Below are 144,179 nucleotides of genomic sequence, written 5' to 3' on the forward strand. Positions count from 1 at the left end.
AGAGATCCCTTCACCAAGAGGAAAAAAATAATTACTAGCCCATGGGGAGGAGATGATTACCCTCAAAGATAAAACAAATAGAGCATTTCATTCTGTTGATAAATAAGAAGCCTACACCCAAAAACTAAAACAGCAGATAACAGGCTTGGCACACCAGCTTCATGAGAACACACTCTCTTATTATCTGGCAACACTTCTTCTATTTACTCCACCTCCTGGTCAGAATATGCATGTGCGTTCTCATTTCATTGAAATCCAGCTTCCTGTGTGAGTGTAATCAACAAAAATAATCACAAAAACTTCTGGCAGAAAAAACAATCATACAGACACAATCATACTTAATAAACCACATAATGACATTTAGTATGATACTTTTTATTTTAACTTAAAAAGAGAGTGGATCAAAAAGAGGATTCAATAAATTAGAAATAAATATAATTGCTGTAATAATTGATACATACATTATAATTACTCGATTGTAAGAGTCTGACAGAAACAGGCCCTCAAAAGTTTTCTCTAGAAAATTCTAAAATCAAAATATTGCAACCCACTCAAACCCCTTCTCCCAATAAACAAAATAATTGATAAATTAGTAAATAAATAAAAAATAGCTCAAATATTAAAACCTCCCGAATAAAAGTGCAATCCCCCCTCCCCCAAGTTTCACCTAAAATCTAAGTAGAAATTTAAAATAGGTTAGTGATTTCCCATTTTACAATTTGGAATGTAATATCCCTTTATGAGGATGATGATGTTACTAGTGGTAATAATAATAATAATCATAATAATAATAATAATAATAATAATGATCATCATAATAATAATAATAACAATTATGTCGCTGTGTCCTGTCCAGTGTTTATCTAAAGTAGTATTCTTTTTGCATTTTTTCTTGTTTTTTAAATGCTGCTCTTTGTAAACTAAATTATTTACACGTCATTAGGATTTTCTCCAAAGTCTCTCTAACCTACTCATTTAGTCGTCTTTTTTTGTACTTTCTTTCTTTTTTTTATTATGAAACATCGGCCCCTTTATATTTGTCATGTAATAGACATGGTATAGACATGTTAAAGTCTATTGTAGTGATATATCAGCATTTTTCATCAGTACCCTCCATACATGCTTGGTCTGAGTCGTCTTAACTGTACTAAACACCCTGTTGGCAAACTGCACACAGGCCATGGTCAAACCAAGCTCTCGGCTGTTTATGTAAGATTACTGACTCGTGTGAACCGTGTGTATTTGTGTGTGTGTTTGTGCGTTTTATCTACATTTGTATACCAGCCTTGTACCGTTTGAGCTTCAGTGTTGAGAGCGCATGTGTAGTATGTGTATCAGTGTGTGTGCTTGTGTATCAGTGTGTGTGTGTGGTTGCACTCCCCGGATGCTCGTAGGTAGCAGACAGTCTGAAAGCACTATGAACCCTGGGATTCCACCTCGGCTGGACTCTGAAAGGTCACCTGTAAAGGGAGGGAGAGTTGGTAGATAGAGAGAGAGGGGGGCAGAGGAGGAGGGAGGATATGTTAGAGAGCAAAGTTATGAACACAGCAGAGCTCCATGTGTCTGCCTCATCTTTACATCTGGCCAAACATGCCCCTCCCCCTAAAAATCTCTGACTTTAACTGCTCTCAATGTCTTGCAGTAATCTGCAGCTTGGGATGCCCCTAGCTCATCTTTTTGTTTCATTTTCATCTTGGTGAGTTAAACAAGAAGGCATCATTCACAGTTGAAAAGCTTGTCTCTCAACAGCAATAAATCATGGTGCTTGAACACATACACACACAGTGTCTGTATCATGCAACTCAATACAGTGAAAATCCATTATTCATGGTCCCTTGTGTGTGATTGGAAGTGTGTGTCTGGAGGTTTGCATGTGTGCTTTTAAAGCCTTGGTATCTGCGTCTATGTGTGTGTGACTTTATCAGCGTGTGCTGCCCTTGTGTGCCTTTGATCATGGCAAGCAAACACTACTACCGACATGCATCACTCTCTGGCATTGGCAGTATAGAAATTCTGGGTGATAAACTTAATCTCACTGACAGCAGTTTAAAGGGATCAAATAATGGTAGATGGGTCCAATAGACAGACAACTACCTGCTATCCACAAGGATTTGTTATGTAAAAGTTTGCCTGGAAATAGAAACAAAATCCTTTATTTATAATGTGTGCTGCCATGTGACGATGCGTCCACACATCGACCTGACAGTAGCTACACACTATCTATTCTTTGGTAAAGGTTAGGGTTTGTGGAGGATTGAATTTACCTCAAACTAAAGAAATGCTCTATTCTCTCTGTGTGTTATATTTCTCCCAGAATTCCTATAGTTGAAGGCTGTTCTCCAATAAGCAAGAGGCACTTGTTTTTCCACCATAACAACCACATACCCTTTACCTCAAAACACGAGCTAGAGGGACAGAGAAAGAAGGTTGGGATGAAGAGAAGCGAAGAAAGACTTTGACAGCAAAAGAAGGGGGGGGGGGGGGGGCAAGTAAGAGAAGATAAGGAGGCTGGTGGAGGAGGAGGAAGAGGAGGAGGAGGAAGGGGGTAGTGAGGGGAAGAGGGGGGAAACGCCACAAAAGCAGTGATAGAAGATGAAAAAATAACGCAGAGGAAGAGAAACACTGGAGCAAAAAACTGAAGTGCCACATCAAACAGTATATTAAATCAGAATCCAGGAATGTAAAACTCAGCCTATCAGAGTACAGCTCAACAAAATGCATGCTCGCCCAAAAATTGTGTGCTTCTGTCGTTAAGCTTGGATAGCCTTTTCTGTTCCTGTCTGTTCTAACCTGTATGGTCCAGTTTGTAACCATATTTAAAGGCATTATCATTTCACTGCCTCTTGTCCAACACGACCTGATGTTGTAGTGTGTAGCATAAACTCATTTAAAAAGCTTTTCCATCACATTAAAGGTCATATTTTGCAGTATGATGCTGTAGTCTACACTTCTCCACCAGTCCACTATGGAAACCTCTGGATAGCCTCTCTATACAGACCAGTACAACAGTAATTATGATGCACTCCTGTATTACACACTAACAGTGTAACACAGACACATATGTACACATTGATGCCCACGCTCACTACTTTACCCAAACAATTGGATCAAATAATAATGACACCAAACAGAACACTACAGAAACTGATCAAAAACAAAGCTGCAAAAAAGAAACAAGCGTTGCTACAGAATTGATCAGATTACTGTACATTGATTAAGTGTATCAAATATCCAATTTAATCAATTGATTCTGAGGACAGTCCTGGCTATTGACAGTTATTGATCAGTATGTGCACAGGTCAATACAAAATAAAGTCACAATGCACCAAACACAGTCTGTGGTCACTACAGCAACAGGACATGCAGGTCAACGCATGGCTGGTTGCTCGAGGTGACAGAACAAAAATTGCCAAGGGCAACCAACACAGGCAATCAATCGCCACAGCAACCCAAACACAGGCCAACCAATCAACTTACAACAATGCGAGAGGAAGGGGGGGTCAGGGCTTTATCAGTCACTAGGCAACCATTGCCATAGCGATGGGGTCCTCGTGAATTATGATTGGACGGAAGGATCTTGGGTGAGGTAAGTTGCCGTTTCAGGAAAAGATCAAAACAGCAGGAAAGAAAATAAATAAGATTGTGAAAGAAAATAAAAAGGAAAACAATATTTTAGTATTTTCTCCTGAGTTGATGAAGTTGTTTTTATATGAGTAACCCAACTTTAATTCCCTCTTTGTGTCATGTTAGCTTTTTCTTTTTAATGTTGTACCATTCATTAGCATTGCAGTGTAACACCTAAAGCTACCCTTTCCCCTTTTTTCTCATCGGGCTAATTCCATCTTCCTGTTCCCCCAACATACAACACCTCACTTCTCTTTATGTCCTGTCACTCATCACCTGCTCACCACCCTCTCACCTCTATTTCATTTCTTCTTCCTCCTCTCAGTTGTCACTCAGTATGGGCGGTTGGCATCTTTGGGCCTTTTGAGCTGCACCTTCAGTCTCTTCATGCCGATCTGGAAGCCGTTCATGGCTTGGATGGCGGCTTGAGCGCTGGCCGGGTTGTCAAAACTTACAAATCCTGAAGAGAGAGAAAAAGAAAGTTAGTCCATTTATCAACGGAACCTTTCCTCTACACAGCCCCTTTGTCTTGATGTACCAAAGACAAAATAATTAAACTGACGCAATATCTTATCCCCCACAAAGTCACCCCCTGTGTTTTTGTCTCGTCCTTTCGTTTCTCCAATACGTCTGCTCTCGTCCCTTCTCCCCCCCTTCCCCCACCGTCTGCATGTCTCACCGAAGCATTTGCTCTGGTTGGTGGCTCGGTCAACAAAAACCTTAGCCGAGATGACATTGCCAAAGGGCAGGAACATCTGCAGCATTTCAGAATCACTGAACTCCTGCGGCAGGTGGTAGATGAAGATGTTACAGCCCTCCGGACCTAAGACACACACAGACACACACAAACACATACACACACGTTAGGTAGAGTGTGATAAATGGTGTCATGCAGTGAAACCCTTGTGATAAACAACTTTTAACAGGATCACTGGAGAGAGGGGTGTGGCCCCCAGACAGATAGGAAGTCACATCACCTTCTCTCTGCTGCTGTTGCTGGGGCTGCTGGTGTTGCTGGGCAACCAGTGTTGGCTGCTGGGGGAACGGCTGCCCGACCAATCCGTAGGCAGCAGGATATGCCGCTATTGGGAGAGACAGTAACAAAGTGTGATTGGGTACAGACAACAGGTGGCAACACGGCACCGTCCAATCGAGTTGTTTCACTTGAACTGAGACGTCTCCTGCTGAAGGTTGAAACTATTAACTCAGTTTAATGGAGCAAGTGTAAACAATGAGAGTGTTGATTTGAGTCTGTATCCACACATATTAGATCCACCCTGACCCCACTGGAATGAACTAAGTATACATGTGGTGTAAGTGTATGACTAGCTTGCACACACAATCACCTGACGGTACTGTGGGTCTTTTGTCCCATATGTGATAAAATGAATCACGGAGAAACTTTATCCTCTAAATTGTCCTGTAAAAAAATCCATCCTTGAACCAAAGGCGGTCAAGCTGAAAGCAGACAGTTTGACTTTCTTTGTCCCCATTTTCAAGAGTCATTAGTTAACCCACTGCATGAGCTGTCTGCTTATCTGTGCACTAGCACTCCTTATATATCATATTAAATGCTGATTAGAGATAATGACAATGACATTTGTAATCAACTTTGCAGAAATAGGTCTCTTTACTGGATCTGAAGAGATGCTAAATGCTTTTACATTAGGACTTATATATACATGCATTTTCTTCAAAGACCATCTCAACTCACAGTGAGAAGGGGTCATGTGTTGAGCTTCATTTTCTACCCTTGTTTTCATTTTCTTTGTATGCATTCTGAACCTGCCAGTTGACCTAATACTGTGCCTTTTAACAACACTTTTGGTGTCCAGTGAGTCTCTTAGTGAGCCATTTGCTTCTTTGCCATAATATACCAAAAATGTATGAGTAGTAAACTAGGAGATAATACATTTAAAGTGCAAAAGTGCATCTGGTCAGCACTTAAATCTATCCACACACCCACCTGTGTAGTGTTGCATTCCTGCATATGCCTGCTGTAGCGGGTCAAGGCCTGCTGGACTCTGAGCTAAAGAGAGAGAGAAAAACAAAGGATGAGATAACAAATCCTCAAGTTTCCTTTGTAGAATATCTCAAGTGCTATAAATGCATCTGCAAGCCTCTACGATTTGAGCAAATTACCTTGATATGGGTGAACACCATTGGTGTATAATGCTTCTGTTGCTTGCTGTCCATTGGTGGGGTTGGGCAAACTGCTGTAACCGTTCACTCCCATTGGAGGAGGGAGAGCTGGCACAGGCGTTGCTGCAATAGTTGGCGGAGTGTTTGTACCTACAGAGACAAGATATTAACTTTCTGCCACTACTCTGTCTTTCATCTTTCATCTATTTTGCTCTATCATTAGATGGGGCAAAGAATCTGAGGGAAAACACTGGAGAACCTTAAAAGACTAACTCACATTTTCTGTTATAATTTGTATCTAATAAATGCATGTAGAGCTATAACAATAGTCAGGAGTGTAATTGCATATGCATGGCGTGTGTGAGCCTACCCGAGGACGGCGTAATGGGTGTAATGGGTGTGGCAATGATTCCGTTGGCATTGAGCGCTGCCATCTGCTGCATCTGTACGGCAGCAACTGTTGCCACAGGAGACAAGTACGCTGACTGGGCAACCAGGGCCTGCTGTTGGACAAGCTGCAGACAGGGAAGGAAACAGACAGAGAGACGGAGGAAGGGGATTGAGGAACAACAGGGAGAAAGGAAGAACATTGCAGGGGAGAAAGAGAGTAGGACAAAGAGACAGTTAAATAGACATGGGAACAAGAGAGAGAGTCAGAAAGAGGGGGGTATGAGAGGAAGGGACATGGGAGAGGGAGTGATGGAGGAACAGATGAATAGAGATCTAATTACAAGGCCATTATGTCCTGAGTCAGTGGGTTAATGGTTGTGTGTTGCGGGAAAGCTAATGCTAGATGACGTATGTTCTGTTGTCTGTGTAATAACATTAGCCCCAATTAGACCACTGATAGCCTCTTCAAACTTATTACATCCTTTCATGAGTACAGAACTCCCCTTACAAACTTAGTGTGTAAGTGTGTGTGTGTGTGTGAGTGTTTCGTATATGCATTGGTGCACTACTTGCCTGTGCGTTGACCGCCTGTGTGTATGCGTTGTAGGCGGGGAAATTGAGGGTCATGGGGCTGAAAATGCCGAGCTGGGAGGCCACCTGCTGCATCCTCCTCAGCCCCCGCTCCTTTTCTGTGTCGGCAAACTTCACCACTAGACTGGACGATGCTCCCTGTGTGGTTAAAGACAGATGCAAAGTTTCAGCTGTAGTTACATGTTACATGTTAAATGCCTGGCCATCAATTAATTCTTTGTAGGGCATGAGCCCATCCAAGCATATAGATGCAGGCTAGGATGGGACTAAAGCTAACTCTCCCATGTGACTGCTGTACATGGCCTTGAAAGACCATAACCATTATGTAATATGTGCTTACCCTTTGTCTGTCTGTTTTTAAATCCCTCGTTATCCTATTCATGTAACTTACAGGCATTGTGCGGCTTCCATGCAAGCTGTTGATGGCAGCCTGGGCTTCAGCGTGTCCTTGGAATTTTACAAAAGCGCATCCTGAAACAGAACAAAGTCACTTACAGCAAACACACATACAAAATTAAATCACAGCATAGTACTTAATGAAATTAGGTAGTTTGTGTATGTGCATGAACATAAGTGTTTTACCTTTGCTGGTACCGTCTGGTCCTCTCAACACAGTACACTCGTCTATGCTTCCAAAAGGCTCAAACAGCCTTCTGACGTCCTCGTCGCTCTGTTGCTTTCCCAGCATACCCACAAACAACTTCCTGTCCTCTGAGAGTCAGAAGATGAAAAACAGAGAGGAAGAGGACAAGAAATTAATTTCATCACTATGTACCAGGTCACATCTCTGACTATAGAATCAGTGCAAATGGAAATTGATCTGTCTTTCTGTGGGAGCTTCCATTTGTGACCACCAGGGAGCAGTCTTTACTACAGCGAAGGGTAACAACAGAGAGGAGTGGATAGATAGTGGTGTAAATGTGTACATGTGTGTGTATTTACTTAAGCAGAAGTCCAAGTAAGCCAGCAGCTTTGACCACTGACACACTAAAATGTGCGTATGTGTGTTTTGCTATTTTTAAGTGCATGTCTCACCTCCTCTGCCCTCGCTGTCAGCTGGTTTCACCTGGATTGGCCGATTCATCTGAGGGACAACCAAGAAGGAACATAAACACAGATGGTCAACACAAACAAGTCTCTCTTTATTTGACTTAGCACAGGAAAATCTCTTTTGTATTGACCAAGGCTAAGGGCCAGAAAATGTCACAGTGCATTACTGATTACCTCTGGAGAGGTAATCCTGACAGGAAAGTAAAGTTTTTCTTGTAAGAAAAAGGAACAGAAAGCCTTAAAAATCTATCTATGGTAAGTTTTCTTTAAAGCTAGAAATGTGGATACATCATCCAGGAACAGCTTTGAAATGAGAGGAGGTTCATTTTGTTTATGTGTTACAGCCTGTTATCGAGGCTTTGGTAGAACTGGGTTAAACAAATGCAATTAGTGTTTGATTTGATGATGAAGTGAATGACTGATAGAACTCCGGAAACAGATCCCATCACTAGAACAATGGCATTGAAGTTCTGGCTTTGATGGTGAACTATATTGTGTGTCTCTAAAATGGGAAATATAATATTATAGTGATTGTTTCAGGTGTTTTCGTCTACAGTGCACCTTTGCTATTTTTCTTAAGTTAAGAAAAGCTGAATAGCCTCATTTGGATAGACTTCAATAAGAACAAAGGTTTTATCTTTGATTGCATTTGAGGAAAATAACATATAGTCATCTTGATGATATATTTTATATGTGAAGACATGACAAGTTATTTTATCTAAGTAATGTCTCAGTTACTTAGAGGTACTTCTCTTCATTAGGTCATAAAATCGTCTGATACTGAAGCTTTCTAACAACATGTTGAAATTGGATTTTTTTTTTTTTAATTGTACAATATACATTGTGTATACCAAAGTGTGTGTGGTACTGTGTTTGTGTTTGTCTTTATGTGTTTTTAAGTCACTGATTAATCAAGGTCAGCAGGTGACAGGTGCGTCCAAACTCTGTCCCAAGCTGCTCTCTTTCTTTGTCAAAACACACACAATCTTACTATATCTCTCACTCTGACACACACGCACAAACACACACATACACACACGCACACACGCACACACACAGAATGGATGGGGGATTGAGAAGTGACGAGATTAAGAATGCAGGCCAGCTGATCTGGATTACACAAGAACTTTGGATTAGATGAGGGACAAGAGTAGATTGAGATAGAGAGTAGAGTGAGAGAGGAGGGGGGGGCGGGGGTGGGGGGTCATTGTAGTGGGATGATATGTCAAGTGTGTGAAGGGAGCGGGTGAAGTTAAAAGCTAAAAATAAAAGGATGGAGAACAGGGGACAGAGGAAACGAGAGCCTGGGGGACCCTGAACGATTTTGGCCAATTGAAAGGGCAGGTGGAAAGCCAAGAGGAACCGACAGAGTGAATGGAAAAGGATGGAAAGGCAAGCATTAAAAAAGCAGTGAGACAGTGAGACAGAGAGTGGGAGGATGAAAGCAAAGCTGCCCCTGAGAGGATGATTCAAAAAGAATTGAGAGGGGGAGAAGATGGGGAGGAGAGGGGCGTGATTCAGTCGTGACTCTGAGTGTCTAAAAAATGTCACGACTACAGAAATCTATGCTAACGCGTGCATGCTTGTTCTTAAAAGCCCCTCAGTGCATGTACAATCTGCAGGAGCACAGGTTTGTCACACACACAGAGGCACGGAAACATACTACACACAGTCACACGCACACATTGCTTAGTCATAGCACTGAGGCAATGAGACAGTGTTAATGCCAGAGGGATGGGGTGGGGGAGGAAAAGGGCTGCAGAATGATGGCGATGAAAAGAGGAGAGAAGTGCAAGGAAAGGAGTGAAGAAATGGATGGAGCAAGAGGGAAGGTAAAGGAGATATGAGGGGAGGATTGAAGCAGAAGCCAAAAAAAGGAGGCAATAAACAGTGTGTGTGCGTGTGTGTGTGTGTGTGTGTGTTGGGGGGCGTTGGCACTGATTTTCCAATCCGAGCTTTGAACAGCCATCGTCTATTTTTTAAAATAAACATTGTTATCATTCAGTGTCAGATTTAAAGCTCCTAACTTTGCTGCGACAAAGACAAAAATGTACTAATTAATGCCTTGTCTCGCTGCCAGTCAGAAAGTAATTTGCATCAATAGTGGCGGCATAAGATGTATTTTGCAAGTGTTATTCAAAGACAGAGCGGAGAAAAACTCAGATGGAAGAACACAGGATGAGAGAAAGGAAAGAGATTGAGGAGGAGGAGGAAGGCTGGGGAGGAGGGAGGGGATGAGAAGGAGGAATGGAGAAAGGTCCCAGTGGGGTGTTAAGGCAATGTAATGAAGCTGGTAATTGAGGAGAGGGCAGAGCAGAGAGGGACTGGTCCATACATTTGATTAATCAGCTCTTAGCTGTCACCACAGAGCTATTGATCTAAGGCAAGGCCATCACACACACACACACACACACACACACACACACACACACACACACACACACACACACACACACACACACACACACTCTCTCTCACACACTTACACTCACAGTATGAAATGCAAACCCACACAGATAAAACACATCTGCACGTAAACACAAACATAGACATAAGGTCTGCAGAGGAAGGAGTGACGTTCATTTCTAACCACACACCTGAACTGATGGGAGCTGTCTGCATCAACATGAACTTCTAGAAAATTCACCATCCACCCATCTACCCTTTCATCCATCCCACCATCCATCCATCAGTCAATCAATCCAGCTATCCATCCATGCATCCATTATATCCCAGATCTGGTGCTATTGCTGTCCATCCACACTGCCATCCATCCTGTGTTATCAACTCATCGATCAGTCCCGTCTTGTTCATTGATTTGGGGCCGTGTTGTTGCTCAGGCTGATTGTAGCGAGATTTGTGTCCACTAACCCTTTCTCTATCCGTCTCTCCATCCATCACCTCTTCCATTTCTTCCCTCATTAGACCTATTCAAGCTCATCCCTGTGATCGTAAAACAGGCTGAACAGAGGCATCTAATGACTGCCAACTACGACTTATCAATCAAAGCTTTATCAGTCTGTTTCTGAGAATGTGTGTGTGTTTGCTTGAACTGTGCTGACCTTTGGATTCCTGACAGGAATATCAAACTCATGAAATGTTATAAGGAGGAAGAAGGGGAGTGATGGAGACAAAACGCAGAGGATCCAAACAGAAGACAGCAGGTGAGAAGTGCACACCGCCACTACAAAGACGACACAATGGCATCGGAAAATTGGCATGGCAACCAGCTCGTTGTCATGGCAATCATATGACGGCATACTGGGTAGGTAAACAAGGATGCTGGTTGCCAAGGGCGACTGCTGTGCTCTTCTGGTAAACAAAGAATTTTATGCTGGAGGAGCGCTTTGCTGGCTCTCCTCTTCATTATCTGTTCCTAAACCGCCTTATCTCCGGGGCCAAATGAGCCGTGAGTATTAGTAAAAATGTATGACAAGAAAATGAACAGGACAGAAAATTTATGAGAATAAGATGTGGGAAGGGTGAAATAAGTGTGATTTGGCTCTGAGCGAAGACATGGAGAGGAAGAAGGTGAGGGAACTGAATCTATATTATAGTAGAGTAATTAAAATTCCCTTGAGCCTGAGAGAAAAATGCAAATAAAGTACAGTCCCTGCTAGTCAGTCACACTGTACTCCACTCTGTCTTCTCTCTCCTTCTTTACTAGAACACACATGAACAGCCACACGCTTTCAAGTCAAATTATCCTCTAATTACTCACGTTCCAATTAAGACTTAATCAACAGTAACCATCTGCAAACGTGCGCTCGTACAAGAAGCGGGCCTCATACTGTAGCAGTGGTTTGATCTGTCCTGCTGCATACTAAGAAGCCTTCGCTGAGAGTTTGTGCATCTCTGAGGACCAAGGATTCGTATGTGAGCAGCAGCAGCAACAGCAGCAGCAGCAGCAGCAGCAGCGCGGCCATGCATGAGGGCCAGATATGTGATATATGATTATGTGTGAGCTTGCATGACCACTCACGCTCGGCTGAGGCACGTCCACTCATACTCACGCCTGACGAAACCCTGCATGCAAACACAGCTCCATTTGCATGCTGTGGTGCCAACACAAATACACACACAGTACATGTCACTCACATATGCACACACACACACACACACACACACACACACACACACACACACACACACACACACACACACACACACACACACACACACACACTCACAGCACAGTGTACACCACACTTTTCCTCACTCCCAGAGCACCCTGCCCGCCCTTTTAGCGCGCTCAGAAACAAACACATACAACACACATACAGTTAATCTTACTCCCTGCAGTAATGCAGAGAGGATTGTGCCAGGATTAGGGGATATTAAATCCTTGGATTATCCAATCAAATCGTATTCTCCCCCCTCCCCCACCTACGCAAAATCAGTGGAACAAACCATTGCGCCACATCATGAGGGTAGGGGGAAGTGTGCGTATGTAAATGTGTGTGTACGTGCACTATCTGGAACATGGATTAAAGTACAGTGTTAAATCAATGTTATCTTTTTGCTTTTTTGATCCCTTCTGATGACATCCAAACACTGGAGGGGAATACTCACAAATGTTCACGCAAACGGAAATATAAAAGTGATTACAGTGTGACAACCGACAATTGTGTGTGTGTGTGTGTGTGTGTGTGTGTTTTTATACAGTCACTCTCTCTTCTTATCTCTTATCCTAACACACACACACACACACACACACACACACACACACACACACACACATACACATACACATACACATACACTCACACACTTACTCACCCTTCCCCCTTCAATTCCCCCTCTGGAACACTCCATCTTCACAATTTCAGATGTCCATTTTCCAGAGTGCACAAGAAAGGAAAACTATTTTTATCCCTTCTCCACGATCTAGCATTATTCCTCTCTCTCTTCCTCTCTTCTCCTCCATCCTTGATTCCCCCCTCTTTCCACTCTCAACACCATAATCCATCCCCCTCCTCCTGATAATGACATGGGCATCTCTGTTTTTTATCTTTCCCCATCCGTTTCCTTCTCTTTTTCATTCACTTTCTTCTCTCACGTTGTCCCAATTCTCTGTCTCATTTTTTCATCATCTTTGCTGAAGCTATAAACTCATTATCCTCGGTGTACTGAACCAGTACGTTGACTTTGCAAAAACCTAAAATGAGCTAAGTAGCAAGACCAATGACCCCATATTTGTCCCCTTCTTCACATCAGATTTTTTTTTACTCCATAAAACTACATTAATGTAACCATCAAAAGACTATGTAGCTATTAAGAGAGGTCTATTGTTTCCATTCAATTATTCGTGAAATAGCTCTTTGCCGTTTTTATGCAAGTAATACTTAATAAGTATAACATTATAATTTTCTTTGAATGAATGTATTTGATGCTGATCAGGGCTGGGGACTGAATAGTGACTTATGGCATGATATGACATCCTGATACATGCCTTAAGTATTAGTGCTGGTGTTTTAAGAAGATGATTCTGGGGAAATTTAAATGTGGTATAGACATGGTGGTCATGCAACTAGAAATAGGAGCAGCATTATAGCAATTCATAATAACTTATACAGATATTGAACCCCAGAAGTATTCTGCTTAACCAAAAACTTAAGAAAATATGTCCAAAACACAATTTATAGTGATTGTATGAATGAGTTAATAATCATAGAGAGCTTTAATTCCTGTAAATCAGCTGGGATTCTTTTAGATACTGTTAACACTTTCAACTACTGCTGATGGATTAGTCACGTGAAGAAGCAAATACATGCCTGTTCTGATTATCAATTGTTTCTTTAACTCAATAATCCCCAAACGGATGTAAATACAGTCAGTTTTGTTCCCATCAAAGTGGAATGGATGTTTTTGGGGTTTGGTTAGACCAGTGGTTCTCAAAGTTGGGTCCTGGGACCCCTGGGGGTCCGCGAACCATAGCGTGGGGGTCCGTGAAATAATTTGAATACATTTCTGATAAATTATAAACTTGTGCTGTGTCATTACAAAACAGCATATACACCATTGTTAGGATACCATTTAATGGCTCGAAGGGATATTTGAGTCTTGTTACTTTTAATTTTCTGAAAGCTTTTAAGATCAATTACTTAAAAAGTATAAATGCTGTCATGTTGAGTCCACAAGGAATGAAATGACCCTCTGTTTTAAAGTATACAAGTGGTATTGACTTGATTCAAATTTAAGTGTTATCTGTTTATCATTATGGTACGTACAGGTCTGAAGTATTTACATTGAATAGTTCCAAGGGCAACTAAGAGTGCAAATTGTAGTAAGCATATGCTTAATCTGTGTTACAATTATGAGGTGGTCCTTGGACAATTTTTTCACCCGTAAGGAGTCCCTGGCTCCCAAAAGTTTGAGAACCCCTGGGTTAATTTGTTTTCCATGAACCAAAACAAATACCATTGGCTAAAATCCCTTCAACTATTATCAGGAATAGAATTGATAAAATAGATAATAATGACATTAGTCATCAGTTTTAGCCCCGTTATAATCACATTATAGTATCCTGTCTTAATGACTAGATTAACAAAAATTATTTAGAGTTAAATCAGTGTTATCAGTCATTTTTTAAAATCTGCTCTTTAGCTTGAAATATCTGTGATAATATTTCAAAGATACTGTTCTGGTGTAGTCAGTGTGTTCACATGTCATTGAACCTGGCCTGATATGGAAGCATACGACCCCTTGGCTCTCTAAAGAAACTCCTTCAGTCTCTGATCCACAGCTGGATGAAGACACTGACACGTGAGAGTCAGAGAGAGAGCGAGCGGGAAGGTGGAGCAGCCCAGCAGCACAGCTCCACCCCACCTCTGCTCTATCTCGTCTCTCTATATCACACCCAGCTAGGCTTTGCATCCCTGAGGTAACCTAGCAACCTGGCATCTCGCTCTGCTCCGTTGCCTGGCAACGGGGGGCCTGCAACCATAATACAAGCTCCTGAGCGGCCCATCCCCCTGCTCTCATCCCTCCCTCCTCCATCTCTCTCATTCCATTCTTCACACCTGAGAAGTCTGCCCTCCTTCTCCTCCACTCAATACATTATCTGGCAGTTAACCCTTCATCAGCCTCTCTACTGGAGCATGGATTACCAACATACTCTCTCCTCTCTCTGCCTGTCTGTCTGTCTTTATCGCTCTGCATAGTAATAGCATCAAACCATGCATAGAGCAGAACTAACTACCTTGTTGATCCCTATAATATTATGCTGTTTTTATCAAACCCCAATGAGAGCATTCTGCATGCAGCGGTGGAGCACTCACTGAAATTTGATCCTTTGGATTTAGTCCAACATAATCCAGCAGCACTATAGCGGATAACTGTTAGACCTATGCACTTGGACCTTCTTTCTATTTTAGGGAGTGTAAGTCCTTTGGGAAATGAGCTGGTGAATTAAAAAGGCTGCTCAAAGCCATACAAATTCATGATTACAAAAATCGCATATTCAGTGAGATTACATTCAATACAGCGCCAGTGACACATTTTTGGATGCTCAGATAGTTACAGCGTCAGGAAGGATTCCATAAAGTTATGCAAATGACCTGCATATTCTTATGAAGGCTTAATGGAAAGTCAAATAGGCCTCATATTGACTCTCACTTCCTTTGTGCACGCTTTAAGAATAAAATGAATTAATATTAGCATATTTTTAAGAGGTGTATCTTCTCTTTCATTTAAGAACAACTCCTTAGAGATACTTACATCTTCTAATGTAAGGCTGCAGTCACTCATGAAGGTGTTAATATTCAGCTGATCGGATCCAGGACAGTATTTTAAGATCACTCTAACACCTTAAGCCATCCAAGAAATGCTAAGCTTGCCTAGTAAATGTTGTTTAATTCACCTGCTGCTGACTTATACAAACTCTATGTGGTTTTATATCTTTATATACCTTCATCAGATGTTCACTGTAGGTCAAGGAAAACATTTAGGAAAAACATTCATATTAAATAAAAATTATAATTAATCATAATGATGATCAAATTGGTAAGCTTATTATTTATCCAAGCATAAGTCCTTTAAAATGTAATCAACCTCATCTGTAATCCTTATAATCTGTATGATACACAAGAGAAAAATAAATAAAATGTTTCATTGAATCGATAAAAATAGGCTATTATACCAGCATTAACATAAACACAGACTGTGGTGCAAACTTAAACTGACATTTTACTCCTCATATACCCACATTCATGCTAAAAGTTTCATTTAATTAATTAAGGTTTAAATCATTCCTTAAAGAACCAGAGAGGACAGAGCTACACAGGGCATGTTGTCCTTTCCTCCTCTCTTCTTCTACTGTTGGACAGAGCATTGTAAAGTGTGGTGATCTACAACAGAGTAATTTGGTGTAATAAAGCTCCGGCTTTGCCCTGTGGTCAGTGTGAAAAGGCCATTATCTTTAGACAGCAGGTTGAAGTGTGGTTAGAGAGGAGACCTCAGAGCAGAGGTCACACCCCAGGTGCAGCTAAAGTCCTGTCATCCCTTTGCCAGCCTAATCACACACGCACACACACACACACACACACACACACACACACACACACACACACACACACACACACACACACACACACACACACACACACACACACACACACACATATGCAGATACACACACAGTGGCCCCCTCTGACAGATGTCTCTGTTTAAACTGACAGAAGTGCGCCCTGACTCCCTCCCACTCCTCCACCACCCAGAAAAAGTCCTTTCTTCCGCACACCACCCGCCTGCCCCTTCCTCCACGCTCATTATAGCAAACTTTTGTCTTGTTTCCTCCTTCTCTCTAACCCAACCTCCTCTACTCCTCCCCTGTCTCACCCTGCCCCCTCCCTGTCTATACAGCCCTATTCATGCCAAACCTCTTCATGGCCCTCCTCCATCAGCACTCTTAACCCCCCTTTTATTCACGCTCAGTCACTGTGGGCCCTGTTCTATATACGTACGACTTAGTGCAGATGTATAAATTTACATGCTTAGACAAGGTGTCTGGAACAAAGAGCTGTATGCTGTCGTGCATCTGTGTTTAACATGACAGCATTGTTTGTGACAATTTGCAGCACATTGCAGAGATGTTTTTTATTTTGGCTCTACAAGAAATCCAGATTCAATATGTTGAGTAAAAGCCTATTTAGACAGCAATATGTGGAAAAAACACAATCTCCTCTTCTTGGGGTTAAGCCCAACGATGCACTTGGAAGCTCTGAGATCAGAACATTATGAAATGGCCAGGAAATGAACAGTGAATGTTACAGAAACTGATGTTTGCTGTTTGATCAAAGCCCTACTTTAGTGCAAAAGCAGAGATCTGGGCACCTGTTAAGGTCAAAGCAAAGTGATTGTTTGGCACACTCTTTTTTACTGGCACTTGTTCTATTCCTTGATTATTCTTTAAAAATACATAAATGCAAGACACTGCCTCATTTGTTAACATTAATAAATCAAATTAAGCTATTTGTACATTTAAATGTGTAGGATATAACTCAGATATGAATATTTCTCCACTAGGCATGCCTTGATTTCCAGATTCATCACCTTAAGTGTGCAGCTTGCAGTAAGCCATGTGTGAATCCAGGATTTACTGTAAATGGGCACACTAAAGCTGCACATGCTGTGCCCCAGTTGAGGTTCAAAGCCAGCTTTAAGTTACACATGTAAGTCCAGCATCTGATGCAATAATGATGACTGATAATTAAAACTAAAGAGCTATTTCATTCTATGAGTGTGGAAACTGTGTCTGCAGATTTCTATAGCTGGCTGGATTTATAAAACAGATGGCGTGTGAAATGGACTCAACTCAACTTTGCGAGACTTCAGAGCTAGGCATCACAGAGACGCAGATTTGGCAGAGAACAATCACATAACCTGGTAATCATGTGTCCTCACAAACATAATTTTCAAACTGGCAAAGATACAAAATGTCCCTCTGTGTGTGTGCATATATCTGTGTGTATGTGTCAGGCTTTAAAGAGGCAGGCGCTCTCAAGGGTCAGGCTTTTATGAGGCTATGATTAGATTCTGCCTCAATTTTGTGGTGAAATATGAGGCAGGCACTCTTTCTCTGTCCATGTTGCATGCACAAATGCACTCATATGCACACACACATACAAGAACACACATTTATGGCAACTATAAACACACAGTCACACAAAGCAAAGACTTTTGTTTAAAAACAAACAAGCTAAATCCCCCTCAGTCTTAGCTGTACACAACCCAACACTAACACCCCTCTACTCTGCATACCCCCCTCCATCTCCCTCTTTCTGGCTCCCCCTCTTTCTAGCTCATACACACGCACACACACAAACACACATGCACACACTTGATTCTACACCTGTCCCTCTACTCCCTTTCCATCCCACACACAGTGAGGATAAAAATAGAGAAACAGCACAAGGGAGGGGGGAGCGATACACATCACAAACCCCATCAGGCGGGGAGAGATAGAGGCAGAGGGATGGCAGAGGAGGAAGAGATGGAGAGAAGGAAGAGATGGAGAGAAAATAAGAGAGGGAGAGAGAGTGAATGAGAGGTGGAGCTGGGGTCTGTTCTAAATTGAAAGTGCAGCAGTAAGCAGTGAAGGGGAATAGTAAACAGTGCTGCTGACCACATAAATATGCTAAATTAGCCTACTAAGTCGCCCTAGTGGATAATTGCTCATCATAGCTTTGCCCCACAGGGAGGCTGCCTGCCAGGCATCTTAGATTCCACATGGAAACACACACTGAACATACACAACATGCACATGTTACAAGTCCTGAGGGGCTCTGATGAACATCAACAACAAACACTGGATGACGGACATGTGAAAAGATGGTGTGGAACCTCAGTTTCCGCACAACAGACGTGACGACTACACAAGCTGAATTGTTTCATGGTTTTTAACTATGTTTATGTGTTTACATAGACTTCCATCAAGCAATCTGTGATAAACAGAGACTCTCTATAACAAAGATGACACAAACCAAGCTCCACCAACTGAATCCTGGTCAGGTCAAATCTGCTTTTAATGAGCATGGTCTCTTTTCCCTCCAAAGGCAATTTTACATCAATAAGAATAGAAGCATTTCTTAGCAGAGAAATACCTGTTTCAGATTTTATATCATGGTTTTCACATGTACAGCCTTTAAAACTTCTGTCTATCTGGTTGGAAGAGACATCAGAAACTAAGCTCAACACCAACTGAGAGAGGAGATATTGGTTTCCAAATCACATAGAGGATTCCAGGTTGCCAGATCTCATCAGAGATGTTGCTTACTCTGTGGTCAGAGTATTTGAAAGATACAAGGCTTGTGAAAATAGATCCAACATTTACTTTTGTGGATGTCGAGCTGTCTTAATCTGTATCCACATGCCTTCCTTAATTCAAATAAACTGACTCAGGAGCTATGGTTATTCTACCAAAGGGCCAGGGCAGAGTGCAGGTTAAACCATCTCCTTTCTGTCTCTTAAATCACACTAACAGTAAAGGGGCCGCGTTGGCATCACCACTAAGCCGCTGCCTCGCAAGCAACCAGCTGAGTCTATGTGAGTCCATATAGTGCATGTAAACAAACAGAGCCTGTTCAACAACTGACATAAATAACAAATCCACAGTTTCTCTTCTCAGTCCAGGTTCAATAAAATATATAACAGCGTCTTCTTGTTTGCATGATCTAGTAATAGCCGTGGAACTATCCCAATTTATGGCCAGAGGAGCACTGTCCAACCATATGCATTTAATCAATATCACCACTACAAACTTTTATTATATTTTTCATAAGTGTATCGATCTTCTGCTACAACATTTATTGTTAACTGCTCGTCCTGTGGAGCATCTTCATGCCTTTTAAATAATTCATTAGGCATCAAGTGGTCATGGGGAGTACAATGTGTGCATAAATAAGTGTGTGTGTGCATGTCTGTGTCTGTGTGTAGGCTTCAGTTTGGCTCTAATCAAAGAACAGGGAGCAGAGTGCTGCCTGGAGAGCAGTCGAGCATGACAACACACACCTGGTAAGCTGCTTATCACACTTTAATTTCACCTACACTGAGATCTGCGGATGCCAGCGTGACCAAACAGATGTGCTCGGGTGTGTTTATGTGTATGATCGTGTACACATGCATGTGTGTGTGTTGGCCAATGTTGTGTTTGAAGTAGAACAAAGATGAAGGGAGAGATAAACGCAGAGAGAAGAGAGTGCAGATTAAATGGAGAGAGAGATATCAACGGCAATGAACAAAAGGAAAAGATAAGGGGGGAAGATAAGGGAGGAAATACAGCAGCAGTAGCCTTGGGAGAGATAGAGTGATAAAAAAAAGAGAGGGGATGGAGATACGAGGTTAAAATCTAAACAGGCCTCAGAGGGAGAGAGAGAGGGGAAGGATGGATTGGAGGGATTAGGATAAAGCAAGGACAGTTTTGTATGAATGATTACTGCAAATTCTGTGTGCATTTTTATATGTTTGGCAGGTTTGTGTGAGCAAGTATCTTTATGTTCCATCAGTCTGTGAGATACCTTACTGGATAGAAACAACGATACACTGTTGATACATGAGACCATGTTCTCCGAAAGTTATCAGGATAATAAAATGTAATGTTGTTTTTACCTGAAACCGTCAGCGAGGGCTTTGGATTGAGATTTCTATTGACTAGAATCTGCTGACTCGATTTGCGTTAAAATAAAGGGGTTACAATTCAAGGTATTGCAACATTATTTTTCTCATCATGTTATAACGGCCATTTCTGTATCTAATTTAATGAAAACTCCAATAGTATAAAAACAAAGCACAATACAAATAGTACCCCTTTCTAAGCACTCCTAAAAATGGGATTTGGGGTTGTGTTTATCTAAGCAAAAGGCTAAACATTTAACCGTATAAGTTACAGTTGTGCATGTAAACTATTATTTAAAAACTCATTAAGTGTTTCTGAGAATCAACAGTACCACAAAACATAATACTGAGATTTAGGGTATTCAGGATTTGAAGAAAAATAGTTCTAACAGAGTCTTATACCACAAAGATTCACATGGGCCAGGGTTATTCTTACCCATTTAAATTTGCTGCTAAGTTTTATAAAAGAAACAAGCATGAAAAACAAATAAAACACTATATTTTTATGACAGACAAATCCAGACCATTCTTTCAAATGTTCTGTGTAACATATCACTGGTCCAGACACTGAAAGGTTCCCCTCAAAGTTTTACAGCTATGAGACTTAATGGTAAGCCCTGACCTCTGACCTCAGACACATGCTCTCTGCCTTTTGCCATCAACCCTCTGTATTAACAGGACAATAGCCAGTGGTACAACATATCTTCCTGTGACTGAATCAACTAAATATAACACTCTTATTTGCATTGCTTCTACTCTTGTACATCCTGTTCACTCGTTTTGCATTATTGTACTTTCAATTCAGCCTTAGCGAGGTAAACCCTAAAAACTACATTTATGGTGGCAAAAAATGTATCTCAACGGATATTTCCCTCATTATTCCCATTTAGTGCAAACCCTGCATGCAAAAAAAAAAGATGAGAAATTCAATTTCCAAGTGCAAATTAGCACTGATGTGCAGCAGCAAAACATGAGCTCTTTCATGTGGATGCATCCCAGAGGGAATCTCAGCGCCACATCTAATACACCAAAACATCTGCACACGATAGTGGGACTTGCTTGTGGTTCCACTGTTGAATTTCTGCCACTGTGACTAATATAATGTAAGTCTCTTCCTCTCCCTCGCTTCATCTCGTGCTCCCTCTGCGCTTCCCTTTCCCTCTCTGTGTCCAAATTAAACACAAGGCACAGGACACTCTGATAAGGCCATCTGTTCATCTCTCTCGCTCTATCTCTCAATCCCTCTGTCCCTTTTTCCTCATTTTCCGATCTAACAGTCTACTGCCCCAGCTGAAGCTAGCAGGGTTTTTGAGTGGGGTAGAGTTTCTCTGCAGTTCTCTGTGTTTGTCTCCTTCCTCTCTTTTCTCTACTGGCTGGTTGGAACTGTTAAATCAGCGTTAAATCCCATCAGTGAGTGGTAGACAGAAGCAGCAGAAGAGCTCTGTAGCATCAGACTTGTCACCAACGTAGCAGGAGAAACACATCTGTATGAGTGTGTGATGCTACAGCCACATTAAAATTGTATGAGGCGCTGGCGTTCCACCAGACGCTGCAATTAAGAGCAATCCTAACATACACACCCACATATATGCACATACATACACCTCAGCCTCCCCCCTTGCCTCATCGTGAGCCCGGGATCTGACTATGAAAATGAGTTTGTGAGAAACTAATCATGCAGCTTAACAAGTGGAGCCGGGGAAAGAAGAGGGAGAAGGGGGAGGAGAGGGAGGAGATGGGGGTGTGAAACGGTCAAAAGGGTCAACTAATCAAGAGGAGGGGAAATGAGACGAGGGGTAGAGGAACTATGAGGGGGGAGGAGGGTGATGGTGAGAGTGCGCGAGAGAGGGACTGACGTTGAGAGGAGGACTTAGAAGAAGGGTTACCATAAATGACTGTGAAATGAGAATCCGAGGAGGAAGCGTGAGTGTGCAGTGGGAAAAAAAAACAAGCATAAGACAGCAGGAAGGGAGAAGGGGAGGATGAAAGAAGGATACTATGAAGAGATTTTAGAGAGGAAGAGGAGCGAGCGATGACAGGGTTGGGGGTAGAGAGAGAACATTCTGTAATATTCTACTGGTGCAGGGAAACTGGGGGACGTGAGGGGAGGAGTTGAACAGAGGACAAAGGGGATTTGAAGGGAAAGAAGAGATAAAATGGAAAGAGGGACAGCATGGAGAGCTGGGGGACAAAAAAATAAAAGGAGGAGTACGGGAAAGATGAAAAAGCAATTCTTCGGGAAAGAAAAAAATGGGACAATGGGTAGACGTGTGACGGGGAGAGTGAAATGGTCTGAAGTCATTTCTAAATCCTGTCAAAGACGGTTGGAGGCAAAGAAGTGGAGGAGGGGGAGAAGACACACAGGTTAGAGAAAGTGTATAGACGGGTAGAGGAAAGTGATAGCAGAGCTAAACTTTCCAGGAGATACAGGGAGGACTATGAGGCAGGCCTTGGGCTAAAATAGAGACAACGCTTTGGAATTATTTGGAGAAAAAGTCTGACTCATCTTTAAGAGCTGCAATGTTTTATGAGATTAATCAATAGCCACTCAAAAGAAAAAATTAAATCCAACTATTTTCAATTAATTTTGTAGTTATTACAAAGTTAGAAATGCCAAACAATTGTTGGATCCGTCCTCTGTAATATGAGAGTTTGCCTCTTTTCTTTGTTTTAATTAAAGTAGATAGAGGGTCTGTGGCTTTCAGACTGTTAGTCAGACAAAAGAAGCAATTTAAAAACACTTTTACTTCTGAAAATTTTCCGACAAAACAATCTGCGAAATTGTAAAAGCCATTTTTCACATTTTTAACAATTAGTGCTTAAATGATTTATTGCTTAATCATAAAAATAACTAGCGAAAAATTCTTAACCGCATTGTAGAATGAGTGAGAACATCTGTGCTTCTGTATAAAGTCAAATATGGGAGAAATTCCACTATCGTTCATCAACCATAATTGTTCTTATTCTTGCAAGTAATTTACTGTGAAGTCTTCTGGACAGAATAAAGAATGCTATCTCTTTTATATAAAGCTCAAAGGGAAAAGCAAGCAACTCCAAATCGAGGAAAGCCAATAATGTTGCTCATTAACAGTCCATGCTTATTGAAAGCCCAGCACACGATCACCACACCCTCATTTCAGCACTATTCTTCCTCTGGAGAGTGGTGCCTCTGATTGTGTGTGTGCTGGCTCTTTAGCAAATCTGTACCGCTAACGAGTATCCTCCTTGCAAATGTTTCCTCCAAGTGTCCGGAATATTTATCACAATTAATCTGGAAGTGTACTCCGAACTATTGTCTCCTGCAAGGATCCTGTTATTGATGTCACAAACAGGAAAGGATGAAGTTAAAGCCAGCAGATAGTGTTGGAGGGATGATTCAAAGGACAAAGGGCAGCATTGGAAAGAGGAACGAGACGCAGCAAACAGAGAAAAGGTCAGGCTCCTTAGCAGGCCCTAATTGGATTAATGTCATTATTAACATGCTGCGTTTGTATGAGGCATACTTGAGCTGCATGGAAAAGCATGCGTGATTGAAATATGTATGTACGCTAGGATTTGTGTTTTGAGTGTTTAAGAACATTTCCCCTCCCCCAAAGCCGCCTTTTCAGGCTCTCTTCCAACCATTTTCTCACAGAGATCTTATCAACACCCCAGCTTGCAGAGAAGGTGCAGAAACTGAAACTCTGATCATAGCAGGGCGACAGAAAGACAGTGGTAGAAAAACACTCAACAGAGACGTTGGAGGTACATTTTGTTATAACTCTTGTAAAATGTCATCCCTGCAAAAACATCCTATACTATCACAGCAGAGACTCTTTTGGCTTGGTAAAAGTACGTTTAAAAAAGAAGGGGGGGGGTTAAATTGCTCAATTTTCCGAAACAGTTACTGCAAATATCAGCTTTTGTGTGCAGTGGAAACCAGGTCAGAGAGGGGAAAAAAAGAGAGAAGGAGCGACAGAGAGGTATAGCCCAAGAGACAGACGCAAATCTCGCACTGTGCCCCATCCATAATGAACAGTGTCCTACCCCGAGCCCAGCCGCAGCACACGATCCCTCACAGGAGAGACTGAGGGAGACTGGGATGAGACAAAGGGGAACGGCTACATTAATTACACACTCTCTCCAGGCGGGAGCTATCACCGGAGGGTAACAGGAGAGGGGACTGACGGAGAGATGGAGAGACAGAGAGAGACAGAGAAATGGAGATGATAATGCCGGCAGAGTACCCTATGTGTCTCTTGTGAGAGGTAGTGTTTGTCCTTAGCAGCAAGACGCCTGCTGGCTGCTGAGTTATGTCACAGTGTTACTAATGGGAGCTGAACGTCCAATAACACACACACATACTGATCTGAGCGTGTGTGTGTGTAAGTGTGTACAATGTAGTTGGCAGCGTCTGTGTGTATATGTGGGGGGATGGTGATCCTGTGATATGAGCGTACGTGCGTGTTGTGTGCATTGTTGCATAAGTTTGCTCTGTCTGGGGATGTGCGTGTGTATACATATATATACGTGTTTATTTGTGTGCACTTACCCCTGGTAGTGTTTTCTGCTCGTGAAGAGCGCTCTGGGCTTTCAGTGCCGACTCTCTTGCACAGTACGTCAGAAACGCACATCCTGTCAGATAGAGAGAGACAGGGAGAGAGAGAAAAAAAGAAAAAGGGGAAGGAGTAAAGGTAGAGAGGGTCAGCAAGCAACTCTATTATTTGTCATTCTTTATCTCTGTCTCTGTATCACCCCCTACGAAAACACACACACAGTCATACGCCATTTAGATCATTTAAAAGTCTCCTTTTCTTATGCCTTCCTGTTTGCTCCAAAACTGTTCTGAGTTATCACTAGAGGAAAACTGTGTGAGAGCTTTAAAATATAAAATCATGCACTGTAACTAAACTTGACAACACCATGATGATGCACTCTAGAGCAGAGAAGGACACTCCACGGCACGGCACATTTCAGAAACGTCACGGCACGAGTCAGCACACATGACAGCACCACAGACGTGTGCGCAGGGCTAACAAGGCCTCACAGGCTGGGCACAGTCAGGTTCCTGCCCTATACCAACCACTATGCATGCCTCACGATCACTCCAAATACACTCCCTCTGTTTCTTCTATGTGCTGTACCTGTGTCTGTGTGTGTGAGGGAGGGGTAGGTAGCAGAGCTGGCTGGCCAGGGCTGTTTACTACACCTGTCACCAGCACTAAGACAACAAGATTAGCAGCAGGTTAGCATCCAGACACACTAATGTAGATCCAGAATAAAGAAGAGAAGATTTTAACGATTAGGAAGGAGACATTCACACACACTCATACGTCAGGAGAACTGAGAATGACTCGACATACAGGACAGTACATGACACACACACTCACACTCACACACACAAGCATCTTATGGTCCATCTCATTGCTTTTAAGAGGGGCTTACTGTGGCCATGGGGATTCTCAAAACAACAGACTCTTTCCCCTGTGTCACCCAGGCTTACAGAGCCATTACACTGATTGGAGCATACAGCCTAATCTTGTTCATAACACACAGGACCCCAGGTCAGTGTGTGTGTGTGTGTGTGTGTGTGTGTGTGTGTGTGTGTGTGTGTGTGTGTGTGTGTGTGTGTGTGTGGTCTGAGTGAGGGAGAGTGTGTGCTTGTGTTTTCTACTGTTTTATTACCAATCTATTGTTAAGGGGGCCATTATTTAAAGCCACCCAATCATTAACGCCATTAGGAGGCTCTCAACTCTCCTGCCTTTACCTTATATTAAAAAGCTATTCATCACAGCTTTATGTTGTGTATTCTTCTTGATACATTTTTGTTCTTCTCATTTGATTCAATGTGTGGGTAGTCACTGAGTTTGCTTGCTTGTCTTCATGATCTCATGTCACGGCATTAACAGGAGAAGTAGACGAAAGGAGGTGTGACAGTTTCCATGGTGACATGTGACACTCAGCACAGGAAAATCCACCCATCTATCTGCCTTAATGTCACCAGTCTACCTATCTATCTAGCTATCTGTTCTTTTTCTGTTTGAGTAAGTCCTATGTTTTAACACCGAGACCTACCTTTGTGCATGCCAGTGTATTTGTCCTTTATCACAGTTAGCTCATAGATTTTGCCAAACTGCTCGAAGATAGGCTTGAGGTCCTTCTCTTCCAGATTCCGGGGAATCTGCCCCACAAACAGCTTGATGGCGTCAGCCTCCTTCATCGGGACAGTGTAGAGAGGACAACTGGGTACTGCAGGGGCCGAGGGGCAGACAGATCAGGAGCAGGTATCCCTGGAGGGAGCAAATGATGCTGGATGAGTGGTGACAGCTAGACTAGTGGGCAATCATAATGGTGAAAATAATAAGCTTAGAAATGTCACTAAGAACAAGTTTGATTTAAAATATGTTTTTAAGTACTTAAACAACACAATTCCAGACTTTAATACACCTAGAGTATCACAATATTCTCAATATCAGCTCAGGGGGCATTATTTTGTTTGACATATATTGCATTTATTTGAGCATAATTCTAAATGCAACGTTTAAAAAAATGTTACAATGAAAAATATGACCAACACATTTTTTAACAAAATGTGCAATTTTTATATATTTATGGATATAAAATGTTTGTCCTAAATATTCAAAATATTTAAAGGTTTTGAGTATGAGAAATTGTCGCCTAGCCTGCTGACAAAAGGCTCTAGTAGCTTCTGCTAAAACAATTATGCAAATGTTAATTAGCCAATCAAAAACCAATCATGGGACTTTTATTTACTTCTAATTGAATATATATAAATCGAAAATATCCGTATGCATGCATTACCTTTTAGTGAAACAGCGCTCTGGATCCCTACACACAGAAAAGAGAAGAAACAGCGTGATTGGGGGTAAATCATTGCAATAGAGCGGTTTCTTTGTTTAGCCAGCTGTAGGTTACAGCATACACACGGATGTCATGGGGCTCCCTTGCTCTTTGTCCGATCCCCCCTCAATGTACACATACACATACACACACACGCGCGCATACACGCACTCACCAGAACAAAACAACATAGTGAAATGTACAGGCTACATATACATCAAAGCTCTTACCGTTTTATAGATGATGCCTGTGGGCAGAGTGTTGCCTTCTGTGGATCAGAAATGAAAGAGGGATGCTCTCTGTTGAGTTCCCGTTGTTGTCCCGTCCTCCTTCCTCCCCTCTCTGGATGCTCTCCGCTCTTTGTGCCTGCCGTGCTCTCCTCCTCCTCCTCCTCCTCCTCCTCCTCCTTCTCCTCTTCGGAACAGAGATACTACAGGCTCCGCTGTGTTTTCAAAGATCCCCCCTGTGTTGCTGCCCTGGAGAACTGGAGGTGGCAGTCTGTTGCAGGTGAGTCCAAATCACAGCTTGACACTGGTCCCAATGAAAATTCAACCAAACCTCTGGACTCTTAGAATTGCAGAGAGGACCGAGCAAGCTTGTTAGTTTTCACTTTCGCGGAGCCCACTCTTAATTTCTATTTAGTTACAAAGTGATAGCAAACCATCTGCCTTGAACTGATTTAAAACCTGCTCGTTTCTCTTGAAGCACAGCCTTGTCTTTATTGCTGCAACAATGAACCGGGTCTATTCTTTCTTTCTTACTATTCTCGCTATATCCTAATTTCATGTAACGTCTCACCCGTCCAAAGGCTGGATGGCTTTTCACGTCGTTCACCGGTCTCTCCTCCTCTCCTCTCTTTCTCTGCCTCCCCCTCCTCCAACCAAAGCGGTAGCTGGCTTGTGACGTAACTCCCAGGGACCGTCAATATGATATGTATGATAGACTCTCATGAAAATTAACAACACCGTCCTCCACGTGCTTACTCACCTTTACAGCTCCCTCTGCTGAGCTGAGTGTTGAAGTCACTACATGATACAGTTTTTACTGATCAAAGTGTTTGTATTTCTTCACTAGAATAAAAGGTTTGCGGGTGAGACTTTGAGGACGTCCCCTGCGCCGCACTGTGCACGGAGCCGCCTATTGTTCTAGCCGCGAGCCCTGGCCTTGGTGCTGAAACGATGCGCTCCTGACGCGAAGCCGAGGCGCGCCGCCGATGACGTGCACGCAGTCACGACTACTACAGCTGTTCACGCCCGAGCCCGAAATCACGCTCACACCCACACAGAGTAAAATGTGTGACAGAGTCAGAAGGAGAGATAGCTCGGGGTTGGAGTTGGCCTACTTTACAGCCTGTACTTTGGAAAGCCGGCCGACATTGGGCAAATTCACTGGGATATGGAAAGACAGGCTCCAGTGTGTTAAAGCTAAACTAACTCACGGCCAGATGACACAATATTTTGTATCTTTTGATGTGTGTTTGCGTGCGCCAAGATAAGGGGTTGAGTGAAAAGAGAGTCATTGGGTTCATGGTAATTTACTCCAAAAGGTCACCATCTGCCTGCCTTGCCTCGTGCCCTCTGTGAACCAGCATCCCCCGCAACATTCACTTACCATATACACACCCACCCGCACGCACATACACATAGTGCACGTATATATACCAAACTAGGGGCCTCCTTATCGTAAAAGAGGCTTGCAACGCTCGCTACGGCCAGAGGGTGTGAACGGTGTGCAGGAAAGCAGAGGGCATCACGCCATCGGAGCTGTTAAGCCTCCTTACACGCCAAGACAGACAAGACTACGACGCACGCGAGTGGATGGAGAGCAAAGACAAACTTTCACTATGAGCTGCTTACCTTTGTTGTTTGTTTGTTTGTTTGTTTGTTTGTTTGTTTGTTTGTTTGTTTGTTTGTTTCCATAGATGACTAATCCCTGATTCCACTCACCTGTAGGCTAAAGTTTGGCCTATATTTCTGAAGAATTTTGCCAACACATCAAAGAACATAAGTTTTATAAAATTATCTGAACATGCATGAAATGATTCCCAGTGTTCAAAGTTATCTATAGAAAGATAGTGCTAAAGAGTGCACTAGCATCCAGTGGCGGTTCTAGACCAATTTTACTGGGGGGGGGGGGGGGGGGGGGGGGGGGGGGACACACATTCAACCCTGACAAAAGAGACTGAGAAGGGCGAGGACTGGCTGAGAACAAACTGGCAAAACATCAGTCCATCCCTATATACTAGACATATATACTACTGTGTACTATATCAAAATGCAGACTGACAGCAGCTGTGTGGCGGTTTACACTCAACATGAGTCCCATAGCGCTCTAAAGGACTGGAACCAAGTGCCACACGCATGTGTTCCGCCTGTAACATTTGCGCGATACCGAAGCTTTTTTTATTGTATAATATTATTTTGGTGAGGAGGGGGGACCACAAGGGGGTCCAAGTTCAGTTTTACAGGGGCACTGGCCCCTATTGGCCCCTCCCCAGAACCGCCACTGCTAGCATCGGAATTTAAAATAACATCTAAGGAATCCTAACAGGGTCTTTAGCTACACCGTGGGAATTAAGGACATACATCTATAATGTGAGCCTACTGGTTGTTTGGAGCTTATAATAAGCTGTACAGGGTTTAAAAGTAATACCCACACACTATTAATATGGATTAAATTATAAACAACTGTAGTTTATTTATACTTAAATACAAAAGGGAAAGTGAAACAACAATAAAGTCCCAAAATGTATTGTCAAAATAGTAAAAAGTATAATAGTTGTTGTCCTAAAAATCTAAATAAGGTTTTAAAGTAGCATTGCAATGTCAATGTTGGAGGAACCTCATTTTAAAATCCTGTTTAGCTCCTTGTCATTTGGTAACCTCCTGCAACTTTTAACCACAAAGGGCATTCAATTGCACAACCTTTTATTCTGAGCCAAATTCTAGTTATAAAAAGTTGATTCACTCCTCTCTCCTTATCTGTGCTTTTATTTGTTCTACTTGGGCCCCCAAATCCACTTAGTCCTGGTTCACGAAACAATTCTGTCCTTCCTTGTCTTTGTAAATTCAGCAATAGCTTCATTTATTGAAATAATTTGCACTATAAACCTGTTTTCAGAATACTGCCTTTGTGTAAAACTCTAAAACTCAATATTCAGTATAAATACTGTATACTGTGTATACTGTATTCTGAATGCCATGGTTTATTCTTGTTATTGAGGTCCTCATTGTCTTGTATGTGAATGTTATAAATGCGCTGTACACATTCTTACGGCTGATTTGCCACTTTGGTCAGATGCATTCTTGTGAGACCGTCTAAGAAATAGAAATAGGTATTAATAATGTATCAACAATAAAATGTAAGTAAAATAATACAATAAAAAATAAAATCAGCATTTTTTTCATTAATAAAGAATACTTTAAATTATTAAAATATCTTTGGCATAACTTAGTCAGGCTTGAAATCAAGACCTCATCCAATATTCAGACACAAAATAAACATGCAAACAACCAATCACAATGCAGACTTGGCACCAAAATGAGAAATGTGCCCCACAGACCACCAGTTTCCTGAGGAAAACATTTCACTCACAAATAACACTCAACAGCACCATCCATTGGAGAGAACTGGTAACATCATCCCCTTTGACCGGACAAAATAAAAGATGACACTTTGTTCCCGTTTCAGTTTTATTTAAAATGAAGCTTTGAGATAATAATTTTTCCACACTGTTTCTTTTTTCTGTTTTTTGCACGATAAAAAAAAAAAAGTCTGTATATCAGTAATAATCTCATAAACTCTGGTGGTAACAAAGAAAATTTGCTACAGCTCCTTAAAAGAGAAAATAAATTACATGTTCTTTAGATAATAGATAAATTACTATCCTTTTTTTGTTTTATATAAAAAGTACTTTTACTACGAAGGATTAGAGACAAGAATGAAACATTCACACCCAAAATACACAACCAGACACACTCACAGCCACACACTCTCTGACATACACTAAACGTGAATATACAGACATATCACACACATACACTCCAAACTCAGTACAATAGAGTCGCTGGCTCTCTTGTCAAATGCGAAATACAATAAGAGTATGACAGTTTGATGTGAATATATGCAGTCTACAACAACACTTCTGATAACTCTACTCAGTCATAAAACATAAGCGCCTACTATGTTCAAAGAAATATAGACATTAAAACATATCTGACAAATATACAGACCCCTCCTCTTTTGAGAGAGCAGGGAGTATTGTGTGTGTGTTTCTTTTAAAGAGGTGTGGAGAAAAAAAGTAAAATCAGCTGTAAGAAAAAGAGATAAGGCATAAAAAGTACTTACACACATATACAGAGGTTGTTTCTCAGAATGTGGAATATTTACTTTCAGGTCAAAGAATAATGATTGCATTTGATCAGTATGATGAGCTGCTCCATCAAAAAGCTGTTGACAGAAAGCAGCATTTTTTCCACACTAATTAAGGCTTCACCTACTCTCATAGGACAGATTCATCATCCCCTCCCAAAAAGAAAATGATGGAGCCACATGAAATATATATAGAGATGAGGTGGGAAAACAGGGAGGACGTGAAGTTCTTCTTTAGATACGTAAACGCAGTCGTAACAGTGACGTGATCACTCAAAATATAAAATTAGGTCAGCCAGGAGTGAATCACTTTTACAAATGTGTGCATTGCCAAGTTCATGGTCAGAGGGCATGCATTCTGTATTTTTGTGATGTCAAGACAATGCATGACAAATTCAAAACCAGCCATGTAGCTTATAAAGCTCTAGAGCAGCACTGTTTCCAAAATGTGAAAAAACACTAAAGGGTCACACTCTTGCACTGGGTTCTGTATTACTGACAGGAACATGAGCACAGTAGTTGCTTACACTCAACTCCATTTACACAGCCCTGATGACATTAATATGCACTGATGTGTATTAATCTGTGGGAGAAAGAAGTCCCTTACAATAACAAGTGTTTCTCTGTTTGAGTAATGTTTGCTTAAAACTACAGTTTTTCTGCAGCTTTGGAAAAATATTCTAATTATATAATTATGCCATCGTCAGAGATTTCCAACATTAGTAGGAACAAATTGGGTTCGGGGCCGAGTGCAAGAGAATGACCGGGAAGTCAAAAGATGTTTTTGTAATTTGTTGACATAAAAAAAGGGGTAGAACATCACCTGTGTATCATGTATTTTTCTTTTTACAAATCTTATCAGGCACTTAGTCTAATAAAGCTAGCTTCAGCAGCTCTTCTTCAAAAGGCCTACAGATGTGTTTAACTGACATGTCAACATTGAAGGAGTGTACAGCGTCTATGTTTCTGGTTTTAAAATCCATATCTGTAAGCTTCCTGTGTGGGAAGAATCTCATCTCTTACTGCCCTGATATATTTGGTCACATACTGCCATGATTGCCCCACACCTTTGGTTCATTTATCCCAGCACTGAAGTGAACAATAAGAGAACACTTCATGATGTTTTTTTTTTTTTTGGCAGAACAGAAAAAGAAAAAGAAAAACAATTTATAAATGAAATCCTTCTAGCTTAGTTGTGGGGTGGCCACTGTAGATTTTCAGTGTCAGCACACGTTATTACACAGTTTATCTAGCACACATGCTAATTATTTGTTCAGCACAGTTTTTTTTCATGATTAGTGGTATGCATGTCTGGTTACATCTGTTTTAAGTCCTTGTAAATAAGAGAGGATATGAGAAAAAAGCTAATTTTGCTGCTGAAACACAGCTGTGTCCTCAGGGAGCACCTTTCATTACAATCTCTTAGCCAAAGAAAAGATGTGAATTGACAGCAAATGCATCACTCAGCCCTGCGTGATACATGTAAAGCTACTGCATAAAGAAAAAGGAGCAGACCAGTGGGGGATGTGGATCTAAAAGACAATATAAACAGCATAATGAAAACTGGAAAAAAGAAACCGCCTGCTTTCACAGTGTTTTCCCTGAAGAATCGGGAGAAAATAGCTAAATGTTGACTGTCTCAGGGATCAAGTCTACCCTGGGCTGTCCATGTCATTCAGAACTTGATGAGCCCTTTGAACCTAATCCCTGCCTCTCGCACACCTGGGCTGTCTTTGATTGGTGGGTCAGTGCCTCTTGGCGCGCTGTGCGCTGTGGGTACAGGAAGCACAACAGGCAGTTTTGTAGTAGGAGTAGACACACAGCCTGGCCTGAACCACCGTCACACAGTTATGGCGTCTGTCTCTGCAGTTTTCATCTGTGAGCACAGAGGAGAAGGAAGTCTTTGGTACAGAGAAGAAATAATAGACACCTAAATGAATATACACTCACATGGTCTCATGTACTAACCTGCGACCTGTGGACTGCAGGGTATCGTGTTGCAAGTTTGCTCCTGGTCAGATTTTGTGCTGGGATCACATTCATGGCTGTGCTTTTTGTCCGTTGTCAGACACCGTACTTCCCTCATTTGTAAGCCTTTTCCACAAGAACGTGAGCACTGGAAACCAAGGCAGAGAGAGTGTTAGTAACATGGTTTAAAGTAAAAGTTAACTTCCATTAATAGTTATTGTGTCACATCATTTCTTACTGCGCTCCACTCTGTTGTGAACCACTGCGGCTGACACTCTCCCATCTCACACTGCTGCACCGCAGCAGGTTTGTCCAGATTAGCACACTCACTGGCTGGTGCAATTGTCAAATCATTCCCCGTTTTCTGGACGCAAATGATGTCTCGACGCTGAGTTCCATTCCCACAGAGGACATTACACTGAAAGACCAACAAAAAAACTGTATACCAGGAACACTACTATGAGCAATTCATTTCTGCATTATGTCATTTCATTCTGAAAACTACATAAACAACCTACACATAAAATACAGAACAAATAAGAATTGTGATGACACAACATTTTATTTTAAGTGCTAATTCAAGAGACTATGGTTCACAAAGAATGTTTTGAACTGTGTAAATTCAAGCCTTTTCTAGAAACTGAAAAGAAAACATACCAAAAGTTAAAAAAACAGACTCATTCCATCACTTATCAAGTCATCTGTGTTTCCTCTCTTGTTTTCTCCCTCCATCCTACCTACCTGTGTCCAGGGGCTGCTGTACCACATGGTAGTGGACACACAGGGACCTCCGTTGCAGGCCTTCATCTCTGCTGGCTTGTCCCCAACACAGTCCCCACTTCCTTCACCCTCTCTCACCCCTCCTCGAGTCAGACACACCACCTCCCTCTTCTGCACCCCAGGGCCACACTGCGCTGAACACTGAGGAACAAAGTGGAAGATCATGTTGAGGATTACGCTTAAGTGCTGCTGTTAATGTTTTTTTTCCTCCTTGGTTCTTGTGTTCCTATGTTACTCACAGTGTTGGACCAGCCAGTAAAGTACCAGTTTGTTACACACGGGCCCATGTTGCACTCCTCGCTTCCCTGTGGTCGAGCTCTGGTGTTGCACTCCTTGTCGTTCACCACGGCGCCTTGATCGCTGACACAGTGCACACTCCTCGTCCTCCTGCCAACTCCACAGTCCACTGAGCACTGTGACAAATGGAGAGGAGAAGAATGAGAATGACTATGAGCACATGAAAAAAGGCATGTAATGAAGTCATATAACAAGGCTTACATCCCATTTAACTTTGTTAGAAAATTAGAGTTGATCAGTTACAGTTGACAAAAGAGATTGCTCAGGGATTATAAATACATCAATACTTTTGAGCACTTCTTCTCACAGCCATAAAATAGTAATAAAAGACAACCAATTTGAGAAATGTATCAACATAAAAGATAAATGAAAGACAGAGGTCACAAGTACTAGCATGTCTTATAAAAGTTAGACAATGGATAAAAAAATTAAAAGCTAATTTAGCTTCATTTGTCATTTAAAGCTATAATCAGATGTTTATGGTTCAAACTGTGATTTCTTGGCGTCAATATCTATTTGAGTATTATCGATTTACCCAAAATATTTTTTTTTTTAAACCATGTTTTTATTAAGATTTTCAGAAGTTTTTCAGATTATAAAGAATAAAGTCAGACAGAAAAACAAACAAACAAACAAACAAACAAAAACAAAAAACAAAACATGGCTTACATTATGCTACATGGCATCACTAGCACAATATTTCTTAAGACAAATCTTTAAAGAGAGATAAGCGGTGAGCTCTACCCAAAAAATTTGACGTGATTAACAGGAAAATTTAAATTAATCATTCATAAAAAATGTGTATCCAACACACATGTTTTCAGTATCTCAGACTAGAAGCCTTTAATTTTTTGATTCTGACCTACTAACACAGTTTTTAAATTCTGAGACACACAGCGTCATATTTTGAAATGTAACACGCCTAATAGGAACTCCTCTCCCCAAATCCCTGGTATTTATTGAGAGGCAACTCCACCCACTGTCTCTCTCTTTCCTTTACAGATTTAATGACGCATCATTTGGCCTCTGTTTCAGCCATCAGGTGACGCTTGTACCAGTAATACCCTGGTGTTTTTGACCTACCGTGCTCCAGTCAGAGCTGACCTCCCAGTGGGAGCAGAGAGTGAGCTGACACGCCTGTGTGGAGTCTGGTGGGGTGAGGTTGGCACAGCGCTGTGGGTGGACCATGGTGGAGCGGTTCCCAAAGCTCTGCCTGCACTGGAGCTGCCGCTGCTGCAACCCGGGGCCACAGGACACGCTGCACTCTGACCACGAACTCGCCTCCCAGCTGAGAGAGATGGTGAACATGAAGAGACATGTTGAAGCTACATTTTACCAGAAAATAATGCAAAATAACATGCCTTTAGATAAAATATTCTAGTACATCTGTGACTTTCTGTCAGTTAAATTTATATGTCAGCTAAACACAAATCATGTTTGAGAGCTTGACATTTACATTGTCCCAAAATACTGGGTTACATGGAACCTTCAATTTGTGTGATCTTTTCATCAAGTCATCACAGTCAACATTTCTCTCACCTTTAAAGGCCCCAAAAGCGAATGATTTGTGGGTTAAACAAATCTAAATATGCACTCATTTTCAAAATTTACCTAATTAAAAAAAAAAAAAAAAGTTAAAGGGCAATAAAAATAAAGGGCAGAGTAGTTTTCATGCAGTGAGTTACAAGCTACAAAAAATGCACTGTCTCCTGTTTTCCTGGAGGACTGAAGTTTTCTGAGCTGGATATAAATCTCTGACATGTCTCTATGATGTATTACTGTGTATTCCCTCACAATGGTGGGCAAGGGTGTGTGTTACACGGCTCCTCCTCAGGGACAGGTTTGGCTGCAGAGTCACATTTTCTCTCAGGGACTTCCTCGTCGTTGTGCCGATCTATACATAGAAGGACTCTGTGCTGGTAACCTACGGAAAAAGGAGAATGAAGAATATATATACACAGAGAGACTTTAGCCCTCTGTACTTGTAGTTGCACCCTCCAGCCAGAGGAGGGAGGCGTCACAGCATCCAGTGGAGGTAAGCTGAATATTGAATTTGGGGCAATTTATTAAAAAAAATGACATTTATGAAGATTTACAAGGTTTATCTGATTCTGACCTTTGCCGCAGGAAACAGAACACTCTGTGAGTTCACCTCTCCTCCACACAAACGGAGGCTGAGTGTCAGGCGGCAGGTCAGTGCGAGGAGGGATCCGAGCATTCCTGTTGGGCGCAGAACCCCGAGGTCGGGACCTCTCGGGTGCCCAGCGGTCAGGGGTGTGTGAGGGGAAAGAAGGGAGTGAAAGAGGAGGTGGAGCATGAGGAGGGTTCTCAACCGACACAGTGAGAGGACCTGTGATGGATGTAAAAACAAAGATGGACATTAAGACAAATTAGACAAAGTTGGAGGGAGAGGAGAAGATTGGGAAACAGACGTGAGGAGGGAGAGAAAAGCACAATAAAGAGGGAGAGAAGAGCTGGATGTTGAAATATCGAAAATAGGGGGAAAGCAGTGAGTCAGAGGCTAATGATGTCATAATGAGGTCAGGGTCTCATGACAGCGAACATGTGGACCAGATAGCCTCCCATCTAGGTCATACACAAACAGAAAAACACAATAATCCCTCCCACTTGGCCCACAACCACACCCATCCTCATCCATAAACACGTCAATCATTCTCCAAGGACGTGGAGTGCAATAATGTTTCACTGAGTAATTTGGAAAGAATGAATCTCGAGATCTTCTACTTGATTTAAGATTCATTTCTGACACTTACAAGATTCAACTTTGTATTCAACATGACTGTGAAGGACCCGGTGTCTCTGCTACTACAAAGAACATGAATGGAACACAGCTGTCAATCAAAAGAAGGAAAATGTAAAAAGATGAAGTGTAGTGAACGCACTACGTAGGGGTGCCCTTCCTGGCTCTCGCTCCCTCAGCCTCTCTCTGGGTGCCTCTCTGGGTGGCTCCCTCTCTCTCTCTGTCAGCCTCTCCCTCTCTCCTTCAGTCTTCTCCACGGGGACATAAAACTCATAGTTGATGCCCGGGTTCTCCTTGTGGAAAATGATCTGGAGAAAGTGAAAGAAGGGAGAGAAATAGAGCTGAGAAGGAGCTAGTGATGGGAAACACCCTTAAAGCAGCTTCAGGAACATCTCTCTTCCCCCAGAAAGAGGTCAAAGGTCAAGGTGAGTTACAGAACAGGAACCGGCAGGGACTGCATAAGGATACCTCTGCAGGGTGTTTGCTTGTCACTATGTTTCCCTCCTCTTAATATAAACGTTGCAGACTGTCTTACAGAACCTTACACAGTCAAGGTCCTTTGAACATAATCAGCTGCTATCATGTGACAACAGCTGATTAAGCTTCATAATCGTTGGATTTCTTCAGGCCATATATTGCCCTGTTTTCAGTCTTAAAGCTCCTGTGAGAAGTTTTTCGCTGGTTTTGAAACAGACTTAAATAAATACTGATGCCTCATATATGACCTATAAAAGCAAACAAGACCATCAATGACAAAATGGATTGTCTCTATGTTGTTGTTATTAACGCCTGAAACCACTGCAACGGGTAGGTGTCAGGAAAAATGAGTAACTGCAAGCTGCCGAAACAATCCTTTTTAACATTTTCAATAGCAAAGACTAACAGAGACTTATATGATTGATTTATAAAAATAAGCAGGATGAGATGTTTTGTTAAATAGAACATAGGGATGCACCGATCCGATCCTGGTATTGAATATTGGCTAGATCAGACTCAAAGAGCTAGATCAGATATCGGTGACAAGGGGTCGATATATAGTGCCGATCCATATGGCAGATCTATTCATCTCAGTTCTATACTTTTCTGGGGTTTACAACAGCCATGTGCGTCTCCTACGTCATCAGCGCCGGCCGGTCTGTGCATTTTTGCCATCAGAGCATGATGGAGGATAACTACAGAAGCTCTGCAGTTTAGGTGCATGCTTTTTTTGCTAACAACTCCGCCGGAAACCTGCAACATATGCAGCAGTAATGTTTCGACAGATGGCAGTCACGCTGAAAAATATAATGGGAGCCCTCTGGTTTAGCACTTGGAACCCAGGTACAGTTCACCATCACGTAAATAATGTTTCACACTGCTGTGCCTGAACCCCAGCCTTCCTGAACATGTCAGTTTGTTTGCCTAATTTTGTTTCATGATTCTAATTTTAATGTGTTTCCCACACACAAATGATACCGGGGCGGGGTGCCAAAGTTATATTACCAACCGCCGGGATCGGATCAGCTAGTATCGGTATCGGCAGATACCAAAGTCCAGGTATCGGTATCGGGACATAAAAAGTAGGATCGGGGCATCCCTAATAGAACACATGTATAGGATGAAATCAGGCTTAAAATCATTACACCCAAAGTTCCTCACAGGAGCTTTGAAGTAACTAACTACCTTTTGATGCTCTTTAATTCTATATCTCACCTCTGCAATGATGATTTCTAAAAACTAACACTTAAAATACAGTAAAAACAATAAACCCTCTACATTGATCTTTTCTCTGTGGTGCTATCCACGGGTCACAGACTTTATAATTTTGTCCCACCAGTGGGGAAAGTCCACAAAACTCGGTCTCCGTTCTCTGTTATTCATTCATCAACAGTTCATTTCAAGCATGTACTGAACGTTACATTCTTGCAGCACTACTTGGGTGGTTATTGACTTTTAGTCTTTTTATGTCTTATTTCAAAATCCAATGAAGCCTAAAAAATGCCAGTGATTCCAGGGGAGTTTGAACTCTGGCTTTGGCCAATGGTTGCTGTTTTTACCCCCTCCTGCTCAGTAGCTGCTGGATACAAAGCTGCAGATGACTCCCGTTCTTTCATAAGATCTTAGCCTGAGGTTAGAGTTGTTATTATTGAGCTCTGGATACCATGATGTGGCTCAGGCTAAGCTCTGGTATAGCTATCTTCATCCTGCCATAATGCCAATATAATGCAGTCTATCTAGAGGATCTTGACACAGAGCAGGCATGCTTAGCCTCAGGTTTAGAACAACATGTGCATACACACGTGTCTACGAATTTGTGTGTAATTCTTCTCATTAACTTAATGTTGCTATTCCATGGTGGATGTTTGTTCACAGGGTTAAAGTGAAAGCCTTCCTGTGCTTACATATAGCAGTAGCTGGGTGGTGGTGGGTCCTCTTGCTCTTAGGGACTCTCCTTTCTCCTCCTCCCCCTCCGCCTGTGCTCTAGGTCTAGCGTAGGTGAAGGTGGTTCCTCCCGCCTGGTACTCCCCTGGTGGATCCACAGCCCAACGTCCATTCACCACAGACGCCCCTGTCCCGCTCCTCATGGCTGGAGAAATGAAGGGGTGGGGGGTAGATGAAGAAAGATTGGGGTCAAGTTTTCTTCTCTTGTTTTGACCATGTTTAGTCTACAAAAGAATGAGTTCTGAGGGAAACCCCATGAGCTCAAACACACTTTCAGAAAGACAAACACAGCCTTTGGAGTGCTGTCTCCTTACCAAAGGGGGAGCTGGTAAGACAAACACTCACGAGTACACACGAACACACTCCACTGATTCTTTATGGGCTGTTACAATTCTAAATGTCTCTGCCTGGAGCCGGCAAGGCAAAAACACCCACAGATTTAGTCCAAGCCAGCACACACATTCTCATGAGCCAAATCTCAATCCAAAATCTGACTTTTCCTAAACCTGCCACCAGCATTTTCAAGAAATCTGTGAATGCTTGTGTGTGTATGAGTGTGTGTGTGTGTGTGTGTGATTTTTCTGCATCTACAAGATCTTACCCAGGTAATTCGGGCTTGCTCGTCTTTCCGTGATGTTGATGAATGTTGCTCCGGCTGGGATGTCCAGGATCTTGTGGTAACCAAGGGGGACTGTGACATTTTGGAATCTCCCCGCCACCCTTCGGCAGGATGTTTCCTTCCCACCGCACACTCCACACTTGTCAATCACAGAGCCAGATCCCAGAACTCCATCGCAGCCCTCCGTCTGGCAAGAGGAGGTGAGAGATTGTTAGTGATGGGTCAGACAATGGGGGGGGGGGGGGGATATAGAAGCTGGAGGAGCAGAGAAAAGATGCTTGAATCTTGTTGACATTTCATGTCCCTTGCCAGTGTTTATTTCACCATTGTTGTGCAAATTGGCGACTGATTCCAACCAGAAACAAAAAGGTCTGCTGTAAAAAGGGCAGGATTAGAAAGTGAATAAAAAAGGCAAATGAGAGGAAGAGGAGAAGACAAAGAGGAAAGAGGTCCAGAGCGGGGTTATAAAGAAGACTGGAGACAACCCGAATTTGAATGCTGTGCTTAAATCAGCCTCCAGACAGGAGACTAGAGAGAGAGCCAGGTTCTGGTTTTACTCAACCTTGGCTAGACAGTAGAGTCTTGGGCCCAGTTAGTTGAATCTCAAATTTTACACACTTACAAAAATTCACATTTATACACACTTACCAGACACTGTCCTTCTACACACACATCGTTTGTGCTCACGTTGAAGCACGGGGTCCCATCTCGGACCCGCTCGGCCTGGCGAACATAGAAACGGTAGCCGGCAGGTCTGCAGGTCAGCTCACACTGCTTGTCTGCACCAACTGCAACACACACAGAGTTTAGGTGGATTATGGCACAGTTAAGTTGCATACGTGTGTGGGACCTCCAGTTCTTTCATTTTTGCATCTGTCTAGCCTGTAGACAACGCAGCTGGGTGATGAGCGTCTTTCCATGTGGTCAGGAAATCGAGGTAAGACCATCTAACCCCTGAGTGTCAAGCAGCACTAAAGCAATTCATTATTTCCCCTGCCGCTTAAATGTAAGAGCACTCTCTGCAGCACATTCCCAGGAGAAACATACCCAGAGGAGCGGTGAAAACATAAGCCTGAGGAGGATTTGATTTATGAGAGGAACCCAACAGACACCCACAGTTGGGAGGCATGTATCTGGACAGAGAGAAGAAAGAGGAAACCTCAGGGAGAGAGGAGATAGCTTCAAGGTAAAGAAGGAAATTGGAGTCCTTCAGTACCAGGAGAATAGGCAGACAAAAAGTCAAGTGGAGAATACAAAGGACCTCTAAAGGGATAAGGAGTGAGATACAAAAGAAAGCGAACATCAACGTCCCAGTGGTGAAATACAATTAAAGGAATAGTACACCATCTTGCTTAGTAAATATTCTTACCAGCTTGATTGACATCGTGTAACCTTGTATATCTGAAGCCTGAGGTTAAAACAAACATAAAACTGAGCTTTTTAAGTGTTGGTGGAAGTATTTTTGAAATCTCAATGGAGTCAAGCCTTCCATTTACCTGATTCATACACTTCTGCTAGATATGCTCTCTGCTTAAATCTTGACTCCTGATGAAATGTTATCTTGACTTTTTCTTGTTAAATATGTTCACTATCTTCTGATGAATGCGACACAAACATCTGTGAGTCATTGACTGTATATTCAGGGTTCCCACTCTTTTCCAGAGATCATTTTCCAGGACATTTTCAATGATGATCAAGCTGGTATGACAGTCTAAATTTGGTTCCTAATTTAGTTCCTAAATAGCCTAATATGTTTCTCTCAGTGGAAGTCTACATTGAATTAAACTGTGGAACAGTCTCAATATGGAGCTACAGCAATGTCTGAACATAATCCAGTTGAAGAAGAAGTACAAAAAAATGATTTTCATGAGGTACAAGGAGGAAGACAAGTGTTGAGAATCACGAGGGGTTTGCTTTTGTTTGTCGGTGTAAATATGAAGATAATATATGAAGATTTGACTTGTGGGAGTGCACTAGCATAATGACAGATAATAGTGAATGAAGGCGTAGGATTAGATACGTTTTAACTTCTCCCTACTCCTTTTCGCACATGTAAAGTAAATTGTTTCACGGCTTGCTAATATTGATTTTTTTTTTCTTTTGTATAACTGTTTCTTTTTATTTCTTGTATGTTTGATTAACTGTTTCTTTTTTTCTACTTGTATGCTTTTTTTTGTATTTTTACTTTTACATGTTCGAAATAAAGACATCAAATCAAATCAAATCAAATCAAAATGACGTGCAGTCTATGGCTATCCATGAAATCATCTCTTACATGCTTAAAAATGAAGGCAAATTGATAATAGAATAGTGCAACCACAGATGTACAGCACTTCACTTTATTAGTGTAACTTAGTAACAATGATGGCAACTCTCATCTCAGCTTTCTCTTTTCTCAATAAATATATAATGAGCTAAGTAAAAAGCAAAAGAGCCTGCAAAGGAATCTGGAAGCTGCCTTACTAAAATAAATAAATAAATAAATAATAATAATAATAATAACAATCAGAGGATCAGTGCATTGATTGACCTAAATAGAACTGAATGACAAAAATGGCCACAAATGTTGAATGGGGATGTGTTTTTTTTAACCGTGTCAGGTCACACGCAGTCATGTTGGAATCATTTTCCAGGACGATCTGTGATTTTCCAGGATATTTAAATTTTTCTCCCATTTCTCAGGTGTTTTCCAGGACTGGAAAACTGGTCAACTGTTTTCCAGGTTTTCCAGGACGCGTGGGAACCCTGATATTACTATTGGATAAAGAGTTGAAGACTGAAGGTTGAAAGGAAAAACAAACAAACCTTGATGTGTGGGGTTAGAAAGATATGTAACATAAGCTGCAGCTAGCATAACTAGCCCAAATTCTCCATAAGACTCTCTAGGTTCTAGCTGGATTGTAGTACAGCAGGTGCAAAAAATATGACCTGTTCATTAAACGAGGAGAGAAGAGCTGGGAGGACAGTCAGGGAAAGGGAGGAGCTGCATTGTTTGACTTTCCCTTTAAGGTTATAGACGGACGTTGTGCAACAGGGTTAAGGAGAGAAGCTGATGTTTGTGTGCCTGCGTTTGTGTGTGTGTGTGTGTGTGTGTGTGTGTGTGTGTGTGTGTGTGTGTGTGTGTGTGTGTGTGTGTGTGTGTGAGTTCTTAGTATGGATAGAGGTTATAGATTGAGGTGCATATACGTAAGCGGGAGGAATTTTTGACAGTGGTACTTCAGGGGTTAAAAGGACAAATTCTGACCTTCAAGATTTATGACTTCTCACTGAGGTTTCATATTTCTCTTCCACATTGAGAAAGAATACTTTATTCTACACACACACACACCATGACACCTTGCCAGAAATGTGGTCAGAAACCATTGTACAGTTATATTATTCTGTCCTTGGAGCAGTTTGAAATGAAGGCGTTTCTCTCAAAGAGTCCTTCCTTTGGGAAATTTTAATTTAATCATAGAGAGATTCTGATATTATACCAGTGTAACTTCATTTTCATACAGTAATACTAAAGATTAATTCAACCATGAGAAAACTCCCTTTCAGCAGTAGCCAAAAGTACAGACTGTTTTCAGAGTCTCCCAGTAGAGGAGAGAACAAAGACGAAAGGTCACCAGATTCTGGATATGATTTTGAGGGTCCTACAGACAATTCAAATAGTGTGCATTATGTCATACATTCAAAGGTCATTCTCTACACAGAGATAAAACAACCCTTTGATATAAAGAATAATGGACGTCCAAAAGGCTCGATAAAACTGGGCTGTAAGGAGGTAAGATTTAGGAGGGAGAACTAATTACTGTTAAGTAGCTAACATGATAACCTCTATAGACTTCCTGCAGTAGACGATCCCTTCAAAAATCTGTTTTAACCTTTAATACATGTGCATATTTGTAATCTGTGAGTCAGAAATCCTGATTCATGCCTTTGTTTGCCTGACTAAATATGTGTAGAACATTAAGGTGTGTTGTATAGGCTGGAAGTAGGTCAGAGAGTCCTACACACGCAGCAATTGGCCCAGGTTGAATGTTTATGTTTCCAAACTCTTTAGGCAAATTTGGGTATACACATCTGGGTGCATGGCTTTGCTTATAAATACTCTGGAAATGTAGTGCTGTTCAGCTCAGGTAAACACCAGCTACAACTCTTAAGTGTTAAGGAAACAGTGCCAGATTACAGCAGAGTTTACTTTGCTGGTGGTAAAAATGTCATTCATTTATAAATGTTTTGGAAGATTGGGAAAGAAATTTATTTTCCAACATACAACAAGGTGTCATCAGCGTATGTGGACCAGGGGTGCAGCTCGCTCAGCTGGAGGTGAAGCTTCCACCAAAGCGTCTGCCCCCTGGTGGCTGGCTGCAGTATGGGTCAAAAACTCTGTCTCCCCCATCCATTTGAATGGGGCTGCAGTCAAACTTTAAAAATTAAATACACGTCGTATGAATGTTTCTCATATCCGTATGCTGTGGTGATATATAGCTATTATTTGACTGTTTTGTGTTCAAGGCCCCTTTTTACTGAAAAATGTATTTTTCGTTAGTTATTAGGGGTTAAAAAATGGGGTTTTACTTCCGGGTTTGCTTTGATTGACAGCTGCTGTAGAGGGAAACTCCATAAGATCTTGTGACGCTACGCTGTAGGGCGCTGTTGCCAATGAGAGAAAAAGAGGAGTAATAGAGGCTAGTTAAGACCAAATCTGTTTCACTCAGTCAACCAGTCAGACATAATTCAGATATATTAAAGTTTTGTATTATGCCAAGAGGAATCAGTCTGTAGTAGCTTTCACCATATATCATATCATCCTCCACAACTCTATTTGGAAAGCCATTTTTGCTGTTCGATGTGTCGCTAGTTTGCAATACATGCAAAGGCAGAGACATGAAAGCCATCAATACTTCCTTGCTCCATCTATGTCACTTTTTCTGTGAATTGATGAGTCTGATGCTGGAATAACAAAACTTATAGTCACTACACCGAGCTGCACTCTAAAGACACACAGAACACTGCCAACAACTGCAATTTTTCACATTACAAACTTCACGTTGATAGATCAGCGAACAAGCCACTTAAACAGTTTGATGAAAGCATGAACGTCAGGGTAGTAATTTGGGTATAACCACTGTACAATAACATGTATTCACATGTTATTCTTATTCTTTTACTATCATTCTTTGCTATTAATCTTTTGCTACTGTCTGATAGTTGCATGGAAACAGATATGTAGTTCATATTTAGAAAGAAACTGAAAGGGAGGCCGAGTTCCCAGCCGCTCTCTCTCTCTCTGCACTTGTTCTCTCTTTCCGCCTGTCACAGTTATCTCTGTGAGATTAGACTGGAGACAGTGACAGAAAAGAGAGGGGAGCTAAAAGTGGGAGACATGTTGCCACTCATGCACTCCCTGCTTCTCCCTCTCTGTGTTCACCCTCCTCATCTCCTTTGCTCTCCATCTCTGCTTTTCCTGCACTGAAGTCATGCCCGAGCACTCCTCCAACTCCTAATCACCTTGACCCCCCCCCCTTTTCATTTGTCTCTTGCTACTTCGCCATTTCTCTGTTTCCCTTTGTTTTGCCTCTCTTTCTCGTCCACTGTCTCTTTTATCTCTCTCTCTGAGCTTAGTGTTCAGACAGTGGAATACATGTCGTCTAAATATACTTCCTCACTATCTCTCCGTCTAAACAAACTCCAACAGAGAGAGAGAAAGAGAAAGGCAGAGAGACAGGAAGAGGGGAGGATGAGTGCGCAGAGAGGGGATGAGGCCTGAAAAAAAGGGAATATTCAAGTAAAACAACACCTGCACGTGCAGCGTTTACAAAACTAAGAGGAAGTGCTATTGAGGGCTTAGCTTGTGGGGGAAACATGACCAGTGAGATGAATCAGGACTATAACTTGTGTGGTTTACAGCAGTAGTGGCAGCTTTACAGTTTAAGCATCCAGTTTCAAACCATAGGCCACAACATTTTGCAGTACATACATAACCCAGCTGTCACCCTGGAGGTAAAAAAGCACATGCTAAGTAGCTAAAGCTGACTGCTGGGTCAAACATAAATACAAACTGGAAATGTACGCAGTACCACACAAAGTCCTAAACAGATGAGTGCAGCTGGAGATAAATGACTAATACACCATTGGATGCTTAAACACACACACACACTCCTCGCAGCCTGCAGTGTGCTGATGGGAAACTAGATATGAAGGATTGGGCTGCAGCCAATGGGAGCAGGCTGGAGTAAACAGTGTGATACAGTTTACTTAGCAGAGTGGAAAGGATCATCTGCAGCACCGATCCTGTGTGTGTGACCCAGCTGACGTCATCTGAAAACCCTTCAGACATACAGTTTTATATCTACCCCTATTAGAGTCAACTAATAAATCTGACATTGACCATTTGGTGGCTCCTTTTATCCAAAAGATTCCCACATTAACGAATAGAATGTGTCTTTCTAATGCCAGATTTTTTGATTTACTCCCTCTATCAGAGGCCCATCTCTGTTTTTCTTCCCCTCTCAGCTCTCTGTCCATTCCTCTCCTCTTCTCAGCAAGGACACAGTGGTTTAAAATAAGCCAGATTAGAGCAAAAGGGCAAGGAGGCACAGCAGATATGGAGAATTTAAGAGTGGATAAATACAGTAATCTCACCCTTTCCCCCTTCCAAACACAGAAACGGGAAGGTGGTCGGTGAAAGGAAAGCCTGAGTGTTTATGCAGACAGTTAGACTCCAGCTGATACCCTGGTGATGACTCCCGGTGCAGATGTACAGCATATGTTGTCTAGATCTGCCTGCATCTGTGTAACTGTTCAAAATCTGCTAAAGAGTTCTACCAGCACCTCTAACATCAGAAATGGAAATACATTTTGCAATCCACATATTATCTATAACGGCTAATCCTTTGGGATCACAGGGGGATGGTGAGCTCATACAAGGCAACAGGGCAAACCCTAAATACACTACAGATGGACAGACATTCAACCTCATACATGCATTTAATATTTCTTAATGTAGCGTTTGGCGAATATGGCAAAATGTACAATTGAAGAAATCATGTATTTTTCTTTATTAGAGCTGTCTTTAAATGTTTTGCAATGCATTATACCATTTATGGAAACAATAGATTGCAATTACAAGAACAACTTAAGAGTATGTTTGATTTTAGTTTATGTCTCAACTTGCCTGATTTCCCACCAGTTTATTTCACCAAGATAAAGCATTCCTAGAGCAAAAAAAAAAACCTTTATCACAAAAGATTTGGTTGCAAAACAAAATGCCGCCATAATTTTGTCCATATGGTCCACTCTGACCAGCATGTCTTTGGATTTGCAGGAGGAAATCCACTCAGGAATGGGGGAAAACATGCAAGCCCTGCAAAGAAAGGCCGGAATCTGGGTGGATAAATCAAATCTAGGTCTGCACCAACGATACGCCCTAGAGCACTGTATGATAATTTAAAACTGAAGCATGACACAGAATAAAAGTTGCCAAGTGTCCCTGTCACTTATCTTTTTAGTTCAGTTCAAGTTGTGTTTGAGCACGTAAAACCATGAGAATATGCTTAAAGATTTTGGTTTTGGCTATTTGAAGTATCACCGCACAGTCTCAACAAAGCAAGGCACACAAAGTTAAAACAGTAAAAGGTTTTTGGCTTTCTACACACCCAGACCTCACAGAGTAAATTGCAAAAGTATGTTTCTAACAAAAGTAATCAAGGTCCAATTTCACTCTGTTTTAATGTATCTTTTCACCGGACACCAGGAAACCTTTTGTTCTTTAGCTGCTAGAGTCCCTCTTTGCTAGCCGATTGTTTTGTCTGTCTGTTGTTTTGGCATTGAGCAGGTGGTGGACGGTGTTCTTTTACAAATCTTTTTCACTCAAAACATCTGCCAGCAGTCTCTGTTAACAAATCTGGTGATACTGGTGAAAGTGCAACCAAAACAATATGCTGAAAAGTGCTAAAATGCTCTATGGGAAAGAGGAGTGCAAGGGTTGAGGGGCATTCTGCTGTGGGTTTGTCACCTTAAGCTCTCTAAAGATGTCCTTTATGATACGATTGATCAATACAGTTACAGCAGCTTTAATGTCCGGTTTAACATTAAGTGTATCGTTTCCATTAAAAAGCCTCCCAATCAAAACAGTAACAACAGATGGAGTTTGATGATCTGGCAAAGAAGCAAGGGATCACTGGTTTTGTTGTCTCCATTTTTAAACAAACTCCATTGCCATTGAAAATATATCTGATGTGACTTATGCAGTTATCGTGTTCACAGACTAAGTAATGCATGCAATTTTTGATTACTTTATGCAAGTTTATTAACATCTGGTTTTCATTATGATGAAAAAGCTGGAAGTAATTCCACCTGTCATTCCCCCCTTCAGATGAAGCCATGTAATCTGGTGTTTCCTGAGAACATGTGACTGAAATATGTCTAAAATCTCATGGAATCATATGTGCGTTACTCACAGTATTTCACATTGTGTACAAAGGGACCAATGTGTTATGCTTGTATTGTTGTAGACAGAGTAAGACTTAATTTAAGTGGTTTATGTTGCTGATCTAATGATTTTGGCTCTGTGCTGAAGAACGTCAGCCAGCTGATAGAGTAATTACATGTGCACAGGCAGACAAACACACACTAACATGCACAAACATTTTTCCACATGTTATCTCAGATCCACTAAGCCTTTCGTCTACCGCAGAAGCACACATGCCAACGAGCCCACACTATACACAGAGGCCTCTTCATTGTATACCTTACACTAATGACAAATACTGTACGCTTGATATGATCTAACAGCTGTGTTTCTTTCTCTTCCCCTACTCCTTGCTCTTACTCCCAAAGTCCCCATGTTTTCAATATATTCTCTTTTCACTCTCCTTTCTCTCTCAAATTCTTCAAATATCTGGAGTTTTCTCTCAATCTGCTTTCTTTCCCTCCAGCACTGGAAAACAAAGATAAATAGACACAATCTCCACCATGCTGTTGAACTATTGTACTCTTAACGCGAAAGTAAACAAACACACTTAACCACACAAGGACACACTCAGAAAGAAATTCGGGCACACACACAGAGCCACGTTTTTTCCCTTTGCTCCCAGCCGTCATGTGACAAAAACACTCGCATCCCATCACCTCTCACCTCTCTTTTCTCTGACTTTCTCTCTCTCTTTATCTCACTCAGTAGGAATCTTTGTGCTTAGTCAGAGCAGGGAGGAGAACGTTTGGCAGGAGAGGAGGGGAGACATGGACAAATGAGAGGAAAAAGAGAGGAGGGAGAGCATTTAGAGCAAAGAATAAAAAGCAGATTGAGTTCCAGTCATTCTCTTTTCCCCTTGACTCTCAACACCCTCGATACTGCATGCACTGCTTCAATGGAAGGAGGGATTGCAGAGGGTTGGGCATGCACTGGAGGTCTGCCAATGCACTCTAATGCCAGAGCAACATTTGACTCACTTAAACACACATTTTACAGATGCTTTCCCCACTGCTCCCTCCCTCTCCGAGCATTTAATTCTTAGCTATAAGCCTATTATGATATTGAAGCTCTGTGCAGCAGAGTGTGTTTACTCAGTCCTCACCCTCAGTGAAAGGTTCCCAGTTGTAGAGGCGACCCATGAACTCCTGGGTGTTAAACGTTGCACACTGCTCCGCTCTGGAGTCTAATGCACTTCCTCCACACACCTGGAGAACAGAAAAACAGAGAATTAGAGATAGAAAGTGCAAAATGCAGTGCTACACATTGATCCAATATGAAATCAGCAGCTATTTAACACAGATGGATATTTCTCTCAAAGTCCCCGGAGAAATAAGGGTGGAGTGAGCTGCTGTGAGGAAAAATTGAGGAAAAACAGTTAATAAAGAGAGGAAAAATTAACTTGAGATCCTAGAGTAAGTGCAAACACGCAATTATACCCCATACACACACACACACGCACACAAACACACATGAATTCATTTAGTCCCCTTGCTGCTCTTGGCAGTCAGAGAAGGTATTAGAACCATATGGAAATAATAGATTTTTTGGAAAGGACTACTCTCATAAATCCACCGTGGCTTTAGTGCATGACCACAGAATGTTTGTGACTGTGTGTGCACGTGCATCAGTGTGAGCATGTGTATGCTTGTGCACCTTTAAGCAGAGTCCTTACGGGGCTGTACAGTGGAAAGAGTTTTAGCATACCTGCACTTAAACAACAGCTGAAACATCAGGCAGACACAGCGCTGCTAGTTTATACTACTGTACTGACTATAACTCACAGAGCTTTGCCCCAGCCCTGTGGGATACACAAACACACACACACACACACACACATACACACACACACACACACACGCACACACACACACACACACACACACGAAAATATAAATTACTCAAGTGCTGTAATACAGTACAACCTTGAGGTAGCATTCCCATTTCATGCTTTTCTACACTTGTACTTCACTGAACTTTGGAGGAAGACGATGTCATTTTTTTAACCATGGTTGGTGTGAGATTCTGCAGCATTGATGTCTGAATGTCTGTCTGGTTGCTTGCTCTACTGCTTTGGTGCATTCTGAAGCACCTCAATAATCATTAGCTGGATAGACATGACATTTAGATTCAACAATCATAACCCCAATACAATGAAGCCTGGATGATCTCCTAGGTTTTGTCTACCCCGACCATCAGTTAATAAACCACCAATTCAGTTCAAACTGAAAGACCATATATACGTTGTAGAGAGATTTTTCTCAGCTGTTCCTTGGGGGGCAACTTTGGCTCAGTGGAAGAGTCGGTGAATGCCTCAATTGGAAGGTTGGTGGTTTGATCCCAGCTCCTGTAGTACACATGTCAAAGTGTCCTTGGGTAAGACCCTAAACCATAAATAGTTTCCGGTGACATAATCAGGGGTGTATGAATGTATGTGAATGGAATTAGCTAATATTGATGATGCCTTGCAATAGCATCCTCTACCATTAGTGAATGTGGTTTGAATGAATGAATGTGATGAGTAGTGTAAGAGCACTTTAAGCAGTCAGAAAAGACTTTTAAAAAAAAGGGTTATTTAAGTAAAAACCCATTTACCAAGTCCAAGTCCACTCTAGTGAATGGAATATTCATTCATGAAAAAAGTCACATCACTTCGAGAAAAAGTCACATCACTTAAAAGGAAAAAATCACATCACCAAGAGAAATGGATAGGAAATGAATTAATGCCAATGTTATCTTATATTGAAATTACAATTTTCCAATGCCTATTCCAGTTAGTCGGTGGCTGCAGCACGTCTGAAAGCTATGCTGACCCCAATAACCCTCCTGTTATGTTCGTTTCTTAGGGACAACAATAATGTTCCTGGGTCAATTTGACCTGGGGCATAATTAATGATTCAAAAGTGTCACAACCCAAAAAATCCCAATAAACATTTTTTAAATCTCATCATTAACTCCATTAATGATCATTAAAATCAATATTTAGTGTATTGGTGTTCTTTAATTCTCACAGTTCATAGTTCAATGAGGATAATTCACTCGTTTTTTTTAATGAAAATTAATGTTAAAACTTTTTTATGTATATTGGAAAGTGATTGGGGTGAAATATGTCACACAGTTGCAAAGAAACATTTAATATTAACAATTCTGACTCCTTTTAGCCCTACTTTGACTGCAGGGTCAAATTGACCCACGGACGGTATCTATGTAATATAAACATGCAGGGGGGTTGCAAATGTGTGAAATTAACCATTTACATTTTCTATGTTGTTCATGCTAATTAAGCCAAGCAGAAGAAGTTTCATAGCGAAAAAATACTTTTAACATTTTTTTTTAGATTTATGAACTTTAAAATGGGTCAATTTGACCCGCAACATAACAGGAGGGTTAAACAACCGAACAGGAAAAGATGAACAGATTACAAATAACCGCTGAACAGACAATTGAATAGTATTTTGACTTGAAACGCCCATTCACTGTCCATTCTTTGTTTGAAGTGCTAATTAGCTAGATCTAGCATGAAATCATGCTTAGCTAAGATAGTGAACTAGCTATACACCAGCATTTGTGTTGGATCGTGCTCTTTTGCTGGCACTGGCATATTTGTAGACTATTAGAGTTGCTGCCATATGGCTATAATTAATAGTTTCAGATTACAGTTTCACTGCTTCAATATAAAGCTACAAAGCTATGAAGCTATTGCTAGCAGCCAGACAGCTTAGCTTACTACAAAGACTGGAAGCAGGTGGGAAAACATAAACTGGCTGCGTCCAAAAGTCACAAAATCCACATTCCAAACCTCTAAAGCTCACAAATCTACCACTTAGAGATTTCAGTAGGTAGATTTTATAACCTTTGGACAGAGCCAACAGTGCTATGCCAAGGGAACAGGCTGCGAGTGTACCGTCAGCATATCTGTCTGTATTCAACAGAAATGAAAACAGGAAAGAGGCGTATTTCCAGAAATGTCCAACTATTGTTCTAAATACATTTTGCTATATCGCTTCTCAATTTTTTCAAGAAACATTTTTCAATACAGGATATTTACTTCAACAGTAAAGTAGGAGTATATCTTCATTTTTACACCTTAGCTAGAGGTTCATCGGGTATCAATACTCTGGGAAACCACAACCATCCTAAGTGGTCAGAAACCCACAAAATGTATGGCCCTTTGATATATATCCACACACACACACACACACACACACACACACACACACACACACACACACACACACACACACACAATGCTAACAGAGCTCTCAGATTTCCTTGTCACTCTGATCCCTGTCAGCTCTGCAATCTTCTTGTCTTTCACTCCTCTCTTTCTTGATTCGTTCCTCTTTTGTTTTCTTTTACTCTCTGAACATCTCTTCTCTCTCACAGCTGCCACTAACAGCTGGAAAGTTCCTCCTCACTCTACTGCAGAGTCAAGACCAAGGGAGTAGTCAATTTTACCCCCCCGTCCGCCAGACACACACACACATGCACTGATATCCTCATTTCCCACGTGAACCAGTCTCTGCGACAAAGTGTAACTAAAAGACTCTCATGGATAAAATGACAAAGCATGCAAGAATTTCATACTTTACCACACTGTGTGTGTGTGTGTGTGTGTGTGTGTGTGTGTGTGTGTGTGTGTGTGTGTGTGTGTGTGTGTGTGTGTGTGTGTGTTTGTGTGTGTGTGCGTGTGTGTGTGTGTGTGAGTGAAGGAATGCAGGTGGCCATCTTGTCACAAGGCTCCCGTAAGGATCACTTGTTGTTTCTACTCTGAAGAAGTGTGAAACCAGCACATGAAACTTTATGTGTGCACTCCGTCACAGCTTCACGCTGCTAAACAGACTTGTTTTTGTGTTATTTATGAGCCTATATGTTATAGCCCGGCTAAAACCTCTTAGACGAGAGTGCGATGGGCTTCATCCGCCGAAAACGTGTGCACATGGTCTGTATATGACCTAACATTTCCTAAGTAACACTGTAAATCTGCCCCGGATGTGTGTGTGAAATGTGGTTGGTAATGGCTGTAAATATTACTGCTGGACATAAATATATTGAGCCCCTGTTTAAACTACATAGTTTCTGTGTATCTGTGTGTGTGTGTGTGTGTGTGTGCGTGTGTGTGCCTGTGGGACTATAAACACTAAGCTTACAGCAACCCCAAACACACGCACAAATGGTGTGTGTGGGTTTAGGGAGCTTTAGTACAGTAACAAGAGGGGAAAACAAAGAAAAAGCTGCCATAAAGTCAAAAGGAGGAATTTAAATTGAAAAGAAAAGAAAGCAGAAAAAGTCATGTGTGTGTATCCATGCGTTGATGATTGTATGAGCTGACTAGCGGGGGGGATTCTCCTCCTAAAAAGAGTTTAGGGTGTGTAAAAACAGAGGGAGGCTAATGGCCTGAATGGAGGAAAGAGGGGAGGGGAGGTGAAGTGAGTGCTGCTGTTTCATGGTTCTGGAAAGGAATTGTGTGTTATTTCAGCAAGGAGTAGTATACTTTCTCTCTCCTTCATTTACTGTGAGTGCAAGGTTGGGGGTCTCCCAATAACCTGCAAAGGGGAGCGTGAACAGAAATAGAGGGGAGGGGGTGAGTGGTGAAAGCGGGGAGAGAAAGGGAAAGTGACAGGTATTGAATAGGCTGAGGAGGGGAGAGAAGAAAGACAGATCGCTTTTACAGGAGCAAAATACTTAAAGAAAGTGGGGATGAGGGTGGAGTGTGGGGTGAGGAGTGGATAAAAGAAAGACACTTAAAAACCCAAAACACACTTCAAACAGAAGGAAAACAATTCAATTTCAGGGCAGCATTTAAAATGTTTGTAATATATAAAGGTTTTGAAATAATGTTTATTGAGAGGTCAGCAGCAATAACTCGAGCAGAAGTCTAAGCTTCTAAAACATTCCTGTGGACTGAAACAGAGTTATGTTTTGGCCTTTTTTCAGCATCACCAAGAGAAATGGACAGGAAATGAAGAGGAGTATGACATCCGACCAAGGTCCCTGACTAGAATCAGATCAGAAACTCTACTGTCATATCATACTCATTTAAATTCACCATCAAGCCAGCTTTGTTTGGACCTTTTGTGAATAAGGTTTGGTTATTTCTCTGTGCCAAATGATGAGAGCATAGCACACACAACCTCTGTCCAGGTCTTGCTAGCCTGCCTCAATGATATTCGATCTTGGATGGAAGTGAACTTTCTCTCCATGAACAAAAACAAAACAGAGATTATTTTATTTGGCCAACAAAATCTGTTAGATGGCTATGATAGCGCCATTGGCACCCTTAAGCCTTACTGTCACCCTTTTGCAAGGAACTTTGGTGTTATTTTGGACAGTGACATTAAGTTTGACAAGCAGATAAGCTGTATTGTCAAAACGAGATACTTTCAGCTAAGACTATTAGCAAAAGTAAAAGCTTATCTTCCCAGAAATTATTTTAAGAGAGTTATTCACCCCTTTGTTACATCATGCTTAGACTATTGTAACCCTTTGTTTGTCAGCAGCATTGCGCCGTCTACAGGTAGTCCAAAAATGCAGCTGCCCGCCTGCTGACTGGAAAGAAACGGCGGGACCACATCAGTCCTGTCCTTGCATCTTTGCACTGGTTGCCTGTTAACTTTAGGATCCAGTTCAAGGTCTTATTACTTGTTTTTAAGTGTTTAAATGGTCTGGCACCATCTTAATTATCAGATCTGGTACAGCCTCACAGTACTTCCAGAACACTTTGGTAATCAAACTAGCTGCTCCTGGCAGTACCTCGGTCCAGACTCTCTACTCGTGGGGACAGAGCCTTCTCAGTGGCGGCCCCAAAGCTGTGGAACAGCCTACCTTTCCAGGTTAGAGCTGCACAGTCTGTTGAGCACACTACTAAAAACCCATCTTTTCTCCTTGGCGTTCAGTCCCAGCTAAGCAAGAATCCTTGGCTTTTTACTTTTTTACTCTTTTTATTTCCTAAATTGAGCTCTTACTTTTCTTTTATTGTTTGTATGTATTAGTATATTTGTGAATGATTATATTGTATCTTAATAACTCTACATCACTTTGGTCAACTGAGGTCATTTTTAAATGTGCTTTATAAATAAAGCTTGACTTGACTTGACTTAACAACAAAAAAGTGTAACAGTACCAGATGTGGAGTCTGATCACATGGAAATATTCTTAGTTATGTACCATGTCTTGGTTTCTGATTGAAATCAACATTTCTCATTCATTTTAGCAATGTTTCTGTGGTGTGTTTAGAAGGCAGGTGTCATTTGATCATTTTGGATACACCAAAGTTAGGTATTGTACAATACAAAATCATGGTAATGATTACTTGTGTCTACATGCATGGCATCTTAAAACAGACTTAAAAGCAATAACCAAGGAAAGCAGAAGTGCTGTGAGATCACTTTGTTTGCATAACAACATTAAGGGCTTGACAAGAAGTGCTCTACAGTTGAGGTTGTGGCGGCTGCTAGTGGAAAAATGCTGTTAGTGGACACAGGCCCTAACTTGCTTCTCGAAATTTGGCTTCTCACCAGGCAGTCCTTAGTTTTGTTTTTACACTCCTATTTATACATTGTCCTTTTGGTTTTGATTGATCGATTCAAGGAAAATCACGGCCTCCTTGTGTTTGCAGTTCATGTAATGATTAACACTCCACGTGGCAATCAATCAGTTACTGTAACATAAACCTTGATGAAGTGATGACTGATATCTAGGAGCACAATGATTGCAACACTACCAGGGTCAAGTAACACGTGTGGTCAGACAGGATGTAAACAAGTCAGAAGATTAGCCAGATCACCTGATAGGAATGAGCATAAACAGAATCACTATTGTTATCCCATAATAACAATCCTGAAATATACGGGAAAATGAGAGTTGAATAAAGAGTTTGAACTGCCATGGAAATGTATAATAAACAGTTTGATAAATAATTAAAAATTGCTCTGCTTTGTCTTCCCAGTAAGTCAGGCTAACCAGAGCGTTTGACGTCTGTGCATTGGACTGACTGCTCTTGTTTTAATAATAATAATAATGATAATAATGATAATAATAATAATAATAATAATAATAATAATAATAATAATAATAATAATAATAATAATAATAATAATAAAACTAATGCATTTTATTTATCACGCACTTTACATTCTGGACAAATCTCAAAGTGCTGAAAGTGTTTTCTGTTATGCCTCAGAAAGTTTTTATCTGGTGATATCTATGAACTTATACTTCTCCTGTACCACTTTCCTCACGGTAAAAACATGTTTCAGAGGTGATCCTTGAACTGGAGGGATTCCTGAGGAAGTGAGTGCTTTTGGGCAGGAAGCCACCTTTGTGGTAATAGAGTGTGTTTTACACTGAGAGGTCTCTAGATTGAGCTTATGTCATGTTTATTATAGCTACTGATATCATTGTCAGTAAGATTAATGACTCAAACTCGGATACTAAGCCAACGTTTTATGAAACCAGGATTTCTCTTTCACTGTAATCACAACTTGTTACTCAGATATAACCAAAGAGAAAGGAGTGAAATCCACTTAAGGTCCATTGATCCATAGGTAAACATAAAGGAAGCCTGAAGTGAAAGATGTAAAAACTGGCAGAAGGGGTGAAAGAGTGAAAGATAGATCACAGCAGAGAGCAGGTGAAAGAAAAGTGAATCCAGCTGCTGAAAGAGAGACAGTCAGTGTTTTTATACAGGAGCTGAGAAAGTAATAGATGTGTTTTACTAGCAGGGATGGGGGGAGGGAGAAAAGGTTTCTGTGTAATATATAAGAGGAGAGAAGGGGGGAGGTTACTGCCTGGAGGCTTAATGCTTTGTCCTGCACACACACACGCACGCCCATGCCACACACATAAGCCAAGGTCCTGATCACACATAACACTGTGACGTGAAACACAAACACCCAAAGCGATCCAGACAAGACTAATGAGTTCCGAGGAGGGACAGATTATGAGTTAAGCGGGAACCTTTCACCACATGTATGTTTCCGCAGGGGAAACCCAGGTGACACGTCGTCATCGTCATCCTCAGTGCTCTCAGACTTCTTTTTTTTCCATGCAGGTCTGTGCCTGCACAGCTGGCCGCATCGCCTCACTCACACATACAGGTTAAGGCTGGCCGGTCATTCCTCAAGCATTACCGCTACACTACACAGACAAAGCAAGTGACCACCAACCCCTGCAGCCATAAATCAACACACTCCCCACGCCAGCACTAATCACTGTGCACTACACACAAATCTGTGACATATGCTAATGTGTGTGTGTGTACGGTCACGTATATGTTTGTCCTCTGCGATTAACATTCTCCGGCTAATCTTGAGACCGAGGCCGTGTGTCGGTGCTTTGCAGAGCAACACCCAGGTCTTGGCCTTGACCCCTGAGGGGAGGTTGAATGAGAGGGGGGCGTCGGGAGTCCCCCAGAGGAAACACTGCTCATCTATCAATGACAAGACACTTTTTTAAAAAAGGAGGCCCCGTGCTGTGCGAAACAAAATGGAACATATTTGAGTTTGAGCCTGAAAACAGTTCAACCAGTGTATGGAAAGAAAAGACAAGAAAATAAAAAAGATAAACCCTGCAACCACATGATCAATAAATGAAACCACAACTCTGCTCAAAGCAACTGAAAGTGACAGTTCCCTATGTCCCTCTGTCCCTGAAGCAGCTTTTTACAAACTTACAACATAGTGCTGCACACCAGAGTTATTTTATGTCCTGGTAATCTTGATTTAACACATACTAAAGGGGTGGAGAAGCACGGGGGGAGGAGGGTGTGAACAGAAATGCTCCAATTTCCCAGGATCTACTTTTTTTTAAAACTGCCCTAAAAGTCTGCACTGAACTGTGTGGAAGAGCTTTGAGTGTTTACAGAAATGCTGCTTCCTCTGCCCGGAAATCTTCTGCAAGTGGATCTGGAATTGCGAAAACTGGAAAATGTGTACTCTGGGCTCCGAGTGCAGATGTTTTTGGAGCATTTTTGCTTAGTCTTAATTATCTTTAAGGACTTAGAAAGCTCTTTGTGTGTTGCAAGGGGTCATAAGTTCTCTTTTCTAGGTCACAATCTCTGGAATGATTGTGTTTGAAATTTAATTCATGTTCATTTCTCTTGTTTTGGCATGTCTAGTGTTAACAGTCCAATTTTCTTTCCATGTTTGTGTTACTGCTGCCTATTTTGGCAAAGACACGCAGGAGGAGGAGATTTTTTTTCATCACAATGAGGCTATTTTGGTTAATGGATTAGTTTGACATTTTGGGACACTTGTAAAATGTCTCACTGGGAAAAAAAGAAGAGTAATACCAGCCTGATATCTGCCCCTTACGAGTGAGGCTGGCGACAAAACATTGGCATGAAATCTGGAAACTGAAGGGTGAAAACAAAACCTAGAGGTTTTACAGATGTTTCTGTGCCAGCCTATTTCCTTCAGCCTTGACACAGTTTTTGTAACACTTAAGAAGTCCTGTGAGGTGAATTTGTTTGTAAGTTGTTATCCCTGTTTTAAAAGCTAAGCTAACCAGATGCTATATGTAGCTTAAAATTTATGGACCGTATGATATTTTCAAAATCAGGTTTTTCTATCAACAAAGACGGCACGTCAAAAAATGGGAAAGAAATGAGCAAAGGTGTGGAAAGTGAATGAGAAAAGGTAGAATCAGATGAACAACATCAAAGCCAGGATTTGAAACTTAGCATGCACAGGAGCTGATATAAACAAACTTTAACAAGTAGAGGTACCTGGTTTTTGTACAGAAACAGGTACTGCTGCTTGTTAAAGCACCAAAGCAAATAAAATACAGATCAGTCTGACTCAATCTGACTTGCTGATTGTGTGTGAGCGTAAGTGAGTGAGTGAGTGTGTGGGTATGAGTCTCATAAACCAACACATCTGGGCCTGTTTGCCACTTCATAAGAACAACAGAGCAAGGCTGCAAACAGTCATTAAAGCTGAGGAGTGTGGCTTGGTGATGATGGTTGGAATGATATATTCCCTCTGTAACAAAGCCTGAGTAACAACTCGCTGGCATTAGATCATATGACTCTTATTCCAGAAGTGTGCATGGTAGGTACAACAAAATCTCAGGTTACAGACACATCATCTAGGTCAGGTTTCACTTTTGTGTTCAGTTTGTGTTTGTATTGTAAATGCTCCTCAGTAGGGTTACTCTGTAGTATCATGTCTGTTGTTGGGTGCTTATGCAGCACAATTAAATCAAGGTTTTAGACTAGAATTAATAACTTAAACAGAAAACTGTTAGCATACGATAACTCATATTAAAGATTGGATAGTTCCTCTGTATAACACACTGTGTTTAAGCTTTGCTGTCATGTTTATAATAAGGAATGTAGACAGACTTTAGCAACAACTTTCACCAATGTATAGGATGTACTGTATTATTATCTAGCTCATTTATCAATAATTCAATCAGCAGAACAATACTATTGCATCGTCAATCAACAACTAAAAGAAAAATGGTAAATGGACTTGTACTTATGTAGCGCTTTTCTAGTCTTTCTGACCACTCAAAGCGCTTTTACACTACTCGTCACCTTCACCCATTCATACCCATTCACTCACTGATGGTAGAGGCTGCTACAGTGAGGTACCGTCAGTGTTAGCTAATCTCATTCTGTCACATTCACACACTTCTGAGCAACAGAGGGAGCAATTTGGGGTTCAGTGTCTTGTCACTTCGGCATGCGACTGCCAGAGCTGGCATCGAACCGCCAACCTTCCGATTGATCGACAACCGACTCTACCCACTGAGCCACAGCCGCCCCCCAAGACAGTGCAGTCATTGTCAGCCCAAACATGGCTTGGGAATCCTCTATTTGTTTGTGTCTTAAATGTGAGGATTTGTCCTTCTCTGTCACTCAAACTTAACATTATGAGGTTTTGGAGTGTTTGTTTCACGAAACAAGCCTTTTCCTTCAGTAGTTAGTCATCAGTTATCATGAAATTAATTATAATATGGACAAAAAATCTTGCACATCTGGTATTGAAAAGTAGGTATTGAAAAACATTGCTCATCTGTGACTGCAGTCATTTACTCTGATATGTCAGAAATTTCAATATCTTCTCCCAACTTTCCCCATGTTTTCCCACAGAGTTCCCATGGCCATGACCACAACAACCACAGCAAGGCACCCTGACTTTACCTAAAGTCGTCACCACCTGAGGCAAGAGGAATCAATGATCAGAATGTGATAACAGCTAAAAAATAGCTTGTAAAAAGCTACAGGTAGGACTGATTCCAGGACTCACATGAGTTTTCTTGTGCTGCTCTTTGGATCAAGAGGTTTTTCAGACCAAAAGAATCATGAGGAGACTCTTTCTCATGATTCTTTAGGTCTTAATTGTCAAAGAATGGTTGGGTAAGCTCTTGAAACATGTTGACGTGTTTTAGAAACAGTTCCATCAAGGAGTGACAGTCAGAGGAATCCCAATCCTACTTCTGAGAACTCTGTGTTTTAGCACAAAGTTAATGCATTATGTTGACAGATGTTGACGTTTGTTTTAAGGTTGTACATGATGGTGCAGTGTGACAATAAAAGCATCTGAAAAGTTTAAAAAGAGAGTGCCATGACGATCTCTTTTAATTTCTGTTACAAACTTGCAGCACTTGATGCATTACAAATGTGTCATATTGCTCAATGTGTTCTCTGTTTTAAGCTCCAAGCTGCTGGATATCCGCCTGTGCTGCAGGCCGGTCACATAAAGAGAGCTAGGAATGTAATTTATTAAACTGAGACTGAAAATTGGGTGGTGAACTGCTGCCTTCATGCTTCTTAAAACCTCATGCTTCTGATCTTGCCCCACTTGTTGCTATAGAAGCATTCACTGTTAGTGGTTCTTGGTAAATATTTACAGCAGAAGAGGACATACGAAGGAGCTGAGGCGAGAGTGAACACTTAAAGGTCATTGAGAGACTTCAGAGAGGAAAAGAAGACAGGAAGAGGAGAGTGTCTTTCTGTGAAACGTCTACTTGATTCTGACTTCTCTCCTGTTTTTGTTTTTGTTTGTTTCTGACGGCTTCTTCTCCCTCTGACAGAATGACTTCTGCTCTTGTTGCTCTCTGCACACAGACACACAGACACACAGACACACACACACACACACACACACACACACACACACACACACACACACACACACACACACACACACACACTCACACGTGCAGGCTTTTCCATAAATCTATCTCTTCCTCTGACACAAACATCCTGCAGAATCTGTTTCTCTCCATCTCACTCTATCTGTTGTTTCTGCTGCTGACTCTTCCTCTCTTCTCTATCCCTTCCTCCTTCTCCTCTTTCTCTCTCCCTCCTCACCCAAACACTCATCCTCAGCAGCTTTCATCTCCATTTCTTCCTCTTATTCCCCCCTTCTCTCCCCTCAACCTTCAGCTCACCCTCCCACTACTGTGTGCAGATTTTTCTAAAAACAGTAGTCTCTTTCACTACTACTTGTGCTGCGTCACTTCCTTCAAGCCCCACCGTCACACACACATGCACACACACTCACACTTCCCCTTTTGCCCTCCACATTTACTCTGTCCCTCTCCAGGTTCCCCACTTGCTTCAATGCAACTCAAACAAAAACAAAAGTACACACACACACACACACATGTACACACAGCCAATCAAACTTGTAGTGGTGTGCCTCGAGTGCGGTGTGTTATGACAAACACACCTAACAGATAATAGGATGTGTCACACTCAGTCTGGCTCACTCCCTCAATCACACACACACACACACACACACACACACACACACACACACACACACACAAAACATACATCACATTCAAGCCTGGGCAAAGTCCTGCATTCATCAGCACTTAAACCTATTTTTAAGCAAATGTGGGTCGACAATCTTCTGCAAGAGCAAACAAGGCAGCAAGAGAGACTAATGTGTAAATTTGTAACCCAATGACTCAAGTTCAACCATCACAGGACTGCTATTAGTGCGCGCACACACACACACGCACAAAGCAAGTACTCTGCCATGCAGCTTCTAAATCTGTTTCAATGTTGGGACGATCACAGAAAGAGAAAAAGAGAGGGAGAGAGAGTGGGGTGAAAGAGGGCGAGAGCGGCAGCCAAATTATCTTAGCAGAGGAAAGTCAAGAGACCAGGAGTGCCAACTCGGCCCCTGATTCAAGTGTCTTCTTCCACTCGGCTAGAGAGCCAGTTGTGGAAATAACTTAAGAGAGTAAAAAATGCAGAAGTGTGTGTTAGAGTGTGTCACTTCAACCTTATCGTCTCCTCCTCTGCGCTCACTTATAAAAAAGCTTGAAGTGCTCTACAGGCATTCATAACCTGCTCACATGTCGCTCAGTGTATTTTGGTCCCAAAGATCAGATCTAAAAGAAGGACATAGATCGCTTTCATCATGTTTATTTTTTAATGAGTAACCCCATTCATCTGTCACGTCCGGCATCTCATATATGAAAGATCTCTAATCAAACATGCTCATGACTCTCAGTGTTTTTCTTTGTCATATGAGTGTGATAATCCCAAGGGAGGTGCAACATCAGATTGTGTTTTTGAATTACGTTGTAATTGTAAGCACATACAAGTTATATTTCTGGGTCTTTTTTTCTGTATTCCATAGGACAGCTGAAGAGAGACAGGAAGTATGGGGAGTAGAGAGTGGGGGAAGACATACAGGAAATGGTCGACCGGCCAGCCCTGCGATGAGGACTGTAGCCTCTGTATGTGGGGCGCTTAGACCACTCGGCCACCAGCGCCCTGAAGCACATACATTCTGATCCTACATATAAAGTACCTTTACTTGTAAGCCTCAAAATGATGAGTTGTGGAAGAAGGGCCTTAGTTACTTGGTCAATTAGCTTAACAGGTAATGCCGACTTAAACAATAATGTTGATCCATGTTGTCATCATAACAAAGGGAAACACCCAAAAATCATGCTTTTCTGGAGGTAACAAATGAGTGTCATGCTTCAAATGCCACCCTTCTTGGCACTGCAAAATCTGCTACTTTCACATTACAAGGTACAACCAAGCGGCAACCTCCGGTCTCAAACTAAGAAGCCCATGTGGGAGTGTTATAAACTGCAGTTCATCAAGAATCCGCTTGAGGCTGGCTGCATAAACACCAGAAACCACATACGCACCAATTCAAAAAAGACGATCTTTGCAGCATTAATAAACATGTCTACAGCCTGGTTCAAAAAACGGCTTGGCTCTACATAGCTAATTTCTCTATCGGCACACACTGTTCGGGGGTGAATTTTTTTCTAACGCGACGGTTCAGATTACAAGTTTTTTTCCCAAATAAGGACATGACTGACTTGACTCCCAGACGGGAACACATAGCTGTTGGCTAAGAGGCTCAAACTCCGCCCCTTTATGTCACACTCTGCCTGGTTGAGTTCTGCATTTCCAATATGGCTGTCGCCGTCGATTGGCTTCAAAACAGTGTTCAGGAACAGATGGGTGACGTCACTGATACTACGTCCATATTTTATACAGTGACCAGATGAAGATGCTGCATGAAGCTGTTACATTTTTATGCCTCTGTAAAAAATATCTATTAAACATATATATGTATTTTGAAGCTGAAATGTGTGACTTTCCACATTTTGTCGCTCTCTCTGGAGAAAACAAGTGGTTTATTGATGCCTGACTCGGAGGAAGGTTGTGGAAGTTGGTGCAATATCAAGTGGTGGAAAATGTGCAACTTAGCCAAGAGTGAAAGAGTTACGCTTAAGCAGCTGAGAGAAGAAATATGTCAAACATGTGTGCCAGGAAAGGTGACACCTCAATGGCAGTTTTTATGCTTTCAAAAGTTACACCTCGCTAACAGAGACTATATGAAAACAACATATCATTTAACAAACAATAGAGATATAATCTATTAACTTGGTAGTCTGAGCTTTGTATTCACATTACATACTCGCATTTGAGCATTTAATTGAGTGGAATCAAGGGTGAACTTCTTGTCTGAGGGAAACCTGAGTGACTGTGAGGGCGAAAAGTGTCTCACCTGAGTGTTGAGGCCGAGTCTGCCCATCTGATCAGACCAGCCGATCTGTGAGTCTGGCTGCTCCTCTTGGCAGCACTAACTTTGCTAAAGATCATGCTTATACTGATCCACGCTGAGAGGCATGAAGCAAGTTATAACCTCAATCATAACTGCAGGCCCAGAGCCAGACATTACATCAATACACACAGGTACAATAACACACACATTCATACTCATGCATACTTTGCAACACACATACATAAAGGTGCGTGTGTGGCTTCATGGGGTAGGTGTGTGTTCTGGTTGTGGATCAGGAGACACACATACTTTGGAGCCCTTTGGAGCAAGTTTCCATCAGAGCGCTCATAGACAAGCAGTCAATGTTAGAGCTGGGGAATGATCTACCTATCAAATACACCCTGATGACCTTTAACTCCTCCCTTTAAAACCGCTTAACTCCTCCCTTTAACACATGCCGAGTGTCTTAATGGAGCTCAACAGCAGGCTGAATGAACCCGAGGAGATCATGAGACAAACACACTCAGGAGATGAGTATTAAAACGGCGTCACATTAGTAAATTGAGTTATATGTTTCTCAGGTTTCTGGGTTTTTCTTACCTGTGAGAAGCACCTGCGGTACTCCTTCACTGGCCCAGAGCATCTGTACACCTGTGCAGCTCCTCTTCCTCCATCCCTCCCTGATTCGACCCCCAGGTGTGGGTTATGTGGGTGCTGTAGTGGGTAGATGTTTCCAGCCTGTGGGACCTGAGGGCTGAAGCCTGGGTGCTGCTCCCTGTCTCTGTGAGAAGCAGCAGCAGCAGCAGGCCGGTGGAGAGAAGTGGAAAAGGGTGAAGAAGCAGCAGGAGCAGCCGGGCGGGAGAGAGGAGAGATGGGAGGAGGCGGGGCGGTGACAGAGTGCCAGTCAAAGCGGTGGCGGCTGGATGAGAGAGGCGGCGATGAGGAGCGGGAGAAGGAGTGAGAAGGCGGGACGCGCTCTCTCCCTCTGCTGTGCTCTGTGTTGGTCTGTGAGGGTCTGGCAACTTGGCGGTGTGGGTTGCCAGTTGTGGCTGTGGTCTTTGTGGGAGACTCCTCATCAATAGGTCCCTCAGTGATCTCCTCCTCCTCGCTCCTTCCTGCCCCTTCTCCATTACTCCTTGACTGATCCTCCTCTCTCCTGATGTTCTCTGTGGTGTCTTCACTGGCGGTGAGTTCAGGTTCTGGCGTTGCATCTTCAGTGCCGTTAGCAGTGTGACGAGCCTGGCGGTTGGGACGATGCAGAGGCAGAGAGAATGGGACTCTGCCGTACCCGAACTGCCCAGGACGGATGTTGGAAGACCTGCATGAAGAAACCAGGAATATTTAGAGAGAAGTATTTGCAGATGAACATGGATGAGGAAAAAGGAAAGGACAATTTTCAGATGCTGCTTATATTAGCGGTTCAACATAATCACAACTGACGTGGAGCCAGCAGGCTGTGGTGAGCAGGCAGAGTAATGCAGTGCCTGTTTGTGTGACAGAAACCAGAAGTAAAGATGTAATGACACGGCAGATACCAGAGGCACAGATGGGCATAACTCCAAATAGAACAAACCATCTCTAAGGGCTAAACTAAGTCAGCACTTCCACTTACAACATCACCCAAATGAATTCTAAAGTGAGGACTCAGCACTTTTTCATTTTTGTGACCTAATTAAGCCACAAATCTTTACTTTGTGTGTTCCCATGTGGTGACTTTAACAGTTAGAGCTTACAATGGCTTTTCTCTGTTTATTATAAACAAGCTGCTGTTGCTACTGACAGTGATGCAAAACTCACTTCCTGAAGGCTGAAGTCATTTCCTGAAAAATACCATTTTGGGATGCTGACCAAAGCATATGTAGAGTTTGCATTCACTGAAAGTTGACTATTTTTTTCTAAGGAACTAAAAAACACTCATCTTTAAGAGGAAGTTCACAAGTTTTGTTTTGTGTGACTCTAATGATAATAGCTTTTTGAGACTTACACCAGCACGGGTATTTTTGAGCTACAAACATCTGTTAGTAAGTAGATAGAAAGTTCTCTTCACTAAGAGATTCCCACTACAGGGAAATTACTAAAATAGTAACAAACTTCCCAACATTAACCCCAGAAGAGAAACTGTCAGTTCTCCTGGGGGAAGGGTCAGCAGCTCCTCTGGCTGCTAAATATGTCTGCCTGTCACAGCCTGAGGGACGCACCATCCCATAATATTTGATTTTAGGTGAAGGTTTTATGAGCATACTGCATCAAGTGAGGACGTTGAGATATGCTGTATGGGTGACACCATTGTTTTAATGCGTATAAAAAATGTAATGAGTATAAAATGTAATGAATACATATGTAATGTATGTGTATAAATCTTATGTGCTTTGGCAACAACATCTCTTTGTTCATGCCAATAAAGCAAATTGAATTGAATAGTGACACATTGACTGATATTGCTACTGATGTTTGATCCAAATACTGATTGATAATGACACTGCACAGTTAAAAATATTAGGCCAACTATTTAACTACTTATTTAAGTTAATAACAGAAACTGACGAATAAACAAACATTCTGGTGCTTTCAATCGAACCACAGCATCTTTCTTTGAGGATGGAATTTCCCACGAGTCAGAGAAATTTCCACTTTCCAAAAAAAAATGTCATCCATGTGGCTTAAATAGTTGGAATTTGAACATATTAATTTCGACTCCCTCTGCTTAGAAAGACTGTGTGATCTGATTGAAATGTATATTTATTAGCCTTTATTTATAGACATGTATGCATATATATATATATATATTTAATATGTGATAAACAGAGCTCAAATGTTTTGATTGCTTCCTTGTTTACAAGTCACACTCACCTCCTCGCAGGCAAACCCTCTCGATTGGTGGAGATAGATCTCCTGCTCCCTCCGGCCCTAGCTGCTCCTGGATTGGTCGGCCTCCTGATGATGCGTCCTGGCTGGTTATAGCTGTGTGATGGAGTGTGGTACGGGGATCGATACACAGACACGTGGTCTTGGCCGGTTGGGGAGAACTCTGGCTGGTAAAAAGGAGGTGATTGATTGGCCTGCCCTGGCACAGGAACTCCTCCTCCTCCTCTTCCTCCTCCACCTCCGTCAGTGTCCCGATATAATGACAATCCTGGGTTATGATTTGTGGGGATCTGTGGGGAGTGGGGATATTGTGGGTGTTGCCCTGGGTAACGAGGTGGGTAGAAAGGGCGCACAGGTGAGATGCTTCCTACACCTCCAGGTAGATAACCCGCCCAGTTAGGCGGAGAGTGGGGGAGGGAAGGAGCTTGAGGAGGTGGAGGAGGTAGACACTTCCTGCTCCTCTGTGAGACGCCAACGCCGCATGTCTGAGTGCATTCTGACCACTCCTCCCAGACAGACCACACCCCCTCAACAGACTCAGGCTCAAACACCTGTCTGGCCCGCCGGCCTGCCACCTGGATCATACACATAAACACATGCACACAGTCATAAGTTAATTCATAAGTTGTTCAGCTCATGCAATTTAAACAAAAACTAAAAACTGGTTGTAGTTGTACAGCTTTGCAGCCAATAAGATTTCTATATACAGCTACATCAGTGTTGACTCATATGATACATGCAGCAAAGATTTTAGAGGACATGTTTGTTTCCATTTTTTCCATTCCTCATTGACCAATCATCTCAGCTTTGATAATCTTGCACGTTATTAAAGGTTATTTTTGTAGTAATTACCCTGAGTCCGTCCATGCTACATTTTTCCTCATCACTCCCTGTCAGGCCCCCGACAATAAAATAGAGTTTTTTAACAAAAGGTCTTCTGTTCGTGAGGTAACAGCTCCATCATCACTACCTTTCAGCACTCAGCAGTACAAGAAACCTGTGTGAAGCCACAACCTGTACAACTCTGGCTTATTTCTTTTTTTTAAATCAGCACTGCAGTGAAGTGCAGATTGGATCAAACAAAATGTCTTGAAAAAAGGTTTGTTGGACATACAAAGCTGGGAATCTCTACTTTAATCCAAGCTGTTTCACCTCTATGAAAAATAGATGAAAAGGTTTTTTTCCTTCTTCTGTGAAATGTCATTCAGAAGTAAGTTCTCTGTTTGTTTTGTACTGTTTAAAGTGTTACAGGTTATTTTACCTAACTTTATTATGATTGGACAAAACCCCATATTAACAGTGATTATTCCTCAACAGCAAAAGCAACACCAGGGACAACCTGTCTAAGGCTACGTTCACACTGCAAGGCTTAATGCTCAATTCTGATTTTTTGCTCAGATCTGATTTTTTGTTTGCCTGTTCACATTACCATCTATGATGTGTCCTGTATCCGATTCCAGTGTGAACTGTTTGTGGATCCGAACTGCCCCACATGCGCAAAAGAACAGTAACAATGACGTCACATGTAGCTGTTTCACAAACGTAAACATGGAGGAAGTCAGCATTTTTGTTTATTCGCAAGTTCTTTCAATATACTTTGAAACACAGACCGGTTACGGCATGAACCCTCAAGCTTTACTTGTATTGAAGTGTCACCCCATATATTTATTAGGTCCAGAACCTCGCTGTCCCTCCATTGACTTGCTCCATCGTTGCTATCGTCCATTTTTGCAAGGCTACCGCCGCGCAGAATTGTGACGTGTGTCACTATAAAGTGACGTGAAAGTATCAAATGCACCAAATCCGCCTTGGCCATTCACCCTGAGGTCGCATTGAAAAAAATCAGATCTGTATCTGATTCAGGACCACATATGGAAGTGGTCTAAATCTGATTTGGGCCAGTAAGAGTGTTCACACTGCCTCTAAAAAATCTAACCTGCTCACTTGACCCCAATAAAAATCGGATTTGGGTCACTTTTGCTTGCTGTGTGAACATAGCCTAAGACATCAAATCAATCTGGGAAGAGTAGTTTAGTCACATTTAACCTCTGCTTGTTAAATCGTTACTTTATGTCTCTGGGATGGTTTTGAGGGACCTTCTCTTTGCGTTCAGGTCTTGCTCACCCTGTTGAGACTCTAGCTTGCAGCAACACCCGCTCACTATACATTGTCCCTTACATGAAACTGGGTTAAATCAAGTGGAGCTTCCTCAAAAATTGCTTCCGAATTGAATGTCTCTGGTGTACAACAACTGACTAACTCTGCCGAAAAAGAGGAGAAAACTGCCAGCCTTGGCAACATTTTACAAAAGTACTTCACTTAGCAAAATCTGTGCCTTTGCGAAATCAAAAACCTCTGTGTGGACTCATTTCTTCACAGTCTACTGATGAGCTGCAGTCTCGTGAGTTTCCTTCCTCTGAGGCCAAAATATAAATCCTGAACTCCTCATAGTTCACGGGGGTTTAGAAGGGACTCAGTCACCTGCCAGCAGCTTATGAGCAGATGGATAAAACCACTGGAGTTTGTGTTGTACCAAAGCGCTGCAGAGACGACAAGATTGGGGCTGATCTGGCCATGCTTGTGTGTTTGTATGTTGCAGAGCTTGAATGCTAGTGCCAGGTTGAGCTTTGATGTCTTCCTCTGCGGCTGTAGATAAATGTTTCTCCTCTCATGTCATAAGTGAAGCATCGGGCTGGTTGGCACGGCCACAAACATGAGAGCTGAACAAAAGTTTCCATTCAGAGAGGACCAAAACATAAATCTGAGCTCCACTTCTCCCCCCTCCCTCACTTGCCGAGTGTGTTAATGTGTTTGTACATGGGCAGAAATATGCAAGTAAACATACTGTACAAGCTGTTAGTGGATGTGTGGAGAGAGAGGACAGGTGGAAGCTGCATACATGTGTGCTATTAGGCTGTATTATCCAGATTAAGAGTTCATGTCTCAGTGTAAGGGGAAATAAAAGGTTCCTGTGAGAAAAAGAAAGAGAAAGGGATGAAAAGAGGGTGGGGGGTGTTGAGTCAGGCAGGCCTAAATGACTTTGATTGTGTGTTTGTGTGTTCCGTGTGTGTGTGAGGTGTGGTCTGTCGCAATGGGTGACATCAAACCCACAGCTGCCACATAACTGGGACCATTAATGAGCAGGGTGCAGTGACCCTGCAGCAGTCATCGCTGACCTGTGGAGCTACTGGTTAAACTCTGACACACTGTACCACCAGACCCAAACCAGACCAGACTGAAGCTGTGAATTCGGCCTCTGCTGTTATTACATCCTTTAAACAAAAGATGCCTCTGGCCTGACGGTGAGCCCTCTCCAGCTGTGGGGCCCTTTGAAGGTCAGGTTCACATTTTTTAAATTCTGTCTTAAAACAATACCAACATGCCTGTACGTAAATTAACGTTGTCTGTTTTATTTCATCATGCCGTCTCTCTGTGCTCTGTGCAGTTGGATGTATAGGGGGATCTGAATCTTTATGACTAGAAAAATTTAAAAGGATTTTTAAATTACAGTGAGTGAAAGATTGTCATACTAGATTCCAGGATGTATTTACTTTAATGATAATAGACATACAATAAGCACATCTACAGCAAAATACATCTAGTAACAGTCAGTCAGACACAATGGTCAAACAAGAAGAGCCAGTAAAGAATTAATCATTCACTGGAGGGTGCAGGAATCTGTAAGCATTGGCCTGGGTTTTGGTAACTGAAGTCTTCTGATTTCTGTTTGAAGTCTGAGTGGTTAAGTCAAATTGTGTTTCCTCAGGGTTTGGCACACAGTTTGTGTGGAGAGCAGAAGAGCCAGAACGCCTTAACCGCAATTCAATCCTGGACCACCTCAGCAGTCATCGAACAATGATTTCACCAGATATCTGCAATCAAGTGCAGCTACCAATCCACTCTTCAACGTCTCTTAACAACAACAACGTCTCTTAACAAAAACTATCCATTCTTCCTTTTCCAGTTGTTCATCAGGCTGCAATCTATGGCAATGCACAGAAAAGGAAGTCCTTTTATTGTCAACTACTGGAAGCCCTTAAAAGTCAGCCATTGCTGCCAGAGGCTTTTACCATCATCATCATCATCATCATTAGACATTAGCTAATGGGTTTCAAGATTTTCCAAATGGCAGGGATGTGTCAAGACTATTTTTTGACGAGGGTGGCCCAACTGGGAGACCGACTTACACAGTGGTGGCATGAAGTGAGCACACACACATGGATAAATAAATATCACTTGTTCAGGCTCTCTGTCTCCACCAAACAGATCTACTTTAATCATGTACATTAAAGTATCAAACAGATGTTATATTCATATGTATGTTCTTTTTAACTCTAAAGTAACACAACAGAGTGACAATAAATAAATCCAATCAGTAAGTAAAGCAGTTCATTATAACTCATACCCCACTTCTGAAAAGGCAAATAGCCGATCAACATTTAGGATTTGGGGTTGCACTTAGGTTAGCCAATCAGATTTTGCCATTCTGCACATATATCTGTCAAAGGGTGCTGAACCTCTCTTTATTTAACCTGCAATGACTGATTTGTGGGCTTCTATGGGGCAGCAGAAGCAGGTTGTGAGGGCAACCATGACACAGAATCACCTTTAAATTTGTTTTAGGTAAACTTCTACTCATCTTAAAGTCAAGGTGGAATGAAAACATAATCATTAATTTGAAGTCATGCATGCAATTCACTCCCCTTTCAGCTCTGTTTTTGTTCTCCACCATTCCTTAGGCGAGTGTTAAACTCTGCAATGTTCACTAGGAAGCCACTGTGTGTCTGCTGCTTGATGGCAATGAGGCAGTTTACAGTGACATTCAAGGGTTTTGTGTTTCATTAGGAAACATTATCTTGTTACAGCTGATTTTGAAGCTTTGAAAGTGATGAGACTGAAACAAATCTGCAAGTCTGAAAGCTTGACCATGAGCTGGAACACTTTCAAGCTTTAATATGAGTGAAGCTGATAATTCAGGTGATAATTCTTTGTAGGTATATGTCCAACATCAACATCCTTTGACAATGTCATTTAAAACACAGTTGTTATAAAAAACATCTATTCCAGCCGTCAAGCAGTGTAAAGCTCTTAGAATTTATTAGATTATCAGAAAAATGCGCTGACACAAACCTGAAGACCGGAATGTTTTTGTTAACAGCACCTCACTAAAGGATGTAGAAATCTATGATAAAAGTGCTTTCCAAAGTTCAGCAGAAACTGATATGAGGATTTGGCAGACTGAGTTGGTAATTCCAAGATGCTGTTTTACAATTTTTCAGTGTTTTTAGTGAGCAATTCCCTATCTGTATTTTCCTAGACAGTGTAGACAGGATGGACATTTGTTCTTTGTAACTCTTTGAGTTTAAATACGGGCCATTCAGACTTGACAAATGTTAATATGTCACAGCTTTTCATCCCTCCACAGAGGTGCTGTTGTCTGTGAATGTCTGTTTTAATGAGCAGATGACTCACCTTCTTCTTGGCAGCCTTGGTCATGGAGGTCGTGACCACCACAAAACCCCACAGCACATATAGTCTGCAGGGAAGAAGAACAGAGGTTGAAAGAAGTGGCAGATATACCAGGTTTTAAACATCAGACCCCTGAATGAGGCCTTTCATTCAAGACATAATGGTTCCATGACCTAAAGCTTGAATTTCTATATGCTGCCTGAACTCACACACCCTCTCATTATTCTCAATGCAATGTGTAATACCTTAAATTTTGAATGTTTTCCACCCAAATTGTTTAAATGTGTTGAGTGAATACGTTATCAAATGTTCCAGTGACCTAACTGTACATTAGTGACCACTTATCCATCTTGTTTTCCCATCACAGGTGGTGTGGCGGCTCTGGGGGCTTACACAAAACTTTCTTTTTGCCCTCCAGGGTTCACAGGCAAACATCTCAATCAATCTGGGGAAGCCTGGGAGGCCTTAACAAACTAATGGGTTTAAACAGAAAGTATGCATGCCTCTCTCTGGGACAAAACACACCCTAAGGATGTGGCTGTAACACACATACACACACACAACCACACTCTGAGGCACAAACAAGCAAAGTCATCTTGTGTAGTGAGGGACTTTTTTATTTTTAGGTTTGATGTGGTTTATGTTGTAGGATGGTGTTAAGTGTCTCCTTTAATTTTGGGTTTGAGTCCTTAAATTTGACATGAAACTCTTTAAGGCAACATAAAACGCAACCACAGAGTGTACAGTGCAAACGATGTTCATGTGAAAAGGTTAATTCATCTCATATGGAAAGCCTTAAACTTGTTTCCCTCCCGTTTAAGGTGACAGACTCCAGATAAAAGTACTTGTTTTGACGTAAATTTAACATTTCTTCTGCTGTCTTCCGTTGGGGTTATCATATAAATGCGTATGAACCACTGCAACAAGTGCTTTGAGAACAAGTGGAATATCATTCCTGTGTCTGCCAAGAAAAATAGCCTCAACATGATACTAAACCTTGCGCTAAGATGGACATTGCAGCGCTCACCACGAGAACCAAACCATCACCACAACCAGCAGTCCGCAGGCCACATGTAGTCAGAATAATTGCTCCCTTCTTCCCACTGTGGTGCACCGCCGTGGTCTCTGGAAGCTTCCCCACACCAGACTACATAACTACCCCGAGAAACACAGACAAAGGTCCCGCACAGTCCGACACAACAGAGCCGCTCAGGCCGAAGTAACGACCCCCTACCCGGGTCCACGTTTCCCCTGGCCGCTACAGTGGCACATTGTAGGATAAACTCAGAGCTGTGGGGACAGAGAGGAGGAGAGGAGAGGAGATGAGAGGGAGATATGCAGGAGAACGAAGGGGGTAAACTCACAAAAATCTGCCCTGGGGGAAAGAGAGGGAACTCTACCTAAACTCAGATGCCTTCGGTTAAATTCCGATCATATATCCTGAACAGAGCCCAGTGCGTAACGACAAGACTTCGTGCGTAAAAGCCAAACACTTCGCCACTAAGCGAACCAAGTTTTTTGAGAAACCTCAACAACCATACCCGCTGAAAGGAAATGAGGATGCAGACATCCACATGTGCGGTTGTGTACAATCAAGACTGCGAGAAGCGGCAGGTTGCAGCTGTAGAAGTCATCAAAGTTTTTACCTGAATAGCAAACCGAGCCTCATGCTCCCCAAAGAAAAGTCTCCGACAAGAAATCTCACTCCGCTGCTAATCACAGCGATTGATTATCAGTCCAGCTCAGTGTTTGGTTTGTGGTCCGTTCCGGTCCGCGCAGTCCTGAAAGAAACGTGATGAGGTCCTGCTGAAGACTTCTTCAGCTCTCTCTCTCACTCTCCCTATTTCTCTCCCTCTCTCTCTCTCTCTCTCTCTCGCTCTCTCTGTCCCCTTCCTCCTGTCACAGTCACTCCCCGTGATTTTTGGAGTGGGAAGGGTTCCGTTTTTTTTTTCTCTCCTTCTTTCAATCCGTTCACTCGACAACTTTTTTTGGATCCTTATTATAAACTGGTGTGACGCCTGGCAGCCAGGGGGCCAGGGGGGGAGAGAGAGGGGGTGAGACAGGAGACACAAAATGGACAGATTACACAACTCTCTCTTTCCCTCTTTCACACGCATACACTCCCACTACCCCTCTCTTTCTCTCACACATACACATACATATACAGACACACACGTACCACTATGGGCCCTGACTAAGCTATAATAACTCTCAGAGCCGCTTTCCTTAGTTGCACAATCCAACATAAGAATGCTCCATTGTACTGGGTCACACTGATCAGTAGTAATGATCTGCTCATTGTCGGAAACAGCCCTGAGCTGGCAGCATCTGCAGCAGGGACACTTTGTCAGGGAAGTACAGGGCTTTATGGGCTCACCATTGTGCCAATACAAACACTATTTGTTCTGCAGCGAAGTGGAAAAGGAAAATGCAAAGTGGAAAATGATTGTTTTGAAGTCTGCATGCATGAAAAAAATGGCTGCTGACTATTGGTAGCAGGTTGTTGTGTTGCAAAAGTTAAGTTTAAATGGCACAAGCATGGCTGTGTTTTCTCATTGCCACAGTGAAGCACAATAAAAAAGACATGCTCCACCAATTCAGAGCTCACTTAAGTGCACCCAAGAGACATGACACTTCTGAGAAGGACTGACAACTCATTGTGGATAAGTGTGTATACATGTAAATGCGTATGTGTGTGGGCTGTGATCTCCTCTTCATTGTGGTTTGAAGCAGATGTGAAAACTGTCTGATGTATTTGGTTTCTATCCACCTACTTTTCCAGTCAGTTGGTGCAGTTTTTAGTCTGACCAAACAAAACCCACAGGGAACAGTTGGGGGTAAAATGTGACGCAGAGGTGGAGAGGGAAAAATGAAGTTACTCTTGGGATAAAGAGATTTACTTAGAGGTTAAGGAGGCAGATTTAATGTGTATTTAGTGGGAAACTCTTCGTGGAATGTTATTGAATTTTTCATCCATATTTGAAGAACTGTTTTTAAAATAAACACTTGAATCTGAATTCAAGAAACAAGAGTTTGAACAAGTCTCACAAAAAGCAGTAGAAATAGAAGCTTGTGTTCTTTCTGCATCTGTTGAGGCAGATTCATCTTTACACTTTTGGATAGTGAAATGTCAGATTTAGAGAAATCCAATAATTTTCCTCTGTAATACGATAATTTCAGATGTGGTTAAAAAACAGAAGAACACACGCTTTTAAAAAACAAAATGACATGTTCAAGTTCAACAGCGTTGCATCAAAAGTAAACAAAGAAGGTTAAAATTGATTATTCAGCTGTTGTTGTTTCCCAGTAGTTGCACATGAATGACTGTAAAAGACTGTAAACATAAAGATCTGAGTTTGTTTAGAACAAGTTTGAATATTTGTTGCTCCACATGAGCTAAAATCTGGATCTGATTTATGTTACTGAGTGGTGTCTTTGAACCCTTGAGGTTTGGGCACAGTGTTGTGCATGACAACTTATGAAACATATCGTCACGAAAAAATAAGAGAGAATAAAGCTGACCTGATTAATAAAGACAAGAGAAGAAGAAGATGATGATATGTGTATGGATGATGGGAAAAGGAGGGACAGTTATTCTGAAACTGCAAACATTGTTTACTACGGTCCCATGTGAGCTCAGAGCCCAGCTCATCAACATAACAACACCGCCACAGTTGGTCGGTCTTGAGGGACTTGTCTGATCCTTCTTCAGCCTCCTTATTAACATTTCCCACCCTGAGAAGAGCCAGAGAGAAGAGAGGCGAGATGGTGGAAATGTGAGAGAGGGAGCGTTGAGTGGAACGGAGGGTGGGCACGCACTGAGTTATGGTCTCACACATATTAACATACCCGGGCCTTTGAGATGTCCCAGGGCCAGGCTGCTGCTTTTCTTGGACCGGCATCCTACCACATGGATGCATCGATGGTGACGGAGATTAGGGACTTCAAAGCCCAAAAACTGAAGACTTAAACCACATAACAGAGCGGGCTTAAGATCTGATCTGTCAAAATAAAAAAGTTAATGTCAAAGGCGTACCAAGAAAAGACGAGGGTGGATTCCAGAAGTCTGTGCACGTACATACACACACTTGCAATCACTCAGGGTGTGTGTGTGTGTTTTGTGTGTGATTAGTGTAATGGATATCTCTGTACTTCTAAGCAGCATGTCTATCAGTAACTACAATTAGCCAGAGGTCATTGCCATGGCCACCAGTGGCCCGTGACCACTTATAGCCTTCTGCTCCCCTCCTCCCTCTTGTCTCTTTCTTCTCCCTCCCACTCTATCTCCCTCCTTTAGATCTCAAGAAGCAATAACATAAGTGTTGGTCTATCGGCATGCACCACCAACCACACAACCCCGATAAGCAAAATGTCCGTATCAACTAGTCACCACAACACCGAAGCTGGTAGAGGTCCAGGGAGGTCTGCATGTGTGTTATTTGTCTCGGATGGCTGATCTGAGTAATGGCGCTGTATATCAGAGTAGCACACCCCCGTGGGAGTGATGTACCACTCAAAATACTTCTTGGATGTACACAGCCCCTGCTTCTAGAAAACACAAACACACCCCAGCCTCGGGCTCAGACACAGTAGGTGAAAAAGTCCTTCACAGTTAAAAGTTAATGAGGCCTCCAGGCTGCTCCAGGGTCAGGGATCGGGGGTCTGCAATAGCCTTCACAGAAGGGACCAGCAAGAAGAACTGTTTGATGGTTATCGTTAACTATTTTAGACCACAGGCCAAAATAATGCCTGCTCGGGTTACTTAACGTTACAGTAACGATAAGAGGAGATAGTAGTGAACTCATTATTGAGTAGAAAGAGGAGTCAGGGCTGCAACATGGGAGGAGGGAGGTGAGGGTTTTGTCATATATGTATGCTGATAAGGTTGTCAGTTGGTTTGTTGAACACTTTGGTTCAGATTGAAATAACTCTACAACTCTGGGATAAATCCTTCTGAAATCTATGCTGACACTCTTGGGCTCCAGAAGATGAACCCTACTCAGATACCCCTGATTTTTCCTCAAATATCATCAGCATGTTGACATTTTTTTATACACTGAAGTGTTTTGGCAAGTATTCATGCATTGTAATTAGATTGGTACATGATGTAGTTAATAGTGTCCAGATGATAAATATCTGTTGACAAGTGATTTCTTGAAATCTCATCTTGAGCTAACAGCAGGTCAAAGTTTTAATGTATTCAGAAAGACATCTCCACATCTACCTGGTGGATTGGCACACATTTTGGTTCTTGGTACCCAGAGGATGAAGCCTGATAACATCAGTAAATATCAGGCATTCTATCAAGCACCATCGTATGGAAAGAGTTTCATTGTGACAGTTTAGTTAGATATCATGGTTAAAACTATAAGGGGAACATTATCAATGTAAGCACATGACTGTTTGGTTTTCGTTTGTATCGCCCACTTGCGTCTCAGTGTGTGATGACTGAGAGTGGGGAAACAGTCTGCGTGGAGAGCAAAAAACGTGGAACCTAATTTACAGTATAAGCTGTCCTTGAGCACTTTGACGGTCATTTAACAATGACCAATTAAAAAATGTATTTAAACAAAAATCTGCAAGCAAGTTCATCTAGCAATTTGGTTTATCGCAAACGGCAACCTCCGGTCTAAAAATATGAGTCCAATACGGAAGTGCTAAAAACTGCAGTTCATCGAGGATTCGCTTGAGGCTGGCTCCGGAAGTACCGGAGACCACATACACATGAATGTGAAAAATGATCTTTCCAGCAGAAATAAACATGTTTACAGCCTGGTACAAAAGATGAGTGTAGTCTGGATAGCTCATTTCTCAATTGGCACACACTAGACAGGGGGGTGAATTTTTTTCTAACACAGCAATTTTGAAGCTATTGAGATTACGAGTCTTCCAATGAGAGGCACAGCTGACCGCGGGAACACTGTTGCTGTTGGCTAGGGGGCTTAAACTCCGCCTCTTTACATCACAATCGTCGGCGACAGCAGCAATATGGCTGCCGCCGACGATTGGCCTCACAACAGTGCTTCAGAAACAGATGGGTGACGTCACAGATACTCCATATTTTATACAGTCTATGGTTTATCGGTTATTTCTGAACTCCATTCGACTTCACAGGTTGATAGTCAGATTCAAAGATGACGCTCAGAAAAGCAAGCGATTACAAGAAGTCCTTAAATTTCAGCTTCACCCCAAAAGTTGTTAATCTGTCCCTGAGGCTTAAACCCCAAATGATATAGTCGACGGGTTCTGACGTTGTTATTGTACATTTATAACTTATGTAATCTTATGGGTTTTTCTTCTCTGCTTCAAACTTGCCTACCAACAGGAATGGGATCAACAAATGTCCTTCCCTGATGTTTCAGAGGCACAAGATGAACTTTTGGTTGCCCATAACTCTCGTCTCTGAGTAGGTTCACAGACACAATGCCAAGTATTTTTGCAGAGGTTTAACTCCAGCTTTGGTCTTGTTGGGGAAACTCCAGCTCTGCCTCAAAGCTGGTGGGAACACCTGTGAAACTCAGCTACTCATAGTCTAGATATCTGCAGTCCTGTGCTTCAAACAGGCATTGATTCAGGTTTTCATATTTGTTGCAGGTGGCTGCAACATATATGAACACACCATAAAGTATGTTAGCACATGCCTTTATGAATGTTTGCGCACTTTGCCTGTGCATGTTCAAAATCTCACTGATGCAGAAGTATGTTCCAGGCATGAGGCTGAAGCATGTAGTTCAATATATATATAGCACATGAAGGCACACATATTGATTTGGACAGCATGAAAATCAAACTAGCTACACATTGAGATTAAGAAGTCCATGGACTGAACTGTGTGAAGGCACCGTACTCAACTGATCTAGCTGCACAGACAGAGTGGTAGAGAGGGGAGGGCAGGGAGGACTGACAGACAGGGGCACAAAGGGAGCGAGAAGAAAGGCCACAGCAGAAAGGGGATGAAAGGGAATGTGGGAGAAAGAGGTAATGGCAGATTAGACGGGAACTGAGCAAGTGTAAAGGAGAATGAAAGAGAAGGAACGCAGGCAGGGGGAGCGATTTGTCTGGCTCAGATGGAGTCAATATTTGCTCCATTCCACCAATCCTGTGCCAGGGCCCAGATCAAAGCAGGGCATGTGTGCTCTGAAAACGGCTGACATCTTTACAGTCTGGGCTGGACGTGGCTGAGAAATACCTTTTAAATAAGAGCACTTTACTCTGAAGGTGAAACTGTGAGTAGCACATTGATGCACTTCAGGTGGGAAGATCGTTATGGAGGGGAATAAAAAAAGCCAAAAGGGGAAGGGTGCAAAATGGGTGAACTTGGGAGATAAGAGGATTGATGGGTGGAGCCTTCTAATGAGGACTTTCAGTCGTCACCGGCGAGACGAGGACACGAGAGGGAGAACGAGAGGTCGGCTCAGTTGGACTCTAATTGGCTGACAAAACTGCTGAAATAACCTTGTTCCAATTATTCCAACAAAGAGCAATTGTTGCCCATTCAGACGAGCCACTGGGCCAAAAATGTACACAAAACAACAACAAACAACAAGATTTATGTCTGTGTGAACGGGCTTGTATGGTATGGCTTGGCACAACAGAGACTGTACAATAATAGAGAGAGCAGAGCGATGCAGCTGGGTAATAAGTACCTTAGTATGTTTATGGTCGATTGGCTGTACACTAGTGTGTGTTGATCGCAGCCTGCCTCAATTAACTGCTGCTGATATGAATTCCTGTCCTGTTCAGTCATGGATGTTTCAGTCGGTGATGACAGATCTGACAGCCACCTGCATGTTAGTGCTACTTTTAGACTGATGGGCTATATGTGGGGAATGGATTTTATCTTTGACTGTAGCTCTGTGGGTTTTAGGAGGCTGTGATTTCTTGTAAAGAAAGCCAAACCTCCACATAGATTAGCTTAAATATTGAACAAATTTAAATTCAGACAAGATAATTGCTCTCGATGAAATGTTGGTGGATGATCATAGTTTACAAAGACCATGACTGCAACCGAAGGCATGATAGTCAACTCCCACACTCACAAATATAATACAAACATCAAGCTGTCGGCAGAGCTACATGGAAAGTCATTAGGCTTCAGTCTCTTGGAGCAATCATCGCTTGGCAATATTTAATGGAAAACCCATCCATTACTCATCAAGACATTACACTTAAAAACACAACAATCGACTGTATGATAGTGCATGTGAAGAAGTCAGTATTCAATGAAGTTCTGTAAAGGCGTTTTTCGACTGTAGGAACTTTACCCCGGAACTAGGGACTTTACGCCGGAACTACATGCGTTTCGACCGGAGGAACCAGGGTTTAAATTTAGTTCAGGGGTAGATAATCTCCCCCCTGAAAAGCCCCTGAAACAGGCCTGATTTGCACAGTCTACCCGGGACTTCAGCCCGCAGTGGAAACGCAGACAACAATGGGGGCACAGGAACCTTTTAGCTCCGTGTAAAGTAGTTCCGGGGGCTAAAAGACCCCAGAACTCTTGGTCGGAATTCAACTTTAGATACATCCTCTAGGGGCCATGAATGTAACATTTCATGGCAGTCTTTCCAGTAACTCAAAATTTAAAAGATATGTTACTCTTTTTGAAACTACTCCAAGAATCATTAATGGGGTACACAAAAGACGCTGAATTAAAAAGAATGATCAAATTATAGCAGCAGAGGATGGATGTTCCGAAGCAACTTCTTTCTTCGTCATTTTAATGGAAGTCTAAATTATAACTTACCGTTACTCAAAAATAGTCAAAACTGAGCACAACTTATTTAACACAACTAAACACATGGTCTGGTGGTTATTTGGTAAGCCAAGCATGGCTAATATTAACAGAGCTAGCACCACCAGCCTTTGGTCATCCTTGCAGGTTAACGTTCACATGCCTGTGCTGGTTACGCATTTCTCCAGTGGACTGTTCATATGCAAGGGCACAGCTACTACTGCCAAACCAAGCCATCTGCCACCTGTGTCAGATTACATCCAGCTAGTAGGGCATAAAGGCAGTAACTATCAACTGGAGCTAGTGATTCATTTAACCAATTAGTATTTCTGGTGTTGACTAGTGAGGGTGACAATGTTTAATTGTTCAGTTGACTTAACACATACAGTGGGGCAGAAAAGTATTTAGTCAGCCACTGATTTTGCATGTTCTCCCACTTAGAAAGATGAGAGAGGTCTGTAATTTTCATCAGAGGTACACTTCATGAGAGACAAAATGAGAAAAAAATCCAGGAAATCACACTGTAGGGTTTTTAAAGAATTTATTGGTAAATTATGGTGGAAAATAAGTATTTGGTCAATAACAAAAGTTCAACTCAATACTTTGTAACATAACCTTTGTTGGCAATGACAGAGGTCAAACGTTTCCTGTAAGTCTTTACCAGGTTTGCACACACTGTAGCTGGTATTTTGGCCCATTCCTCCATGCAGATCTCCTCTAGAGCAGTGATGTTTTGGGGCTGTTGCACGGACTTTCAACTCCCTCCACAAATTTTCTATGGGGTTGAGGTCTGGAGACTGGCTAGGCCACTCCAGGACCTTGAAATGCTTTTTACGGAGCCACTCCTTCGTTGCCCGAGCGGTGTGTTTGGGATCATTGTCATAATGGAAGACCCAGCCACGTTCCACCTTCAATGCTCTCACTGATGGAAGGAGGTTTTGGCTTAAAATCTCACGATACATGGCCCGTTCATTCTTCCCTTAACACGGATCAGTCGTCCTGTCCCCTTTGCAGAAAAACAGCCCCAAAGCATGAGGTTTCCACCCCCATGCTTCACAGTAGGCATGGTGTTCTTAGGATGCAACTCAGCATTCTTCTTCCTCCAAACACGACGAGTTGAGTTTTTACCAAAAAGTTCTATTGGTTTCATCTGACCACATGATATTCTCCTAATCCTCTTCTGGATCATCCATATGCTCTCTGGCAAACTTCAGACAGGCCTGGAAATGTACTGGCTTAAGCAGGGGGAGACGCCTGGCGCTGCAGGATTTGGGTCCCTCTCGGCGTAGTGTGTTACTGATGGTAGCCTTTGTTACTTTGGTCCCAGCTCTCTGCAGGTCATTCATCAGGTCCCTCCGTGTAGTTCTGGGATTTAAGCTCACCGTTCTCATGATCATTTTGACCCCACTGGATGAGATCTTGCATGGGGCCCCAGATCGAGGGAGATTATCAATGGTCTTGTATGTCTTCCATTTTCTTGCAATTGCTCCGGCAGTTGATTTATTCACACCAACCTGCTGGCCTATTGTAGATTCACTCTTCCCAGCCTGGTGCAGGTCCACAATTTTCTTCCTGGTGTCCTTTGACAGCTCTTTGGTCTTGGCCATGGTTGAGTTTGGAGTCTGACTGTTTGAGGCTGTGGACAGATGTCTTTATACAGATAACGAGTTCAAACAGGTGCCATTAATACAGGTAACGAGTGGAGGATAGAAGAGCTTCTTAAAGAAGAAGTTACAGGTCTGTGAGAGCCAGAAATCTTGCTTTTTTGTGGGTGACCAAATACTTATTTTCCACCATAATTTACAAATAAATTCTTTAAAAATCCTACAATGTGATTTCCTGTATTTTTTTTTCTCATTTTGTCTCTCATAGTTGAAGTGTACCTCTGATGAAAATTACAGACCTCTCTCATCTTTCTAAGTGGGAGAACTTGCAAAATCAGTGGCTGACTAAATACTTTTTTGCCCCACTGTACAACCCTACAGCAGAGACTATAATATCTCAACCTCTATTGTTTCTAGTGGTAGTTGTAACAAACAACCTAAAACAACCTAAAGAGATAATTGTTAGTCACTGCATTTTGAAAAACAATTTCTGGAGACAGAAACATGTACACCTGTTTTCCCAGGCTGAATAGTACTTTCAATGATGACTGAGCTGAATTAAAGATATAAAATCAGTGAAATGTCAATTAAAGATTGTAAAGTAGGGGTGCCGTTAGCCTAGCAGTTTAAGCGTGCGCCCCACATACAGAGGCTAGTCTTTGTCGCAGTGGTCACGGGTTGAACTCCCGGCCTCTACCATTCACTGCATGTCTTCCCCCACTCTCTGCTCCATACATTTCACACGTCTCTCTTCATTTGTTCTATCAAATAAAGGCAAAAAAGCCCAAACATATAACTTAAAAAAGAAACATACATAAGTGCCTTTATTCCACATAAAAGACAAATATCCTTTCTATAAGTTGAGAAAATAAAACTTATTTCCAGATTTTTACTCGGCGGCAGACACAGAGCAGAAATACACCAAAGCTCCAAGACCTCTGTCATGTGAAGGGGCCCTAACAGCAGAGACACAAGCAACAGGATAATAATGCAGGACTGTAAGAGAGGCCTCAACTAATTAGCATTTAATCAAATTAGTGATTAACAAATGAAACAAGATGAACCTGGGGCGAGCTGGGCCCCTCTGCTTTTGGGGCTGAGGGGCAGCAGACTGCCATGCTTGAGTTGTAATCCAACCTCTATAGAAACAACCCTCCCTAAATATTATCTGAGGTCTGAGCGCTGTGAGACATGCTCTTTATTGCATTCTGGAATAAAAAGAGAGGAAATTATGATATCTCCGAAAATAATCAGAACAGGCAGCAAGGAAAATATTTAATTTAATGATGAAAAATAAGGTTATCAGTTTTATTTTTTGAGATTGTTGGATTGAAAAATCAATAACAATCTCATGTCAGTGATAATCCATACAATCTACCATGAAGCTTGTTCTTTTCACAGTTATTTTTGTAATTTGTGAGCTTGACAGAAGCTGCTAAATTGTTTTTTATGCTTGTTTCTCTTTTTTTGTCAGATGCATGAGGTATCATGTGCTGGAATAAATGCATGCACAAAAACATAATCAGCTGGTTCTCTGTTTAAACGTTTTGCAACCACACCACCTACTATAAACATTCAAGTTCAAAGATACTGAAAAGAAATCATGTAAACCAATCATGCACAGAAACAGATTTGAAATAGCCACATTTTCTTGATAAAACCCTGCAACATATCAAACTTGGCCCAAAGCCTCATGTGCGTCACTGATCTGGCTGAGTACCTCCCGTCCTTTGGCCTTGCATGAACTGACCGGTCCATCTCTCTTTCCCTCAGCCAGGTTTAAGTTACACTACGCACCAGAATCAGGAATCTAGAAAACAACCCGGGGTCAAAGTCTGAGGTCAGCTTCTCCTTTTCCTACTCCCCAAGGCTTCACTCGTTTCCACACGAAGCATTGAGAAGAGGAAGGGAGTCATAAACAGAGAATCATGCAGGGTTGAATTTTTTAATTGATCTTTCTAGTGAAATAAAGTTTACAGGCCTTCAATTATTATCACAGCTTAGTCTGAAAACAAGTTTTTTCATTTGAATTCCAGCTCACCACAGAATTCCACTTAATTTTCCACAAAAACATTCTTGATTAGAGCGGTTTTCCAATTTTGCAGTGCAACTTTAAAGTAAAATGACACATCTTATGGATTTCCATTTTATCCAAATGTGTTTTTTGTTACATAAGTGTCAATAAATTAAGTCTCTCAGCTGACACTTGTTGATGTTAGCTTGAACCCTGAACATTTTTGACTCTGGATGTATAAACCACCCTCAAGTTTTCTCTCAGATTCACATGAAATCTTGAGTCAGCCTTGGTTCTTTTGCACCCTGCATGATTTAAACAACTCAAGCAGCAGTATGGGATATCAGAGCATGGGCGTCGTCCACATGGGCTGGCACAAAGTCATGTAAGTAAATTCAAAACTGATGCTTGCCTCCTCAAGCCTTCTTTTTCTTCACTACTCTCACCATAAAAAAACTAAAGCATTTACAGGGAGCAGCAAATGCAAATGTTTGTGAATTTACAGAGGGGTTTGGTATATTCTCCTCGCCAACTAAAGTGGTCTGGAGGGTCAACATGACCTCTGACCTTGCCCTGAACCTATAAACTCCTCCCTCCTGAGAGCGATTCAACAGGTTGGCTAGAACAATAAACCACTGTCACACTGAAGCTGTTGATTGGAGAAAGCTTCTCTCTCTGTGGCCTCAGTCTGCTCCCTCTTCTCTCGAGGTATCCCGCTCTGATGAGAGCAGGATAGGAAATCAGGTCAACAGAGTGTTGAGCATAGCAGACATACTTGGGAGCAGACTGAGGCCAGGCAGAGACTGTACACTACTGTGCAGAGTTTTCACTGATCTGTGTGTCTCTGTGAGTGGGACTTCACACAGAACAGCCACCACCAACTGAGCATGCACAAATATTCATCCCATTTAAATTCATCTGAAGTCCAGTGTGCCACTGCGTCTGAATCAAACGTGATGCATTGCACACGTGTGGATTAAAAGTGGAGACATTCTGACGACTCTAAACAGCAGCCAGATCAAATAAAAAGCTGCATGCCCAAAAAGTCTTTGTATAAACGGAGAGTTTGGGCTGAGCTGAGTGAAGTTAGTGGACCCAGTAGAGTGAGGGGAAGCGGGAAAGAAGAGAGGAGAGGGGAGTTGGCGGATGGGAATGAGAGCCGCGGCAAGGCCAGGCAGCACGGGTGGGCTGAGGTTTTTGGGGTTGAAACTTTTTGACAACTTCATTCTGCATTTAAGAAGAAGGATTTTTTTGTTTGAATGTTGCCTAGAGCTGCAAACAAGCACAGGAATCCTCGCCCACCTGCAGAGAGCTGCGCTATGTGCTTTTAAGTGCGTTCAAGTGCTGCCCCGTTGTCGTATATCTGCAGGAAAAACATTTACCCCCGGCACACCTGTGGAACAGAGCAAACAGTCCAAATGATCCGGTGATATTCCCTCAGGTGGTAATTTACAAGCTCCTTTCCAAACATTATTGACTTACACACACAAAGGCATGGACACACTCAGGAGTCAGACTCTAGCTGCCTGAATATTTGAGGGGGAAGAGTGTACTATTACTGCAATTATTAAAAAGAACAGATCAGTGTGTTTGTGAGTGTGGGTTAAGAAGAGGTCAGCGTGAGGTCTTGACCACGGTATCTCTGTCACTGTTTGGCTCTGAGCCTCACAGACCTCCTGTTATTGTTTTCAGTGGCTTCACTTTCTAAGGCTGCCTTGGCACTGATCACATTTCTCTCCCTCTCTCTGCAAACACACTCTTTCTTTCTTACCCCTACTCTAAAACACACACATAAAATGCCCAAACACACACACACAACCACACACAGCTACACACACACAAGGGTTATTTATAACAGGGTGGAAGGGAGTTTCATCCCGGCCTCACAGGGCCTATTTTGGGGAAGGTTGAGCCTTCAATCAGTAAGGCTGACAGTTTCTCGGTGATACCAGGAGAACAATACGTAGCAGCCTGTTTATCTTCCTGTGGCCAGCCTGCTCGGCTCTGCCTCCCCCCTGGGTCACCGTCACCCTGCCTCCCTCCAGGAAAAAGTGGACTTCCATGAGAACAGTGATCACAAAACTGCAGTTGGGCTCCCATAATGCTTTGCCATAGGGCAATACTTTAATGGTACCAGTCATTAGGTGTTTTTCCACCGCAGAAGCTTTACCCTGGAACTACGTGCGTTTCGACCGGAGGAACCAGGGTCTAAATTTAGTTCAGGGGTAGATAATCTCCCCCCTGAAAAGCCCCTGCTTGGAGGGTAGTACTTTTCAAAGGTCCTGGGACTTTCGGTTGAACTTAATGGTATTTGTGGAGTTTACACAGTTGTAGAAACACAGAGGAAGTTCCTGGGAATGCATACTAGTTTAGTTTTTTGTTAAGATTTAAAAGTATTATTTAATATAATTTTTTTTTCTCCATACGTCACTGGCCTGATTTGCACAGTCTACTCGGGACTTCAGCCCGCAGTCAAAACGCAGACAACAATGGGGGCACAGGAACCTTTTAGCTCCGTGTAAAGTAGTTCCGGGGGCTAAAAGACCCCAGAACTCTTGGTCGAAATGCACCTATAGTGGTGTAAACTTAAAGCCTGAAAACTGAAACACTTCTCTATTTAACAGACATTCATGACTAAGTATTTTAAGATCACAGTTTCAAACATATTCAGGATTAAAGATCAAAAATTGTTATTGTATATCTTAAAAAGATTTGATGAATGAGAAGAAAAAAATAATAAGTAACTGTTATGATGAATGAACAACCGTTTTATGTATGATTTAGGCAAAACTGTCAAACTTCTGCTCAAATCTCTTAAATGAGACACTTTCATTAAAGTCTTTTTCATAAATTAAAGTTATACAAAAACATTTGGTTTCGGTCAGTTGGTTCACAAACAATAACATTTAAGATATCCCTGAGGGCTTTGGGATAGTGTATGGTCTTTTTTTCTTTGTGTTTTGACATTTTATAGGCAAAACCTTCAATGAGAGACAAAGCTGCAGACCATTTAAATCTAAATATAATTAGTGGGTGGCCATACAATCATCATATTGTGTTTCAAATGTTGCTAAAACTTTATTAAACATTGAGGTATGCAACATCCCCTTTTCTTGCCCAACACAGGGAGGGAGTGAAGCATGGAAACAGAAGATTTAAAATGTGAAACAGTGATGCGGTCATGTGAAACAATCATTTAAAATGAGTAGCTATTTCTAAGAATGTATCATCATGGCTCCGAACATTAATTTGATAGACAGTTTTTTAGAGTTTTCCCATGAGGACTCTTCCTCATATTAACTACTGTAGATATCCATCTATCCCTCCCTGAATGAGCTCTCTTTATTGTCTCTCAATGTACTGTACGTTTTTTTTTTTACCTCCCGGCAGCAGCTTTCTTTTTTGGTATCCCCCTTTAGCTAAAAATAATTTCCTATGAACTCTGTGCGACTCTCCAGCTGCAGTTGAATGAAGTATTGCTTTGTGTGTGTGTGTGTGTGTGTGTGTGTGTGTGTGTGTGTGTGTGTGTGTGTGTGTGTGTGCATGTAGGCAAAGAAAGGACAGCATGGGCAGAGGGCTGGATAAGTGGGGAATGAAGAGGGTGCAGGGAGCCTGACTTTGTTATCTATAAAGTAAAGATGTCAGTGTTTACTGGAGCTAATGGTCTATGTCATCACTACGCAACTACTGTGCAATGCTGGCTGGTGGCCGCGCTGTCTGGGCCGCATTTTATCTTCTCTTTTTACAGAGAGCCAATGATAAGGAGAAAACACAGGCTTGCATTAAGCTGTTCTATAAATACTAACATGACATGAAATAAAAAATAAATTAGGGTACTATGACTTTATTTTTAAGGAAAACAAACTCATATTAGAAAATCCTTCTACATATTTTTTGTCTCTGGTGAATAGTTTTTAATAGTACCATTATTTTCTTACTGAAAGCTATTCAGCTGTTTACGCACACGAATGCTGCTATTGTGTTTTCCATGCTAGCTTCATGGCTCCTGGGAGTGTCTGTCCTGTTATCTTGGATGTTGAAGACATACATATTTTAATGACTCTGGGGCCATACAGTTGTGTGCAAACATTCATGCTACTTAAAGCTGCTGTTGGTAGGAATGGTGTAAAAAACGTTACTTTTTTTCTGCTGGGTTTGGAGAAAAGGTCATAATACCCATCGGTACTCATCGGTAAATGATGTAATTTGAGATTATGTTGAAATCTCTGTGTTTTCCAATGCCTTTGTGTCAAGTAATGTTATTATTCCCCTCGTTCCCGTTATCACGGACCAATAAGAGCTATTCCCAAACCCTCCGTCCTGATTGGTCGAGTGGCGGCCCCACTACGTCGCCCTGATTGGCTGGGAAGTCACTACTTCCTCATAGAACGCACACAACAATCTTTTGTGGGTGGGGTTACGACAGCAGAGAGGGGAGGAGTAGTGTTGACATTCAAAATCTCTCTCAGAACTGATGTTTGCATCACGACTACCAACAGCACCTTTAAAGAACCAATGTTTCTGACAGTGGTGACCACATGACTTTTTTTTCACCAACAGAAGGTTGACTTTTCACTTAAAAGCTGAATGTCTTATGGATAACCGTTATATTTGTTAAATACAGAATATTCGAGTACCTATTAGGATGACTGATACATTTTCCTCCTCTTTTCGTCATGGCTCAGCTTCACAGCTCCATGCTTTGGTTTAGAATCAGATACTACAAATACAAATACTGATATTTTAATGAGTCTCAACGTTTCAGCTGTGTTAAGTGCTAATTAGAAAATGTATGAATTTAAATGTATTACATTGGATTGGTATGATGTTATTGAGCTTAATTTGAATAAATATGTAATATACAGTATAATACATGTAATGTATAGGTAAGTGTGTGTAGACTAAAATTCATTCAGAATTTTAAGTTTTGGACTAGCTTGCTAAAATAAATGAGGTTAGCACGTTAAAACTTGTCCAAAACATCCGCATAGTAAGCCCTGGATCTACCATATGGGCAAAATGGGCACATGCCCAGGGGCTCCTGAGAACGTAAGGGCCCTCGACCATGGGAGTGGGGGGAAAAAAAATATGCATTTCCATCCCATCAGATGGCTAAAAAAAGTGTTGACTAATTAGCAAACTGCAATGCACTTTATAGGTTGTAATAAATATGTTTCTCATGAAAAGTCCATATTGAAAATGTAATTAATTGTACCTGACCCACTATCAGTTAAGATGTGTGAATTTGTGTTAGAGTAAAAGAGGGCGTTGCTGAAGCATAACTGTGCTCAGCAACAGCCTAGTGAACCAATCATGTGTAATTAAAGTTTTTTAAAAATGTATCACAAACAAGAGCAGGAAAACTCGCCAAGCGACAGAAAAGGGACCTCCAAAGGCCCAGCGGAGCGGCAAAGAGAAAGAAACGAAACGAGAAAGACGCAGCAATAATAAAAAATGTCCCGCTTATAAGTAGCTTTTTCAAAAAAGCCGAACAAATTGAAGAGACAGAGGATGAGCAGCTAGCTAACGATTTCCCGCTGTGTGTGCGCGTCTGCATGTGAGGGGGACATGAGTCTGTTTCCAGGGGCCCCTGGGGGTACTAACACGGCCCTGCGCATAGTAACATTATCATCACTGAGCATGTTAGCATGCTGATGTTTGTGATTAGCTTATTTTCTTTCTTAATGTAGACACAGTCCCAAATAAATCGCAAATAAATCAACATAAGGGAGTCCTATGTTTGCTTGCATTGTGAATAATTTGTCCTGCACAGTTCAAATTTCAAAAGAACAAACAGAGACGTACCTTTCAAATGCAGTTTAAACGGCATTGATGATTGGAGTGACGGAGACCAGTCAATTGGCCAAAGCACACATGGTGGCACATGGTGTGACATGCCATTGACCACTTTTGGATCTCTGTGCTGCTGTTTGAGGGTAAATGTTTCAGTTAGCTTAACATTGGTACACTAAATATGTCAACCTACCTCGTGGAGCATACATTTAACATCTACTCTAAGGACACACAGCTGGGGACGTAAATCATTTTAAAACCCTTATAATGTGTCATATTGAGTAGATACTGATCTGGTGAAAAACATACACTCATGGCTGTAAACTGTTCTTTAATTTTCTACAAATATGCTTCACAAATAAAATTGTTTCCCCTCATTAAGGCAATTACAGAAATCACACTTTTCATCCCAAAACTTTGAGTGTAATAACAAAGTAGAACATTTTGTCATTTTGAGTGAACTGACCCTTTAACTCCATACTGCTCAGCCTCAGGTCTTCTTTAATCACCCACAGAGTATAACAGCAGCTACAGCCTGTCAAGAAATAAAGGAATATTCAGTGGTACTTCATCCTGACACAAGCTTCTTGTCTTATGAGAGCCAGTGTGGGGATTTGAAACACTGACATGGTTGAATTATTGTCAGTATAAACCTTGAAAGGACCTTTAATGAATCTGAGGCAACCTTTGTCCGGTTCACAGCAGTCTTTATCATGAACATGCCTCACCTCTCCTGCCAGACAGAACCAAACACACTATCCAGTTCACCTGCTTTGTAACTGTTACTTTTTGTCCAGTCTCACCGAGCAGACACCTCACTCTCTCCCTCCGTGTCAGTGTTTTGACTGATGTCTTTTCCATCCTGCTGCCCTCTCTCAATTAAAAAGGAAAACCGCCCAATCTCTTTGACCTCTACCTTGACTTGGCTGTTTCCACTAAACACTCATGAAAACACACAACCCTGACAGGTCTGTTCCCTCTCCTATTTTAGTCAAATCCCCCAGTACATCCTCCTTTTCTTCGTGTCTTTTAAAGGCATGCATGGTTCCCTAATCTGACATCATGACACACACTTACGTAAGCCAGAGCTTCACATATTTAATAGGCTTTAGTGAAAAAAATGTAGTAATGCTGATAAAAAGACAGACAGGGATCTTAGAATAGCTTTAAATCCCCTCCCAGTACTTTTTAGGACACAGAGTTATCAGCACATGCCATTAATGGACACATAAACGAGTGAGGAAGATCTTTTACAAGTTTTTATTACAAATAGAAGCTTCTATCTCTTCAGAACAAAGTAGAACAGCTTAAACATGACAAAACAAACATTACTTATAACATCAGTGACTCATTATTTCCAGGTTGTTTTCATTAAAACTCTTCTAAGTTGGTCTTAGAGTCTCGTAGCTGTGTGAGGGATGTCAGCACCTCCTCTGTCGGTCTCCTCCCCAGCTGTTTACCCCCTCTGCTCCTGACATTCACTGTCCCGCTCTCTCTCTCTTTCTCCCCCACCACTGGAACAACACACAAAAATAAAATGTCAGGTTCAGTGAAGTCAATAGAAGTCATTCCAGAGTTTGAACTCGTGTAGTTAACTTTCAAAAAAGAGAACAGTGACAGGCTTTATTTTCATAAGAAGCTTGATTTTTCATCCTATTATACATGTTTACCAAAAATGTAGTTGTACTGGGCCAGCTGAGCTGAGCGAATCTTCTTATTTAAGGTGGCTCCCTGGTCGTCATTCAGGTCAGCCATGAAGCCAGCTTCATGGAACTGTTGGACCACCTTAAGAGAAGAGAGGGACTATTTTTAAGATCATATCTGTGCTGAGCATCTCACATCAACGTGCACATTAATACTATTAGACAGAAAGTACACTTGGTCTGCTGATGGGAGAAATTCTTCATCACTCACTGACCTGTTGGCCGTATGACTCACTGTTGCCCCCTACAGGTATGACCATGATCTGCGCTGGGGACAACCACAGTGGCCTGGGTGAGGCAACAATAAAAAAAGGGGTGATGATGGTTTAACAGCGTGATAAAATGTATGATTTATGTGATTATTAATGTCTTCTCACCATTTGCCTCCAAAGTTTTCCGCAAGTATAGCGATCATTCTTTCCAGCGATCCAAGCACTGCTCTGTGGATCATCACTGGCCTGTGTTGCTGTCCATCACGACTGAGATAAAGGTGAAGAAATAAATGAATAAAGGCTCGATGGAGGAGAGGGTGAGAGGGTGAGGGGGGGAGGTAAGGGTTAATGCGAGTTGGTTGATATGGCCGAATGGAATAAGATCTATAGTTGTAATAGTTAACTATGAAGCATTCAAAAGTTGAGCTAACCTGCCTGTTAGAACTCATGTTTAATGACTTCGCCATTAAAAGGTAATTTTGCCCCAGTCACTCCTTGTCTGCCAGAGTCATTCTGCCTCTGATCCTCCCTTGGAGGAAGTAACAGAGGCAGAATAGGGGGAAGAAGGTGGAGATGTTTAGCGTCTGAGCCAGCATGGTGAAACGGCACTGTGTGTATGTGCATGCCAGTGTGTGTTTGTGTGTATGTGGTGCTCCTGCTGTGTGTGTCTCACGCACTTCCGAAGCCATAATATGGTGTAATCGAGCACTGAAACAACAAAATTACGTCAGAGTTCAGGGTGCAATGTCTAAGAACAACGTTTTATTTTTTTTTCCAAGTTATATTTTTTGACATTTTGGCCTTTAATGGACAGGACAGCTGAAGAGAGACAGGAAATGTGGGGAGTAGAGAGCGGGGAACAAATGCAGTAAATGGTCGACCAGCCGGGAATTGAACCGGCGACCTCTGCGACGAGGACTATAGCCTCTAAACATTGGGCGCTTAGACCGCTAGGCCACCAGCGCCCCAGAATAAAGGTATTGTGATGGTGGAACTCGGTCCAACTCTGCTGCGGGATTGCAATGTGCAAGGGGCTAGTGTCTCGCGCACATGGATGATATGCGTGCGCCAACCACAATGTGAGACATTTACATTTTGCAATATGAAATTACTTATTCTGTGATGCAGGATTTGCATCCTTAAATGCTTCTGAGTGGTATAAAAACAGGACACCAAGAGGGAAGCAGACAAACTTACAACATCAATGAAATTTAGTCCAAAAACATGGAGCGTCCTCACATGAACTAATAAACTCAATAGAAGGACAAATCTTTGATGGTCAAATTAGTTCATAATAAAGTTAGACTTCTGCAATTTCCTAGAGCAGTTATAGGATATCAGTGGCAAATATGCATGCTGCTCTTCTGCAGATAAATACTACAAGGAAAAATCTGCAGATTTAAATCACTGCAGATGTAGGAATGTGAAAGTGATTGAAAGCAAGAAACAGAAACTTCTGACTTACCCGACATACAGAAGGTCAAATTTGATTGGCAGCTGGAAGTCCAACTGGATCGTGGCACACTGGTGCTCTCTGCCAATGGCGTCTTTTATCTGGATGTCGATCTATGAAGAGACATGCAGGAGTGTGTTACATTAGGTTTGACTTCTCTCCTCCTGCCAAAATCTACAAATACGATTTAGAGCCCTGACACAGCAGCCTCTGCTGGGGGACAAACTACATATTTGTGGACAGAATTAGTCCCAGTAGTGTTTACAACAGGAGCGGATCCAGTTAATTGTGGCTTACACACCCTAGCTAGACGGCAGTGAGGAATGTCTGTTTGTTTCATGGTGCGTGTTACAGTGTGTCTGACCCCACCCTGATTTGACCTACCTCCACTCTCTGATCATCCACCTGAGCTCAATCATGTAAAGTCTGCCTGACGAGGACTTCCCCCTGGATGCTTACTGACTTGTTGCACGAGTAATTGAGAAATTAAAAAAGCCTCAAGGAAAACCAAGGTCATTATCATGTGGAGCCACTTCTTCTGTCATAAAGCACAAGCACAACAGCTTGCACATTTCTGTTTTTATTACTGTTCCTGCGGTCCGGGACAGTGTGAACTGTGTCCCTTAGAGCTCAAAGATGTATTTGTTCAGAGCCAGAGAAAAACAAAGAACTCAGTGTTGCTCTCTTATCTGTGAAGTTACACTAATAAACTGATTTCAGAGGAATTCCAGAGATAAGATGTAAAATAAGATTGTGGATGGTTAGACCTATGCAGAATGTTAATGGCTCCAATACTTGGAAAAAGGGCTGATGTGTTTTCTACCCAAGAGCTAGAGGATAGGATTTATACTAACCTAATGCCTGACCAATTATCTTTGAAGCTAAACTTAGTAGATGTGTTACATGGAGTGAAACAGGGTGTACAACTAGCCTCTCGTGTCTGTCTGTCCGTCTGTCTGACTGTCTTTATACTATGTTAACACCTGGCTGTCTTAACTACTTGATTCTGATTGGACAAAACCCCCTAAACAACCGTAATTAATTCTCAACAGCAAAAGTGACGTCATGGACAACCTGTTCACACATGTCAAATCAATCCAAGGTAAGGAGTCCAGCACATTTCACCTCTGCCTGTTGACACTGGCAAACATTTTTAGCTTCTGTCTCAAGCTGGTCTTGAGAGTCTGGAAATAATGACATTTTGCAGGCACAGATGTGAGAGTAGCCTGAGGAGCTACTGGACCTCAAACATCTCTGATGATCGCTGATGTTGGCTCTGCCTACTACCGCCTACTACTGTTTTTAGTAGGTAGTATGTAGCAGGCCGTTTCGAAAACAGCTGGGCTTTGGGGGACATCGGGAGCCATGGGGTAGGCTACTAAATTCACCAGTAAAGGGCATAGTGGGTGGGTTTCTTCACTAAGCGCTCATCCTTTCTTTCAGCACAAGTATGACAGCAGAGCTGGCCTGAGCATCTTTAAGTTGCTTATCACTACAAATTAACTGAACCCAAAAGCTAAAGTGATGACAGCAACAGAGTTCAAAGTTGTGACATGTGGATCATTCATTCTTAAAGATGTGTGAACTGCATTGCTCTGAGGAGAAAGAGGGATAAATAGAGAGGTTCACCTTGTCTAACATTACCTTCAGAGAAAATGTTCAGTTTGATGTGATTTATAACAGATAACGAAGCTAATATTTTACCTTAACTATGAATAAAAGGTTTGGTTTAATGAGAATTTGTCTCACAAAGAGGCTAAAAGGGATTTGTTGCAATGGGAGTGTTACTATTCTTCTTGCATGAATAAATAAATTGTTATATAATACATAAAATTGCCTCTATAACTATATTTTGTGTCAAGTCGGTTTGATGTGATAATTTTAAGCATGACACCCAGTAGGGGTGGGAAACGAAAACCGGATCTGACTTAGAACCGGTTCTAATTGATCAATTCCATCGGAATTGTACACCTCAAATGTTATCGATTCTTCTTAACGATTCATTTCCCAGCACGACATCACGTTGCGGTACGTTGCATTACGTCCCACACTCTAAGAACTCCTTCAACCACGAGGAAACATGGAGAGGAAAAGCATTTATCCTCTCCAAATTCACAGTATTTTCCTCCAGGCTCCAGGGGGCCAGTCCGGACTCACAAGGCCAAAAATCAGGCACAGAGAGCGGGTAAAATACTTTCGCGATGACCCCCGGAGGAAAAGCGTTTTCCTCTCCAAATTTGAAGTATTTTCATCCAGGCTCGAGCGGCCACGTCCGGACTCACACGGCCGAGAATAAGGTCAACCTATTGTTCAGTATGTTCAAGTTGAATATGATCATGTTCAGTCTTGTGCAGACATAATTTTCGAAAAAATAAATGGTTCCTTTTGGTGCAGGAGACTGTGTAGAACTACTTTTTTCCCCCCCTCAAAAAAACCTCAGGAATAGTTAGGAGAATTGATAAGGAATTGGATTGATAAGCAGAATCGAGAATGGCATTGACATTGACAAAATCTTCCCACCCCTAACCCCCAGTTCAGCCTGCAATAAAAAATATGTACACCTGTAAGTAGAAATTACTTTTCTTTACTCTCATGTCACTTCTCCTCACTCACCTTAGGTCCATAGAAGGCTCCGTCTCCTGGATTCAACTCCCAGTGTTCCCCAAACTGCTGCAGACTTCTTTCCAACTGCTGCTCACTCACACACACACACACACACACACACACACACACACACACACACACACACACACACACACACACACACACACACACACACACACACACACACACACACACACACACACACACACACACACACACAGATCATTGACTAGGCAGGTGTAGTAGATAATGTAAGACCATATTAATGAATGTTATGACTGTCATGTTGGTCTTTCTGTGTATATGAAGGAGCTGTGGGAGCTTCAACCGTAATGTTCAATTACACTCAATTGAATCAACTTAAATTGCCGCTGTGCCGGCTATTTAAAGGGCGCCCACTGAGAATTAGAGATATACATCTGCCCCGGCAGCCTGACAAGGAGCAGACTGCTGTTGGAAAGTACCGCTCATAAAACGGTCTGATTAAGTGGACATTATTACCCCATTTCATTTTGTATAAGGATTTGCTATATGGCCAAAATAAATCAAGCCCATGTATATCCATAAAGGAGCCTTTCACTTTGGCATACAGTAATGTGTGTGTGTGTGTGTGTGTGTGTGTGTGTGTGTGTGTGTGTGTGTGTGTGTGTGTGTGTGTGTGTGTGTGTGTGTGTGTGTTTAAAAGTGTGTTTGTGAGTTTACCTGCTCAGCATTATCCCACTGCTCAGGCTCCCCGAGGCACGGTGTAGGACGTGTGGACAGGAGGCAGTGGAAAGAAAAACCAAACACTTGATAGATTCTCCTCACAAAGTCCAAACATGCCACAATCTCGTCTTGAAGCTGGAAAGGAGGAATGAAAAACAGCAGAAGATAAGAGGAACAAGGGGACAAAATAACGTAAATAATGAACCAAGAGAGGGGATTAAATTCCATCCAGGGTGGGGAAAGAAAAAGTTACCTACAAATGTATTTACTGTAACTCCCAAAGATTTAATTAGTATCTCAGAATCAAATAGAGTGATGATTATCCTGTGACTTTGATCTGGATTTTAACTGGACAACAGGAGGTGGAGTGGGAAGGTTAAAGGTAGGGGGATCAGGATTACAGAGACTGTGGAGCCACAGAGATGCACATACGGAGGTGTAATGTTTGAACGGGACAAAGACCTTCATTCATTCAGGCTGAGGCCTCCTGGAATGTCTCAGGAGTTATTTGAACAGCCCATCTAATCACTGTAATGTGGTTCCACATGTGTCCCATTCACAGCTCATGCCTCACTCACAGCACCGGCAGAAGTATGCAGGGGGTTTAGAAAAAGACGATGTGCAAAGTAAACAATGTACAGGTATGCCGGGTCATATGGGGTATTTGTACCTGCTCAGGTGTGCAGAAGATGTGAGCATCATCCTGACAGAACCTTCGAACACGAGTGAGGCCTCCCAGTGCTCCAGAGAGCTCATTGCGATGCAGTGCCCCGAAGTCTGCCCATCGCAGGGGTAGCTCCCTCCACGAGCGAACACGCTGCTCAAACATAAGACTGAACACGAGAGGAGAGTGAGGCGTTGTTTAGTCTATTTCAAAAACACACAAGGACAGGAATGTTAGTGTGTGTGTGTTCACCAGTGTGCAGGACAGTTCATGGGTTTGAGAGCGTAGGTCTGAGCGCCCTCTGAAGTCACAGTGAACATGTTCTCGCTGTAGTGCTCCCAGTGGCCCGAGCGCTCCCATAATGCAGTGCTGTACAGAGTCGGGGTCACGACCTCAGTGTAGCCTCGCATTCTGTATTCGCTCTACAAGACGTCAGGAAGGAAGGATGTGTGTGACTATGAGTGCAGGCTGGGGTCAGACTGTCACAACAGTGCAATAATTGAAGGCTAACAAGAGCAATATCCTGACAGCTGATTGGAACATGTAGACCCAACACATTACATGCTATGGTATGTCAAGGCATGTACATAAAGTTGTTCTCATAAGTGGACATACCCTGGCAGAATTTATGGTTTATTGGGTAGTTTCTGTTGTCTTTATGATATTAAAAGAGTAAACATAGTTGTTTGATAACATTTTTGCTTCACCCAACCACTAACCATGAGTGAAATTTTTTTTTTTCTCTTATCATTCATATTCTCTGAAAAATGGCCAAAAAAACCCACAAGTTCTGCCAGGGTATGTAAACTTATGAGCACAACTGTATATGTGTGTGTGTGTGACAGATGTTGTTATGGACAATATTACATTTCTAACATCCTGAATGGAGCTACCGCAGGTCATGAGTGGAGCTTACATAATTGACTTATTGACTTTAGACACACAAGAGGAGCTGAAGTGGATTATGAAGTTTCAGCTAATTTAAGTGGTTGCTGCAGTTCTAACATCAGCAACAGATTGAGACTAACACAGGAGTTAAGGCCAAATTCCACCAGATCCGTGTCCGGTCCGATCCGTCACAGCACCGGATCTGATAGGTTTCTATTTAGTCAATGTGTTAACCCCCACTGGATCCACTCCGTTGCGTTCCGGCTGCGTCTGTGATCCGGCAGGTTGGAACGCAACGGATCAGATACACAAGACTTCTTTTTTTGCCGGATGCCGGAGCACGACGCATCGATTCAGCACAGAGCAGATGGAGCGGGACAGGAAGTCAGGCACCAAAACAAAATAAAAACCTGATTCATTGTCAGAATAAAACACTCTGTGTTATCGTTAGATCGTTTTTAACTTAACTATGACAAACAATAATAATTTAGAGCGGATGCAGGCCAGGAGTCATCAAGTCAGAGTTTTTCAGAGGCTGATAAAGACAGTATGGATGAGGAGTGGAGGAGGAGAATCCTTGATTCAGTGATTGCAGTAGAAAAACCTCGGTCACATGACTCCAGCTGTCCGGCGGTCCTGCTCCGTGCTGCGTTACGAAGACACAACCGGTGGGTGTTGACGGACGAGAGCGCACGGAGCTGCACTGCAGCGGATTGGAGACGGACCGGACACGGATCTGGTGGAAGTCCCATGTTAGTGTCTGGGCAGCAAACTCAAGCACAAACTATTTGGTTTAAAGTTTTAGTGAAGTCATTGTATACTGTGTATTCTGTATAACTGTTCACTTTCTTATGGCAAACAAAGCAGTGGCTCTCATGTGTTAAACTCATGTAAGGAGAATGGATAGACAACGCATACTGATCAATGTATGAAAGGTTAAAGGGGAATCCTTACTTTATAAGAATGCATGTCTTCATATTAGGGATGTACATTCTAAGTATTTTCCGTGATCGATTTTTGGAAATGTTAACGATCAATTATCAATTAATCAATAAAAAACATTATTATTCTTATGTGAAAAACAAGGCCAAATCTGTTTTTCCCCCTAAATTATATTTTCTACAGCAAAAAAATGCATGTAACTGAAGTATTGAATAATTGTACATGTTTAACACTGATTATCAACGATCAGGCTCATAAAAATATTCTCTGCAGACATAGTCTTATAAAGTGAAGGCTCATAATACTAACAGAAAAGTACTTTAGACTCACAGTGTCCAGTTTTCTGTCTACTCGTTCTTATTGAGAAAAATAAACATGTGTATTCGGTCAGGTGTCAGCCGGGAGCGCAACCGGGTCATAATCAGTCCAGCAGCAAAAAAGCCCAGACGGCTCTGATGTTGGTGATCTGCAAACATAGCATACTAGCAATTCCCACCAGTCTGTTGGATTTGTATCCAAGGGTGGGGAAATGTGTCTGTTTAAAGTTCATGTTGTTGTTGGCAGCAGTTGCTCAATGATCCTCTTTAAAAAGCGGAGACCTGTCCCACAGCCACCAGCTGAGTGCCTCACTGTGTGCAACACCTTTAACCTAGCTGATTCACATCGAAACATGTTTTAAACTTGAAACACCTCCCTGATAGATGAGTGTGATATGAAACCACATGTTGTTTGTCCAACGTGACGGAAAATTGAAAACAAAAATGCGTGTTTCAAGTAATTTCTTAACAATCAATTTATCGATAATCGATTCATTGTGTACATCCCTACTTCACATATAAGCTCTTTCAGATTATCTTAGACACAAACAAAGTGTCTGTTTGGCTGTTAGGGAACTGTTTCTATGTGAGGTTTCATGTTTATTCTGCAGAACTTCATTAACACCTCTTTCACCAGTTTCTTTCACAATATTGCTTAACTGGCAGAATGACAGTAAAGTTTACCACATTAGCCAAGATAAAGAAAGTTAGGGAGAGGATTGAGTGTTAAAATGTTATGACATTATGAATGGAAAGTTACATGAACCCAGGAATCCACAGGTATCGAGAACGAAGAGCTGCACTAAACAATGGAGTCGTTTTGGAAGTTTAAAACTTTTCCGACTGATCTGGTGTTTGTGTAGCTGCTTCCTGATACCTGATCCTAAGTGTTGTACTAATGATTGTTCTGGAGTATCACTGAAGGCTTAACACTAAAGACAAGTTTTCTTTTTCTGGTTATTTTGCGCTTATTGAGTACAGTATACGTGTAATGCGCTCATAAAGAACAAAGTTTGATTAGTGTTGGCTGATGTAGTGAGTGGAACAGACGGGTGCATGGAGTGTTTGTTCACCTTGATGAAGTCAGTGAGGGTGTTGTATATGTGGGCTCCTTTAGGCAGGAAAAAGCAGCTGCCTGGACTCACATCATTAAAGAAGAAAAGCTCCTGGTCCTAGAGAACCCAAATACAAATGGCATTTAAGACCAAAAGAACAATTTTTCCCCAAACAGTTTTCTTGGTTGACTTTATTTTGTGCACCTGTTCATCTTACCGTCCCTATACGTCTGTGGTCTCTCCTCCTCGCCTCCTCCTGCTCTCTCTCCCACACCTCCTTGTCCTTCTGTCCAGGGAAAGCCGCACCTAGAAGACGTGTCAAACCCGAGGACTCCGTCTGATTGGTCAGGGTCACAGCAGACAGCTGGGATGTAAAGGGAGATAAGTAAGGGGGAGGCAAGGGACAGCGAGAATAATAATGAGCAAACAAAGAGATAGAGGAAGAGAAAGGGAGGCCAGTAGAGGAAGGGGTGACAGCAGCACGACTGATGGATGGCAGTGTGTTTGTAAAGGCTGAGAACAGGAATCTGGCCTCTGACAAACACAACATCCTGCTGCTGATATTTCCAGCCTGGCTGCCATGGAATCCCAGTCTGCACAGTGACAGCCCGGTACGTAAACTCCTCTCTCTTGTTGGATCTATAAAGACGAGGGAATTTATCTTTGCCCGGCATGTATCCACAGGGTGGACGATGCCAAATGTGTCCTAAGAGGACACATTTATGTGATAAGATGCGGTGAACCACACATATTTTTCTTCTTCTTCTTAGTAGTGCCTTTTCTATCTCTTTTTTAAATCATTAAAAAGAATGACATAGACTAGCCATTTATCCAGGGACTGAAATTGAATAAAATGTCTTACATACAGGCACAATTTTTAGAAGTTGTGCAGAAAAAAGTAGCATAAATGTAAATTAACACACTCACCTGAAGCATTTTGAAGACCTTGAGGAGACCAGTGTGTGGGAGGAGAGGGCCTCTGCAGACTGAAATACTGTCCCCACACCTGGGTCACATCAGAAGGATCAAACAGATTTAATTATATTGACAGAGGTTAGAGGACAACAGCATGCAAGTCAATATCAGATTTGTGTGTGCATTACATGCCTGTATACTGTGACTGTGGGGCCATTCATCTGCTCCTCCATGAGCTGCAGTCTCACCTTACTGTCCTAACAAATGTTAACATAGAACATTTTACATATGACAGCAGGACAATAGAAATGCATGTACTTCTATATATAAATACTGGGACATTATAAGACACCATAAACATGAAAAAGAATCAAAGCAGGAAATGCACAGATATACTTCATAACATCAACAAAAACTGCAGGCTCAGTGTATAAGATTACATAAACAATCATCAGTGTTATCAGTGACACTTTAGCTGAGCTCACTGTGAAGTCCTCTTCGCAGAACTCCCATGGTAATGAGTGGGAAGTAATGACTGAGTGAATGATTTCAGACACAACCATGGGTGTATTGTCATAACATAGACACTGGTACTGCTGACCTGGAAGAGCTCCAGGACCTCATCTGTATTCAGCTCCAGTCTGGACAGAGGAAGTTTGAGGGCAGCAGCCTGTTTACATCTGTCCTCCACATCACTCAGAGACAGGACACTGTGTGGGGAGGACAGAGTTGGGTAAATCAGAAGCAGATGATTGTGAGGCAGTGACACACTATGTTCAGGAGAAATAAACAAATATCCATGATGATTTTTGGTGAGAGGAAGAGAGGTCAGGGACTCTGATGGACTGTTTTATCCATGCTATGAAAGAGGGTTAATTGTCAAAGCAAATGATAGTGTACAGTTGCTATGTGAGAGAGCAGAGACCAAAAAATAGCATCAAAAGGTGCATTTCGACCAAGAGTTCTGGGGTCTTTTAGCCCCCCGAACTAAAAGGTTCCTGTGCCTCCATTGTTGTCTGCATTTCAAACGCGGGCTGAAGTCCCGGGTAGATTTTGCAAATCAGGCCAGTGATGTATGGAGAAAAAAAAGTATATTCAATTATATTTTGAAATCTTAATAAAAAATTAAACTAGTATGCATTCCCAGGAACCCCCTCTGTGTTTCAACAGCTGTGTTAACTCCACAAACAGTTACGTTCAACCGAAAGTCCCGGGACCTTTGAAAAGTACTTCCCCCCAAGCAGGGGCTTCTGAGAGGGGAGATTATCTACCTCTGAACTAAATTTAGACCCTGGTTCCTTCGGTCGAAACGCACTTAATCAGGGGTAAAGTTTCTGCGGTGGAAAAACGCCTTAAAGATCTTACATGCATGAACATGTCTCTAGTTGTTTACTTTGAATAATGTGTCAGAGACAGAGACAAGTTCCATCTTGAGATCTCACCTGTTGTCCAGCAGATGGTCACAGTAAAGCCCGAGCTCTGACGCTCCTTCTCTGCACACCTCAGCACCAAATTCCCTCTCTAACACTGAACCCAGGACACACGCTCCTGTTCTCCATGCTGCCTAAAAAGGAGGGATCATAGTAAAAGGCAGGTTGGGAATAAATCTCTTGAGTGCATTTGGACAGCTGTTTGGAAAAGAAAGGTCACTATCTTGACCAGATAATCTGTAATCATCTAAATTTTGGCTTTAGAAACAAAGGGCTATCATTTGAATGACTCTTTCAGACAAAAAAAAGCAACACATGTAAAATATCCTGGAGTTACATCTACCTTTGCTATATGACTACCAACCCCATGGTGCACATGCAAAACCAGTCCATTTCAGATGCACTGCATGAAAAAGCGTTGTAAAATAAAATAAAACCTGTAATTACCTGCCTCCCCTCAACTGTTTCAAACCCCAGAAGTTGGAGTTCACAGTCTGTCTCCAGGGGCTGTCCAAGCTCCCACAACTCCCCGTTCACTGTACTGACCAGCGCTCCTTTCACTCTGCAGGGAGAAAAACCATTACATATCATAGCAGTGCACAGAAATAAAACAACAATACATTCTGTATACATTTAATATTTACCGGACATTTTGTGCTACAAAGAGAGGTGTAGTAACACCAGCTGTTCCCTTTACTGTGCAGCCGTCAGCCAGTCGGATACTGAGAGGTGCTCCTGTGGCCTCGACTCTCTTCTTATTGGCCCTCTTTTCCCTGAGGGACTCAAACACTCGCAGTCGCTCAGAGAGAGCTGGACAAACCTGCAGTGAAACAGGAAAGATGCAGCAAATCAAAAACAACATACAATCCTCTATAAATATTTCAATGAACACATTTTCTTGCCAAATTAAAGAAAACTGTTATCATTACAGCATCAGTAAAGGTAAGAATGTCTGCTAGGTCGCTTTAACTTGAACAAAGTGTTTAAAGTAAACTAAATACTGAGTTCATTATTTATATGCCTTACAATGATGAAACAGTGTGAGATTGCCCTACTGTCTTTCTGTCAGCTTTTTGGCTGCATTACTGTAAAGTGAAACTACATACATGATGTAAGATTCAATTATACCTCAATTATTTTTTTAAATAATTTAATGAAGGCATATATTACTTCCACATTAGCTGTATAATGATATATTTAAAAAATATTTGTGACTTAACTTCCCAACTACATTTTTATCCCTAGTTTACATTAAATGTATTTGAAACCTTTGGTAAACTTAGCCCTATTTTGGAAAGTAGCCATGTAACCACAATGAGAGAGAGGAGGGGAGCTTCGAGCAAAAGTAAAGGGTATGGTTGGGTCCATCTCATTCATACAACACATACAATACATTCACACAGTGGTGGACAAAGTACACAGCTTCATTACTTAAGCCAAAGTAAAGATACTCCTGGTCAAATATTACTCCAATACAAGTGAAAGTTGCTCTGTCAAATTATTACTTGAGTTAAAGTATTTCCTTTTAAAAGTACTTAAGTATTCAAAGTACTTCGTAAAAAATCTCAAAACTTTGTATTTTCAAAATACATAAATGCACCACATAGGAGTACATTCTGTTACATTATGTTTATTTAGAAACCATTACTCGAAATCTCTCAAAACTATACCATGGAATAAAAACAGACACTAAGTTACTTCAAGCACAGACAACTTAGTTTGAAATGTCCTCTGGAGTTAAACAAATATTATATAGCTCAACACACTTTCTCAGGTTGGACAGTGAATGTTTGTTTGTTTGGGCAGAATGGGAAACAGGGAGAACATTTCAAATGATACGTATCATTCTTCATTTCAAAAACCTCTAACACGGGCTGAAGATATGACCATGGGTGCTCAGGTGGAGAATTATAGCCATCATTACCACCTCTAAATGAACTGCCTGATCTGAGTGAAATTTGCTCTGTGTTTGCCCAAAGTGGAGACGCACGATATACAGGTACGACTAAACCACTAAGACAAACAGAACTACACAAACACATTTTACTGTCTTAGGGATCAGATTTCAGAAAAGAGAAGGAAATTTATGAGATGACCTCAAATCTAAAGTAGTGAGTAACTAGAGAACTGATAGAAATGTAGTGGAGTAAAAAGTACAATAATTGTCTTCTGAATGTAGTGGAGTAAAAGTAATAAGTTTCCCAAAAGATAATACTCAAGTAAAGTACAGATACTCAAATTTTTTTTACTTAAGTACTGTACTCAAGTAAATGTACTCTGTTACTGTCCACCACTGCTAAAAACTAAGACAAGCATTTCCTTTGGATATACAAGTAGAAGACATTTGAAATAGATTTAAATATGGATATTGAAGTAGTTCAATCATCAAAACACAAAATTAATAATTCACACAACATGCAACATCTACAGTAGCTCCATGTCCCAGGCAATGACAGCTGACATGGTCCTGGTTAGCTAACATTAGCTGAAGTCACTGTGCTGCTGTAATCATATGCTCGCGCACCTTGCTGTATCTCCTGTGCGCGCGAAATGTTGCACGAGCTGCTGACCGACTGACCACCAGCCGAAACAGCTGTGTCACCGCCATCCTCAACACCACAACCCTAAACACACGCGTTCATCTCCAAATATCTTCACAACACTGTCAACCCCTCACTGAGCGCGGCCATAACACCGGAAGTACAGAATAAGACAGAGGCGGCGACGTCATGACGCTGCCATGAGGCGGCGTCCTCACTCACGTCACGATCGAAGGTCCTCTCTAAAAACGTGCGTCGAAATAAAAGCTCACACGATATATAAGCTGCAGTTGTTGTAGCCCTATCATGTTATATCAGTTTACACGTAAAGAGGCACATTCAGAAGAACTCCAATTGCATTAACGAGACGACTAGCACAATACAAGTCCATCCATAATTGGATGAAACCAGCTATAGTGCGTCTATGGTAACGTGCTGTAGAGTATTTCCACACTATGGCACCGACGTGCAGAATTACAACCAGGCATCAAGGTAGATGAGCAAAGGCGAGGTTCACCGTCCTGGAAATGCGCACTATGCATGACTAAGAGTTATCTACTGTTACATTAGTGTCCTTGAAATCACCAAATTAAATAGGGAATGTTACTGAGAGCAGGTTATATTTTACCTCAACAAAAACTTCCTTAATTAAGGCTACTGGCTTAAAATCGACGGATAAAGCTTTATCATGTGGGAACTGTTACAGCAGGGATCAAATGTAGACATACTGGAAATATATAATCATAGAAGAATAACTGCATTAACAATTCAATTTCAGATTGGCTATTGTCCAAGTTTTTTTAAGTCCTTATTTGAATCCTCGTTGTTTGTGAAGGGACATTACACAGATTGTCTGTTTCATATGATAACACAAATAGTAGTCCTGCATTAACTAAAGTGATGGATGCTTGAAGGCTAAAGTGCAACAAACGGCCACTTGGGGGAGCTACAACACTGTTAAAAGAGCGAGGCTCTACATGCAGACGACTTCCAATACTAAATTGCAACTTATTTACATTTAATTGTGCACCAAGACCGAGTTTTAAGTTTTCATCTCACTCATTAAGAAGAGACGTCATTCTCAAAAAAAAATAAAAAAATAAAAAATAAAAAATAAAAATCAAGTTTAGCCACTTTCACTGTAGTCAGTCTCAACTAATGGAAAACCCTGCATGGAACTTTAAATACCGGACCAACTTGAAGTCATTGCCAATTTATTTCACCATGTCCAGTGACATTTGGTCAAACTGATAGCATAACAAACAAATGATTGCCATGTTTGCACAACGTTGTTCTTAGTTAGATATCTGCAGATTTAGTATTTATGATCAAAAGCCTTCAATTTGTCTCATAATACAAACTTTAACAATTCTGTGCTTGTTGAAAACTCACAAAAATAGAATAATGGCATAGAGCCAATAATTGCATAAAAATGTGAGCGTTCATTGAGGCAGAAAAGATGCTGGCATAATATTACTGTATTAAGGTTACTCCTTACAGTGCCTAACCCTAACTAAATATACAGCTAGTCAAACTAATGGTAATTAACTGTAAAGCCATTAATTAGTGTGACTGAAGTTATAGCTGGTCCACTGGAACTGGGTCAGTCTGTCATAATGTCAAATGGTGCAAATGTAGTCTGACGGATCACTTTGAACATTTTGAAATTGCATTGCTTAATGTGGTTTTCCGGAAAAATTGTGCATTGCAGTGTGCAAAATGTTCAGCAACAGTAAAATAAAAATGAAAGCAAAAGAGAAAGGTCTGAATTGAGGACTCCAAAAATTTTAAAAAATAATAAGAGAAAAACAAAAATCTCCCTTGTTGAAATATAAGTGCACCTGCCGCTTACAGTCAATGGTGCAGATATTAAGTGACAAATATACTACATAAGTTGGGAAATGAAAATAAATACAGGAAAGTATGTCCTTGTGATTCTGCAGTATGTTAAAAAAATGAAGATATACTCTCCCTTTGAGTATGCATATTAACTGTGGCATTTAGAGCATGTGTGCATGTTCATCACACCAGAAAGGATTGGACACTCAAAGACCGGTGATATAGCATCATTGATGAGAACAGCATTAAGAGCAATTCAACTTATCAAATGTACACAGACCTTCAGTGATGTCACAAATTCAGTCAATTTCAAACTCAGTCAGAGAGGAGGTGAAGAGAAATCGGAGACAGATTATTTACAGGGACATTGTAATGGTGAACTCGATAGGTACTTAATAAGCAGGATGTTTATAAAAATAAAGCTTTCTCTCTGTGCAGAGGTTTGGGCTGGTAATTAGCTGTCTTGAAGATTAAAAAAATAAACTGACAAGGGCTACTGACAGGCTTGTATGACATTTGGTAAAGCATCATAACGCTGATGATGTGCCAAAACTGTAAGGACAAATATGCTCATTATTACAAATTTAACAATGTATCTATCCACCAATTTTATGCAGAAACATTTGCAGGTGCTCAGTGCATCCTGATGAGCTGTATTTAAAGTCAGAGAAACAAACTCTAAATGCAAGCAAGCGGTAATCACAGGGGCTTGAGGGGAAAAAGCATGAAATTAGCAAAGAAACAAAACAAAAAGGAAGGGACCAAAAATACATTTTTTTTTTTAAATGAACCTTCATTTCTTGAATAGCTGACATGTTTTGCCCCCTGATACCATCTGTAAGCGCTGCTGCAAAGTGAAAATGGCTGATTTAGTCAAGTAGGAAAGTACAGTGAGAAAAAGTAAGACATTTAATTTAAATGCAATATGAATGGCAGCAGCTGTGTCAAAATATGAAAACTGTATAAAAAACCTAGGCAGAGAAAAAAACAACAACTGAACAGCGCAAGTAAATTAAAACAGCGCAATTCAAGTCTTATATAGTGACCAAATAAAATATCTTCCCCCCCGGTTGAATTGAAACTCTGGATTTTATTCAAGTCAGTACACTTTGAAGCCTAGCGTGAGCGCAGTTCAAGCTTGAATACTTTTCCCCCAGCTACTGAGTATCTTCATGACTCAGTCTAACTTCAAGTGCACACAGGCAGACATATATGTTGGAAATGAAAATACATAATTGTCTTCTCTCTCCTCTTCTGCATGGTGGTTTCAGAAGGAAGATAGAAAGGTGCGACAGATACTGTAGAGAAATTCTTCTGGGGCTAAATCTTATCCAAGGCCTCGATCACAGTAAATACGGATGCGTGAGTGCTGATCAATGTTCTCATTAACAGAATGAAGAGCTTGAAGAAAAATGCTGCATCATCTCAGTTTTTTATATTTACAAGCTAAAGAGATATACAGTGGGACAGATAGAGGGTGAAAAAAGGTGGAGCAAGAGAAGATTATATACAGCAGGAACTCAAGAAATAGGAACAAGTGTTAACCTCAGCTGCAACACAAATCTCATTACTTGAAAATGAGAAATACCTTTTTAGCACGCACACACGCACACACACACTCATACACACACACACTCATGGAAGGAGAGCTTACTTCTGAGCCTAATTCACTCAAATATTTTACAGGAACAGTTTGATGTTCTGGATAATACCAGTGTTGACCTTTATGTCAATAAGAAATAATGTTTTGGAAGAGGAAACAGGGCAAACAGCTAACCTAGTTCTCTCAGGGTGAACAATTGAAGTAACCTGCATTTTGTGGCAACAAGCAGTGGCTATCCAGAGCCCTGCAGCCCTGAAAACCTGAACATGTAATATCTATGGAATAAACAAGCAGGAAAGGATGTATTAATTACTGATATTTACAAGTGTCTGTGTTTTTTTTTCTTTTAACCATCAGCCAGTTGCAGGTGAGCTTCTCTGTATCCTGTCTTTATGTTAAGTTAAGCTTTTCAGCTCAGGCTTTTGTTTTCTATCTTGAAAACAGGTATCAGAGTTGTGTTCATCGTCCTCTCCTTTGCTCAGTAAGAAAAAGTTGATTTCCTAAAATATCAAACTGCTATTTTTCTCCCATGCCCTGTATCCCATGAGACCCATACCGGTTTCTTTCACTCTGCTCCCTCTCTCTCTCTCTCTCTCATCTATAGAAACCCCAAAGTCACAAAAGTGGGCAAACTCGATCAAATATGGTGTCATGTCTGCTGTTACTGTTCTAATGTTTTCTAAAGAATCGTGTTGCTCTAAGGACACCAGATGACACTAATCTATCGTGTATGTTGAGGAGAAAAAAGTGGTAGGCTGGGGTTTGTTACCACTCTATACTTATAACCTCAGAGCTGTACGGTACAGTGTAAGATGACTGGCTGGTTATTAGCTGAAGCATTACGTTTTAATCAGCTATTTACACACAACCTAAGGTAGTTTTAATTCAAGCTATTTGACAGAGTAAAGATATCTGGGCTCATACCAGCAGGGCTAACACACACTCCGCAATTCAGCGCAGCGTGCTTGAACTTCTCATTCAGCTTGTCATAGAAGACCACATCAGTAGCGTGGGGGTAGGAAGGGTCTCTTCTGTGAATGAAAGGGACCACCTGTGAAAGGAGGACCAGCTCGCTTGCCCCCTCGATACCCCCCTAAGGGGAGATCTTGGTGACGATGCTGAGAAGGATTTCGGCCTCGCATCAGAGGTCTCTGTGGGATGGGGACTGAGAGGATCGGGGGTCGGGTAGTGGGGAGGGTGAGGAGGGGAACGGGGTTAGAGGTTTTGTTGCGGGACTGAGCTGGAGGACTGGCAGGGGGCTTGTGAAGAGGAGGGGCTGAAGACTGAGCAGAGAGGCGAGAGGGGACTGTGTCAACTGCAGGGGAATTAGGAGTTGAGGGAGAGGAGGATGTGGGAGAGTGAGATGGGGGTGGAAGAGGTAGATTCAAGGGCTCTTTCACTCTGCCTAGTAAAGGTAAGGGAACACCTGGGTTACCTGGGCGGAGAAGAGGGGGAGCATGGCGGGGGGCAAAAGGCTCTTTAACTGTGCCAGGGCGGAGATGCTTAGGGGGCTCACCTAACAGTGAAGACATGCGAGGTGGAGGACCTCCTCTGGGCCCCATCCCACCTCGATCTACACCTTCGGGTCTGACTGGTAGAGGAAGAGCAAGTGGACGGTCGACAGGGACCAACACTCCCCCAACCATGACCGCAGAGGGCACAGCAGGGTTGTGGTGAGGTGGAGGGGAAAGGCGATGTGACATGGGAGGTGGAGGGGGTCGAGGGATAGGTGGAGGAGCACCGAAGAAAGGGGATGTGGGAGGAGGATGCTGGTGTAGAAGGGATGGAGGAGGAGTTTGCATGTTGTCTGGGTGGTAGTGCATTTGGAATTGATTTGGTGGAGGAGGAGGAGGATGAGGAAGAGAGGGGGGAGGGTGGAGATGTGCGAGAAGAAGATGTGGGGGAGGAAGAGGCATGGAAGGGGGCATTTCCTCATTTCCACCATGGCCCATATTATGGGAAGAGGGGGCAGCGCTGGGTGAGGGAGGGTGAGCTTCCATGTATTCCTCCTCTTCATACCACATCGCTCCCCCTGGCCGACTGCTGACCCCTCCTCCTCTCCGGGAGCCTCGGCCAATCACGCGGATGCTCTCTACTGTCTTGATGCGCTCTCCAGCGAGTGGGCGGTTGGAGTATCCTAGAGTTTGGATTGGTGCCCCTTCAGTGCAGGGTGACACTAGTGTCTCAATACGATGATACTGGCCTTCCTTTCCACCCGCATTAGGAGACTCTCGACCTTTGACCTTATCCTCTCTTTTTCCACTCAGACCTCCATCGTCTGAGCCAGTGCTTGTCTTACGAGAGCTTGAAGAGAGTCTCCTTTCTCCCATCATTCTTAGCTGGCTATGCTGTCCATCTTTTCTACTCTTCATGTCATTATTTGAGGAAGAAGACCCCTGCTTCCTCACATTCATCACTTCATCCTCTTTTAATTTTGTGCCGCTCTTCTTACCGGCTCCAAACCGGGAAGAGGAGGAAGAGCCTTGAAAGTCCCCGTTGCTGTTGCTTCCTGATGGGGTGATCACAGCATCCCAAGGTTCACTGCGGTACGCTGTGGGTGAGAGGGTATGACCGGATGACCCCAGAGATTCTGGCACACTGCCAGGGGTGTCCATGATCTCATCCTGGGTGGGGGTGCCGGCAGCTTCGTCTCTCACTGGTGTCCCATCCACCCCATCAGGACTGACGTCACCTAAAGCAAGACTAAAGCCTGGATTACCCTGCAAGAAACTGTTGATTTTTGATTCTAGGCTGGGGGGAGAGATAGAGGGGGCAGAGGGGCGAGGAGGAGGCGGAGGAGGAGGAGGGGGGGACAGCTGTCTGCCTTTCTCCCAGTCTCTGTTCCTCCCAGGTGTATCTCGTTTGAGGCTGTTCCCAAGTGTTGGTTTGGGTTTTTGGGTGGTTGGGCTGAGCAGAGATTTTACTGCTGGTGAATCTGGGGAGGGTCGGGAGGGAGGAGCTGAGGTTGTGTTTGTCACACTTTGCAGGAGAGAGGACAAACCTGCACAGAAAAAGAAAAATGGAGAACAAAAGATAACCAAAGTATAAAGGATTAGCACTGTTAAATAAACTACATATAATATTTGAAATTGAGGCATACATCTTACCTGCTGTGTTTGATTTAGACAGAGCACTGAGAATGCCTTCAGGTGTTATGTCAACTCTGGACAGAATGCTGGCCAGAGCAGGGCTGCTAGGCGCCACTTTGGAAGCAGCTGACTGGCCAGAGGGAGTAGTGGGTGTGGCGGGAGATGGCCGAGCAGGGCTGGCTGCTGATAAGAATTCAAAGACAGGGAGGGATGAGTTAAAATGTGGGCTCTTACCAGGAAGGAAGGAAACAACTGAACAATGCACCGCTGTGATGTTTTGATCCAACACTTTGTTAGATCATGAAGCTTAATGTTCCTATATAGCTCAGAGTTATTGAGTGAAATATAAGAACTACACTGCAAACTGGGAAAAAAGATAAAATATCTGCATTATTAACTTATAGATTGCCTTTATGAAACATCCGTCTCCTCACAGTGCTGCACAACAGTCAACTTACAGGTCACAACTCCTGATCTAGTAATTCACAGCATTAGACTCAGTTTATGGTATTATAATGGGGCTATATGACTTCAAAACTATCTGATGAGGTTACATTGAACATCTATGCCAGCTTGAAAAATTGGCGCCTTCTGTTACACCAGGTACAAGGGTTGCAAAATTCCGGGAATTTTCAAAGTGGGAAACTTTCCATGGGAATTAATGAGAATTAATGGGAATAAACCAGGAATTTACTAAATTGAAGGTTGGCTCTTAATAGGGAACTTAAATATAGTTGGTGAGAATACATTTTAGCATAATTCTGACTAAAAAAAAACAGATTTCATGCAAGTACAGTTGAATATCTATGCTATTCCTCAATCACATGCACATAGCACATTGCTTACTGCAGGGCTATAGAGACCACGCCCCTACATGGACTGCATTCCTCCATCACATGCACAGATGATGCTTAGAATCCTGTAGAGGCTAGGCTTGAGAAGCTAGGAGGGAAGATGCTTTTTTATTTGCATGTTGAATGGGACTTTGTTGGGATTTCATTTTTATTAATTTATGAATGGTTTGGTTAGGGGGATGAGTAAAATTTAACTCATAATTCATGTTTTTGTTCCTCAATGAAAGAATTGATTGTTCAACAAAATATTTAACACTTGATGAAGTTCTACTTACAAATAAATCTGTTTTAATTGTATTATTTTGGATGGATGTCTGCTTATAACAAAACATTTATGCTTGGATATGATACCTTTCCATTAAATTACCCTCAATTCCCAGTTAATTCCCATAAATTCCCATGGAAAGTTCCTAATTTGGAATATTTCCAAAATTCCCCAGCTTAACTTCCCATGGAAATTTACCGGAAACTTTCCTGAAATTTCCACCCCTTTGCAACCCTACCAGATACCCATTCATGGTCTTAAACTTGTTGGTAGTAATTGTAAACTTAACATGTGCTCAAGTCAGGCTGTGTGTGTGGAATCATCTGACTAAAATTGTGCAAAGTGCAGAGGTAGCTGTCTAAGAAAGTGATCCTGTTTTCACATTCATAATGTTGCATAAGAGGCACCTCCTTGTGCATAGTGGTGTGCAATGAGCTGGATTGGCTCGGGTAAATTTGGCTGGACAGCCAAGGTGGATCAGGTCTCACTTGAAATAACTGGCCACCCAAAATCCTATGGAAATTAATCAAGATGTGCTGGTACAGGCTGCTAGAAGCTAATTTGCATTTCAATTTGACACATTTCAAGAATTTTATAAGTATGTAAGAATATTTCAAAACTGTGATTGTGAGTTTTATTTGATTTTTTCTGGGAGGGAGTGCTTTCATTCCTCTATTCAGAGTTAGGACAATGTAGAAAACTAGTAAGACAGAGTGGGGAATGACATGTGGGCAAAGGGCCATGGGTTGGAACTAAACCGCCCTGCTTTGATTACTAAAGCCTCTGCACACAGGGCACACAATTCAACTGCTGAGCCAAACAAGCACCCTGACAAAAGTTGTAATCAACTGACAGCACTACTTATTATACAAAGCAATTGCAATGTTTTTTGTCCAGGGAACTTAAAATTGAGATATTCTCAATACCGAGTTAGGCATGCGATTAGCATCAGACAAAACAGCAGCTCATGTATTTTCCCCCACCCCCTGAACATACCTGTATTTTTCATGGCAGAAGTGAGTGAGTTAAGAATGGAGCTGATCTTTCCCAGGTCCACCTTCTCCAGATTGACTCCCAGAGGGGTTGCTGGAGTGCTCGGCGCAGAAGCAGAGGTGGGGGTAACTGGGTTTGCCGTGGTAGCAGCCATGGCGTTGGTCTTTGTTGCTTTAGTAGGTGTGGTAGGAGGCTTTGATGCCGCGTCTGATTTTGTAGCCTTGGCAACAGCTGCAGATGACTTGTCTTTCCTCTCACCTGCTAGTAAAATAATTCAAAGAGCTGATACATTTTCAAATCAAAACCACAACACAACAACAGGGCAGCCAAATATGGATAGACCATTATGACCCCATTACAATCCTCTGTGGCCACTAACCCCCTGCTGTGAGAGCCTCAGCCTCTTCATCAGACATATCCATGTCCTCCATGTCTCTGTTGTCGTTGGGTAGCTCTCCTTCATCCATGGCCTTGCCGTCCAGCTCTGGATCCACCTGGGCTCTGCTGGGCCCAAGCCCAAGGAAGGGTGAGTCAGAGCCAGTGGGAGAGGGGGCATCCTCAGAAGGCGAGGGGATGGGAGAGTCCTCAGGTCCAGGAAGAGTTGACTTGAGGGAATCCAGTTTCCTTTTAAGACCGGCCACACGGTTTGCGAAGGCATTGTAGGCCTGAGAGAGTGGAGGAGGGAACAAAACACAAGATTAGAGAATGACAAGTTAACTTTCAATACAGCTGGCACCTATTGTTACAATCATGATTTTTCTAGGATCAACAGAGGACTAAAAAATATCAAGTGAAACACAAAAGCAGCTGAAACACAATTTACAGAGTACTAAATAAACCGAAAGTTAACCATGACATCTTTGTATTTTTGGATTTCATTGTAGTAAAGACAATTGTAGAAATAATTTGCTCTAACACTCACATTAGCCACAATCTTAACCTCCTTGTACTGCATCTCATAGAAAATGTCTGCATTTCCCAAAGCTTCCAGCAGAGGAGGCCCTGTTTTCAACTCTTTGTCGAGGAAGCCGACAAACTCCTGCAGCTTCAGACTTCCATCTTCAAAGTCTTTCGCAAACTTGTTCCCTCCTGCTTTGTCTGAAAGATGAGACAGTTGACAACAGGGAATAAAAGAACAAAAGGTGTAAGTTTAATATGTTTTAAAATAATAAATCCAAGGCCATTATGAATAACAAACACATGATATTCAATTGAAGTACGAATACATTTACATATCATATATCTAATTAACTGGCATCAAAGTCTTATCCATAACAGAAACTGAACTGGGTAGTAGTAATAATAGTAATGTAGTAGCATTTCTCAATCAAGTACTGAAAACAAAGTTGCTGTTGAGACCTACGCTTTGCATTTTAGGTATAATAACAGAGGGGGTTAGACTATCACATCGCCTGACTGTGTGGTGTAGATTGGCTCTTACCACAGGATGTAGGATCTTGCTCAGAGACTGGAAAACTAAAAGTACCATCTCTTTTAATGACTGGCTGGGAGAAATGACCAAAATAGCTACCAATGAACAACTAATTTTTAAGGTAAATAACAGACAGAAGATGTTTATGGACATATGAGTGGTCACTGAGCTTGGTGCTTTCCCTGTGAGAAATTAGTTTTGTTGTTTATTTTATTTTATTTTATTTTTATTACTGTTTGTTTGGTATCACTATGTCTTTCTTTTGTCATTGGCCTTATTACTACTTTTCATGCGAAATGTATTTGTTTTCTGTATTCTTTTATTTCTTCCTGAATTTTGCACTTTCTTGAAAACAATAAAAAAAAGTGAATTGTAGAAACTGAACTGGGTTGGTAAGACATTCAATTTCAGAGGTGATCTATTAACAGGAAAGCTTACTTTGACTCCTGTAACTTCAATGTGTCTATCTTATCACTTTCTACTGACAGAATGTAAAGGAAAGCAGAAATGTCTATTTAAAACAGGAGCAGAATACACAAGCTAAACCAAAAGCTGCAGTTTAAGGGTCAGCTCTTGCACGGTAACTGCTTTCTACTGAACAAACTATTCCTCAAACACTCAAACTGCTGCATGCACCCCCACTCTTGACAAGGCATTAAGAGTAAGTAGGTGTGTTTTTTGCTAACACAGACATGCACTTGGAACAATATGCTTTTGATAGGTGGAAATTCAGTCAGTAACATCTGACCTTTCAGTCTCTTCAGAGCCTCTGTGCTGCAGACGTCCACCCTAAGAGCCGCCAGCTGCTTCTCCCTGAACTCCTCTTCAGCAACTGCTTGTTTATATCTCGACAACTGTTCCACAAGGGAGTGCGGCTGAAAAAGAAAACAGAGCGCAAATTAACCTAAGTAAATACAGTTACAGCACTTGTAATGCTTTAGACACATCAACACAGACTTACTGCAAACTCTTCTAAAATCTTGGACTTGAGGGCCGCTTTGTTGACTGGGGCTGTGAAATAAAAGAAAAACAAAATCAAAACTGCAAGAGTGACTAACTTTTAAAAAATGCAGCTCAAATTCGAGAAGTTTGGCCTTTGAAATGATCAACAAGAAAAATTATCAAACTGACCAGTTGCCGGTGTAGTCTCCTTTTGCTTCTCCTTCTCCTTCTCCCTCTCCTTCTCCCTTTCCTTCTCCTTCTCCTTTTCCTTCTCCTTCAACTTCTCCTTTTCTCTCTCCTTTTCCTTCAGCTTCTCTCGCTCTTTTTCCTTTTTGTTCAAGTTGGCTCTGAGCTGAGCAATGAGCTCCTCAGGATACACGCTCCTCTCCTCCCAAATCACAAAGATCCTTTCCACTGACTTGCGGACCTTCCCATCTCTGACGGTGAAAAAAAACAATAACAGCACAGTGCGAGCAGAAAGACATCACAAATATATCAGTTCCTTTAGAGGTAACAATTATGTGGACAACAGCATGCATATTTAATGTTGATAAAGGACTTAAAATAAACTTTGTGTACTCACTTGATGAGCAGAGCAGCATTAGGAAGGACTTCTGCAAAGGCTGAACGAAACACAATGGCGTTCCTTCTTTTGCAGTTCTGTATCACATCATTGGCAAGGTAGAAGAGATTCAAGCGGTGACTGTTGTCAGCTGAAAAAAAGCAGACAAAGAAGAGAGGGTCAGATTTGGGTACAAAAGGTAAAAAATAGTTTAAGACCCTTTCAGAAAAACTACTATGGCTCATGAGTAACTGAAAGTGGCTGACTGTAGTGGTATTGTGTGGATAATGCAGATAACTAGGCATAAAGCATTTCAACATCTGACTTCAAGCACACATTTTCAATTAGACTTTCAGGAGAAATACCTCTAACATAGTTCATTTAGATACACATAGATAAGTAACAACTGACAGATTGGACAGATCATTATCACTGAACTATTTTAAAGCTCAAAGACATGTTGGTTTGAGTATATGTGTTGGAAGATGCAATGCATGAAACTGCAATAGAAAGGTATTTAGAATTTTCATAATTAACCAAGGCACAGTACACACTTTTCCATGCAACTCTTGACCTGATCTTATAAAGTGATGCATCTTATGTTGCCTGACAAAAGCTTATTAAGTATTGGGGCACTGCAGTCTTAGCGTGTGCCCATATAGAGCCCTTGTTGCAGAGGTTACAGGTTTGATTCCGGCCTTGAACGTTTGCTGCTCTCTCCATTTCCTGTCAGTCTTCAGCTGTCCTGTCCATTAAAGGCAAAAATGCCCCAAAATGTACAACTTTAAAAGCTTTTAAAATATGTATCAGCCCTGAAGAAGTCATTCTGACAGGCACGTGAACTGATGCGTAACAAAAACCACATGTGATCCATGCATTAATCTAACGCCTTTCACTACACTTAGTTCTAGTCAGTACATGGCTGGATGCACAATGAACAAATATTCTAGGGATGCATTAAAAATTCGGCCGCCAAAAATTTTCAGCCAAAAATGGCAAAAACCGCGGCCACTACGCACTTGTCTGGATAAGGGCCAACATGTCTGCATCCATTATTCCTTTAGTTGCAGCACTAAAGCATCTTCTAAGCAAAGAGGTTGAGACGGACCACAGAGTGAAAACAATGAAAAGTACACTCTTAGAGTCTGTTAGCACACGTTTCACTGAGATCTATTTGGATCCTCTACACTTCACCGTGACTGTACTTGATCCGCAAAAATGATTTGTTGAATATTTCACCACAAGATTGATGCTCTTTGCAATCAGTTGGAAAATATGTGAATACATGGATAAGAGCATCAACAAAAAGTTGGGAAATATCAGCACAATGAAACACAAGCAGTCCAAAAACATGCAACCTTTATAACAAGTAAATAATTATAAACACTGTAGAACTTGCTGAGTTTCCGCTTCAGTGATGACATTCACATTCAGTGGACTAAACTCTGTTATCATAAAAACATTTGTTATATATTAATTGTCTAGCATATAATTTAATATTATCCATTGTAGGGTTGCAGAATTAAGGGAATTTTCAAAGTTGGAAACTTTCTATGGGAATTAACGGGAATTTATGGGAATAAACCAGGACTTTACTAAATTGAAGGTTGGCTCTTAATAGGGAACTTAAATATAGGTGGTGAAAATATATTTTAGCATAATCCTGATTAAAACAACAAGATTTCATGCAGGTACAGTTGAATATCTTTGCAGAGCCATCCTCAAGAAGGCTGGACAGTGACACTAAAGAGGAAGAGTCGGAGTTGGATGTTGAGGATGTTGATGAGACCCAGGAAGAAAATAATTGATTGTTCAATAAAATATTTAACACTTGATAAAGTTCTACTTACAAATAAATCTGTTTTAATTGTATTATTTTGGATGGATGTCTGCTTTTAACAAAACATCTTTATGCTTGGATATGATAGCTTTCCATTAAATTACCCTCAATTCCCAGTTAACTCCCATTAATTCCCATAAATCACTATGGAAATTTTCCAATTTGGAAATATTTCCCAAATTCCCCAGCTTAACTTCCCATGGAAATTTACCGTAAACTTTCTGGAAATTCACCTAAAATTTTCCACCCCTTTGCAACCCTAATCCATTGATATCAGTCCCCCAGTATCAGCTGGGTGTCATCCAAAATCCTCAACAGTCTCACTGTAAATATGAACAGCTTTGATTCAACAGATGGATGCACACTGTGTGCATGTCTGCACGTGATAAATGCATTAGAAATTCTAAAGATCTGTTCCATTGTTGCCCAAGGTTAGAATTACACAAACATTTTCATTTCCACAGAAACAGAATATTAGCAAGGACACCCTGAATTAACTGCTTATATTCTCAATATCCTTGAATTTAATTACAGTGAGCAGGACATCTGAATTAATTATAGGACAGCCCGTAGAGATGCAGCATCTCATTTTCAAGGCTGGATCATATTCTCTGACTTTTCAGTGTAAAGGGTTCAAATCTCTCTACAAGGAAACATGGAGATGCATTTCACTGTAGTTCGCATTTCAGTTACTCTTAAAGACACATGAAGATATTCTTAATGCCTCCAGAAAATTGTTGCTGCACCAGAAGAAGCTGCTCTGGTGTTGCCTCAGTCCAACACCCATCCACACGGGGATATAGAGGCAACAAGTAAACATGTGTGCATAAAAAAACTATGGCCAACTTCAGAATCTCTGAAAACTCCTTAAACTGAAACATATTTAGAGAGCAAAGAAAAACAAAAATGATATCTTTAAAGCCATGAAAAGAGAGAATTTGTAGTTGTATCTTTTGTGAGCCTTACAAAATAAAAATCAAGACTCATACAAATTGTGAATGACATGAGAAACAACCCTTTGAGTATTTTAAAACTTCAGATAAGAACTGATCACAACTCTTTAATCAAAGCCACACACACACACCCGCAACTGCACACGCACACACACACACACACACACACACACACACACACACACACACACACACACACACACACATAATGGTGATAATACTGATAACTGATGTTAATTCATGCCAAAATAGTATCCTATTACTTAAAATGTCACATAGGCCTAAGTAATGTGGCAGAGGGGCCCTTTATATCGACCTATCAGCGAATAATTTGACATCAAAAAGGTTCAATTAAAGGCTGTTAACTTTTTGTTTTTTGCTTTTTTTTTTAATAGCAACATGCTGGAAACCCCTACATGTATTTTCCTTTCGAGTATGGGTTCTAACATACTTAGATATCATGTACCTTGAACTCTAAACAGCCAGAGTTCACGGGGCGAAAGAGGCAAATGATTTCTGCGAAACTCAAAAGCCTTCGACATTGATTATGTTGATATATGGTGGCCTGGAATGGGGGTGGGATGATGTTTTGGGCTTAATTTTCTAATTATTGTCATCTATTAATATTGTTTTATTATATTGACTATTGTTTGTTTTTGTTCTTCTCCCCTTAACTGTATGAGGTTAACTTCTTGCACAAGCATGATGTTTATGCTTGCACTGATCAATATACTGCTTGTTACAACCTGCATACAAATATAAATAAATAAATAAAAATTTGATCACAAAAAAAAATTAAAGGCTGTTAAGTACAATGTTGTTAAGAGAGGGCAGTTAATGACTACAAAAATAAAATATCTAACCCACAAAAATGAGTGAACATTTCCCTGAGCAAAAAAGAGGTCAAGCTGAGTCAAATAAATGGCATTTCTGGCACATAGACGCAAACAGTTTTACAAACATCACATTAGTTTCCTGTTTTAAAATACATGTCCAGCTCCATTCCATTGTGATGTGCACTTCATTTGTCTCAGATCTGTCACAACCTTAGTCAAACAATCTGATGGCGTGACTAAATTTGGATTGTCATTGCATTGATTGATCTTTTTTGGGGTAATGAGTAAATGTGTGGCACGTGGCTGTGAGGTCAATTTCTTCTATCCTAAAACACTGTCTGCTCTATCAAAGACTATCAAGAAATCCAGACTGTAAATAAAATATCTTTGGTCCAGTTCCAAACTACCACTACAGCATGATTTAATCCCATGTTACAAACACTACATTGCCCTAATGCAGGGTCTGGCAATGATTCTTCAGATAACCCTCCTGTTATGTTGCAGGTCAAATTGTCCTTTTTTAAAGTCTGTTTTAGGTAATATATGCCTTTTAAATCAGCTAAATGCAGCATAAAAATCTGGGCAGCATGTGACAGAAGATGAGTCATGTTAATTTATCACTTCATCACTTCAACACACAACATCACTTCATAAAAAATAAAAAAATAAAAATGTACAATAAAATAAACAAAAATCTATGTCTAGTAAAACTATTGTATTTATATTTAGGGCTTTCCAATGTACATTAAAAAAAGTTTTAACATTAATTTGAATGAAAAACGAGTGAGTTATCCTCATTGAACCATGATCTGTGAGAATTAAAGAACACTAATGGATTAAATATTGATTTACATGATGGAGTTAAAAACTAGATTTTAAAAAATGTGTATTGGGATTTTTTTGAGGTTCTGACATTTTTGGATAATTGAATATGCCCCGGGTCAAATTGACACAGGAACATTATTGTTGTTCCAGAGAAACGAACTTAACAGGAGGGTTAAGATGGTGCAACTCTCCAAAATCAAACTTTTAAGAGCCTTTTCATCCGATAGCTAACTTATTTACATACACAGAGCAATAATGTCCCATTTGGAAGTCAAATAAGTCCTGATGTAAATTATGACATTGGAATTAATGTCAATCAGTACACATCAGCATGTTAATCTACTTGGAGAATGGATGGTACAGAGTAGGTTTTATCACACAACATGCAGAGACTTTAATGTAACAATATAATGCAATAAGAGTTGTGTTCTTCATATAAGTTTTTTTTGTTGAGTTTGAGTTTTGTGCAGTAACTTGTGTCTGCTGTTGAGTTTGATGTACTTAAAAATGCCCATCTAGGATGAACACTGCGAACTAGCTCAACCTAAAAATGCTGTGTTGTGTGGTAATAGTTTATATGCTACAAATTCAACCAGATACAATGCCTGAATGTCACAGCTACAGCCAGCAGTGAATGGTGATCTGCAGATTGACTCTTGATTGGTTGGCACTGCTCTCTGCAAAAAAACAAAACAATGGCAGCACAAGCGCAGAGCAGCTCCCTATCTGCTGTCAGCAAAAGCTTTTATCATGCATTGCTCTGTGTGATGATTTGCCTGAGAAACTCAGCATTAAACAAGAAGTGACCTCATGAGTAGTCATCTCCAATTTTTTGGGCCAAGGAGCAAACAAGTTCTGCCAGCTCTGCACGAGTTTGAAAGGGTGAATTAAAATTCACAGTTTCTATTTTCCTCTTGCGTACTTGACCTTGCGTGGACCCCGTATCTCTACTGTGGCTTAGACTCTTTAAGTATTGTGCTTGACTAACTTTGGACGCTGTCCTCTTTTTTGGGAGGAAAGGAAAAAAGAAAGAAAACAGAAACCTGCCTGTGTTGTACTTTTTGTTTTGTTGTTGTGTTTATATATTTTTTCATATTAGTCATGATGGATATGCAGACCAATGTCGTGCCGGACTTGTTTATCACTGTTGTTTGTGAAAAAACAAAACATACAAAAAATAAATAAATACATACATATACAGATGTAATTAAAAAAATTCAGTGTCTGTTTGTTTTTTGCAGCAAAATGTGTATTTTTTTACCCTTATTCCTTGCATGTTTAGTAGAAGTTGACCAAATGAACTATAATTTCTTGCATCTACAGTATCAACAACCAACTAAGCATCTTGTAACAAAATTCAACAAATTAATTCCAGTAAATCCGTCAAATCCTTTAAATAAAAAAGACTGTTTCAATTATTAAACAATTCAGTTTAACAGCCTCTAGAAAATAATTTCAGTAATACCTCGCACAATCTGGCTACAGTTATGAGCAAAAAAAAAACAGGTCTTGGATGTGACTCTGAGAATGAATTCATCAAGAAATACCAACAACCTCAACGTCTATCCCTATCCCATCAAAGATAAACAATTACCAGTAAATAATATGTGGCGTCTAGGGTTGTCATGATGGCACAACTTCACCTTCTTCCAAGGTGCACCGCAAGGGACAGGAAGTCTATAAGGGTCAAAACGCTTAACAAAAATTGTAGAAAGAACAACATCATTCTTAGATCAAGCCTTTTACCAACCAATTAACCTTGGTTGATTGATACTTTGATTTATAATGGTAGGGGAAAACTTACACTCAGAAAGGCATCATAAATTGTAGGGATGTAACGATACACTCAACCCACGATTGGATTGGAATCCTGATTTTTGGTTCACGATACGATTCACTCACGATTCTCTAACAATTTTCAAGAGAACTGGATTGAAAATTTCAATAACTATTATTTTATTTTAATTCTCAGATATGGACAGTTGCACTATATATTTATCTCTTATATTAATCCTTTTTCATTTTCAAGGTTTTGTAACTTAAATAAAACCACTGAACACTTTTTTTCAGTACCTTGCAAAAAAATAAAAATGACCGCCCAAAAATACCGTGTTGCAAAATTTGAAAACAATTATCAAGAAACGGAAAGTGAACGATTCCCAAATGAAAGTACTTTTAAAACAATACATCTCTTTTAATTAGGGATGTAAATTCCAAGTATTCTCCTTGATCGATCTTTGGAAATGTAAACCATAAATTATAATTTAATCATTTAAAAAAGTGAACGTTTTCCATGTCAAAAATAATGCCAAATGCATTTTTTTCCCCCTAAATCAAATTTTCCTTCATGACACAATATATATTACTGACGGTATCAAACAGCTATGGATCATATTGAGGTGTTCAAAATGTTAAACACGCTGAATGTCATAATACTTAATGATGTTGAACAAGCAGAGGATAATGCAGATAGCGCCTTCTACTGTTTAAAAAATATATCCCGATACAAATTATGTTGAATTGATTTTAATCCACCCTTATTTGCATTGATTTTTTGCCGATTTGCAATATATCTTTGCATCCCTAATAAATTGCCTTTTAGACAAGTAAGACAGCAGGTTATAGCCCTAAAACAAGCAAATGGCCTAAGATGGAAATAAACAATGATGAAAAATCAACACTTTGATAATGAAAGCAATTTGCCTCAGACAATAAGGGGGGGGGGGGGAGGGGGGGGGGGGGGGGGGGGTGAGCGGGTAGGGGCTTCACTTTGGTGTTAGCCCATTTTATCAACTCCTGTTGTGTGATGATTTTAGATTGAGATCAAAGGCGGTGTGTCAAATTTAAAATTTGATCTTGGGATTACATCTTCCACTAAGACTTAGATGTCCTTGAAATCTTCAAATTGACATACAGGATCTCCTAAGCTATACATGATATATTTGTTGACATTGTTTTTGAAAGAAGATATCAGAGTGCTGTGGTGCAATGTTTGTATAGCATTGCAGTAATCACTCCCTACATTACATTGCCAGTAGGCCCAACTTTAAATAGTATACAGTTAAGTTGTACAGTAGGAGAAAAGGCACATAGCCTTCATATGGATTAGTCTGAAGAGAACAGGGGACGAATGCAAAACCACCCTAAATAAGAGATTGAGCATATCTCGTCAATACTCCAGTAACACATTGTTGGGGCAATGCCTGCTTTTGGCACACTTCCAAAATGTCTGCCTTGTTTCTAATTTGACTCAACAAACTAAGACCGTCCATCAATTACTTACAATCTTGCATGTACAACACAACTTACATTACTTGTCTTAGCAAACTGGTTGATATCGGACACATACTTTAACACAAATCACAAAGTTTTCAATTATTGTTTCAATGTTAAGTGTATCAGTAATTAATGTCTCACTGATATTTGGCCTGACACCACGTCCTTCTTCTGTCTCGTTAGAATGACTAGAGAAATATCAAAAGGAAATGGATAAAGAGAAGTTTGAGTTTCCATTAAGCTTTTCCAACTACGTCTTCTACAAAAGGTTTAAGTCACTGCAACATAAAAAATAACGTTCAAGAAAGACTCTAAAGCAGGGGTATCAAACATGCGGACACAAGCTAAAACCGGCCCGCCAGAGGTTCCAATCCGGCCCACGGGACGACTTTGCAAAGTGAAAAAATTACAGAGAATACATTAAGTGCATTTTTCAATAAAAGTAGCTGCTATTTCAAATTTGTCCTCTGGGGGTCAATCATAGTGCTGACAGCGCGCACCTGAACAGCGCTTTTTTCCCAGGACCATTTTCTCAAATTGAGAAAATAGATGACTTCCTGTTTGCATAATCCGGTTGAGATTCATAAAGACTTTTTAGAGCACTATAAGATGATACACTAACTACTAACACTAGTACTACACCCCTGCATACAACACTGTCCAGCAAGCAGACTTTTCATGCTGAAGCTGAGGGGTCCAAAATAGTCAACTTTACCTTCTTCATTATTATAATCTCTCTGTTCTTTTGCAGTAAACCTTACACTGTGTGTCAGGTGAGTGGGTAACCTGTGTGTTTGGTGTGTTAGCAGCAGGTTTCAGGGCTTCAAGAGTAAAATATTCAGCCCCACTATGAGACTCATCTTGGCAAAAAATACAACAGCTGTTTATGTAGAAAGATAGTTCATTAAATATGAACTAGGGATGTACACAGTTAATCGATTATCGATTAATTGATTGTTAAGAAATTACTCAAAACCCGCATTTTTGTTTTCAATTTTCCGTCAGGTGGAACAAACATCATGTGGTCTCATATTACATTCATCTATCAGGGAGGAGTTTTAAGTTTAAAGCATGTTTTGATGTGAATCAGCTGTTAAAGGTGTGCTCAGCCGCCAGGTCACCATGTGCGCTTTTTAAAGAGGATCAATACGCAACTGCTGCCAACAACGACACGGTCATCAAGGTTAATAACTTTAAACAGGACATTTCCCCACCTTTAGATACAAAGCCAACAGACTGGTGGGAATTATAGTATGCTATGTTTGCAGATCAGCAACATCAGAGCCGTCTAGGCTTTTTTGCCGCTGGACTGATTATGACCCGATTGCACTCCTGGCGGACTCCTGACCAGATACACATGTTTATTTTTCTCAATAAGAACGAGTAGTCAGAAAACTGGACACTGTGAGTCTGAAATACTTTTCTGTTAGTATTTTGAGCCTTAACTTTATAAGATTATGTCTGCAGAGAATATTTTTATGAGCCTGATCGTTGATAATCAGTGTTAAACATGTACACGTATTCAATACTTGAGTTACATGCATTTTTTTGCTGTAGAAAATATAATTTAGGGGGAAAAACAGATTTGGCCTTGTTTTTCACATAAGAATAATAATGGGTTTTTTTTAATTGATTAATCTAGAATTGATCGTTAACATTTCCAGAAATCAATCCTGGAAAATACTTAAAATCTACATCCCTAATGTGAACATTTTCAGAATGTACTTTTCCCTTATTGCACTAAAACAAAAGGGAAACATTTAGCGTTGTCTTTATTTATAGGTTATTATGTTATGATTTTGCTGGTCCTGGCTCACTTCAGATCTACCCGGCCTGTATGTGGCCCCTGAACTGACATAAGTTTGACGCCCCTGCTGTAAGGGGTCAGCCAGAAGTTACAGAACTTACACAGACGTTCGCGAATATTTAGTAAAAGCTAAATACACACATGCTTATGCACGTTTTCAGATTGTTATTTACGATAAGCACATGAAAGCATGTAAACTCATCTTGAAAGATCATAATTGGTGCAGACCATGAGACCCCGTGAGGCCCGACTGTAAACAGAGCTGTTAGCATTAGCCTCGCTGATGTACGCGGCTCATTTTAACTTGTGATAACAACGCCAGCTTTTCAAATACGCAGTTGGTTCAAATGTATTGCATGAATTGATTTATGCACTGCATTCTCTTGCACTTGAAGTTAACAATTAAAAGCTCCGGTTATTTTTTGCAAGTGTATCACGTCAACGCAGAAATGCATCTGGATTAGCTAATGTAAGCTAGCAGCGGGGGTTAGCTGTTGCTCTGTGATGAGCTAGCATTTAGTTACTCACATTTCTTGAGCCACTTCATCCAGTGGCGGACTATGAGGCCGTGGTACTTTTTGTTTTCAATGCACCAGGTTGAAAGTCCCTGTATTGACTCCATAGTGTTCGATACTCCTTGAAACCGCCGGTCCAAAGACGCTTCCAGAGCAGCGTTGGAGCTGCGTGCTCCGTGGCCGCTTGCAGCCCCAGAACCAGCCGCCATCTTTCTAGCTCACTTCGCTGATCGTCTGCTGCTTAGCACGGTGGATGAGGGAGCTATCGCATTGAGAACGACTTCAAACACGCCCCCATGTTTCATTTTATTTCAAGGATGTCGCTTTTTACCCCCAAATAGAACTCACAAGTCAAAAATACTAAATATAACCTAAATATATCAGAGTATATTGTCATATTAAATGGATTAACAGCAGAGTGTATTCAAACTAATGGTAAAAACACGGACATAGTCTGGTTCATGTTGGTTGTTTATTATAGGCCGTGACTGCGTAGTAACAAAGAAACATAGCTGTAAGGGTGAAAGCGTGCCTTGTTCCTTCAAAGGAATACAAAATTGGATTTAGGTGCCTTGAGTCTTTTTAAGCTTTGTTATGACAAAGGTAAATCTTACGGTTTTGTAACATCCCTGGATGTGTCAGCACAATCCTGGTGCAGTCATTCATTATTGGGCTACTTTTATGAACCACTTGACTCAGACAGGGATTATTTGGGTACATGGGGGTTTTATCAGAAAAATCACAACATAATATGACACTATTTCTTGCCATCACATAAAGCCCCTGGAGAGTGATTTACACCATACGGTGTAGTCTGTCAGAAAGTACTAAAAACAGACTACATATTATCTAACTGGATACCCTGCAATCAAAGAGATGAATATTGATGCAGGTATGCACACCCTGATCTGTTAGACATTCTCGCACAAAACATCCACACTGGTTTATTGTTCTTCCAGTTCTAATGTTCATGTCTCTTGGTAAAGTCTATCTGTCCTCAGATGAAGGCAGCTAGTCAGTAGTGACGGTTGACTGGCTGGTGATGCTGTGGGTCTGAGTGGAGGGGTTGTAGAAGGTGCGCTGAATTCTTTCTTGGCAGGTTTCAGTCATCTGTGCAGTCCAACACACTTTGACTGAGCGCTAGGTCCCAGTAGTGTTCTGTGCCGTGTTTCTTGAAGTGTTCTCTGGCCATGTTTTCTGTGGGGCACTGCTTGAACTTCATATCCCCTATGAAACTGCGCTCTTTGGCTGTTCCCTGTTAGAACCAAGGGCAAACAATACAAAATGAAGATCACAAATAAAAACGACAAATGTATTTAACACGGTAGTTGTCGTAGTGTGAACACTCACCTCCCAAATCAACCAGCATTTGTTGTTTCTCTTTGTATCATCATCACCGTCCGGATCTTTTGGAGGTAAAAAGATTCAAAAGGCAAAAAGATTGAGTATCCCAGAGACAAGCATAAAGCCATGACAACCAACACAATGATCATGACAAACCATTCTTACCATCTCTTTTGCTGTTGTGCTCCTCCCATTTGATTCTGTGCATCATCAGCCTCTTGAACTTTTTCTGCGATTTAGGGCCTGAAGGAGAAATAAAACATCTTTTTAAATACAACTTTGACGATTCCACTTTTTTATATCTCAAGAGTAGCAGGGAAAAAGATTTAATAGAGAAACTAACATCAAGCATCGTCAAAGTGAAGCTATACTTCAAAAATCAAGTACCATGTAGTTGTTTTCACACACTGGACCAATTCTAAGAACATGAATATATTCCTACTGTGAGCCTGACAATATGCTTATATAACACAAAGAGCTGTTAAAGCCTTGACAAACATAATAGGACTGTAGCTGAGATAGGGAACCTTAAGCTGTACAAACGATAAAGCACTATTTCAGAAGTGTTTTGACACCTCTGATAAGTTCCTAGGCCATCACTTAACTTCTCTAGCTGGGAATCAAGCGACAGTAATAAGAACCACCCCGTTTTATCCATTTTATGCTGCTCAGACTCTTACAAGTTGTATTTGAAAAGACTGCTTCTTTAGGCTTTCTGTATTTTGTATGTTTGAAAATACACAAGCATTAGGGTACGGGAGATTAAGCAAAAATATGTATTAAATACTATTAAAGGGCACTAGCTTTTACAACATAGATACAAAAAATGTTATCAAAGGAATTGGTAGGTCCGATACGGCATTTTAAACTGTTTTCCTTACCTCCTTCCACTACTACAATGTTGACATCTCTGTGCAGAACCACTGTGCCAGTCAAGTACAGCTGGTTTGCATTGGCCTCCACTTTAAACTTCTTAGCAGGATTTTGCAGGTTCCGGATCCTGCACAGTGAAGGTAAGTTGTAAAGATCAAACAGACTACTACAACACATATACACACACACTGTGACTCTTCCTACAAATACTTACCGGTAAACTGCAATAAAAACACCATCAGTGAGGTCTTCTTTTAACTGTTTGACCTTCTTCTCTTTCCGCTGCTCTGCTGTGAGCTTACGAGCTGCGTTGGCCTCCTCATGGGCCCTGGATAGAGGGGGACACAGTCAGCAGTCAGAAAACCTCTGAAGATAGCTTTTGCTTTTCACAGATTTATGAATGTTCAGAGAAAATTCAGATGGGCAGTGTAGAATAAATGTACTTGTGCTACTAACTTCTGTCTTTTGGCCATCTGTGCTCTGACGTGGGCCTCTACTTTTGTGGGGTCCTGAACTGCCTCTGTCCCAAGCACTCTCATCAAGTTTGAGATGCGTACTGTCAAAAAGAAAACAAAACCTGTGTTAATTCCTGTTTAATCAAGCAGATTGAAATACTTTTAATTTGTATGCATATACCTTTGGGTTCTGGAGGAGGCATCAATCCCAGACGAACCTTCTCTTGAACTTCTTTTTGACCCTCTCTTCGTGTCTGTCTTCTGAGTTTCTTCTGTTCTTTCTTTGTCAGGTATACACCCAGCGTTACTGGCTTATCTGTGTCAACTGTGATAAATAAGAGCACACATACTGATCAGGAACAAAACAGACACAGCTATAAATCAGGGAGTATTTTTAGTCTGTTTATTGTGAAAGGCGGCTGCACACATACATTATAATGAATCTTTCAAAAACTATTCCATGGAAGGCAAAACTAAAGGATCAAGGTGACACAAGTAAATATGAAATAAACGTGTTTCCAATGGGCAATTTTGTATGCTGAGAAAAAATTGTGGTGTCATAAAAAATCATCTGCTGTGCTCTTTTTAAAACTCCCATAGCTTATATTGTGAGCATTAAATCATTAATCAGCGAGGAATGAATTCTGCAAATGCTAACAAAAGGTAGCAACCGTCATGATAAATCCTATTTTTATTGCCACATTTGTAATTTTCATCTTTTTTTTTTGAGGTTTTCACATTCTGTTATCTATTTCTTAGTTATCAATGAACAACACTTTCAACAAGTTCATGCACATTTCACCGTTAACCAGTACCTCTCAGATAATTTTATTCACACACAGATTCAGAGCACATTGAAGAGTGTGCAGACTTTAAACAGACTTACCTGGAGGGCTAATTTGGGCCGGATGTTCTACCAGGTTGGTCACACCGAAGAGCTCCAACTCTTCAAATTTTGTGTCTGGTGTTCTTCAGAAGATAAGCAGGAAAAACATCTAATTTAACTTTGATCTGGAGTCAGTGGGATGAACATTTTTTTTATACAATAAAGATATCTCACAGGTATTCTACAGTCTGACATTTAACCTTGACTCAACACAACAAAAATAAACATTAAATTAATTAATAATTTCCCAAATTGTTTTTAAGCATTTTGATATTATTTGAAATGAAAAGCCAGAGGGTGAGACAGAAAAAGATATACAAGATAGCAGATGGTATCCAGGACAGGGCTAGTGAAGAGCTACCTGGATGCCCCTGAAGCAGTAAGTATAAAAGCTGCTAGTTTCTTACATATCTATGTTGGAGGGCAGGATGAAGGAGTCCCACCACTCAATGTTGGGCACCTCCCACTCTCCAATCTCTTTCTTGGGGGCGATCAATGCCAGCTTGGTGGATGCCTGAATTCCCGTCTTCTTTGCTGCCTGTGCAATCTCATTCTGCAACTTTTCCAACTGGGCCTGAGGTCAAGATCATTGCAAAAAGGACACCAGAAAGTTACATTTCTTGAGTTATGTTCTGATTTTATTTCTATTCCAGATTAAGACTAGGGAAACAATATTGATACAGCAATACATTTTTGTCCTGCGATGTAATTATCATATCAACAGCACCAACTATCAGTACTTCAATTCTAGAAAATATGGCACTCTAAACCGATTTCCCTCCCTTTTAACTCACTCCTTCACCAATTCATGACTCCTCCTGGTGGAGTGTGGTGGAGCCAATAACCCCACACTTTACTTTTCAGGGGCATTTCTTATTTCTAATCAGATACAATGAGGGGTCACTTTAATGATTGCATAGCAAATTATCAGCTAATGCAGAACCCCCATATTGTGATACTATTGTTATCCTGGGATGTACTGGGGAATTGCATCGAGAGTTACCCTGTGATTCTCTACCCTATTCCAGATATTGGTACAAGTACTGCCATGGATAGGTGATGGATAGATTTGAATCCCACCTTGGTTCTAATTCGCTGGGCAATCTTCTCGAAGCGCCCCTGGTCATGGAATTTGAAACCCCTGCGAGGGCGCTGAGCTGGCGTAATGGTCACACGTTGGTCAAAGTAGGATGTGGACTCCAAGTCATCTCCGGGCTTTTCCTTTAGCTGCTGACGGAACTGCTCCCTCTTTACTGCCCGAATATTTGCTACACAGATGAAAAGAAAATTAATAAATGAACGCCAAAGAAAAACACTGAAATTGTGTGTCTTGGATAGTGGGGATAAGGATCTCTGAACACGTACCTTTCAGCGTGGGCATTCGATGTGTCAGTTCAACCTCTTTGCCACTGGCATCCACAGTTCTTCCCAGGTCGTCCAGAATAAGCGGAGTTGGCTTGTTAATCTCTTTCACTTCTACCTTCCTGTGAAGTGAAACACAGAGATTGCTATCTGTTTTAAATGCCATTTTAACATAAGATGTGAGCAAAGTTATTTTTCTCTTTTGATTTCATAATCTCAAACACTGTAAGATAACTCACGGTGGGGCAATTCCCATAGCATGTAGATTAGCCAGAGCCACCAGGTTATGAGGTCCAGTGTTTCCCAAGGCTCCCAGTATACCAGGCTTCATGGCTAACTGGGACTGGATGCGGGCCTGTAGCTCAGCAGCTTTGCGAGCCTTCTCGATGGCATCGTTCATGAAGCTGGCTGCCTGGGAAGGGGCAATGGATGAGGCGCTGCCTGAACTTGCAGCAGCCTGGGAGCCAAGAAGCCGGGAGACTGGAGGGGATTCCATTTGTGTCTGTGGTAAGAGAAGGAGCAAACACTCAATGAAACTGATGATATATGCTTTCTAAAATGATAGGTCTTTAGTTTTCTTTGAGAGAACAAAATTAAATGTGGTTTACCGGTCCAGCAGGGACTGAGGAGAAGCTCAATTGTTTCTTCCTTTCTTCTATCTGCTTTGTGGCTGCCTCCATCATTTGTTTTATCTGAAAATATAGAGAAATGATTAGTACATACAGGAAGTTTATCACACTCAACACATCTTATTAACCACAATCTTAACCTTACAAATTAATAAATACATCTTCTACAATTCTACAATTTCATTTAGCAGACGCTTTTGTCCAAAGCGACGTACAACACAAGCACATCTTATACCTGCATCTTGGTGAGCATGCCAGGACTTTCAGATGGAGGTCCAGGTATGACCTCAGGTTCTTCCACCTCTTCAAAGCGAGGGACCCGCTTCCGCTTTGCAACTGTCCCATCTTCTGACTGTGAAGTTTCTCTCATTAGACCTGATTCAGCCTCATCACCAAACACATCCTGAAACCAACCAGGCAAAACCTACACATAAATGTCACTAACCATCATTAATCCAAAATGAGACCTTTAACAATAAGTCTTGTAATGTGATGAAATAATTGTTTATGGCTTGTAATATGATCAAGCATAGTTTGAAATTATGATTTCCTGAAGAACAAAATCAAATACTTTTCTCAAGAACAGCCATGATCTGATTTCCTCACATTCTGAGAGTGCATGTTTACGTGCTCACGATAATCTGCAGTAATTACAGAGATTAGCTTTTGGTCTAAATATGCACAATAATGCTATTACACATATTACGGCAAGAACACAACAGTCTTTGCAAGTTCAAGTATGCAACCCTTCGGTTTACCTTAAGGTCCCTCTTGCGGTTCTTTTCACCAGTTCCTTTGTTACCACGGGCACTGCGGCTTTCCTCCAGAGCTTCAAAAAGGCGCTCCACAAAACCTCCAGCAGAGTCATCAAGGAAGGGACGAAGCTGGTCTGGAATGAGAACGAGTGTCAAATAAATTGTGAAGACAAGTTAATCAAAACCCACTTCACCTCACCGTCTCAACTGTACTGCATATCCCTCTACACTAAAGTACCTCATTAGGGCTTCAAGATAAACTTAAGGGAATTGGGAGCTTTTGATTCAAGATGTCACACCATTTTTTATTCCTTTGATGCTAAAACAACAGCCGATAGCTAGAATCCAGGGGTGTGGAAGAGATAATTGCTGCGTCCATCTCTCTCCGATTCAGTTACCCAGACCCTCATCCATGCTTTCATTACCTCCCAGCTGGATTACTGCAATGGAGTCCTGTTCGGAGTACCCAGCAATGCCCTGGGCAGGCTCCAATACGTGCAGAACTCAGCTGCCAGGGTTCTCACGCACACCAAGCCCTGGCAGCACATCACCCCCACTCTCATTCACCTCCACTGGCTCCCTATAAACTCCTCCTCCTCACCTACAAATCCCTGCATGCCCTTGCCAACCCAATACCTGGCTGACCTCCTCCACCGATACACTCCATCCCGGAACCTACGGTCTTCGGACCTGGGTCTCCTCTCAATCCCCCGGACTAAGCTGCAGACTTTTGAGGACAGAGCATTCAGTGTAGCAGCCCCCACTCTGTGGAACTCTCTCGCTCCCAACATCCGCAGCGCCCCAACAATGGACACTTTTAAGAAGGCAGCCACAATGCACCTTTTCCTCAAGGCCTTTCCCTGTTAGATAGTGGTATCCCCACCTACGCCCCAGACCCCCTACCTGACCCTGTGAAGCGACCTTGGGTTTCTTGAAAGGCCCTATATAAATACCAGTTACTATTGTTATTATATTATCATAATTAACAACATGTAAGGATTAGGTCATCACAACTGTGTCCTTTATATAAATGGGATGCTATACAACTTTTGCTTAGTCCTTAGCATAACAATCATTACGATTATAGAAAATCAATCTGGAGATCATTGAAAAGTCATACAGTAAAGAACAAATAGCAACTTTAGTCCTTTTTTGTCTGCACAACAAAAGTAACCATGTAATCGTTTTATGTGTAGCCGTGGCTGCATCTTGCACAAGATAATGTGAATTATGGAGATGTCTTAAAAAGGTTTTATGAATGTCCAAAAAGCACTTTGCATAAACTGGATATTGACCAAGCCTTTGTGTATCTGAATGACACAAAGTATGTGTCAAGAGTCAGCACAGTTACCTGTGGTTTTCCTTTTGTCCAGACCCTTTCCAACACAGTGCAGGGCCGCAGTAACGACAGTAGGCTCTGAGAAGCCCAGCACCTTCTTCACAGTACGCTCCACCCATGGCCTCAACTCCTCCACCTCCCGTTTAGGAAGAGACATCCTCCAAGTCTGTACAACATCACAACATTTAAAAAAACATAGCATCGTCATTCATTCAAGTCTCTGAGCATGGTTATCACCTTCATGTCACATAAGTAGTACATCAGTTTGGTGTGACAGTCCCTTAGCTACTCAGAGGTAAGCAAACACAAACATCTTGTATTTACTCATACAAATCAATGCAAAGAGTCGGTGCAAAACTTGAAGATCTTTTTTTCAATTGATAGCTGTGATGCTAGACTCTAACTATAAGCAACATATCGTCTATAATCAATTACATCCGCCAAAACTCACTGATTGCCTGCTAGTTACCGTTAGCACGCCGCTGTGTGCGAGCCTCTAACATCAAGGAGAAACCGCTTCATTAAATGTACAAACCTTTGTATTCTTTGTGTTTCCTCTGCTAGATTTGTTACGGCGTTGGATTCAGTTTTAAACTCGTAGGTTTGAGAGCACTAAACACTTAAACTGCTTAGTTTCTGTAAAACTTTCTGTTTGGTCGCGCCGTTCACACGACGTTTTTAATACGTGACCCGGAAGAGGAAACTGACGTTACTTCTTCTTCGTGACCATTCCCGCGTAGGCGTTTGTGTGAACGGGTCGCTGATACCACCTAGCTGCACTAAAAGCTGTGTTCTGGTTTCAGGTAAGATGTTTAAGTGCGACATGTGATGACAAGTCGGTGAATTGGTAACGAAACCTCACGTATTTCTTAGAGCACCCCCAAAATATAGGTGCCAAAGACTGGCGACCCCCACTGTCCCTCAAAGTGATTTAATGTGTCTTCATTTAGCTGATCTGCAGAAAATCACCTTACCTATATGACCATGTGTCTGTGTTTCCTGTGCTGTTATGAATTAACCTACTGCTCTTGATGCTTTTGATAATTAACTGTTCACTAACCCTAAACTTAGGAGTCATATGGCATAAAGAAAGGCAGGAAACTCATTACATTTTCTATTTTCAAGGTTTTATTTCAAGTTAAGGTACTATTTTGTCGATATTTTTTACTATGATTGGTAAAATGTACTATTTTTAGATAACTTTTGTCATTCAACTTTTTTTTTATTGCATTATTTTAGTATTTCTTTGTTCACCACAAGTTCATAAATTATATATAAGTAATACAAGACCAACAAAGAGAAGAAAAAAAAAAAAAAAAAACATTTTAATTAATAATAATAATAGTAATAATAATAATCAAGAAATAATAATAATAATAATAATAATAATAATAATAATAATAATAATAATAATAATAATAAGCAGTACAAACAAAAAAGGAAGATAAAAATAAGAAAACAAGGTAAATAAACAAAAATAAATAATAAATATTTTTAGATAACTATAAAAAGAAAAACATTCTGGAAGACATCTCACGACCCCCCAATTTGTGTCTTGCGATCCCCCAGGGGGTCCCGACCCACACTTTGGGAACTCCTGTCTTAGACCAATACACTAATAATGAGGAATTTAAAGAAGTTGGAGTAAAGTTTTCTTAATATGACAGAAGAAGGCTTAATGTCACTTTTTGAATCAACATTTGCTTTCCACATCAAACCGGTGTTATCTTTAAGTATTGTGTTCATTTTCATAATAATTACAACTCATTAATGGAATTGAATATGAATAGAACACAAATTCAAGTTTGATTCAGTTGTTGACATGAGGTGTCAAGTGGATCAAGTATTTAAGCTAGCATACAAAGTTTAATTCTGAGGTTAAGTCCAAGGTCCTTAGAACGTATTAACTTCATTAGCCCAATCAAATGTGCTAAATAAGTATCCACCAGTAAAAAAAATGCATGTGCAGGGCAGCAGGCTAAACGTCTTTCATAAATCGATTAAAGTAACTCACTATTCATACCAAGATTAAGATTCATTTCAGAAGTTAAAAAACATAAAATAAAACATGAGACATGACAAAAATGCTTCCAATCTATTTGGTTATATTTATTTGAATTATTGATATTATCCAAGCTTTCAAATTAGGAAGGGTTAAGCTTCAAACTGAGTGTTAAACTTTGTATAAACAAGCAATGGTTTGTAACAGATTTTGGGTTGAATAATATTTAACTGCTCAAGTTTGCTAAAGCAGCAGGATGATGGTACTTAATGAATGTCCATGCATCTATTTCCAAACTTCATGTTGCAAATAGGTATAACTTGGCTCATTTGTGAGATATGAAATGTTGTTAAACCAGTAAAAGTTAACTGTGTTTAGTGATCAATTTAAGAGTCATAGCTTTGAAAAGTGATCTCTTGTAACTTTGAAATAGATAAAACTGGAATTTTTAGTCTTCAAACATGGCACTGTGTTTTGGTAGATATCATAAAGCTGTATTATCACATGTATTTTAAATAGGGATGCACAATAATGGATTGTGATGATATTTCATATGCAAATATTTTCAAACTCATTTAGGTCAATACTGATAATAATAAAGTGCATGATTAGCCTGCTGAAGCCCTCACCTTCCACCATAATGAATAGCTGGTTATCAAGAGCAATGACTCTCATAACTCTTTGTTAAGCTCCTCTGAATGGTCACTACTATATTTCTTAGCTTTGTTGTATGACAGACGTAGATGCCGCTAACAGGTTTTCGCTGATCTCTGTTTGTGAACAACTGAGTCTAAAGTGAAACATTGTCTAACTGTTGCTCAACTAATGCAGACTAGTCGTAAAGCCAGATCCTTGGCAGGGTTATCAGGTGATCTCTACGCCCCTCCCCTGTGGTACTACCCACCCCCTCGGTTTTTCTCTGTCTTTGCATGATGTGGGTCAACCAAGTGCAGTTGTAGTAGTATGAACACGAATACAGCAGTGAGCCCGAGGCTACAGCAGTCTGCTAGATCCTTCACTCTCTTATGTTACAAGCACAGTGCTTCCACATAGAGCTCATTTTGTGTCAGGGTAAACTTTGTATATATTTTAGTTTTCCAGACATGTTTCCCCTGCAGTTAAAGTAATAAAAACAGGCATTCATTATAGCATCAAAATACTCCTACAGCACAGAACAGCATCACGAGCAACCCCTTCATATGATGATTCATCAATGCAACATCCAGCACAGTTTATTATCTGGCTGTTGCTCATTCACCCTCTAAAATGTTGTTTATACCCATGTTAGCAAGCACACAACAACCCTGGTCTCTGAATCACTGGAAAAAAACAACTTTAAAAAGGTTTGCAATGACCGCAATCTTGGTCTGTGGGAGGACATTCAGTAGCATAAAGGAAACCTCTTATGAGTGCTACAGTAATTTAAGAAACTTTCATTGCTTACGCTCTTTTTTTTAATGCTGAAATGTGAGCTTTGTCCACCCCCACAAGCCTCTTTGTGTAAAAACACAGTATAAGATCCAGTTCAGTCTTTGACCCTGTCTCTGTGCAGTGCAGAATCAAAGCAGCAGACTAAATAAGTTCAACATGCACATGTTGTAAAATCAAGGGACTGCAACTAATGCTTTTTAAAGTTACTGGTTTACCCTACAAAGCTACCACACTGTATATAATTTACAGATCCATTCTTATTATTGTAGTTATTCTTATTGAGGCCTACAAAACCTTAAAAATGTGTGAACAAAACTGTGCAACTTCCCAAGGTGTCAGGTGACAACCAGAGCTGACACAACATTTTAATACTGTTTGTGGCTTGACCTAAAATAATCAACCCTTTAAAAAAATAAGTATCTTTATCTTTTATCAAAGAAAATTGACATCTGTAGGTTTTTGAATGACACGACATTGTAAGACATCATGAAAAGATGCAATTAATCTACGTAAATGAAAGATTTTACTATTTTTGAAATTAGGTAACCTAACAATTCATCTTTTTGGGATCAGTAAATGATTGATACCATAATTCAAACTAAAAATGATTGATATTTGTTGTTTTGGTGATATCTTCAAGTAAAGTCAACAGTCTAAAAAATCTTAAAAATATGCAAACCTTCACTGTTCAAAAGATAGAAGCAGCAAATGTTCAGTATCTTAGCTGGATGAATGGTTCATGCGATGATTAGACTGCAATATGTAGTGTATCTAATGTTGATTATTTCTGCTCTTTATGAGACAATAATTGCAAAAACAAATGTAGGGTTGTACAGTGTTAAAGTTTTCGAAGTCAGGATTTTTGCCGATATCTGATCAGCTGATATTTTCAAACTCATTTTGGCACATACTAATACACACATTTATTTTCAATGTTAAAACACACCATGGCTCTCTTGTAGTAGAATGTAACTGTTACTTATTCTGACAGTCATGTTTTGTTTTTGTTAGGGATGCACAATATTATCAGCACATTATCGGTATCGGCCGATATTGGCTTTAAAATGAACTATCGGATATTGGCCAACATGCCGATATAATTAACCGATAAAACAATGTGCTGCCGCACACATGTTGGGCTCATGTTTTAAGTTAAATTTTAATTTAAGCAGCAGTCTGTAAGGTACATGTAGCTGACTAATTTAGGCACATTTACTGTCAGTAAACCATTTTAATTAATTTGGGTTTAATTGCTGTACAGTTGCACTTTTCACACGTTCCCTGTGAACAGAGGTTAGGTTTACTTACTATGTCAAATAAGAAATTGGCCAAATGTGCCCTGGTTGTGGGTACTGTTATGATTGTCTCAGGGAGAGCATCATCCACGTTTTAAGTAGGATGGATCTTTTTGTATGAATTTGGTTTGAAAGCAATTCTAATAGATAAATATGCAGGTTTAAGTATTTTTCTTATTTTGCACAAGAAATTAATATTACATAACAAATGTGATAAGAGAATCACCATAATACTGTACGCCAATTCCAATACGGAAGAGAATTGATGATCTCTGCAATTAGGTGTTTGGAAAAAAATATCAGTATCGGCTAAATGAGTTGTAAAATATCGTCATATCGGATATCTGCAAAATATCCAATATTGTGCATCCCTAGTTTTTGTGTGTGTGTTTGTTTTAGATATAAACATAAAACAAGAAAACAACGTTCCATCCTATCATATATGATAGTTGTATTTTTTTTCAAATGCAGACTCTGAAAATCCAAAAACTTAATCAGTGCATCGCATGTCATCACTCCACTGGGTACTGAGGGCTCAACTTGCTGACAGGACTTACACTCGATGTCCAGATGTCCGTTTGAAGCTTACTAGCTTGCAGAAGCCTGCATCTTCCAACAAGCTGAAAGGCTGTTTATTCAGAGCAACAAACTTGTTAAGCCGCTTTACCTTGAATGCTCGCTGATATTTTCTCAGTTTTGTTGAATGACAGAGGTGAGGCTGCTGACAGGTTTTTGCTGGAATCAACGCTTTTTCATTCTTACCTCTTCAGAAACCCTTGGTGCTGCTCAGGATGATGGTTCTTGAGATATACAAGTAAACTGGTAGTGTTGTTTTGCTCCTCCTCGCAGCACCTTTTCTTCACATGCACTGCAAACAGCTATTTACTGTGTGTTTCTGACACTTCATAATACTATATACAGCCGACATGTTGAAACTTGTTGGAGTTGACATCAGTGCACACAATTAATGCGCAACCTTATCAGCCATATATCGGTGGAAATGTTCACGTCTGTTAATACTGATAATTGGGGCGGCCGTGGCTCAGTGGGTAGAGATCGTCGTCTATCAATCGGAAGGTTGGTGGTTCAATCCCAGCTCTGGCAGTCACATGCCAAGTGACAAGTGTCCTTGAGCAAGACACTGAGCCCCGAATTGCTCCCTCTGTTGTTCAGAGGTGTGTGAATGTGAACGAATGAGATTAACTAACACTGATGGTCCCTCACTACATAGCAGCCTCTACCATCAGTGAGTGAATAGGTATGAATGGGTGAATGTGACGAGTAGTGTAAAAGTGCTTTGAGTGGTCAGAAAGACTAGAAAAGCGCTATATAAGTACAAGTTCATTTACCATTTACCATAATTAACTTTCCGAGCTTTTATATGGTAATACTCACATTTTGCTGATAATCGTGCATCCCTACCTTTTTAAAGTTTTTCTTTTTACAATGTTACAATGTCATCTAGCAGACGCTTTTATCCAAAGTGACGTACATACGAGAACACGAACAGCACAAGCAAAGATCTAGACAAGAGGGCCATTTTGCCTTTATCTGAAAGATAAAGGCAAAATGAGAGATGAGAAATGTTGTCAGGAGAGAGTGAGGAATGATATGTAGCAAAGGACCAAGGTGGGTTTCAAACCCACGGCCGCTGTGATGATGACCATGGCCTCTGTATATGGCTTTAACAGCTACAAACAACTCTAGTCAAATATTAACAAAAGATTTACAAGAGTAATACCTTAATCTGGCTTTAATCAGATAATAAGCAGCGAGTAAACAACACATTTGTCCACATCATTTACCCTTCCAGCTACCTCCACCATCAACACATCCGCTAGGCGAGATCACCCTGCATTCCCGGCTGGCACCCCACATGTGTTGTCTGCACCCCTCCCTTCGCTCTCTCTCTCTCTCTCTCTTTCTCTCTCTCTCTCTCTAGCCGACTCTATTATGTAATGACACCTCAGCACATAATATGACAATACACAGAGATTTCTATACACAGAGAAAACAGGATCACATGCACACACTGGCACACAGGGTCTTCCACTTGTCTGTGCAGCTAAAACATGTTTGATTCAGCATCATGGGGCGCGTGGTGAGAGCTGTATGAATTCATGTATTATATTACAGGAATGTGGGGCGTTTAGTGTGCGGTTAATCCAAGTTCAAAATCAGCAAAGCTAGCAACAATTGAGTCTCTCAGAAGTATTTGATTTAATTTGCTGAACATTTTTCCCCGATATTCAATAAGAGACTGTCCTGATGTGTTTTACAAGTGAATAATTTGGGACAGTGTGTAAGATATTCTCTATACTCCTTCAAACTGCTTTTTGATTCATCAAGTGTGCGCTGATGATATATTCCTTCATGCTGACCCAGTTTTATTTCATTGTATCTGACAGAGGCTGTAAATCATGTTGGAGGATACGATCTCAGGGGACCCCGCTGTCTTTACTTCACACATGTGCTGCTGGGACCTCAATGTGGAGTGCACGTGCATCTACTACATCCCAGTCATCCACTCAGTGTGAGCTTTATTTGCTTTATTTCCCCTCATTTATAACCCCAACTCATGTGCCACCTCTCTGTTTCTGCCATCTATATATTTCATCCGGTGATTCCCTCTCACTCTCTCTACTTTAATAATTTAGAAGTCATGTAAGATGGCGTCATCACGAGCAGGCTCCCCGAGAACACATCCAGGCCAAAAGAAACGGATGAGCATGGTTATTTGCCTGTAGCTGGGCTGTGCCCCAAATATCACACACAGACACACAATGTCACGAGATACACGTGCGTCCTTGAAAATGTAGTCCCGGTACCTCTGTCTATACCGTGTCCCCTGTTAGTGACATCACTGTGATGGGGACCACAGATGGTTGGCAGAGCAGCATCTTGAAAAACCCCAAACACACACCATGGCCCATCATCATACCATCTCTGTGAGCTCCAGCAAGGCAGAAATGAGTTCAAAGTGGCTCAGATTTCCAAAGCAGGGCTGTCCACTGTGCAATTTTAATGAGCATCCAGGCTGTTTTGGGACTAGACGGCACTGAAACCCCCTGAGGACTTGGGGTGAGTAAGAGCAAGTGTGTGAGTCTTTGTGCTAACACATAAACGAGTGTGTGTGTGGTTGTAAAGTCACAGCATGGCTTCCCCTCGCGTGAGTTTTACTGGAGTGCACTGAATGAATAATGGGGGAGGGGAGTTTAGAATAAGTGAATAAGCACCTCATTGTGTCATTCCCTTGTTTTTGCACATGGCACAGGCAGCAGTATCAGACCGACTCCCTTAAATCGTTAACTTGTTCAAACCAATAAGGGGATGTGAGAGCACAATTAA

General features: G+C 41.3%; 5 protein-coding genes across 8 annotated transcripts; all 5 read right to left on the bottom strand.

Moving 5' to 3' along the window:
- Positions 1 to 813: 813 nt before the first annotated feature.
- On the bottom strand, positions 814 to 28,074 carry LOC117822303 (CUGBP Elav-like family member 3). Its single transcript, XM_034696971.1, has 15 exons — positions 27,480 to 28,074; positions 27,211 to 27,237; positions 26,464 to 26,678; positions 24,941 to 25,023; positions 7,783 to 7,831; positions 7,330 to 7,458; positions 7,139 to 7,218; positions 6,730 to 6,885; positions 6,137 to 6,281; positions 5,767 to 5,916; positions 5,591 to 5,653; positions 4,602 to 4,706; positions 4,304 to 4,447; positions 3,920 to 4,084; positions 814 to 1,460 (listed from the first exon to the last, which is right to left on the bottom strand). The coding sequence occupies exons 3-14, from the start codon at positions 26,606 to 26,608 to the stop codon at positions 3,957 to 3,959; spliced, it is 1,377 nt and encodes a 458-aa protein (XP_034552862.1). The 5' UTR covers positions 26,609 to 26,678; positions 27,211 to 27,237; positions 27,480 to 28,074; the 3' UTR covers positions 814 to 1,460; positions 3,920 to 3,956.
- A 3,537-nt stretch (positions 28,075 to 31,611) lies between these two features.
- Positions 31,612 to 75,282, bottom strand: adamtsl4 (ADAMTS-like 4). The gene is made up of 17 exons (XM_034697473.1): positions 74,906 to 75,282; positions 73,263 to 73,326; positions 67,776 to 68,365; positions 65,526 to 66,243; positions 50,033 to 50,135; positions 41,115 to 41,254; positions 40,449 to 40,653; positions 39,808 to 39,992; positions 37,569 to 37,734; positions 36,782 to 37,015; positions 36,460 to 36,589; positions 35,749 to 35,953; positions 34,608 to 34,781; positions 34,330 to 34,509; positions 33,827 to 34,006; positions 33,589 to 33,736; positions 31,612 to 33,496 (listed from the first exon to the last, which is right to left on the bottom strand). The coding sequence occupies exons 1-17, from the start codon at positions 74,926 to 74,928 to the stop codon at positions 33,366 to 33,368; spliced, it is 3,576 nt and encodes a 1,191-aa protein (XP_034553364.1). The 5' UTR covers positions 74,929 to 75,282; the 3' UTR covers positions 31,612 to 33,365.
- Positions 75,283 to 92,642: 17,360 nt separating this feature from the next.
- Positions 92,643 to 107,014, bottom strand: tars2 (threonyl-tRNA synthetase 2, mitochondrial). The gene is made up of 18 exons (XM_034697476.1): positions 106,814 to 107,014; positions 104,934 to 105,109; positions 104,737 to 104,851; positions 104,302 to 104,423; positions 103,461 to 103,569; positions 103,052 to 103,116; positions 102,872 to 102,950; positions 102,162 to 102,308; positions 101,963 to 102,061; positions 98,995 to 99,164; positions 98,749 to 98,911; positions 98,076 to 98,213; positions 97,383 to 97,460; positions 94,782 to 94,882; positions 93,482 to 93,583; positions 93,320 to 93,392; positions 93,072 to 93,186; positions 92,643 to 92,915 (listed from the first exon to the last, which is right to left on the bottom strand). The coding sequence occupies exons 1-18, from the start codon at positions 106,895 to 106,897 to the stop codon at positions 92,773 to 92,775; spliced, it is 2,079 nt and encodes a 692-aa protein (XP_034553367.1). The 5' UTR covers positions 106,898 to 107,014; the 3' UTR covers positions 92,643 to 92,772.
- Positions 107,015 to 108,879: 1,865 nt separating this feature from the next.
- rprd2b (regulation of nuclear pre-mRNA domain containing 2b) lies at positions 108,880 to 128,739 on the bottom strand. Of its 3 annotated transcripts, none has more exons than XM_034697471.1 (10): positions 128,474 to 128,739; positions 118,430 to 118,559; positions 118,036 to 118,283; positions 117,866 to 117,915; positions 117,653 to 117,779; positions 116,395 to 116,570; positions 115,852 to 116,137; positions 115,476 to 115,730; positions 113,379 to 113,543; positions 108,880 to 113,272 (listed from the first exon to the last, which is right to left on the bottom strand). In XM_034697471.1, the coding sequence occupies exons 1-10, from the start codon at positions 128,667 to 128,669 to the stop codon at positions 111,273 to 111,275; spliced, it is 3,633 nt and encodes a 1,210-aa protein (XP_034553362.1). In that variant the 5' UTR covers positions 128,670 to 128,739; the 3' UTR covers positions 108,880 to 111,272. The 3 variants fall into 3 exon arrangements, with proteins under 3 accessions (XP_034553362.1, XP_034553363.1, XP_034553361.1); XM_034697472.1 differs by having other exon boundaries at positions 113,379 to 113,540; positions 115,476 to 115,733; XM_034697470.1 differs by having other exon boundaries at positions 115,476 to 115,733; positions 128,474 to 128,737.
- A 174-nt stretch (positions 128,740 to 128,913) lies between these two features.
- Positions 128,914 to 136,835, bottom strand: prpf3 (PRP3 pre-mRNA processing factor 3 homolog (yeast)). 2 transcript variants are annotated; one of them, XM_034697474.1, is made up of 17 exons: positions 136,639 to 136,835; positions 136,116 to 136,269; positions 134,768 to 134,898; positions 134,245 to 134,433; positions 133,989 to 134,072; positions 133,620 to 133,882; positions 133,384 to 133,502; positions 133,099 to 133,286; positions 132,426 to 132,592; positions 132,019 to 132,101; positions 131,314 to 131,457; positions 131,134 to 131,233; positions 130,892 to 131,005; positions 130,686 to 130,804; positions 129,970 to 130,047; positions 129,811 to 129,866; positions 128,914 to 129,715 (listed from the first exon to the last, which is right to left on the bottom strand). In XM_034697474.1, exons 2-17 carry the CDS (start codon positions 136,258 to 136,260, stop codon positions 129,563 to 129,565), a joined length of 2,133 nt encoding a protein of 710 aa, XP_034553365.1. In that variant the 5' UTR covers positions 136,261 to 136,269; positions 136,639 to 136,835; the 3' UTR covers positions 128,914 to 129,562. The 2 variants fall into 2 exon arrangements, with proteins under 2 accessions (XP_034553365.1, XP_034553366.1); XM_034697475.1 differs by having other exon boundaries at positions 134,245 to 134,412; positions 136,639 to 136,833.
- Positions 136,836 to 144,179: the final 7,344 nt, after the last annotated feature.

Source organism: Notolabrus celidotus, chromosome 12, assembly GCF_009762535.1.
Source record: "Notolabrus celidotus isolate fNotCel1 chromosome 12, fNotCel1.pri, whole genome shotgun sequence".
NCBI lineage: Eukaryota > Metazoa > Chordata > Actinopteri > Labriformes > Labridae > Notolabrus > Notolabrus celidotus.

Coding starts and splice junctions, on each gene's coding strand:
- LOC117822303 (XM_034696971.1), bottom strand. CDS start 26,608: ATGAAGGAGGCTGACGCCATCAAGCTGTTTGTGGGGCAGATTCCCCGG. Junction 7,459..7,782: donor TGACAGCGAGGGCAGAGGAG/GTGAGACATGCA, acceptor TCTGACTCTCAG/AGGACAGGAAGTTGTTTGTG. Junction 5,917..6,136: donor ACCCATTACGCCGTCCTCGG/GTAGGCTCACAC, acceptor TTGTCTCTGTAG/GTACAAACACTCCGCCAACT.
- adamtsl4 (XM_034697473.1), bottom strand. CDS start 74,928: ATGAGGCTCGGTTTGCTATTCAG. Junction 73,327..74,905: donor AGGCTCGGTTTGCTATTCAG/GTAAAAACTTTG, acceptor TCTTCCCTGCAG/ACTATATGTGCTGTGGGGTT. Junction 33,497..33,588: donor CTGCAGTCCACAGGTCGCAG/GTTAGTACATGA, acceptor CTGTGCTCACAG/ATGAAAACTGCAGAGACAGA.
- tars2 (XM_034697476.1), bottom strand. CDS start 106,897: ATGGCGGTGACACAGCTGTTTCGGCTGGTGGTCAGTCGGTCAGCAGCT. Junction 102,951..103,051: donor CCCACAGTCACAGTATACAG/GCATGTAATGCA, acceptor GATGTGACCCAG/GTGTGGGGACAGTATTTCAG. Junction 97,461..98,075: donor AGTGGGATAATGCTGAGCAG/GTAAACTCACAA, acceptor GTGAGTGAGCAG/CAGTTGGAAAGAAGTCTGCA.
- rprd2b (XM_034697470.1), bottom strand. CDS start 128,669: ATGGCGGCTGGTTCTGGGGCTGCAAGCGGCCACGGAGCACGCAGCTCC. Junction 116,571..117,652: donor GGCTCTGAAGAGACTGAAAG/GTCAGATGTTAC, acceptor CTCATCTTTCAG/ACAAAGCAGGAGGGAACAAG. Junction 113,273..113,378: donor GTCTAAATCAAACACAGCAG/GTAAGATGTATG, acceptor TTTTCTGTGCAG/GTTTGTCCTCTCTCCTGCAA.
- prpf3 (XM_034697474.1), bottom strand. CDS start 136,260: ATGTCTCTTCCTAAACGGGAGGTGGAGGAGTTGAGGCCATGGGTGGAG. Junction 133,503..133,619: donor GCTATGGGAATTGCCCCACC/GTGAGTTATCTT, acceptor TTCACTTCACAG/GAAGGTAGAAGTGAAAGAGA. Junction 130,805..130,891: donor GTTTTTATTGCAGTTTACCG/GTAAGTATTTGT, acceptor TTCACTGTGCAG/GATCCGGAACCTGCAAAATC.